At 36.0% G+C, this 121,896-nt stretch overlaps 7 protein-coding genes and 3 long non-coding RNA genes across 32 annotated transcripts in view; 3 read left to right on the top strand and 7 right to left on the bottom strand.

Moving 5' to 3' along the window:
* Window positions 1–277: 277 nt before the first annotated feature.
* Window positions 278–21,809, bottom strand: LOC127067509 (uncharacterized). The gene is made up of 7 exons (XR_007782641.1): window positions 21,457–21,809; window positions 14,087–14,196; window positions 11,665–12,766; window positions 6,387–7,924; window positions 3,747–3,856; window positions 1,656–2,976; window positions 278–1,545 (listed from the first exon to the last, which is right to left on the bottom strand). It is a non-coding gene; the product is annotated as an uncharacterized LOC127067509 (long non-coding RNA).
* Window positions 21,810–22,006: 197 nt separating this feature from the next.
* Window positions 22,007–56,956, bottom strand: LOC127067523 (uncharacterized). Of its 5 annotated transcripts, XR_007782648.1 has the most exons (7): window positions 56,109–56,956; window positions 49,729–49,838; window positions 43,239–43,348; window positions 34,107–34,216; window positions 26,407–26,516; window positions 26,187–26,296; window positions 22,007–23,436 (listed from the first exon to the last, which is right to left on the bottom strand). It is a non-coding gene; the product is annotated as an uncharacterized LOC127067523 (long non-coding RNA). The 5 variants fall into 5 exon arrangements; XR_007782650.1 differs by lacking the exon at window positions 26,407–26,516; XR_007782644.1 differs by lacking the exons at window positions 22,007–23,436; window positions 26,187–26,296; window positions 26,407–26,516; window positions 34,107–34,216 and adding an exon at window positions 37,191–39,498.
* A 3,392-nt stretch (window positions 56,957–60,348) lies between these two features.
* On the bottom strand, window positions 60,349–65,302 carry LOC127067520 (uncharacterized). Its single transcript, XR_007782643.1, has 3 exons — window positions 64,358–65,302; window positions 61,829–62,817; window positions 60,349–61,058 (listed from the first exon to the last, which is right to left on the bottom strand). It is a non-coding gene; the product is annotated as an uncharacterized LOC127067520 (long non-coding RNA).
* A 23,902-nt stretch (window positions 65,303–89,204) lies between these two features.
* LOC127067475 (ATP-binding cassette sub-family B member 6) lies at window positions 89,205–93,667 on the top strand. Of its 2 annotated transcripts, XM_051002453.1 has the most exons (13): window positions 89,205–89,515; window positions 89,867–90,013; window positions 90,091–90,258; window positions 90,358–90,557; window positions 90,662–90,821; window positions 90,957–91,168; window positions 91,246–91,392; window positions 91,468–91,691; window positions 91,786–92,066; window positions 92,178–92,278; window positions 92,359–92,702; window positions 92,777–92,934; window positions 93,021–93,667. In XM_051002453.1, the coding sequence occupies exons 2-13, from the start codon at window positions 89,981–89,983 to the stop codon at window positions 93,411–93,413; spliced, it is 2,421 nt and encodes an 806-aa protein (XP_050858410.1). In that variant the 5' UTR covers window positions 89,205–89,515; window positions 89,867–89,980; the 3' UTR covers window positions 93,414–93,667. The 2 variants fall into 2 exon arrangements, with proteins under 2 accessions (XP_050858410.1, XP_050858401.1); XM_051002444.1 differs by having other exon boundaries at window positions 89,867–90,258.
* Window positions 93,668–94,566: 899 nt separating this feature from the next.
* Window positions 94,567–98,909, bottom strand: LOC127067486 (protein rogdi). Of its 6 annotated transcripts, none has more exons than XM_051002465.1 (6): window positions 98,124–98,909; window positions 97,786–97,857; window positions 97,516–97,650; window positions 97,130–97,408; window positions 96,833–97,042; window positions 94,567–94,899 (listed from the first exon to the last, which is right to left on the bottom strand). In XM_051002465.1, the coding sequence occupies exons 1-6, from the start codon at window positions 98,157–98,159 to the stop codon at window positions 94,693–94,695; spliced, it is 939 nt and encodes a 312-aa protein (XP_050858422.1). In that variant the 5' UTR covers window positions 98,160–98,909; the 3' UTR covers window positions 94,567–94,692. The 6 variants fall into 6 exon arrangements, with proteins under 6 accessions (XP_050858422.1, XP_050858442.1, XP_050858451.1 ...); XM_051002485.1 differs by having other exon boundaries at window positions 97,942–98,907; XM_051002494.1 differs by having other exon boundaries at window positions 97,988–98,907.
* A 1,501-nt stretch (window positions 98,910–100,410) lies between these two features.
* LOC127067465 (uncharacterized) lies at window positions 100,411–109,727 on the bottom strand. 3 transcript variants are annotated; one of them, XM_051002412.1, is made up of 8 exons: window positions 109,323–109,727; window positions 105,824–106,123; window positions 104,859–105,542; window positions 104,099–104,772; window positions 103,380–104,027; window positions 103,061–103,318; window positions 102,720–102,980; window positions 100,411–102,648 (listed from the first exon to the last, which is right to left on the bottom strand). In XM_051002412.1, the coding sequence occupies exons 2-8, from the start codon at window positions 106,062–106,064 to the stop codon at window positions 101,572–101,574; spliced, it is 3,843 nt and encodes a 1,280-aa protein (XP_050858369.1). In that variant the 5' UTR covers window positions 106,065–106,123; window positions 109,323–109,727; the 3' UTR covers window positions 100,411–101,571. The 3 variants fall into 3 exon arrangements, with proteins under 3 accessions (XP_050858369.1, XP_050858378.1, XP_050858387.1); XM_051002421.1 differs by having other exon boundaries at window positions 105,824–106,103; XM_051002430.1 differs by lacking the exon at window positions 105,824–106,123 and having other exon boundaries at window positions 109,323–109,725.
* Window positions 109,728–110,099: 372 nt separating this feature from the next.
* LOC127067818 (cilia- and flagella-associated protein 45-like) lies at window positions 110,100–112,754 on the top strand. Its single transcript, XM_051003182.1, has 7 exons — window positions 110,100–110,284; window positions 110,820–110,941; window positions 111,043–111,444; window positions 111,515–111,900; window positions 111,963–112,095; window positions 112,166–112,459; window positions 112,557–112,754. Exons 1-7 carry the CDS (start codon window positions 110,221–110,223, stop codon window positions 112,752–112,754), a joined length of 1,599 nt encoding a protein of 532 aa, XP_050859139.1. The 5' UTR covers window positions 110,100–110,220.
* An 8-nt stretch (window positions 112,755–112,762) lies between these two features.
* Window positions 112,763–114,927, bottom strand: LOC127067826 (GATOR complex protein NPRL2). 7 transcript variants are annotated; one of them, XM_051003234.1, is made up of 9 exons: window positions 114,822–114,927; window positions 114,557–114,671; window positions 114,387–114,478; window positions 114,159–114,315; window positions 113,938–114,055; window positions 113,633–113,867; window positions 113,423–113,553; window positions 113,179–113,348; window positions 112,763–113,097 (listed from the first exon to the last, which is right to left on the bottom strand). In XM_051003234.1, exons 2-9 carry the CDS (start codon window positions 114,662–114,664, stop codon window positions 112,921–112,923), a joined length of 1,188 nt encoding a protein of 395 aa, XP_050859191.1. In that variant the 5' UTR covers window positions 114,665–114,671; window positions 114,822–114,927; the 3' UTR covers window positions 112,763–112,920. The 7 variants fall into 7 exon arrangements, with proteins under 7 accessions (XP_050859191.1, XP_050859185.1, XP_050859159.1 ...); XM_051003228.1 differs by having other exon boundaries at window positions 114,765–114,912; XM_051003202.1 differs by having other exon boundaries at window positions 114,387–114,671.
* A 19-nt stretch (window positions 114,928–114,946) lies between these two features.
* LOC127067808 (ATP-dependent RNA helicase Ddx1) lies at window positions 114,947–118,488 on the top strand. 2 transcript variants are annotated; one of them, XM_051003167.1, is made up of 12 exons: window positions 114,947–115,106; window positions 115,290–115,341; window positions 115,471–115,658; window positions 115,772–115,971; window positions 116,061–116,531; window positions 116,609–116,778; window positions 116,858–117,020; window positions 117,108–117,294; window positions 117,371–117,664; window positions 117,725–117,942; window positions 118,072–118,192; window positions 118,255–118,488. In XM_051003167.1, the coding sequence occupies exons 1-12, from the start codon at window positions 115,091–115,093 to the stop codon at window positions 118,365–118,367; spliced, it is 2,193 nt and encodes a 730-aa protein (XP_050859124.1). In that variant the 5' UTR covers window positions 114,947–115,090; the 3' UTR covers window positions 118,368–118,488. The 2 variants fall into 2 exon arrangements, 1 of the variants encoding a protein (XP_050859124.1); XR_007782757.1 differs by lacking the exon at window positions 118,255–118,488 and having other exon boundaries at window positions 117,771–117,942.
* The window catches only part of LOC127067866 (guanine nucleotide-binding protein G(s) subunit alpha), a 27,802-nt gene continuing 23,931 nt past the window's right edge, over window positions 118,026–121,896 (bottom strand). For 3 of the 4 annotated variants that reach the window (XR_007782774.1, XR_007782777.1, XM_051003247.1), the window contains one exon: window positions 118,026–121,896. This exon is cut by the window's right edge. The gene's annotated coding sequence lies outside the window, so the exon portion shown is untranslated. The other variant, XR_007782773.1, reaches the window with a different exon arrangement.

The following is a 121,896-nucleotide window of genomic DNA, read 5'->3' as shown; positions in this document are numbered from 1 at the left end:
TGGACCTTATCGTACTCCTCCCCGCCATCTGGAGTTCGATATATCTCGAACAGATGGCAGGACACTCTTCTAATTGCTTGTTTCTTAATGTACATTCAATTCTATTAACGTGGACCTTATCGTATTCCTTACCGCCTTCAGGAGTTCGATATATCTCGAACGGAACGCAAGACACTCTTCCAATTGTTTGTTTCTTAATGTACATTTAATTTTATTAACGTGGACCTTATCGTATTCCTTTCCGCCTTCTGGAGTTCGATAGATCTCGAACGGGAGGCAGGACACTCTTCTAATTGCTTGTTTCTTAATGTACATTCAATTCTATTAACGTGGACCTTATCGTATTCCTTACCGCCTTCTGGAGTTCGATATATCTCGAACGGAAGGCAAGACACTCTTCTAATTGCTTGTTTCTTAATGTACATTCAATTCTATTAACGTGGACCTTATCGTACTCCTTCCCGCCTTCTGGAGTTCGATATATCTCGAACGGAAGGCAAGACACTCTTCCAATTGCTTGTTTCTTAATGTACATGTAATTTTATTAACGTGGACCTTATCGTACTCCTTCCCGCCTTCTGGAGTTCGATATATCTCGAACGGATGGCAGGACACTCTTCTAATTGCTTGTTTCTTAATGTACATTCAATTCTATTAACGTGGACCTTCTCGTATTCCTTACCCCCTTCTGGAGTTCGATATATCTCGAACGGAACGCAAGACACTCTTCCAATTGTTTGTTTCTTAATGGACATTTATTTCTATTAATGAGATCCTTATCGTATTCCTTTCCGCCTTCTGGAGTTCGATATATCTCGAACGGGAGGCAGGACACTCTTCTAATTGCTTGTTTCTTAATGTACATTCAATTCTATTAACGTGGACCTTATCGTACTCCTTCCCGCCTTCTGGAGTTCGATATATCTCGAAGGGAAGGCAAGACACTCTTCCAATTGTTTGTTTCTTAATGTACATTTAATTTTATTAACGTCGACCTTATCGTATTCCTTTCCGCCTTCTGGAGTTCGATATATCTCGAACGGGAGGCAGGACACTCTTCTAATTGCTTGTTTCTTAATGTACATTCAATTCTATTAACGTGGACCTTATCGTACTCCTTCCCGCCTTCTTGAGTTCGATATATCTCGAACGGAAGGCAAGACACTCTTCCAATTGTTTGTTTCTTAATGTACGTTTATTTCTATTTACGTGGACCTTATCGTATTCCTTACCGCCTTCTGGAGTTCGATATATCTCGAACGGAACGCAAGACACTCTTCCAATTGTTTGTTTCTTAATGTACGTTTATTTCTATTAACGTCGACCTTATCGTATTCCTTTCCGCCTTCTGGAGTTCGATATATCTCGAACGGGAGGCAGGACACTCTTCTAATTGCTTGTTTCTTAATGTACATTCAATTCTATTAACGTGGACCTTATCGTACTCCTTCCCGCCTTCTGGAGTTCGATATATCTCGAAGGGAAGGCAAGACACTCTTCCAATTGTTTGTTTCTTAATGTACATTTAATTTTATTAACGTCGACCTTATCGTATTCCTTACCGCCTTCTGGAGTTCGATATATCTCGAACGGAACGCAAGACACTCTTCCAATTGTTTGTTTCTTAATGTACGTTTATTTCTATTAACGTCGACCTTATCGTATTCCTTTCCGCCTTCTGGAGTTCGATATATCTCGAACGGGAGGCAGGACACTCTTCTAATTGCTTGTTTCTTAATGTACATTCAATTCTATTAACGTGGACCTTATCGTACTCCTTCCCGCCTTCTGGAGTTCGATATATCTCGAAGGGAGGGCAGTACAATCTTCTAATTGCTTGTTTCTTAATGGACATTTATTTCTATTAATGAGATCCTTATCGTATTCCTTTCCGCCTTCTGGAGTTCGATATATCTCGAAGGGAAGGCAGGACACTCTTCTAATTGCTTGTTTCTTAATATACATTTAATTCCATTAACGTAGACCTTATAGTATTCCTTTCCGTGTTCTGGAGTTCGATATATCTCGAACGGGAGGCAGGACACTCTTCTAATTGCTAGTTTCTTAATGTACATTTAATTCTATTAACGTGGACCTTATCGTATTCCTTTGCCCGGTCTAGAGTTCGATATATCTCGAACGGGAGGCAGGACACTCTTCTAATTGCACGTTTCTTAATGTACATTTAATTCTATTAACGTGGACCTTATTGTATTCCTTTCCGCCTTCCGGAGTTCGATATATCTCGAACGGGAGGCAGGACACTCTTCTAATTGCTTGTTTCTTAATGTACATTTAATTCTATTAACGTGGACCTTATAGTATTCCTTTCCGTGTTCTGGAGTTCGATATATCTCGAACGGGAGGCAGGACACTCTTCTAATTGCTTGTTTCTTAATGTACATTTAATTCTATTAACGTGGACCTTATCGTATTCCTTTCCGCCTTCTGGAGTTCGGATATATCTCGAACGGGAGGCAGGACACTCTTCTAATTGCTAGTTTCTCAATGTACATTTAATTCTATTAACGTGGACCTTCTCGTATTCCTTTCCGCCTTCTGGAGTTCGATATATCTCGAACGGGAGGCAGGACACTCTTCTAATTGCTAGTTTCTCAATGTACATTTAATTCTATTAACGTGGACCTTATCGTATTCCTTTCCGCCTTCTGGAGTTCGATATATCTCGAACGGGAGGCAGGATACTCTTCTAATTGCTTGTTTCTTAATGTACATTTAATTCCATTAACGTGGACCTTATTGTATTCCTTTCCGCCTTCTGGAGTTCGATATATCTCGAACGGACGGCAGGATACTCTTCTAATTGCTTGTTTCTTAATGTACATTTAATTCTATTAATGTGGACCTTGTTGTATTCCTTTCCGCCTTCTGGAGTTCGATATATCTCGAACGGGAGGCAGGACACTCTTCCAATTGTTTGTTTCTTAATGTACATTTAATTCAATTAACGTGGACCTTATCGTATTCCTTTCCGCCTTCTGGAGTTCGATATATCTCGAACGGGAGGCAGGATACTCTTCTAATTGCTTGTTTCTTAATGTACATTTAATTCCATTAACGTGGACCTTATTGTATTCCTTTCCGCCTCCTGGAGTTCGATATATCTCGAACGGGAGGCAGGACACTCTTCCAATTGTTTGTTTCTTAATGTACATTTAATTCAATTAACGTGGACCTTATCGTATTCCTTTCCGCCTTCTAGAGTTCGATATATCTCGAACAGATGACAGGACACTCTTCTAATTGCTTGTTTCTTAATGTACGTTTAATTCTATTAACGTGGACCTTACAGAATTTCTTTCCGCCTTCTGGAGTTCGATATATCTCGAACGGGAGGCAGGACACTCTTCCAATTGTTTGTTTCTTAATGTACATTTAATTCTATTAACGTGGACCTTATCGTATTCCTTTCCGCCTTCTAGAGTTCGATATATCTCGAACGGGAGGCAGGACACTCTTCCAATTGTTTGTTTCTTAATGTACATTTAATTCTATTAACGTGGACCTTATAGTATTCCTTTCCGCCTCCTGGAGTTCGATATATCATGAACGGGAGGCAGGACACTCTTCTAATTGATTGTTTCTTAATGTACATTTAATTCTATTAACGTGGACCTTATCGTATTCCTTTCCGCCTCCTGGAGTTCGATATATCATGAACGGGAGGCAGGACACTCTTCTAATTGATTGTTTCTTAATGTACATTTAATTCAATTAACGTGGACCTTATCGTATTCCTTTCCGCCTTCTAGAGTTCGATATATCTCGAACGGGAGGCAGGACACTCTTCTAATTGCTTGTTTCTTAATGTACATTTAATTCTATTAACGTGGACCTTATCGTATTCCTTTCCGCCTTCTAGAGTTCGATATATCTCGAACAGATGGCAGGACACTCTTCTAATTGCTTGTTTCTTAATGTACATGTAATTTTATTAACGTGGACCTTATCGTACTCCTCCCCGCCTTCTGGAGTTCGATATATCTCGAACAGATGGCAGGACACTCTTCTAATTGCTTGTTTCTTAATGTACATTCAATTCTATTAACGTGGACCTTATCGTATTCCTTACCGCCTTCTGGAGTTCGATATATCTCGAACGGAAGGCAAGACACTCTTCCAAATGTTTGTTCCTTAATGTACATTTAATTCTATTAATGAGGACCTTATCGTATTCCTTTCCGCCTTCTGGAGTTCGATATATCTCGAAGGGAAGGCAAGACACTCTTCCAATTGTTTGTTTCTTAATGTACATTTAATTTTATTAACGTGGACCTTATCGTATTCCTTTCCGCCTTCTGGAGTTCGATAAATCTCGAACGGGAGGCAGGACACTCTTCTAATTGCTTGTTTCTTAATGTACATTCAATTCTATTAACGTGGACCTTCTCGTATTCCTTACCCCCTTCTGGAGTTCGATATATCTCGAACGGAACGCAAGACACTCTTCCAATTGTTTGTTTCTTAATGGACATTTATTTCTATTAATGAGATCCTTATCGTATTCCTTTCCGCCTTCTGGAGTTCGATATATCTCGAACGGAAGGCAGGACACTCTTCTAATTGCTTGTTCTTAATGTACATTCAATTCTATTAACGTGGACCTTCTCGTATTCCTTACCCCCTTCTGGAGTTCGATATATCTCGAACGGAACGCAAGACACTCTTCCAATTGTTTGTTTCTTAATGGACATTTATTTCTATTAATGAGATCCTTATCGTATTCCTTTCCGCCTTCTGGAGTTCGATATATCTCGAAGGGAAGGCAGGACACTCTTCTAATTGCTTGTTTCTTAATATACATTTAATTCCATTAACGTAGACCTTATAGTATTCCTTTCCGTGTTCTGGAGTTCGATATATCTCGAACGGGAGGCAGGACACTCTTCTAATTGCTAGTTTCTTAATGTACATTTAATTCTATTAACGTGGACCTTATCGTATTCCTTTGCCCGGTCTAGAGTTCGATATATCTCGAACGGGAGGCAGGACACTCTTCTAATTGCACGTTTCTTAATGTACATTTAATTCTATTAACGTGGACCTTATTGTATTCCTTTCCGCCTTCCGGAGTTCGATATATCTCGAACGGGAGGCAGGACACTCTTCTAATTGCTTGTTTCTTAATGTACATTTAATTCTATTAACGTGGACCTTATAGTATTCCTTTCCGTGTTCTGGAGTTCGATATATCTCGAACGGGAGGCAGGACACTCTTCTAATTGCTTGTTTCTTAATGTACATTTAATTCTATTAACGTGGACCTTATCGTATTCCTTTCCGCCTTCTGGAGTTCGGATATATCTCGAACGGGAGGCAGGACACTCTTCTAATTGCTAGTTTCTCAATGTACATTTAATTCTATTAACGTGGACCTTATCGTATTCCTTTCCGCCTTCTGGAGTTGGATATATCTCGAACGGGAGGCAGGACACTCTTCTAATTGCTAGTTTCTCAATGTACATTTAATTCTATTAACGTGGACCTTATCGTATTCCTTTCCGCCTTCTGGAGTTCGATATATCTCGAACGGGAGGCAGGACACTCTTCCAATTGTTTGTTTCTTAATGTACATTTAATTCTATTAACGTGGACCTTATAGTATTCCTTTCCGCCTCCTGGAGTTCGATATATCTCGAACGGGAGGCAGGACACTCTTCCAATTGTTTGTTTCTTAATGTACATTTAATTCTATTAACGTGGACCTTATAGTATTCCTTTCCGCCTCCTGGAGTTCGATATATCATGAACGGGAGGCAGGACACTCTTCTAATTGATTGTTTCTTAATGTACATTTAATTCAATTAACGTGGACCTTATCGTATTCCTTTCCGCCTTCTAGAGTTCGATATATCTCGAACAGATGACAGGACACTCTTCTAATTGCTTGTTTCTTAATGTACGTTTAATTCTATTAACGTGGACCTTACAGAATTTCTTTCCGCCTTCTGGAGTTCGATATATCTCGAACGGGAGGCAGGACACTCTTCCAATTGTTTGTTTCTTAATGTACATTTAATTCTATTAACGTGGACCTTATCGTATTCCTTTCCGCCTTCTAGAGTTCGATATATCTCGAACGGGAGGCAGGACACTCTTCCAATTGTTTGTTTCTTAATGTACATTTAATTCTATTAACGTGGACCTTATAGTATTCCTTTCCGCCTCCTGGAGTTCGATATATCATGAACGGGAGGCAGGACACTCTTCTAATTGATTGTTTCTTAATGTACATTTAATTCTATTAACGTGGACCTTATCGTATTCCTTTCCGCCTCCTGGAGTTCGATATATCATGAACGGGAGGCAGGACACTCTTCTAATTGATTGTTTCTTAATGTACATTTAATTCAATTAACGTGGACCTTATCGTATTCCTTTCCGCCTTCTAGAGTTCGATATATCTCGAACGGGAGGCAGGACACTCTTCTAATTGCTTGTTTCTTAATGTACATTTAATTCTATTAACGTGGACCTTATCGTATTCCTTTCCGCCTTCTAGAGTTCGATATATCTCGAACAGATGGCAGGACACTCTTCTAATTGCTTGTTTCTTAATGTACATGTAATTTTATTAACGTGGACCTTATCGTACTCCTCCCCGCCTTCTGGAGTTCGATATATCTCGAACAGATGGCAGGACACTCTTCTAATTGCTTGTTTCTTAATGTACATTCAATTCTATTAACGTGGACCTTATCGTATTCCTTACCGCCTTCTGGAGTTCGATATATCTCGAACGGAAGGCAAGACACTCTTCCAAATGTTTGTTTCTTAATGTACATTTAATTCTATTAATGAGGACCTTATCGTATTCCTTTCCGCCTTCTGGAGTTCGATATATCTCGAAGGGAAGGCAAGACACTCTTCCAATTGTTTGTTTCTTAATGTACATTTAATTTTATTAACGTGGACCTTATCGTATTCCTTTCCGCCTTCTGGAGTTCGATAAATCTCGAACGGGAGGCAGGACACTCTTCTAATTGCTTGTTTCTTAATGTACATTCAATTCTATTAACGTGGACCTTCTCGTATTCCTTACCCCCTTCTGGAGTTCGATATATCTCGAACGGAACGCAAGACACTCTTCCAATTGTTTGTTTCTTAATGGACATTTATTTCTATTAATGAGATCCTTATCGTATTCCTTTCCGCCTTCTGGAGTTCGATATATCTCGAACGGAAGGCAGGACACTCTTCTAATTGCTTGTTCTTAATGTACATTCAATTCTATTAACGTGGACCTTCTCGTATTCCTTACCCCCTTCTGGAGTTCGATATATCTCGAACGGAACGCAAGACACTCTTCCAATTGTTTGTTTCTTAATGGACATTTATTTCTATTAATGAGATCCTTATCGTATTCCTTTCCGCCTTCTGGAGTTCGATATATCTCGAACGGAAGGCAAGACACTCTTCCAATTGTTTGTTTCTTAATGTACGTTTATTTCTATTTACGTGGACCTTATCGTATTCCTTACCGCCTTCTGGAGTTCGATATATCTCGAACGGAACGCAAGACACTCTTCCAATTGTTTGTTTCTTAATGGACATTTATTTCTATTAATGAGATCCTTATCGTATTCCTTTCCGCCTTCTGGAGTTCGATATATCTCGAACGGAAGGCAGGACACTCTTCTAATTGCTTGTTCTTAATGTACATTCAATTCTATTAACGTGGACCTTCTCGTATTCCTTACCCCCTTCTGGAGTTCGATATATCTCGAACGGAACGCAAGACACTCTTCCAATTGTTTGTTTCTTAATGGACATTTATTTCTATTAATGAGATCCTTATCGTATTCCTTTCCGCCTTCTGGAGTTCGATATATCTCGAACGGAAGGCAAGACACTCTTCCAATTGTTTGTTTCTTAATGTACGTTTATTTCTATTTACGTGGACCTTATCGTACTCCTTCCCGCCTTCTGGAGTTCGATATATCTCGAACGGAAGGCAAGACACTCTTCTAATTGCTTGTTTCTTAATGTACAATTAATTCTATTAACGTGGACTTTATCGTATTCCTTTCAGCCTTCTGGAGTTCGATATATCTCGAACGGAACGCAAGACACTCTTCCAATTGTTTGTTTCTTAATGTACGTTTATTTCTATTAACGTCGACCTTATCGTATTCCTTTCCGCCTTCTGGAGTTCGATATATCTCGAACGGGAGGCAGGACACTCTTCTAATTGCTTGTTTCTTAATGTACATTCAATTCTATTAACGTGGACCTTATCGTACTCCTTCCCGCCTTCTTGAGTTCGATATATCTCGAACGGAAGGCAAGACACTCTTCCAATTGCTTGTTTCTTAATGTACATGTAATTTTATTAACGTGGACCTTATCGTACTCCTTCCCGCCTTCTGGAGTTCGATATATCTCGAACGGATGGCAGGACACTCTTCTAATTGCTTGTTTCTTAATGTACATTCAATTCTATTAACGTGGACCTTCTCGTATTCCTTACCCCCTTCTGGAGTTCGATATATCTCGAACGGAACGCAAGACACTCTTCCAATTGTTTGTTTCTTAATGGACATTTATTTCTATTAATGAGATCCTTATCGTATTCCTTTCCGCCTTCTGGAGTTCGATATATCTCGAACGGAAGGCAAGACACTCTTCCAATTGTTTGTTTCTTAATGTACGTTTATTTCTATTTACGTGGACCTTATCGTATTCCTTACCGCCTTCTGGAGTTCGATATATCTCGAACGGAACGCAAGACACTCTTCCAATTGTTTGTTTCTTAATGTACGTTTATTTCTATTAACGTCGACCTTATCGTATTCCTTTCCGCCTTCTGGAGTTCGATATATCTCGAACGGGAGGCAGGACACTCTTCTAATTGCTTGTTTCTTAATGTACATTCAATTCTATTAACGTGGACCTTATCGTACTCCTTCCCGCCTTCTGGAGTTCGATATATCTCGAAGGGAGGGCAGTACAATCTTCTAATTGCTTGTTTCTTAATGGACATTTATTTCTATTAATGAGATCCTTATCGTATTCCTTTCCGCCTTCTGGAGTTCGATATATCTCGAAGGGAAGGCAGGACACTCTTCTAATTGCTAGTTTCTTAATGTACATTTAATTCTATTAACGTGGACCTTATCGTATTCCTTTCCGTGTTCTGGAGTTCGATATATCTCGAACGGGAGGCAGGACACTCTTCTAATTGCTTGTTTCTTAATGTACATTTAATTCTATTAACGTGGACCTTATCGTATTCCTTTCCGCCTTCTGGAGTTCGGATATATCTCGAACGGGAGGCAGGACACTCTTCTAATTGCTAGTTTCTCAATGTACATTTAATTCTATTAACGTGGACCTTATCGTATTCCTTTCCGCCTTCTGGAGTTCGATATATCTCGAACGGGAGGCAGGACACTCTTCTAATTGCTAGTTTCTCAATGTACATTTAATTCTATTAACGTGGACCTTATCGTATTCCTTTCCGCCTTCTGGAGTTCGATATATCTCGAAGGGAAGGCAGGACACTCTTCTAATTGCTTGTTTCTTAATATACATTTAATTCCATTAACGTAGACCTTATAGTATTCCTTTCCGTGTTCTGGAGTTCGATATATCTCGAACGGGAGGCAGGACACTCTTCTAATTGCACGTTTCTTAATGTACATTTAATTCTATTAACGTGGACCTTCTTGTATTCCTTTCCGCCTTCCGGAGTTCGATATATCTCGAACGGGAGGCAGGACACTCTTCTAATTGCTTGTTTCTTAATGTACATTTAATTCTATTAACGTGGACCTTATAGTATTCCTTTCCGTGTTCTGGAGTTCGATATATCTCGAACGGGAGGCAGGACACTCTTCTAATTGCTTGTTTCTTAATGTACATTTAATTCTATTAACGTGGACCTTATCGTATTCCTTTCCGCCTTCTGGAGTTCGGATATATCTCGAACGGGAGGCAGGACACTCTTCTAATTGCTAGTTTCTCAATGTACATTTAATTCTATTAACGTGGACCTTATCGTATTCCTTTCCGCCTTCTGGAGTTCGATATATCTCGAACGGGAGGCAGGACACTCTTCTAATTGCTAGTTTCTCAATGTACATTTAATTCTATTAACGTGGACCTTATCGTATTCCTTTCCGCCTTCTGGAGTTCGATATATCTCGAACGGGAGGCAGGATACTCTTCTAATTGCTTGTTTCTTAATGTACATTTAATTCCATTAACGTGGACCTTATTGTATTCCTTTCCGCCTTCTGGAGTTCGATATATCTCGAACGGACGGCAGGATACTCTTCTAATTGCTTGTTTCTTAATGTACATTTAATTCTATTAATGTGGACCTTGTTGTATTCCTTTCCGCCTTCTGGAGTTCGATATATCTCGAACGGGAGGCAGGACACTCTTCTAATTGCTTGTTTCTTAATGTACATTTAATTCTATTAACGTGGACCTTATAGTATTCCTTTCCGTGTTCTGGAGTTCGATATATCTCGAACGGGAGGCAGGACACTCTTCCAATTGTTTGTTTCTTAATGGACATTTATTTCTATTAATGAGATCCTTATCGTATTCCTTTGCGCCTTCTGGAGTTCGATATATCTCGAAGGGAAGGCAAGACACTCTTCCAATTGTTTGTTTCTTAATGAACATTTAATTCTATTAACGTGGACCTTATCGTACTCCTTCCCGCCTTCTGGAGTTCGATATATCTCAAACGGAAGGCAGGACACTCTTCTAATTGTTTGTTTCTTAATGATCATTTAATTCTATTAACGTGGACTTTATCGTATTCCTTTCCGCCTTTTGGAGTTCGATATATCTCGAACGGAAGGCAAGACACTCTTCCAATTGCTTGTTTCTTAATGTACATGTAATTTTATTAACGTGGACCTTATCGTACTTCTTCCCGCCTTCTGGAGTTCGATATATCTCGAACGGATGGCAGGACACTCTTCTAATTGTTTGTTTCTTAATGGAAATTTTTATATTAATGAGATCCTTATCGTATTCCTTTGCGCCTTCTGGAGTTCGATATATCTCGAAGGGAAGGCAAGACACTCTTCCAATTGTTTGTTTCTTAATGAACATTTAATTCTATTAACGTGGACCTTATCGTACTCCTTCCCGCCTTCTGGAGTTCGATATATCTCAAACGGAAGGCAGGACACTCTTCTAATTGTTTGTTTCTTAATGATCATTTAATTCTATTAACGTGGACTTTATCGTATTCCTTACCGCCTTCTGGAGTTCGATATATCTCGAACGGAACGCAAGACACTCTTCCAATTGTTTGTTTCTTAATGTACATTTAAATCTATTAACGTGGACCTTATGGTATTCCTTCCCGCCTTCTGGAGTTCGATATATCTCGAACGGAACGCAAGACACTCTTCCAATTGTTTGTTTCTTAATGGAAATTTATTTCTATTAATGAGATCCTTATCGTCTTCCTTTCCGCCTTCTGGAGTTCGATATATCTCGAAGGGAAGGCAGGACACTCTTCTAATTGCTTGTTTCTTAATGTACAATTAATTCTATTAACGTGGACTTTATCGTATTCCTTTCCGCCTTCTGGAGTTCGATATATCTCGAAGGGGAGGCAGGACACTCTTCTAATTGCTTGTTTCTTAATGTACATTCAATTCTATTAACGTGGACCTTATCGTATTCCTTACCGCCTTCTGGAGTTCGATATATCTCGAACGGAACGCAAGACACTCTTCCAATTGTTTGTTTCTTAATGGACATTTATTTCTATTAATGAGATCCTTATCGTATTCCTTTCCGCCTTCTGGAGTTCGATATATCTCGAAGGGAAGGCAGGACACTCTTCTAATTGCTTGTTTCTTAATGTACATTCAATTCTATTAACGTGGACCTTATCGTATTCCTTACCGCCTTCTGGAGTTCGATATATCTCGAACGGAACGCAAGACACTCTTCCAATTGTTTGTTTCTTAATGGACATTTATTTCTATAAAATGAGATCCTTATCGTATTCCTTTCCGCCTTCTGGAGTTCGATATATCTCGAAGGGAAGGCAGGACACTCTTCTAATTGCTTGTTTCTTAATGTACAATTAATTCTATTAACGTGGACTTTATCGTATTCCTTTCCGCCTTCTGGAGTTCGATATATCTCGAAGGGAAGGCAGGACACTCTTCTAATTGCTTGTTTCTTAATGTACATTCAATTCTATTAACGTGGACCTTATCGTATTCCTTACCGCCTTCTGGAGTTCGATATATCTCGAACGGAACGCAAGACACTCTTCCAATTGTTTGTTTCTTAATGGACATTTATTTCTATAAAATGAGATCCTTATCGTATTCCTTTCCGCCTTCTGGAGTTCGATATATCTCGAAGGGAAGGCAGGACACTCTTCTAATTGCTTGTTTCTTAATGTACAATTAATTCTATTAACGTGGACTTTATCGTATTCCTTTCCGCCTTCTGGAGTTCGATATATCTCGAAGGGAGGGCAGGACACTCTTCTAATTGCTTGTTTCTTAATGTACATTTAATTCTATTAACGTGGACCTTATTGTATTCCTTTCCGCCTTCCGGAGTTCGATATATCTCGAACGGGAGGCAGGACACTCTTCTAATTGCTTGTTTCTTAATGTACGTTTAATTCTATTAACGTGGACCTTACAGAATTTCTTTCCGCCTTCTGGAGTTCGATATATCTCGAACGGACGGCAGGATACTCTTCTAATTGCTTGTTTCTTAATGTACATTTAATTCTATTAACGTGGACCTTATCGTATTCCTTTCCGCCTTCTAGAGTTCGATATATCTCGAACGGGAGGCAGGACACTCTTCTAATTTCTTGTTTCTTAATGTACATTTAATTTTATTAACGTGGACCTTATAGTATTCCTTTCCGTCTTCTGGAGTTCGATATATCTCGAACGGGAGGCAGGACACTCTTCTAATTGCACGTTTCTTAATGTACATTTAATTCTATTAACGTGGACCTTATTGTATTCCTTTCCGCCTTCCGGAGTTCGATATATCTCGAACGGGAGGCAGGACACTATTCTAATTGCTTGTTTCTTAATGTACCTTTAATTCTATTAACGTGGACCTTACAGAATTTCTTTCCGCCTTCTGGAGTTCGATATATCTCGAACGGACGGCAGGATACTCTTCTAATTGCTAGTTTCTCAATGTACATTTAATTCTATTAACGTGGACCTTATCGTATTCCATTCCGTCTTCTAGAGTTCGATATATCTCGAACGGGAGGCAGGACACTCTTCTAATTGCTTGTTTCTTACTGTACATTTAATTCTATTAACTAGGACCTTACAGTATTCCTTTCCGTCTTCTGGAGTTCGATATATCTCGAACGGGAGGCAGGACACTCTTCTAATTGCTTGTTTCTTAATGTACATTTAATTCTATTAACGTGGACCTTATTGTATTCCTCTCCGCCTTCTATAGTTCGATATATCTCGAACGGGAGGCAGGACACTCTTCTAATTGCTTGTTTCTTACTGTACATTTAATTCTATTAACTAGGACCTTACAGTACTCCTTTCCGTCTTCTGGAGTTCGATATATCTCGAACGGGAGGCAGGACACTCTTCTAATTGCTTGTTTCTTAATGTACATTTAATTCTATGAACGTGGACCTTATCGTATTCCTTTCCGCCTTCCGGAGTTCGATATATCTCGAACGGGAGGCAGGACACTCTTCCAATTGTTTGTTTCTTAATGTACATTTAATTCTATTAACGTGGACCTTATAGTATTCCTTTCCGCCTCCTGGAGTTCGATATATCTCGAACGGGAGGCAGGACACTCTTCCAATTGTTTGTTTCTTAATGTACATTTAATTCTATTAACGTGGACCTTATAGTATTCCTTTCCGCCTCCTGGAGTTCGATATATCATGAACGGGAGGCAGGACACTCTTCTAATTGATTGTTTCTTAATGTACATTTAATTCAATTAACGTGGACCTTATCGTATTCCTTTCCGCCTCCTGGAGTTCGATATATCATGAACGGGAGGCAGGACACTCTTCTAATTGATTGTTTCTTAATGTACATTTAATTCAATTAACGTGGACCTTATCGTATTCCTTTCCGCCTTCTAGAGTTCGATATATCTCGAACGGGAGGCAGGACACTCTTCTAATTGCTTGTTTCTTAATGTACATTTAATTCTATTAACGTGGACCTTATCGTATTCCTTTCCGCCTTCTAGAGTTCGATATATCTCGAACAGATGGCAGGACACTCTTCTAATTGCTTGTTTCTTAATGTACATGTAATTTTATTAACGTGGACCTTATCGTACTCCTCCCCGCCATCTGGAGTTCGATATATCTCGAACGGGAGGCAGGACACTCTTCTAATTGCTTGTTTCTTAATGTACATTTAATTCTATTAACGTGGACCTTATCGTATTCCTTTCCGCCTTCTGGAGTTCGATAAATCTCGAACGGGAGGCAGGACACTCTTCTAATTGCTTGTTTCTTAATGTACATTTAATTCTATTAACGTGGACCTTATAGTATTCCTTTCCGTCTTCTGGAGTTCGATATATCTCGAACGGAGGGCAGGAGACTCTTCTAATTGCTTGTTTCCTAATGTACATTTAATTCTATTAACGTGGACCTTATTGTATTCCTTTCCGCCTTCTGGAGTTCGATATATCTCGAACGGGAGGCAGGACACTCTTCTAATTGCTTGTTTCTTAATGTACATTTAATTCTATTAACGTGGACCTTATTGTATTCCTTTCCGCCTTCTGCAGTTCGATATCTCTCGAACGGGAGGCAGGACACTCTTCTAATTGCTTGTTTCTTAATGTACATTTAATTCTATTAACGTGGACCTTATAGTATTCCTTCCCGCCTTCTAGAGTTCGATATATCTCGAACGGGAGGCAGGACACTCTTCTAATTGCTTGTTTCTTAATGTACATTTAATTCTATTAACGTGGACCTTATAGTATTCCTTTCCGTCTTCTGGAGTTCGATATATCTCGAACGGAGGGCAGGAGACTCTTCTAATTGCTTGTTTCCTAATGTACATTTAATTCTATTAACGTGGACCTTATCGTATTCCTTTCCGCCTTCTGGAGTTCGATATATCTCGAACGGAAGGCAGGACACTCTTCTAATTGCATGTTTCTTAATGTACATTTAATTCTATTAACGTGGACCTTATCGTATTCCTTCCCGCCTTCTAGAGTTCGATATATCTCGAACGGGAGGCAGGACACTCTTCTAATTGCTTGTTTCTTAATGTACATTTAATTCTATTAACGTGGACCTTATAGTATTCCTTTCCGTCTTCTGGAGTTCGATATATCTCGAACGGAGGGCAGGAGACTCTTCTAATTGCTTGTTTCCTAATGTACATTTAATTCTATTAACGTGGACCTTATTGTATTCCTTTCCGCCTTCTGGAGTTCGATATATCTCGAACGGGAGGCAGGACACTCTTCTAATTGCTTGTTTCTTAATGTACATTTAATTCTATTAACGTGGACCTTATTGTATTCCTTTCCGCCTTCTGCAGTTCGATATCTCTCGAACGGGAGGCAGGACACTCTTCTAATTGCTTGTTTCTTAATGTACATTTAATTCTATTAACGAGGACTTTATCGTATTCCTTTCCGCCTTCTGGAGTTCGATATATCTCGAACGGGAGGCAGGACACTCTTCTAATTGTTTGTTTCTTAATGTACATTTAATTCTATTAACGTGGACCTTATTTTATTCCTTTCCGCCTTCTGGAGTTCGATATATCTCGAACGGGAGGCAGGACACTCTTCTAATTGCTTGTTTCTTAATGTACATTTAATTCTATTAACGTGGACCTTATAGTATTCCTTTCCGTCTTCTGGAGTTCGATATATCTCGAACGGAGGGCAGGAGACTCTTCTAATTGCTTGTTTCTTAATGTACATTTAATTCTATTAACGTGGACCTTATAGTATTCCTTTCCGTCTTCTGGAGTTCGATATATCTCGAACGGAGGGCAGGAGACTCTTCTAATTGCTTGTTTCTTAATGTACATTTAATTCTATTAACGTGGACCTTATTGTATTCCTTTCCGCCTTCTGGAGTTCGATATATCTCGAACGGGAGGCAGGACACTCTTCTAATTGCTTGTTTCTTAATGTACATTTAATTCTATTAACGAGGACTTTATCGTATTCCTTTCCGCCTTCTGGAGTTCGATATATCTCGAACGGGAGGCAGGACACTCTTCTAATTGCTTGTTTCTTAATGTACATTTAATTCTATTAACGTGGACCTTATTTTATTCCTTTCCGCCTTCTGGAGTTCGATATATCTCGAACGGGAGGCAGGACACTCTTCTAATTGCTTGTTTCTTAATGTACATTTAATTCTATTAACGTGGACCTTATCGTATTCCTTTGCGCCTTCTGGAGTTCGATATATCTCGAAAGGGAGGCAGGACACTCTTCTAATTGCTTGTTTCTTAATGTACATTTAATTCTATTAACGTGGACCTTATCGTATTCCTTTCCGCCTTCTGGAGTTCGATATATCTCGAACGGGAGGCAGGACACTCTTCTAATTGCTTGTTTCTTAATGTACATTTAATTCTATTAACGTGGACCTTATCGTATTCCTTTCCGCCTTCTGGAGTTCGATATATCTCGAACGGGAGGCAGGACACTCTTCTAATTGCTTGTTTCTTAATGTACATTTAGTTCTATTAACGTGGACCTTATAGTATTCCTTTCCGTCTTCTGGAGTTCGATATATCTCGAACGGAGGGCAGGAGACTCTTCTAATTGCTTGTTTCTTAATGTACATTTAATTCTATTAACGTGGACCTTATCGTATTCCTTTGCGCCTTCTGGAGTTCGATATATCTCGAAAGGGAGGCAGGACACTCTTCTAAATGCTTGTTTCTTAATGTACATTTAATTCTATTAACGTGGACCTTATCGTATTCCTTTCCGCCTTCTGGAGTTCGATATATCTCGAACGGGAGGCAGGACACTCTTCTAATTGCTTGTTTCTTAATGTACATTTAGTTCTATTAACGTGGACCTTATCGTATTCCTTTGCGCCTTCTGGAGTTCGATATATCTCGAACGGGAGGCAGGACACTCTTCTAATTGCTTGTTTCTTAATGTACATTTAATTCTATTAACGTGGACCTTATTGTATTCCTTTCCGCCTTCTGGAGTTCGATATATCTCGAACGGAAGGCAGGACACTCTTCTAATTGCATGTTTCTTAATGTACATTTAATTCTATTAACGTGGACCTTATCGTATTCCTTCCCGCCTTCTAGAGTTCGATATATCTCGAACGGGAGGCAGGACACTCTTCTAATTGCTTGTTTCTTAATGTACATTTAATTCTATTAACGTGGACCTTATAGTATTCCTTTCCGTCTTCTGGAGTTCGATATATCTCGAACGGAGGGCAGGAGACTCTTCTAATTGCTTGTTTCTTAATGTACATTTAATTCTATTAACGTGGACCTTATTGTATTCCTTTCCGCCTTCTGGAGTTCGATATATCTCGAACGGGAGGCAGGACACTCTTCTAATTGCTTGTTTCTTAATGTACATTTAATTCTATTAACGTGGACCTTATTGTATTCCTTTCCGCCTTCTGCAGTTCGATATCTCTCGAACGGGAGGCAGGACACTCTTCTAATTGCTTGTTTCTTAATGTACATTTAATTCTATTAACGAGGACTTTATCGTATTCCTTTCCGCCTTCTGGAGTTCGATATATCTCGAACGGGAGGCAGGACACTCTTCTAATTGCTTGTTTCTTAATGTACATTTAATTCTATTAACGTGGACCTTATTTTATTCCTTTCCGCCTTCTGGAGTTCGATATATCTCGAACGGGAGGCAGGACACTCTTCTAATTGCTTGTTTCTTAATGTACATTTAATTCTATTAACGTGGACCTTATAGTATTCCTTTCCGTCTTCTGGAGTTCGATATATCTCGAACGGAGGGCAGGAGACTCTTCTAATTGCTTGTTTCTTAATGTACATTTAATTCTATTAACGTGGACCTTATTGTATTCCTTTCCGCCTTCTGGAGTTCGATATATCTCGAACGGGAGGCAGGACACTCTTCTAATTGCTTGTTTCTTAATGTACATTTAATTCTATTAACGTGGACCTTATCGTATTCCTTTCCGCCTTCTAGAGTTCGATATATCTCGAACGGGAGGCAGGACACTCTTCTAATTGCTTGTTTCTTAATGTACATTTAATTCTATTAACGAGGACTTTATCGTATTCCTTTCCGCCTTCTGGAGTTCGATATATCTCGAACGGGAGGCAGGACACTCTTCTAATTGCTTGTTTCTTAATGTACATTTAATTCTATTAACGTGGACCTTATTTTATTCCTTTCCGCCTTCTGGAGTTCGATATATCTCGAACGGGAGGCAGGACACTCTTCTAATTGCTTGTTTCTTAATGTACATTTAATTCTATTAACGTGGACCTTATCGTATTCCTTTGCGCCTTCTGGAGTTCGATATATCTCGAAAGGGAGGCAGGACACTCTTCTAATTGCTTGTTTCTTAATGTACATTTAATTCTATTAACGTGGACCTTATCGTATTCCTTTCCGCCTTCTGGAGTTCGATATATCTCGAACGGGAGGCAGGACACTCTTCTAATTGCTTGTTTCTTAATGTACATTTAATTCTATTAACGTGGACCTTATCGTATTCCTTTCCGCCTTCTGGAGTTCGATATATCTCGAACGGGAGGCAGGACACTCTTCTAATTGCTTGTTTCTTAATGTACATTTAGTTCTATTAACGTGGACCTTATAGTATTCCTTTCCGTCTTCTGGAGTTCGATATATCTCGAACGGAGGGCAGGAGACTCTTCTAATTGCTTGTTTCTTAATGTACATTTAATTCTATTAACGTGGACCTTATCGTATTCCTTTGCGCCTTCTGGAGTTCGATATATCTCGAAAGGGAGGCAGGACACTCTTCTAATTGCTTGTTTCTTAATGTACATTTAATTCTATTAACGTGGACCTTATCGTATTCCTTTCCGCCTTCTGGAGTTCGATATATCTCGAACGGGAGGCAGGACACTCTTCTAATTGCTTGTTTCTTAATGTACATTTAGTTCTATTAACGTGGACCTTATCGTATTCCTTTGCGCCTTCTGGAGTTCGATATATCTCGAACGGGAGGCAGGACACTCTTCTAATTGCTTGTTTCTTAATGTACATTTAATTCTATTAACGTGGACCTTATTGTATTCCTTTCCGCCTTCTGGAGTTCGATATATCTCGAACGGGAGGCAGGACACTCTTCTAATTGCTTGTTTCTTAATGTACATTTAGTTCTATTAACGTGGACCTTATAGTATTCCTTTCCGTCTTCTGGAGTTCGATATATCTCGAACGGAGGGCAGGGGACTCTTCTAATTGCTTGTTTCTTAATGTACATTTAATTCTATTAACGTGGACCTTATTGTATTCCTTTCCGCCTTCTGGAGTTCGATATATCTCGAACGGGAGGCAGGACACTCTTCTAATTGCTTGTTTCTTAATGTACATTTAATTCTATTAACGTGGACCTTATTGTATTCCTTTCCGCCTTCTGGAGTTCGATATATCTCGAACGGGAGGCAGGACACTCTTCTAATTGCTTGTTTCTTAATGTACATTTAATTCTATTAACGTGGACCTTATTGTATTCCTTTCCGCCTTCTGGAGTTCGATATATCTCGAACGGAAGGCAGGACACTCTTCTAATTGCATGTTTCTTAATGTACATTTAATTCTATTAACGTGGACCTTATCGTATTCCTTTCCGCCTTCTAGAGTTCGATATATCTCGAACGGAAGGCAGGAGACTCTTCTAATTGCTTGTTTCTTAATGTACATTTAATTCTATTAACGTGGACCTTATAGTATTCATTTCCGTCTTCTGGAGTTCGATATATCTCGAACGGAAGGCAGGACACTCTTCTAATTGCATGTTTCTTAATGTACATTTAATTCTATTAACGTGGACCTTATCGTATTCCTTTCCGCCTTCTAGAGATCGATATATCTCGAACGGAAGGCAGGAGACTCTTCTAATTGCTTGTTTCTTAATGTACATTTAATTCTATTAACGTGGACCTTATAGTATTCATTTCCGTCTTCTGGAGTTCGATATATCTCGAACGGAGGGCAGGAGACTCTTCTAATTGCTTGTTTCTTAATGTACATTTAATTCTATTAACGTGGACCTTATCGTATTCCTTTCCGCCTTCTGGAGTTCGATATATCTCGAACGGGAGGCAGGACACTCTTCTAATTGCTTGTTTCCTACTGTACATTTAATTCTATTAACTAGGACCTTATAGTATTCCTTTCCGTCTTCTGGAGTTCGATATATCTCGAAAGGGAGGCAGGACACTCTTCTAATTGCTTGTTTCTTAACGTACATTTAATTCTATTAACGTGGACCTTATCGTATTCCATTCCGCCTTCTAGAGTTCGATATATCTCGAACGGAAGGCAGGACACTCTTCTAATTGCATGTTTCTTAATGTACATTTAAATCTATTAACGTGGACCTTATCGTATTCCTTTCCGCCTTCTAGAGTTCGATATATCTCGAACGGAAGGCAGGAGACTCTTCTAATTGCTTGTTTCTTAATGTACATTTAATTCTATTAACGTGGACCTTATAGTATTCATTTCCGTCTTCTGGAGTTCGATATATCTCGAACGGAGGGCAGGAGACTCTTCTAATTGCTTGTTTCTTAATGTACATTTAATTCTATTAACGTGGACCTTATTGTATTCCTTTCCGCCTTCTGGAGTTCGATATATCTCGAACGGGAGGCAGGACACTCTTCTAATTGCTTGTTTCTTAATGTACATTTAATTCTATTAACGTGGACCTTATTGTATTCCTTTCCGCCTTCTGGAGTTCGATATATCTCGAACGGGAGGCAGGACACTCTTCTAATTGCTAGTTTCTTAATGTACATTTAATTCTATTAACGTGGACCTTATCGTATTCCTCTCCGCCTTCTAGAGTTCGATATATCTCGAACGGAAGGCAGGACACTCTTCTAATTGCACGTTTCTTAATGTACATTTAATTCTATTAACGTGGACCTTATCGTATTCCTTTCCGCCTTCTAGAGTTCGATATATCTCGAACGGAAGGCAGGACACTCTTCTAATTGCTTGTTTCTTAATGTACATTTAATTCTATTAACGTGGACCTTATTGTATTCCTTTCCGCCTTCTGGAGTTCGATATATCTCGAACGGGAGGCAGGACACTCTTCTAATTGCATGTTTCTTAATGTACATTTAATTCTATTAACGTGGACCTTATCGTATTCCTCTCCGCCTTCTAGAGTTTGATATATCTCGAACGGAAGGCAGGACACTCTTCTAATTGCATGTTTCTTAATGTACATTTAATTCTATTAACGTGGACCTTATCGTATTCCTTTCCGCCTTCTAGAGTTCGATATATCTCGAACGGGAGGCAGGACACTCTTCTAATTGCTTGTTTCTTAATGTACATTTAATTCTATTAACGTGGACCTTATCGTATTCCTTTCCGCCTTCTAGAGTTCGATATATCTCGAACGGAAGGCAGGACACTCTTCTAATTGCACGTTTCTTAATGTACATTTAATTCTATTAACGTGGACCTTATTGTATTCCTTTCCGCCTTCTGGAGTTCGATATATCTCGAACGGGAGGCAGGACACTCTTCTAATTGCTTGTTTCTTAATGTACGTTTAATTCTATTAACGTGGACCTTATCGTATTCCATTCCGCCTTCTAGAGTTCGATATATCTCGAACGGTAGGCAGGACACTCTTCTAATTGCACGTTTCTTAATGTACATTTAATCCTATTAACGTGGACCTTATCGTATTCCATTCCGCCTTCTAGAGTTCGATATATCTCGAACGGAAGGCAGGACACTCTTCTAATTGCACGTTTCTTAATGTACATTTAATTCTATTAACGTGGACCTTATTGTATTCCTTTCCGCCTTCTGGAGTTCGATATATCTCGAACGGGAGGCAGGACACTCTTCTAATTGCTTGTTTCTTAATGTACATTTAATTCTATTAACGTGGACCTTATTGTATTCCTTTCCGCCTTCTGGAGTTCGATATATCTCGAACGGGAGGAAGGACACTCTTTTAATTGCTTGTTTCTTAATGTACATTTAATTCTATTAACGTGGACCTTATCGTATTCCTTTCCGCCTTCTGGAGTTCGATATATCTCGAACGGAAGGCAGGACACTCTTCTAATTGCTTGTTTCTTAATGTACATTTAATTCTATTAACGTGGACCTTATCGTATTCCTTTCCGCCTTCTGGAGTTCGATATATCTCGAACGGAAGGCAGGACACTCTTCTAATTGCTTGTTTCTTAATGTACATTTAATTCTATTAACGTGGACCTTATAGTATTCCTTTCCCTCTTCTGGAGTTCGATATATCTCGAACGGAAGACAGGAGACTCTTCTAATTGCTTGTTTCTTAATGTACATTTAATTCTATTAACGTGGACCTTATTGTATTCCTTTCCGCCTTCTGGAGTTCGATATATCTCGAACGGAAGGCAGGACACTCTTCTAATTGCATGTTTCTTAATGTACATTTAATTCTATTAACGTGGACCTTATCGTATTCCTTTCCACCTTCTAGAGTTCGATATATCTCGAACGGAAGGCAGGACACTCTTCTAATTGCATGTTTCTTAATGTACACTTAATTCTATTAACGTGGACCTTATCGTATTCCATTCCGCCTTCTGGAGTTCGATATATCCCGAACGGGAGGAAGGACACTCTTCCAATTGTTTGTTTCTTAATGTACATTTAATTCTATTAACGTGGACCTTATCGTATTCCTCTCCGCCTTCTAGAGTTCGATATATCTCGAACGGGAGGCAGGACACTCTTCTAATTGCTTGTTTCTTAATGTACATTTAATTCTATTAACGTGGACCTTATCGTATTCCTTTCCGCCTTCTGGAGTTCGATATATCTCGAACGGAAGGCAGGACACTCTTCTAATTGCTTGTTTCTTAATGTACATTTAATTCTATTAACGTGGACCTTCTCGTATTCCTTACCCCCTTCTGGAGTTCGATATATCTCGAACGGAACGCAAGACACTCTTCCAATTGTTTGTTTCTTAATGGACATTTATTTCTATTAATGAGATCCTTATCGTATTCCTTTCCGCCTTCTGGAGTTCGATATATCTTGAAGGGAATGCAGGACACTCTTCTAATTGCTTGTTTCTTAATGGACATTTATTTCTATTAATGAGATCCTTATCGTATTCCTTTCCGCCTTCTGGAGTTCGATATATCTCGAAGGGAATGCAGGACACTCTTCTAATTGCTTGTTTCTTAATGTACATTCAATTCTATTAACGTGGACCTTATCGTATTCCTTTCCGCCTTCTGGAGTTCGATATATCTCGAACGGAAGCCAAGACACTCTTCCAATTGTTTGTTTCTTAATGTACATTTAATTCTATTAATGAGGACCTTATCGTATTCCTTTCCGCCTTCTGGAGTTCGATATATCTCGAACGGTAGGCAAGACACTCTTCTAATTGCTTGTTTCTTAATGTACATTCAATTCTATTAACGTGGTCCTTATCGTATTCCTTTCCGCCTTCTGGAGTTCGATATATCTCGAAGGGAAGGCAAGACACTCTTCCAATTGTTTGTTTCTTAATGTACATTTAATTCTATTAATGAGGACCTTATCGTATTCCTTTCCGCCTTCTGGAGTTCGATATATCTCGAACGGTAGGCAAGACACTCTTCTAATTGCTTGTTTCTTAATGGACATTTATTTCTATTAATGAGATCCTTATCGTATTCCTTTCCGCCTTCTGGAGTTCGATATATCTCGAAGGGAATGCAGGACACTCTTCCAATTGTTTGTTTCTTAATGGACATTTATTTCTATTAACGTGGACATTATCGTACTCCTTCCCGCCTTCTGGAGTTCGATATATCTCAAACGGAAGGCAGGACACTCTTCTAATTGTTTGTTTCTTAATGAACATTTAATTCTATTAACGTCGACTTTATCGTATTCCTTTCCGCCTTTTGGAGTTCGATATATCTCGAACGGTAGGCAAGACACTCTTCTAATTGCTTGTTTCTTAATGTACATTCAATTCTATTAACGTGGTCCTTATCGTATTCCTTTCCGCCTTCTGGAGTTCGATATATCTCGAAGGGAAGGCAAGACACTCTTCCAATTGTTTGTTTCTTAATGTACATTTAATTCTATTAATGAGGACCTTATCGTATTCCTTACCCCCTTCTGGAGTTCGATATATCTCGAACGGAACGCAAGACACTCTTCCAATTGTTTGTTTCTTAATGGACATTTATTTCTATTAATGAGATCCTTATCGTATTCCTTTCCGCCTTCTGGAGTTCGATATATCTTGAAGGGAATGCAGGACACTCTTCTAATTGCTTGTTTCTTAATGGACATTTATTTCTATTAATGAGATCCTTATCGTATTCCTTTCCGCCTTCTGGAGTTCGATATATCTCGAAGGGAATGCAGGACACTCTTCTAATTGCTTGTTTCTTAATGTACATTCAATTCTATTAACGTGGACCTTATCGTATTCCTTTCCGCCTTCTGGAGTTCGATATATCTCGAACGGAAGCCAAGACACTCTTCCAATTGTTTGTTTCTTAATGTACATTTAATTCTATTAATGAGGACCTTATCGTATTCCTTTCCGCCTTCTGGAGTTCGATATATCTCGAACGGTAGGCAAGACACTCTTCTAATTGCTTGTTTCTTAATGTACATTCAATTCTATTAACGTGGTCCTTATCGTATTCCTTTCCGCCTTCTGGAGTTCGATATATCTCGAAGGGAAGGCAAGACACTCTTCCAATTGTTTGTTTCTTAATGTACATTTAATTCTATTAATGAGGACCTTATCGTATTCCTTTCCGCCTTCTGGAGTTCGATATATCTCGAACGGTAGGCAAGACACTCTTCTAATTGCTTGTTTCTTAATGTACATTCAATTCTATTAACGTGGACCTTATCGTATTCCTTTCCGCCTTCTGGAGTTCGATATATCTCGAAGGGAAGGCAAGACACTCTTCCAATTGTTTGTTTCTTAATGAACATTTAATTCTATTAACGTGGACATTATCGTACTCCTTCCCGCCTTTTGGAGTTCGATATATCTCGAACGGAAGGCAAGACACTCTTCCAATTGTTTGTTTCTTAATGGACATTTATTTCTATTAATGAGATCCTTATCCTATTCCTTTCCGCCTTCTGGAGTTCGATATATCTCGAAGGGAATGCAGGACACTCTTCCAATTGTTTGTTTCTTAATGGACATTTATTTCTATTAATGAGATCCTTATCGTATTCCTTTCCGCCTTCTGGAGTTCGATATATCTCGAAGGGAATGCAGGACACTCTTCTAATTGCTTGTTTCTTAATGTACATTCAATTCTATTAACGTGGACCTTATCGTATTCCTTTCCGCCTTCTGGAGTTCGATATATCTCGAACGGAAGGCAAGACACTCTTCCAATTGTTTGTTTCTTAATGGACATTTATTTCTATTAATGAGATCCTTATCGTATTCCTTTCCGCCTTCTGGAGTTCGATATATCTCGAAGGGAATGCAGGACACTCTTCTAATTGCTTGTTTCTTAATGGACATTTATTCCTATTAATGAGATCCTTATCGTATTCCTTTCCGCCTTCTGGAGTTCGATATATCTCGAAGGGAATGCAGGACACTCTTCTAATTGCTTGTTTCTTAACGTACATTCAATTCTATTAACGTGGACTTTATCGTATTCCTTTCCGCCTTTTGGAGTTCGATATATCTCGAAGGGAAGGCAAGACACTCTTCCAATTGTTTGTTTCTTAATGTGCATTCAATTCTATTAACGTGGACCTTATCGTACTCCTTCCCGCCTTCTGGAGTTCGATATATCTCGAACGGAAGGCAAGACACTCTTCCAATTGTTTGTTTCTTAATGTGCATTCAATTCTATTAACGTGGACCTTATCGTATTCCTTACCGCCTTCTGGAGTTCGATATATCTCGAACGGAACGCAAGACACTCTTCCAATTGTTTGTTTCTTAATGTACATTTAAATCTATTAACGTGGACCTTATCGTATTCCTTTCCGCCTTCTGGAGTTCGATATATCTCGAACGGAACGCAAGACACTCTTCCAATTGTTTGTTTCTTAATGTACGTTTATTTCTATTTACGTGGACCTCATCGTATTCCTTACCGCCTTCTGGAGTTCGATATATCTCGAACGGATGGCAGGACACTCTTCTAATTGCTTGTTTCTTAATGTGCATTCAATTCTATTAACGTGGACCTTATCGTATTCCTTACCGCCTTCTGGAGTTCGATATATCTCGAACGGAACGCAAGACACTCTTCCAATTGTTTGTTTCTTAATGTACGTTTATTTCTATTTACGTGGACCTCATCGTATTCCTTACCGCCTTCTGGAGTTCGATATATCTCGAACGGGAGGCAGGACACTCTTCTAATTGCTTGTTTCTTAATGTACATTCAATTCTATTAACGTGGACCTTCTCGTATTCCTTACCCCCTTCTGGAGTTCGATATATCTCGAACGGAACGCAAGACACTCTTCCAATTGTTTGTTTCTTAATGTACGTTTATTTCTATTAACGTCGACCTTATCGTATTCCTTTCCGCCTTCTGGAGTTCGACATATCTCGAACGGGAGGCAGGACACTCTTCTAATTGCTTGTTTCTTAATGTACATTCAATTCTATTAACGTGGACCTTATCGTACTACTTCCCGCCTTCTGGAGTTCGATATATCTCGAACGGAAGGCAAGACACTCTTCCAATTGCTTGTTTCTTAATGTACATGTAATTTTATTAAAGTGGACCTTATCGTACTCCTTCCCGCCTTCTGGAGTTCGATATATCTCGAACGGATGGCAGGACACTCTTCTAATTGCTTGTTTCTTAATGTACATTCAATTCTATTAACGTGGACTTTATCGTATTCCTTTCCGCCATCTGGAGTTCGATATATCTCGAACGGAAGGCAGGACACTCTTCTAATTGCTTGTTTCTTAATGTACATTCAATTCTATTAACGTGGACTTTATCGTATTTCTTACCCCCTTCTGGAGTTCGATATATCTCGAAGGGACGGCAGGACAATCTTCTAATTGCTTGTTTCTTAATGGACATTTCTTTCTATTAATGAGATCCTTATCGTATTCCTTTCCGCCTTCAGGAGTTCGATATATCTCGAACGGAACGCAAGACACTCTTCCAATTGTTTGTTTCTTAATGGACATTTATTTCTATTAATGAGATCCTTATCGTATTCCTTTCCGCCTTCTGGAGGTCGATATATCTCGAAGGGAGGGCAGGACAATCTTCTAATTGCTTGTTTCTTAATGGACATTTATTTCTAATAATGATATCCTTATCGTATTCCTTTCCGCCATCTGGAGTTCGATATATCTCGAACGGAAGGCAGGACACTCTTCTAATTGCTTGTTTCTTAATGTACATTCAATTCTATTAACGTGGACTTTATCGTATTTCTTACCCCCTTCTGGAGTTCGATATATCTCGAAGGGACGGCAGGACAATCTTCTAATTGCTTGTTTCTTAATGGACATTTCTTTCTATTAATGAGATCCTTATCGTATTCTTTTCCGCCTTCTGGAGTTCGATATATCTCGAACGGAAAGCAAGACACTCTTCCAATTGTATGTTTCTTAATGTACGTTTATTTCTATTTACGTGGACCTTATCGTATTCCTTTCCGCCTTCTGGAGTTCGATATATCTCGAAGGGAAGGCAGGACACTCTTCTAATTGCTTGTTTCTTAATGGACATTTATTTCTATTAATGAGATCCTTATCGTATTCCTTTCCGCCTTCTGGAGTTCGACATATCTCGAACGGGAGGCAGGACACTCTTCTAATTGCTTGTTTCTTAATGTACATTCAATTCTATTAACGTGGACTTTATCGTATTTCTTACCCCCTTCTGGAGTTCGATATATCTCGAAGGGACGGCAGGACAATCTTCTAATTGCTTGTTTCTTAATGGACATTTATTTCTATTAATGAGATCTTTATCGTATTCCTTTCCGCCTTCTGGAGTTCGATATATCTCGAAGGGAGGGCAGGACACTCTTCTAATTGCTTGTTTCTTAATGTACATTTAATTCTATTAACGTGGACCTTATCGTATTCCTTTCCGCCTTCTGCAGTTCGATATATCTCGAACGGTAGGCAAGACACTCTTCTAATTGCTTGTTTCTTAATGGACATTTATTTCTATTAATGAGATCCTTATCGTATTCCTTTCCGCCTTCTGGAGTTCGATATATCTCGTAGGGAAGGCAGGACACTCTTCTAATTGCTTGTTTCTGAATGTACATTCAATTCTATTAACGTGGACCTTATCGTATTCCTTTCCGCCTTCTGGAGTTCGATATATCTCGAACGGAAGGCAGGACACTCTTCCAATTGTTTGTTTCTTAATGTACATTTAATTCTATTAATGAGGACCTTATCGTATTCCTTTCCGCCTTCTGGAGTTCGATATATCTCGAACGGAAGGCAAGACACTCTTCCAATTGTTTGTTTCTTAATGTACATTTAATTCTATTAATGAGGACCTTATCGTATTCCTTTCCGCCTTCTGGAGTTCGATATATCTCGAACGGAAGGCAAGACACTCTTCCAATTGTTTGTTTCTTAATGGACATTTATTTCTATTAATGAGATCTTTATCGTATTCCTTTCCGCCTTCTGGAGTTCGATATATCTCGAAGGGAATGTAGGACACTCTTCTAATTGCTTGTTTCTTAATGTACATTCAATTCTATTAACGTGGACCTTATCGTATTCCTTACCGCCTTCTGGAGTTCGATATATCTCGAACGGAACGCAACACACTCTTCCAATTGTATGTTTCTTAAAGTACGTTTATTTCTATTTACGTGGACCTTATCGTATTCCTTTCCGCCTTCTGGAGTTCGATATATCTCGAAGGGAATGCAGGACACTCTTCTAATTGCTTGTTTCTTAATGTACATTTAATTCTATTAACGTGGACCTTATCGTATTCCTTTCCGCCTTCTGGAGTTCGATATATCTCGAACGGTAGGCAAGACACTCTTCTAATTGCTTGTTTCTTAATGGACATTTATTTCTATTAATGAGATCCTTATCGTATTCCTTTCCGCCTTCTGGAGTTCGATATATCTCGAAGGGAAGGCAGGACACTCTTCTAATTGCTTGTTTCTTAACGTACACTCAATTCTATTAACGTGGACCTTATCGTATTCCTTTCCGCCTTCTGGAGTTCGATATATCTCGAACGGAAGGCACGACACTCTTCCAATTGTTTGTTTCTTAATGTACAATTAATTCTATTAATGAGGACCTTATCGTATTCCTTTCCGCCTTCTGGAGTTCGATATATCTCGAACGGAAGGCAAGACACTCTTCCAATTGTTTGTTTCTTAATGTACATTTAATTCTATTAATGAGGACCTTATCGTATTCCTTTCCGCCTTCTGGAGTTCGATATATCTCGAACGGAAGGCAAGACACTCTTCCAATTGTTTGTTTCTTAATGGACATTTATTTCTATTAATGAGATCTTTATCGTATTCCTTTCCGCCTTCTGGAGTTCGATATATCTCGAAGGGAATGCAGGACACTCTTCTAATTGCTTGTTTCTTAATGTACATTTAATTCTATTAACGTGGACCTTATCGTACTCCTTCCCGCCTTCTGGAGTTCGATATATCTCGAAGGGAATGCAGGACACTCTTCTAATTGCTTGTTTCTTAATGTACATTTAATTCTATTAACGTGGACCTTATAGTATTCCTTTCCGCCTTCCGGAGTTCGATATATCTCGAACGGGAGGCAGGACACTCTTCTAATTGCTTGTTTCTTAATGTACTTGCAATTCTATGAACGTGGACCTTATCGTATTCCTTTCCGCCTTCTAGAGTTCGATATATCTCGAACGGGAGGCAGGACACTCTTCTAATTGCTTGTTTCTTAATGTACATTTAATTCTATTAACTAGGACCTTATAGTATTCCTTTCCGTCTTCTGGAGTTCGATATATCTCGAACGGGAGGCAGGACACTCTTCTAATTGCTTGTTTCTTAATGTACATTTAATTCTATTAACGTGGACCTTATTGTATTCCTTTCCGTCTTCTGGAGTTCGATATATCTCGAACGGAAAGCAGGAGACTCTTCTAATTGCTTGTTTCTTAATGTACATTTAATTCTATTAACGTGGACCTTATTGTATTCCTTTCCGCCTTCTAGAGTTCGATATATCTCGAACGGGAGGCAGGACACTCTTCTAATTGCTTGTTTCTTAATGTACATTTAATTCTATTAACGTGGACCTTATCGTATTCCTTTCCGCCTTTTGGAGTTCGATATATCTCGAACGGAAGGCAGGACACTCTTCTAATTGCTTGTTTCTTAATGTTCATTTAATTCTATTAACGTCGACATTATAGTATTCCTTTCCGTCTTCTGGAGTTCGATATATCTCGAACGGAAAGCAGGAGACTCTTCTAATTGCTTGTTTCTTAATGTACATTTAATTCTATTAACGTGGACCTTATTGTATTCCTTTCCGCCTTCTAGAGTTCGATATATCTCGAACGGGAGGCAGGACACTCTTCTAATTGCTTGTTTCTTAATGGACATTTATTTCTATTAATGAGATCCTTATCGTATTCCTTTCCGCCTTCTGGAGTTCGATATATCTCGAAGGGTAGGCAGGACACTCTTCTAATTGCTTGTTTCTTAATGAACATTTAATTCTATTAACGTCGACTTTATCGTATTCCTTTCCGCCTTTTGGAGTTCGATATATCTCGAACGGAAGGCAAGACACTCTTCCAATTGTTTGTTTCTTAATGGACATTTATTTCTATTAATGAGATCCTTATCCTATTCCTTTCCGCCTTCTGGAGTTCGATATATCTCGAAGGGAATGCAGGACACTCTTCTAATTGCTTGTTTCTTAATGGACATTTATTTCTATTAATGAGATCCTTATCGTATTCCTTTCCGCCTTTTGGAGTTCGATATATCTCGAAGGGAAGGCAAGACACTCTTCCAATTGTTTGTTTCTTAATGTGCATTCAATTCTATTAACGTGGACCTTATCGTATTCCTTACCGCCTTCTGGAGTTCGATATATCTCGAAGGGAAGGCAAGACACTCTTCCAATTGTTTGTTTCTTAATGTGCATTCAATTCTATTAACGTGGACCTTATCGTACTCCTTCCCGCCTTCTGGAGTTCGATATATCTCGAACGGAAGGCAAGACACTCTTCCAATTGTTTGTTTCTTAATGTGCATTCAATTCTATTAACGTGGACCTTATCGTATTCCTTACCGCCTTCTGGAGTTCGATATATCTCGAACGGAACGCGAGACACTCTTCCAATTGTTTGTTTCTTAATGTACATTTAAATCTATTAACGTGGACCTTATCGTATTCCTTTCCGCCTTCTGGAGTTCGATATATCTCGAACGGAACGCAAGACACTCTTCCAATTCTTTGTTTCTTAATGTACGTTTATTTCTATTTACGTGGACCTTATCGTATTCCTTTCCGCCTTCTGGAGTTCGATATATCTCGAAGGGAATGTAGGACACTCTTCTAATTGCTTGTTTCTTAATGTACATTCAATTCTATTAACGTGGACCTTATCGTATTCCTTACCGCCTTCTGGAGTTCGATATATCTCGAACGGAACGCAACACACTCTTCCAATTGTATGTTTCTTAAAGTACGTTTATTTCTATTTACGTGGACCTTATCGTATTCCTTTCCGCCTTCTGGAGTTCGATATATCTCGAAGGGAATGCAGGACACTCTTCTAATTGCTTGTTTCTTAATGTACATTTAATTCTATTAACGTGGACCTTATCGTATTCCTTTCCGCCTTCTGGAGTTCGATATATCTCGAACGGTAGGCAAGACACTCTTCTAATTGCTTGTTTCTTAATGGACATTTATTTCTATTAATGAGATCCTTATCGTATTCCTTTCCGCCTTCTGGAGTTCGATATATCTCGAAGGGAAGGCAGGACACTCTTCTAATTGCTTGTTTCTTAACGTACACTCAATTCTATTAACGTGGACCTTATCGTATTCCTTTCCGCCTTCTGGAGTTCGATATATCTCGAACGGAAGGCACGACACTCTTCCAATTGTTTGTTTCTTAATGTACAATTAATTCTATTAATGAGGACCTTATCGTATTCCTTTCCGCCTTCTGGAGTTCGATATATCTCGAACGGAAGGCAAGACACTCTTCCAATTGTTTGTTTCTTAATGTACATTTAATTCTATTAATGAGGACCTTATCGTATTCCTTTCCGCCTTCTGGAGTTCGATATATCTCGAACGGAAGGCAAGACACTCTTCCAATTGTTTGTTTCTTAATGGACATTTATTTCTATTAATGAGATCTTTATCGTATTCCTTTCCGCCTTCTGGAGTTCGATATATCTCGAAGGGAATGCAGGACACTCTTCTAATTGCTTGTTTCTTAATGTACATTTAATTCTATTAACGTGGACCTTATCGTACTCCTTCCCGCCTTCTGGAGTTCGATATATCTCGAAGGGAATGCAGGACACTCTTCTAATTGCTTGTTTCTTAATGTACATTTAATTCTATTAACGTGGACCTTATAGTATTCCTTTCCGCCTTCCGGAGTTCGATATATCTCGAACGGGAGGCAGGACACTCTTCTAATTGCTTGTTTCTTAATGTACTTGCAATTCTATGAACGTGGACCTTATCGTATTCCTTTCCGCCTTCTAGAGTTCGATATATCTCGAACGGGAGGCAGGACACTCTTCTAATTGCTTGTTTCTTAATGTACATTTAATTCTATTAACTAGGACCTTATAGTATTCCTTTCCGTCTTCTGGAGTTCGATATATCTCGAACGGGAGGCAGGACACTCTTCTAATTGCTTGTTTCTTAATGTACATTTAATTCTATTAACGTGGACCTTATTGTATTCCTTTCCGTCTTCTGGAGTTCGATATATCTCGAACGGAAAGCAGGAGACTCTTCTAATTGCTTGTTTCTTAATGTACATTTAATTCTATTAACGTGGACCTTATTGTATTCCTTTCCGCCTTCTAGAGTTCGATATATCTCGAACGGGAGGCAGGACACTCTTCTAATTGCTTGTTTCTTAATGTACATTTAATTCTATTAACGTGGACCTTATCGTATTCCTTTCCGCCTTTTGGAGTTCGATATATCTCGAACGGAAGGCAGGACACTCTTCTAATTGCTTGTTTCTTAATGTTCATTTAATTCTATTAACGTCGACATTATAGTATTCCTTTCCGTCTTCTGGAGTTCGATATATCTCGAACGGAAAGCAGGAGACTCTTCTAATTGCTTGTTTCTTAATGTACATTTAATTCTATTAACGTGGACCTTATTGTATTCCTTTCCGCCTTCTAGAGTTCGATATATCTCGAACGGGAGGCAGGACACTCTTCTAATTGCTTGTTTCTTAATGGACATTTATTTCTATTAATGAGATCCTTATCGTATTCCTTTCCGCCTTCTGGAGTTCGATATATCTCGAAGGGAAGGCAGGACACTCTTCTAATTGCTTGTTTCTTAATGAACATTTAATTCTATTAACGTCGACTTTATCGTATTCCTTTCCGCCTTTTGGAGTTCGATATATCTCGAACGGAAGGCAAGACACTCTTCCAATTGTTTGTTTCTTAATGGACATTTATTTCTATTAATGAGATCCTTATCCTATTCCTTTCCGCCTTCTGGAGTTCGATATATCTCGAAGGGAATGCAGGACACTCTTCTAATTGCTTGTTTCTTAATGGACATTTATTTCTATTAATGAGATCCTTATCGTATTCCTTTCCGCCTTTTGGAGTTCGATATATCTCGAAGGGAAGGCAAGACACTCTTCCAATTGTTTGTTTCTTAATGTGCATTCAATTCTATTAACGTGGACCTTATCGTATTCCTTACCGCCTTCTGGAGTTCGATATATCTCGAACGGAACGCAAGACACTCTTCCAATTGTTTGTTTCTTAATGTACGTTTATTTCTATTTACGTGGACCTCATCGTATTCCTTACCGCCTTCTGGAGTTCGATATATCTCGAACGGGAGGCAGGACACTCTTCTAATTGCTTGTTTCTTAATGTACATTCAATTCTATTAACGTGGACCTTCTCGTATTCCTTACCCCCTTCTGGAGTTCGATATATCTCGAACGGAACGCAAGACACTCTTCCAATTGTTTGTTTCTTAATGTACGTTTATTTCTATTAACGTCGACCTTATCGTATTCCTTTCCGCCTTCTGGAGTTCGACATATCTCGAACGGGAGGCAGGACACTCTTCTAATTGCTTGTTTCTTAATGTACATTCAATTCTATTAACGTGGACCTTATCGTACTACTTCCCGCCTTCTGGAGTTCGATATATCTCGAACGGAAGGCAAGACACTCTTCCAATTGCTTGTTTCTTAATGTACATGTAATTTTATTAAAGTGGACCTTATCGTACTCCTTCCCGCCTTCTGGAGTTCGATATATCTCGAACGGATGGCAGGACACTCTTCTAATTACTTGTTTCTTAATGTACATTCAATTCTATTAACGTGGACTTTATCGTATTTCTTACCCCCTTCTGGAGTTCGATATATCTCGAACGGAAGGCAGGACACTCTTCTAATTGCTTGTTTCTTAATGGACATTTCTTTCTATTAATGAGATCCTTATCGTATTCCTTTCCGCCTTCAGGAGTTCGATATATCTCGAACGGAACGCAAGACACTCTTCCAATTGTTTGTTTCTTAATGGACATTTATTTCTATTAATGAGATCCTTATCGTATTCCTTTCCGCCTTCTGGAGGTCGATATATCTCGAAGGGAGGGCAGGACAATCTTCTAATTGCTTGTTTCTTAATGGACATTTATTTCTAATAATGATATCCTTATCGTATTCCTTTCCGCCTTCTGGAGTTCGATATATCTCGAACGGACGGCAAGACACTCTTCCAATTGTTTGTTTCTTAATGTACATTTAATTCTATTAACGTGGACCATATCGTATTCTTTTCCGCCTTCTGGAGTTCGATATATCTCGAACGGAAAGCAAGACACTCTTCCAATTGTATGTTTCTTAATGTACGTTTATTTCTATTTACGTGGACCTTATCGTATTCCTTTCCGCCTTCTGGAGTTCGATATATCTCGAAGGGAAGGCAGGACACTCTTCTAATTGCTTGTTTCTTAATGGACATTTATTTCTATTAATGAGATCCTTATCGTATTCCTTTCCGCCTTCTGGAGTTCGACATATCTCGAACGGGAGGCAGGACACTCTTCTAATTGCTTGTTTCTTAATGTACATTCAATTCTATTAACGTGGACCTTATCGTACTCCTTCCCGCCTTCTGGAGTTCGATATATCTCGAACGGAAGGCAAGACACTCTTCCAATTGCTTGTTTCTTAATGTACATGTAATTTTATTAAAGTGGACCTTATCGTACTCCTTCCCGCCTTCTGGAGTTCGATATATCTCGAACGGATGGCAGGACACTCTTCTAATTGCTTGTTTCTTAATGTACATTCAATTCTATTAACGTGGACTTTATCGTATTTCTTACCCCCTTCTGGAGTTCGATATATCTCGAAGGGACGGCAGGACAATCTTCTAATTGCTTGTTTCTTAATGGACATTTCTTTCTATTAATGAGATCCTTATCGTATTCCTTTCCGCCTTCAGGAGTTCGATATATCTCGTACGGAAGGCAAGACACTCTTCCAATTGTTTGTTTCTTAATGTACATTTAATTCTATTAACGTGGACCATATCGTATTCTTTTCCGCCTTCTGGAGTTCGATATATCTCGAACGGAACGCAAGACACTCTTCCAATTGTTTGTTTCTTAACGGACATTTATTTCTATTAATGAGATCCTTATCGTATTCCTTTCCGCCTTCTGGAGTTCGATATATCTCGAAGGGAGGGCAGGACAATCTTCTAATTGCTTGTTTCTTAATGGACATTTATTTCTAATAATGATATCCTTATCGTATTCCTTTCCGCCTTCTGGAGTTCGATATATCTCGAACGGACGGCAAGACACTCTTCCAATTGTTTGTTTCTTAATCTACATTTAATTCTATTAACGTGGACCATATCGTATTCTTTTCCGCCTTCTGGAGTTCGATATATCTCGAACGGAAAGCAAGACACTCTTCCAATTGTATGTTTCTTAATGTACATTCAATTCTATTAACGTGGACCTTATCGTACTCCTTCCCGCCTTCTGGAGTTCGATATATCTCGAACGGAAGGCAAGACACTCTTCCAATTGCTTGTTTCTTAATGTACATGTAATTTTATTAAAGTGGACCTTATCGTACTCCTTCCCGCCTTCTGGAGTTCGATATATCTCGAAGGGAAGGCAGGACAATCTTCTAATTGCTTGTTTCTTAATGGACATTTATTTCTATTAATGAGATCCTTATCGTATTCCTTTCCGCCTTCTGGAGTTCGATATATCTCGAAGGGAAGGCAGGACAATCTTCTAATTGCTTGTTTCTTAATGGACATTTATTTCTATTAATGAGATCCTTATCGTATTCCTTTCCGCCTTCTGGAGTTCGATATATCTCGAAGGGAAGGCAGGACACTCTTCTAATTGCTTGCTTCTTAATGTACAATTAATTCTATTAACGTGGACTTTATCGTATTCCTTTCCGCCTTCTGGAGTTCGATATATCTCGAAGGGAGGGCAGGACAATCTTCTAATTGCTTGTTTCTTAATGGACATTTATTTCTATTAATGAGATCCTTATCGTATTCCTTTCCGCCTTCTGGAGTTCGATATATCTCGAAGGGAAGGCAGGACAATCTTCTAATTGCTTGTTTCTTAATGGACATTTATTTCTATTAATGAGATCCTTATCGTATTCCTTTCCGCCTTCTGGAGTTCGATATATCTCGAAGGGAAGGCAGGACACTCTTCTAATTGCTTGTTTCTTAATGTTCATTCAATTCTATTAACGTGGACCTTATCGTATTCCTTTCCGCCTTCTGGAGTTCGATATATCTCGAACGGAAGGCAGGACACTCTTCCAATTGTTTGTTTCTTAATGTACATTTAATTCTATTAATGAGGACCTTATCGTATTCCTTTCCGCCTTCTGGAGTTCGATATATCTCGAACGGAACGCAAGACACTCTTCCAATTGTATGTTTCTTAATGTACGTTTATTTCTATTAACGTGGACCTTATCGTATTCCTTTCCGCCTTCTGGAGTTCGATATATCTCGAACGGAAGGCAAGACACTCTTCCAATTGTTTGTTTCTTAATGGACATTTATTTCTATAAAATAAGATCCTTATCGTATTCCTTTCCGCCTTCTGGAGTTCGATATATCTCGAAGGGAAGGCAGGACAATCTTCTAATTGCTTGTTTCTTAATGGACATTTATTTCTATTAATGAGATCCTTATCGTATTCCTTTCCGCCTTCTGGAGTTCGATATATCTCGAAGGGAAGGCAGGACACTCTTCCAATTGTTTGTTTCTTAATGGACATTTATTTCTATTAATGAGATCCTTATCGTATTCCTTTCCGCCTTCTGGAGTTCGATATATCTCGAAGGGAAGGCAGGACACTCTTCTAATTGCTTGTTTCTTAATGTACATTCAATTCTATTAACGTGGACCTTATCGTATTCCTTACCGCCTTCTGGAGTTCGATATATCTCGAACGGAACGCAAGACACTCTTCCAATTGTTTGTTTCTTAATGGACATTTATTTCTATTAATGAGATCCTTATCGTATTCCTTTCCGCCTTCTGGAGTTCGATATATCTCGAAGGGAAGGCAGAACACTCTTCTAATTGCTTGTTTCTTAATGTACATTCAATTCTATTAACGTGGACCTTATCGTATTCCTTACCGCCTTCTGGTGTTCGATATATCTCGAACGGAACGCAAGACACTCTTCCAATTGTTTGTTTCTTAATGGACATTTATTTCTATAAAATGAGATCCTTATCGTATTCCTTTCCGCCTTCTGGAGTTCGATATATATCGAACGGAAGGCAAGACACTCTTCCAATTGTTTGTTTCTTAATGTACATTTAATTCTATTAATGAGGACCTTATCGTATTCCTTTCCGCCTTCTGGAGTTCGATATATCTCGAACGGAAGGCAAGACACTCTTCCAATTGTTTGTTTCTTAATGGACATTTATTTCTATTAATGAGATCTTTATCGTATTCCTTTCCGCCTTCTGGAGTTCGATATATCTCGAAGGGAGGGCAGGACACTCTTCTAATTGCTTGTTTCTTAATGTACATTTAATTCTATTAACGTGGACCTTATCGTATTCCTTTCCGCCTTCTGGAGTTCGATATATCTCGAACGGTAGGCAAGACACTCTTCTAATTGCTTGTTTCTTAATGGACATTTATTTCTATTAATGAGATCCTTATCGTATTCCTTTCCGCCTTCTGGAGTTCGATATATCTCGTAGGGAAGGCAGGACACTCTTCTAATTGCTTGTTTCTGAATGTACATTCAATTCTATTAACGTGGACCTTATCGTATTCCTTTCCGCCTTCTGGAGTTCGATATATCTCGAACGGAAGGCAGGACACTCTTCCAATTGTTTGTTTCTTAATGTACATTTAATTCTATTAATGAGGACCTTATCGTATTCCTTTCCGCCTTCTGGAGTTCGATATATCTCGAACGGAAGGCAAGACACTCTTCCAATTGTTTGTTTCTTAATGTACATTTAATTCTATTAATGAGGACCTTATCGTATTCCTTTCCGCCTTCTGGAGTTCGATATATCTCGAACGGAAGGCAAGACACTCTTCCAATTGTTTGTTTCTTAATGGACATTTATTTCTATTAATGAGATCTTTATCGTATTCCTTTCCGCCTTCTGGAGTTCGATATATCTCGAAGGGAGGGCAGGACACTCTTCTAATTGCTTGTTTCTTAATGTACATTTAATTCTATTAACGTGGACCTTATCGTATTCCTTTCCGCCTTCTGGAGTTCGATATATCTCGAACGGTAGGCAGGACACTCTTCCAATTGTTTGTTTCTTAATGTACATTTAATTCTATTAATGAGGACCTTATCGTATTCCTTTCCGCCTTCTGGAGTTCGATATATCTCGAACGGAAGGCAGGACACTCTTCCAATTGTTTGTTTCTTAATGTACATTTAATTCTATTAATGAGGACCTTATCGTATTCCTTTCCGCCTTCTGGAGTTCGATATATCTCGAACGGAACGCAAGACACTCTTCCAATTCTTTGTTTCTTAATGTACGTTTATTTCTATTTACGTGGACCTTATCGTATTCCTTTCCGCCTTCTGGAGTTCGATATATCTCGAAGGGAATGCAGGACACTCTTCTAATTGCTTGTTTCTTAATGTACATTCAATTCTATTAACGTGGACCTTATCGTATTCCTTACCGCCTTCTGGAGTTCGATATATCTCGAACGGAACGCAAGACACTCTTCCAATTGTATGTTTCTTAAAGTACGTTTATTTCTATTTACGTGGACCTTATCGTATTCCTTTCCGCCTTCTGGAGTTCGATATATCTCGAAGGGAATGCAGGACACTCTTCTAATTGCTTGTTTCTTAATGTACATTTAATTCTATTAACGTGGACCTTATCGTATTCCTTTCCGCCTTCTGGAGTTCGATATATCTCGAACGGTAGGCAAGAAACTCTTCTAATTGCTTGTTTCTTAATGGACATTTATTTCTATTAATGAGATCCTTATCGTATTCCTTTCCGCCTTCTGGAGTTCGATATATCTCGAAGGGAAGGCAGGACACTCTTGTAATTGCTTGTTTCTTAACGTACACTCAATTCTATTAACGTGGACCTTATCGTATTCCTTTCCGCCTTCTGGAGTTCGATATATCTCGAACGGAAGGCACGACACTCTTCCAATTGTTTGTTTCTTAATGTACATTTAATTCTATTAATGAGGACCTTATCGTATTCCTTTCCGCCTTCTGGAGTTCGATATATCTCGAACGGAAGGCAAGACACTCTTCCAATTGTTTGTTTCTTAATGTACATTTAATTCTATTAATGAGGACCTTATCGTATTCCTTTCCGCCTTCTGGAGTTCGATATATCTCGAACGGAAGGCAAGACACTCTTCCAATTGTTTGTTTCTTAATGGACATTTATTTCTATTAATGAGATCTTTATCGTATTCCTTTCCGCCTTCTGGAGTTCGATATATCTCGAACGGAAGGCACGACACTCTTCCAATTGTTTGTTTCTTAATGTACATTTAATTCTATTAATGAGGACCTTATCGTATTCCTTTCCGCCTTCTGGAGTTCGATATATCTCGAACGGGAGGCAGGACACTCTTCTAATTGCTTGTTTCTTAATGTACTTGTAATTCTATGAACGTGGACCTTATCGTATTCCTTTCCGCCTTCTAGAGTTCGATATATCTCGAACGGGAGGCAGGACACTCTTCTAATTGCTTGTTTCTTAATGTACATTTAATTCTATTAACTAGGACCTTATAGTATTCCTTTCCGTCTTCTGGAGTTCGATATATCTCGAACGGGAGGCAGGACACTCTTCTAATTGCTTGTTTCTTAATGTACATTTAATTCTATTAACGTGGACCTTATTGTATTCCTTTCCGTCTTCTGGAGTTCGATATATCTCGAACGGAAAGCAGGAGACTCTTCTAATTGCTTGTTTCTTAATGTACATTTAATTCTATTAACGTGGACCTTATTGTATTCCTTTCCGCCTTCTAGAGTTCGATATATCTCGAACGGGAGGCAGGACACTCTTCTAATTGCTTGTTTCTTAATGTACATTTAATTCTATTAACGTGGACCTTATCGTATTCCTTTCCGCCTTCTGGAGTTCGATATATCTCGAACGGAAGGCAGGACACTCTTCTAATTGCTTGTTTCTTAATGTTCATTTAATTCTATTAACGTCGACATTATAGTATTCCTTTCCGTCTTCTGGAGTTCGATATATCTCGAACGGAAAGCAGGAGACTCTTCTAATTGCTTGTTTCTTAATGTACATTTAATTCTATTAACGTGGACCTTATTGTATTCCTTTCCGCCTTCTAGAGTTCGATATATCTCGAACGGGAGGCAGGACACTCTTCTAATTGCTTGTTTCTTAATGTTCATTTAATTCTATTAACGTCGACATTATAGTATTCCTTTCCGTCTTCTGGAGTTCGGTATATCTCGAACGGAAAGCAGGAGACTCTTCTAATGGCTTGTTTCTTAATGTACATTTAATTCTATTAACGTGGACCTTATCGTATTCCTTTCCGCCTTCTGGAGTTCGATATATCTCGAACGGGAGGCAGGACACTCTTCTAATTGCTTGTTTCTTAATGTACATTTAATTCTATTAACGTGGACCTTATTGTATTCCTTTCCGCCTTCCGGAGTTCGATATATCTCGAACGGGAGGCAGGAGACTCTTCTAATTGCTTGTTTCTTAATGTACATTTAATTCTATTAACTAGGACCTTATAGTATTCCTTTCCGTCTTCTGGAGTTCGATATATCTCGAACGGAAAGCAGGAGACTCTTCTAATTGCTTGTTTCTTAAGGTACATTTAATTCTATTAACGTGGACCTTATCGTATTCCTTTCCGCCTTCTGGAGTTCGATATATCTCGAACGGGAGGCAGGACACTCTTCTAATTGCTTGTTTCTTAATGTACATTTAATTCTATTAACGTGGACCTTATCGTATTCCTTTGCCCCTTCTAGAGTTCGATATATCTCGAACGGGAGGCAGGACACTCTTCTAATTGCTTGTTTCTTAATGTACATTTAATTCTATTAACGTGGACCTTATTGTATTCCTTTCCGCCTTCTGGAGTTCGATATATCTCGAACGGGAGGCAGGAGACTCTTCTAATTGCTTGTTTCTTAATGTACATTTAATTCTATTAACTAGGACCTTATAGTATTCCTTTCCGTCTTCTGGAGTTCGATATATCTCGAAGGGAATGCAGGACACTCTTCCAATTGTTTGTTTCTTAATGGACATTTATTTCTATTAATGAGATCCTTATCGTATTCCTTTCCGCCTTCTGGAGTTCGATATATCTCGAAGGGAATGCAGGACACTCTTCTAATTGCTTGTTTCTTAATGGACATTTATTTCTATTAATGAGATCCTTATCGTATTCCTTTCCGCCTTCTGGAGTTCGATATATCTCGAAGGGAATGCAGGACACTCTTCTAATTGCTTGTTTCTTAACGTACATTCAATTCTATTAACGTGGACTTTATCGTATTCCTTTCCGCCTTTTGGAGTTCGATATATCTCGAAGGGAAGGCAAGACACTCTTCCAATTGTTTGTTTCTTAATGTGCATTCAATTCTATTAACGTGGACCTTATCGTATTCCTTACCGCCTTCTGGAGTTCGATATATCTCGAACGGAACGCAAGACACTCTTCTAATTGCTTGTTTCTTAATGGACATTTATTCCTATTAATGAGATCCTTATCGAATTCCTTTCCGCCTTCTGGAGTTCGATATATCTCGAAGGGAATGCAGGACACTCTTCTAATTGCTTGTTTCTTAACGTACATTCAATTCTATTAACGTGGACTTTATCGTATTCCTTTCCGCCTTTTGGAGTTCGATATATCTCGAAGGGAATGCAGGACACTCTTCTAATTGCTTGTTTCTTAACGTACATTCAATTCTATTAACGTGGACTTTATCGTATTCCTTTCCGCCTTTTGGAGTTCGATATATCTCGAAGGGAAGGCAAGACACTCTTCCAATTGTTTGTTTCTTAATGTGCATTCAATTCTATTAACGTGGACCTTATCGTATTCCTTACCGCCTTCTGGAGTTCGATATATCTCGAACGGAACGCAAGACACTCTTCCAATTGTTTGTTTCTTAATGTACATTTAAATCTATTAACGTGGACCTTATCGTATTCCTTTCCGCCTTCTGGAGTTCGATATATCTCGAACGGATGGCAGGACACTCTTCTAATTGCTTGTTTCTTAATGTGCATTCAATTCTATTAACGTGGACCTTATCGTATTCCTTACCGCCTTCTGGAGTTCGATATATCTCGAACGGAACGCAAGACACTCTTCCAATTGTTTGTTTCTTAATGTACGTTTATTTCTATTTACGTGGACCTTATCGTATTCCTTTCCGCCTTCTGGAGTTCGATATATCTCGAAGGGAAGGCAGGACACTCTTCTAATTGCTTGTTTCTTAATGGACATTTATTTCTATTAATGAGATCCTTATCGTATTCCTTTCCGCCTTCTGGAGTTCGACATATCTCGAACGAGAGGCAGGACACTCTTCTAATTGCTTGTTTCTTAATGTACATTCAATTCTATTAACGTGGACCTTATCGTACTCCTTCCCGCCTTCTGGAGTTCGATATATCTCGAACGGAAGGCAAGACACTCTTCCAATTGCTTGTTTCTTAATGTACATGTAATTTTATTAAAGTGGACCTTATCGTACTCCTTCCCGCCTTCTGGAGTTCGATATATCTCGAACGGATGGCAGGACACTCTTCTAATTGCTTGTTTCTTAATGTACATTCAATTCTATTAACGTGGACTTTATCGTATTTCTTACCCCCTTCTGGAGTTCGATATATATCGAAGGGACGGCAGGACAATCTTCTAATTGCTTGTTTCTTAATGGACATTTCTTTCTATTAATGAGATCCTTATCGTATTCCTTTCCGCCTTCAGGAGTTCGATATATCTCGTACGGAAGGCAAGACACTCTTCCAATTGTTTGTTTCTTAATGTACATTTAATTCTATTAACGTGGACCATATCGTATTCTTTTCCGCCTTCTGGAGTTCGATATATCTCGAACGGAACGCAAGACACTCTTCCAATTGTTTGTTTCTTAAGGGACATTTATTTCTATTAATGAGATCCTTATCGTATTCCTTTCCGCCTTCTGGAGTTCGATATATCTCGAAGGGAGGGCAGGACAATCTTCTAATTGCTTGTTTCTTAATGGACATTTATTTCTAATAATGATACCCTTATCGTATTCCTTTCCGCCTTCTGGAGTTCGATATATCTCGAACGGACGGCAAGACACTCTTCCAATTGTTTGTTTCTTAATCTACATTTAATTCTATTAACGTGGACCATATCGTATTCTTTTCCGCCTTCTGGAGTTCGATATATCTCGAACGGAAAACAAGACACTCTTCCAATTGTATGTTTCTTAATGTACATTCAATTCTATTAACGTGGACCTTATCGTACTCCTTCCCGCCTTCTGGAGTTCGATATATCTCGAACGGAAGGCAAGACACTCTTCCAATTGCTTGTTTCTTAATGTACATGTAATTTTATTAAAGTGGACCTTATCGTACTCCTTCCCGCCTTCTGGAGTTCGATATATCTCGAACGGATGGCAGGACACTCTTCTAATTGCTTGTTTCTTAATGGACATTTATTTCTATTAATGAGATCCTTATCGTATTCCTTTCCGCCTTCTGGAGTTCGATATATCTCGAAGGGAAGGCAGGACACTCTTCCAATTGTTTGTTTCTTAATGGACATTTATTTCTATTAACGTGGACCATATCGTATTCTTTTCCGCCTTCTGGAGTTCGATATATCTCGAACGGACGGCAAGACACTCTTCCAATTGTATGTTTCTTAATGTACATTCAATTCTATTAACGTGGACCTTATCGTACTCCTTCCCGCCTTCTGGAGTTCGATATATCTCGAACGGAAGGCAGGACACTCTTCTAATTGCTTGTTTCTTAATGGACATTTATTTCTATTAATGAGATCCTTATCGTATTCCTTTCCGCCTTCTGGAGTTCGATATATCTCGAAGGGAGGGCAGGACAATCTTCTAATTGCTTGTTTCTTAATGGACATTTATTTCTATTAATGAGATCCTTATCGTATTCCTTTCCGCCTTCTGGAGTTCGATATATCTCGAAGGGAAGGCAGGACACTCTTCCAATTGTTTGTTTCTTAATGGACATTTATTTCTATTAATGAGATCCTTATCGTATTCCTTTCCGCCTTCTGGAGTTCGATATATCTCGAAGGGAAGGCAGGACACTCTTCTAATTGCTTGTTTCTTAATGTACATTCAATTCTATTAACGTGGACCTTATCGTATTCCTTTCCGCTTTCTAGAGTTCGATATATCTCGAACGGGAGGCAGGACACTCTTCTAATTGCTTGTTTCTTAATGTACATTTAATTCTATTAACGTGGACCTTATCGTATTCCTTTCCGCCTTCTGGAGTTCGATATATCTCGAACGGTAGGCAGGACACTCTTCCAATTGTTTGTTTCTTTATGTACATTTAATTCTATTAATGAGGACCTTATCGTATTCCTTTCCGCCTTCTGGAGTTCGATATATCTCGAACGGAAGGCAGGACACTCTTCCAATTGTTTGTTTCTTAATGTACATTTAATTCTATTAATGAGGACCTTATCGTATTCCTTTCCGCCTTCTGGAGTTCGATATATCTCGAACGGAACGCAAGACACTCTTCCAATTCTTTGTTTCTTAATGTACGTTTATTTCTATTTACGTGGACCTTATCGTATTCCTTTCCGCCTTCTGGAGTTCGATATATCTCGAAGGGAATGCAGGACACTCTTCTAATTGCTTGTTTCTTAATGTACATTCAATTCTATTAACGTGGACCTTATCGTATTCCTTACCGCCTTCTGGAGTTCGATATATCTCGAACGGAACGCAAGACACTCTTCCAATTGTATGTTTCTTAAAGTACGTTTATTTCTATTTACGTGGACCTTATCGTATTCCTTTCCGCCTTCTGGAGTTCGATATATCTCGAAGGGAATGCAGGACACTCTTCTAATTGCTTGTTTCTTAATGTACATTTAATTCTATTAACGTGGACCTTATCGTATTCCTTTCCGCCTTCTGGAGTTCGATATATCTCGAACGGTAGGCAAGAAACTCTTCTAATTGCTTGTTTCTTAATGGACATTTATTTCTATTAATGAGATCCTTATCGTATTCCTTTCCGCCTTCTGGAGTTCGATATATCTCGAAGGGAAGGCAGGACACTCTTGTAATTGCTTGTTTCTTAACGTACACTCAATTCTATTAACGTGGACCTTATCGTATTCCTTTCCGCCTTCTGGAGTTCGATATATCTCGAACGGAAGGCACGACACTCTTCCAATTGTTTGTTTCTTAATGTACATTTAATTCTATTAATGAGGACCTTATCGTATTCCTTTCCGCCTTCTGGAGTTCGATATATCTCGAACGGAAGGCAAGACACTCTTCCAATTGTTTGTTTCTTAATGTACATTTAATTCTATTAATGAGGACCTTATCGTATTCCTTTCCGCCTTCTGGAGTTCGATATATCTCGAACGGAAGGCAAGACACTCTTCCAATTGTTTGTTTCTTAATGGACATTTATTTCTATTAATGAGATCTTTATCGTATTCCTTTCCGCCTTCTGGAGTTCGATATATCTCGAAGGGAATGCAGGACACTCTTCTAATTGCTTGTTTCTTAATGTACATTTAATTCTATTAACGTGGACCTTATCGTACTCCTTCCCGCCTTCTGGAGTTCGATATATCTCGAAGGGAATGCAGGACACTCTTCTAATTGCTTGTTTCTTAATGTACATTTAATTCTATTAACGTGGACCTTACAGTATTCCTTTCCGCCTTCCGGAGTTCGATATATCTCGAACGGGAGGCAGGACACTCTTCTAATTGCTTGTTTCTTAATGTACTTGTAATTCTATGAACGTGGACCTTATCGTATTCCTTTCCGCCTTCTAGAGTTCGATATATCTCGAACGGGAGGCAGGACACTCTTCTAATTGCTTGTTTCTTAATGTACATTTAATTCTATTAACTAGGACCTTATAGTATTCCTTTCCGTCTTCTGGAGTTCGATATATCTCGAACGGGAGGCAGGACACTCTTCTAATTGCTTGTTTCTTAATGTACATTTAATTCTATTAACGTGGACCTTATTGTATTCCTTTCCGTCTTCTGGAGTTCGATATATCTCGAACGGAAAGCAGGAGACTCTTCTAATTGCTTGTTTCTTAATGTACATTTAATTCTATTAACGTGGACCTTATTGTATTCCTTTCCGCCTTCTAGAGTTCGATATATCTCGAACGGGAGGCAGGACACTCTTCTAATTGCTTGTTTCTTAATGTACATTTAATTCTATTAACGTGGACCTTATCGTATTCCTTTCCGCCTTTTGGAGTTCGATATATCTCGAACGGAAGGCAGGACACTCTTCTAATTGCTTGTTTCTTAATGTTCATTTAATTCTATTAACGTCGACATTATAGTATTCCTTTCCGTCTTCTGGAGTTCGATATATCTCGAACGGAAAGCAGGAGACTCTTCTAATTGCTTGTTTCTTAATGTACATTTAATTCTATTAACGTGGACCTTATTGTATTCCTTTCCGCCTTCTAGAGTTCGATATATCTCGAACGGGAGGCAGGACACTCTTCTAATTGCTTGTTTCTTAATGTTCATTTAATTCTATTAACGTCGACATTATAGTATTCCTTTCCGTCTTCTGGAGTTCGGTATATCTCGAACGGAAAGCAGGAGACTCTTCTAATGGCTTGTTTCTTAATGTACATTTAATTCTATTAACGTGGACCTTATCGTATTCCTTTCCGCCTTCTGGAGTTCGATATATCTCGAACGGGAGGCAGGACACTCTTCTAATTGCTTGTTTCTTAATGTACATTTAATTCTATTAACGTGGACCTTATTGTATTCCTTTCCGCCTTCCGGAGTTCGATATATCTCGAACGGGAGGCAGGAGACTCTTCTAATTGCTTGTTTCTTAATGTACATTTAATTCTATTAACTAGGACCTTATAGTATTCCTTTCCGTCTTCTGGAGTTCGATATATCTCGAACGGAAAGCAGGAGACTCTTCTAATTGCTTGTTTCTTAAGGTACATTTAATTCTATTAACGTGGACCTTATCGTATTCCTTTCCGCCTTCTGGAGTTCGATATATCTCGAACGGGAGGCAGGACACTCTTCTAATTGCTTGTTTCTTAATGTACATTTAATTCTATTAACGTGGACCTTATCGTATTCCTTTGCCCCTTCTAGAGTTCGATATATCTCGAACGGGAGGCAGGACACTCTTCTAATTGCTTGTTTCTTAATGTACATTTAATTCTATTAACGTGGACCTTATTGTATTCCTTTCCGCCTTCTGGAGTTCGATATATCTCGAACGGGAGGCAGGAGACTCTTCTAATTGCTTGTTTCTTAATGTACATTTAATTCTATTAACTAGGACCTTATAGTATTCCTTTCCGTCTTCTGGAGTTCGATATATCTCGAAGGGAATGCAGGACACTCTTCCAATTGTTTGTTTCTTAATGGACATTTATTTCTATTAATGAGATCCTTATCGTATTCCTTTCCGCCTTCTGGAGTTCGATATATCTCGAAGGGAATGCAGGACACTCTTCTAATTGCTTGTTTCTTAATGGACATTTATTTCTATTAATGAGATCCTTATCGTATTCCTTTCCGCCTTCTGGAGTTCGATATATCTCGAAGGGAATGCAGGACACTCTTCTAATTGCTTGTTTCTTAACGTACATTCAATTCTATTAACGTGGACTTTATCGTATTCCTTTCCGCCTTTTGGAGTTCGATATATCTCGAAGGGAAGGCAAGACACTCTTCCAATTGTTTGTTTCTTAATGTGCATTCAATTCTATTAACGTGGACCTTATCGTATTCCTTACCGCCTTCTGGAGTTCGATATATCTCGAACGGAACGCAAGACACTCTTCTAATTGCTTGTTTCTTAATGTACATTCAATTCTATTAACGTGGACCTTATCGTATTCCTTTCCGCCTTCTGGAGTTCGATATATCTCGAACGGAAGGCAAGACACTCTTCCAATTGTTTGTTTCTTAATGGACATTTATTTCTATTAATGAGATCCTTATCGTATTCCTTTCCGCCTTCTGGAGTTCGATATATCTCGAAGGGAATGCAGGACACTCTTCTAATTGCTTGTTTCTTAATGGACATTTATTCCTATTAATGAGATCCTTATCGAATTCCTTTCCGCCTTCTGGAGTTCGATATATCTCGAAGGGAATGCAGGACACTCTTCTAATTGCTTGTTTCTTAACGTACATTCAATTCTATTAACGTGGACTTTATCGTATTCCTTTCCGCCTTTTGGAGTTCGATATATCTCGAAGGGAAGGCAAGACACTCTTCCAATTGTTTGTTTCTTAATGTGCATTCAATTCTATTAACGTGGACCTTATCGTATTCCTTACCGCCTTCTGGAGTTCGATATATCTCGAACGGAACGCAAGACACTCTTCCAATTGTTTGTTTCTTAATGTACATTTAAATCTATTAACGTGGACCTTATCGTATTCCTTTCCGCCTTCTGGAGTTCGATATATCTCGAACGGATGGCAGGACACTCTTCTAATTGCTTGTTTCTTAATGTGCATTCAATTCTATTAACGTGGACCTTATCGTATTCCTTACCGCCTTCTGGAGTTCGATATATCTCGAACGGAACGCAAGACACTCTTCCAATTGTTTGTTTCTTAATGTACGTTTATTTCTATTTACGTGGACCTTATCGTATTCCTTTCCGCCTTCTGGAGTTCGATATATCTCGAAGGGAAGGCAGGACACTCTTCTAATTGCTTGTTTCTTAATGGACATTTATTTCTATTAATGAGATCCTTATCGTATTCCTTTCCGCCTTCTGGAGTTCGACATATCTCGAACGAGAGGCAGGACACTCTTCTAATTGCTTGTTTCTTAATGTACATTCAATTCTATTAACGTGGACCTTATCGTACTCCTTCCCGCCTTCTGGAGTTCGATATATCTCGAACGGAAGGCAAGACACTCTTCCAATTGCTTGTTTCTTAATGTACATGTAATTTTATTAAAGTGGACCTTATCGTACTCCTTCCCGCCTTCTGGAGTTCGATATATCTCGAACGGATGGCAGGACACTCTTCTAATTGCTTGTTTCTTAATGTACATTCAATTCTATTAACGTGGACTTTATCGTATTTCTTACCCCCTTCTGGAGTTCGATATATATCGAAGGGACGGCAGGACAATCTTCTAATTGCTTGTTTCTTAATGGACATTTCTTTCTATTAATGAGATCCTTATCGTATTCCTTTCCGCCTTCAGGAGTTCGATATATCTCGTACGGAAGGCAAGACACTCTTCCAATTGTTTGTTTCTTAATGTACATTTAATTCTATTAACGTGGACCATATCGTATTCTTTTCCGCCTTCTGGAGTTCGATATATCTCGAACGGAACGCAAGACACTCTTCCAATTGTTTGTTTCTTAAGGGACATTTATTTCTATTAATGAGATCCTTATCGTATTCCTTTCCGCCTTCTGGAGTTCGATATATCTCGAAGGGAGGGCAGGACAATCTTCTAATTGCTTGTTTCTTAATGGACATTTATTTCTAATAATGATACCCTTATCGTATTCCTTTCCGCCTTCTGGAGTTCGATATATCTCGAACGGACGGCAAGACACTCTTCCAATTGTTTGTTTCTTAATCTACATTTAATTCTATTAACGTGGACCATATCGTATTCTTTTCCGCCTTCTGGAGTTCGATATATCTCGAACGGAAAACAAGACACTCTTCCAATTGTATGTTTCTTAATGTACATTCAATTCTATTAACGTGGACCTTATCGTACTCCTTCCCGCCTTCTGGAGTTCGATATATCTCGAACGGAAGGCAAGACACTCTTCCAATTGCTTGTTTCTTAATGTACATGTAATTTTATTAAAGTGGACCTTATCGTACTCCTTCCCGCCTTCTGGAGTTCGATATATCTCGAACGGATGGCAGGACACTCTTCTAATTGCTTGTTTCTTAATGTACATTTAATTCTATTAACGTAGACCTTATAGTATTCCTTTCCGCTTTCTAGAGTTCGATATATCTCGAACGGGAGGCAGGACACTCTTCTAATTGCTTGTTTCTGAATGTACATTTAATTCTATTAACGTGGACCTTATCGTATTCCTTTCCGCCTTCTGGAGTTCGATATATCTCGAACGGGAGGCAGGAAACTCTTCTAATTGCTTGTTTCTTACTGTACATTTAATTCTTTTAACTAGGACCTTATAGTATTACTTTCCGTCTTCTGGAGTTCGATATATCTCGAACGGAGGGCAGGAGACTCTTCTAATTGCTTGTTTCTTAATGTACATTTAATTCTATTAACGTGGACCTTATTGTATTCCTTTCCGCCTTCTGGAGTTCGATATATCTCGAACGGGAGGCAGGACACTCTTCTAATTGCTTGTTTCTTAATGTACATTTAATTCTATTAACGTGGACCTTATCGTATTCCTTTCCGCCTTCTGGAGTTCCATATATCTCGAACGGGAGGCAGGACACTCTTCTAATTGCTTGTTTCTTAATGTGCATTTAATTCTATTAACGTGGACCTTATCGTATTCCTTTCCGTCTTCTGGAGTTCGATATATCTCGAACGGAGGGCAGGACACTCTTCTAATTGCTTGTTTCTTAATATTCATTTAATTCTATTAACGTGGACCTTATCGTATTCCTTTCCGCTTTCTAGAGTTCGATATATCTCGAACGGGAGGCAGGACACTCTTCTAATTGCTTGTTTCTTAATGTACATTTAATTCTATTAATGTGGACCTTATCGTATTCCTTTCCGCCTTCTGGAGTTCGATATATCTCGAACGGGAGGCAGGACACTCTTGTAATTGCATGTTTCCTAATGTACATTTAATTCTATTAACGTGGACCTTATAGTATTCCTTTCCGCCTTCTGGAGTCCGATATATCTCGAACGGGAGGCAGGACAATCTTCTAATTGCTTGTTTCTTAATGTACATTTAATTCTATTAACGTGGACCTTATAGTATTCCTTTCCGCTTTCTAGAGTTCGATATATCTCGAACGGGAGGCAGGACACTCTTCCAATTGCTTGTTTCTTAATGTACATTTAATTCTATTAACGTGGACCTTATTGTATTCCTTTCCGCCTTCTGGAGTTCGATATATCTCGAACGGAAGGCAGGACACTCTTCTAATTGCTTGTTTCTTAATGTACATTTAATTCTATTAACGTGGACCTTATAGTATTCCTTTCCGTCTTCTGGAGTTCGATATATCTCGAACGGAGGGCAGGAGACTCTTCTAATTGCTTGTTTCTTAATGTACATTTAATTCTATTAACTAGGACCTTATAGTATTCCTTTCCGTCTTCTGGTGTTCGATATATCTCGAACGGGAGGCAGGACACTCTTCTAATTGCTTGTTTCTTAATGGACATTTATTTCTATTAATGAGATCCTTATCGTATTCCTTTCCGCCTTCTGGAGTTCGATATATCTCGAAGGGAAGGCAGGACACTCTTGTAATTGCTTGTTTCTTAACGTACACTCAATTCTATTAACGTGGACCTTATCGTATTCCTTTCCGCCTTCTGGAGTTCGATATATCTCGAACGGAAGGCACGACACTCTTCCAATTGTTTGTTTCTTAATGTACATTTAATTCTATTAATGAGGACCTTATCGTATTCCTTTCCGCCTTCTGGAGTTCGATATATCTCGAACGGAAGGCAAGACACTCTTCCAATTGTTTGTTTCTTAATGTACATTTAATTCTATTAATGAGGACCTTATCGTATTCCTTTCCGCCTTCTGGAGTTCGATATATCTCGAACGGAAGGCAAGACACTCTTCCAATTGTTTGTTTCTTAATGGACATTTATTTCTATTAATGAGATCTTTATCGTATTCCTTTCCGCCTTCTGGAGTTCGATATATCTCGAAGGGAATGCAGGACACTCTTCTAATTGCTTGTTTCTTAATGTACATTTAATTCTATTAACGTGGACCTTATCGTACTCCTTCCCGCCTTCTGGAGTTCGATATATCTCGAAGGGAATGCAGGACACTCTTCTAATTGCTTGTTTCTTAATGTACATTTAATTCTATTAACGTGGACCTTACAGTATTCCTTTCCGCCTTCCGGAGTTCGATATATCTCGAACGGGAGGCAGGACACTCTTCTAATTGCTTGTTTCTTAATGTACTTGTAATTCTATGAACGTGGACCTTATCGTATTCCTTTCCGCCTTCTAGAGTTCGATATATCTCGAACGGGAGGCAGGACACTCTTCTAATTGCTTGTTTCTTAATGTACATTTAATTCTATTAACTAGGACCTTATAGTATTCCTTTCCGTCTTCTGGAGTTCGATATATCTCGAACGGGAGGCAGGACACTCTTCTAATTGCTTGTTTCTTAATGTACATTTAATTCTATTAACGTGGACCTTATCGTATTCCTTTCCGTCTTCTGGAGTTCGATATATCTCGAACGGAAAGCAGGAGACTCTTCTAATTGCTTGTTTCTTAATGTACATTTAATTCTATTAACGTGGACCTTATTGTATTCCTTTCCGCCTTCTAGAGTTCGATATATCTCGAACGGGAGGCAGGACACTCTTCTAATTGCTTGTTTCTTAATGTACATTTAATTCTATTAACGTGGACCTTATCGTATTCCTTTCCGCCTTTTGGAGTTCGATATATCTCGAACGGAAGGCAGGACACTCTTCTAATTGCTTGTTTCTTAATGTTCATTTAATTCTATTAACGTCGACATTATAGTATTCCTTTCCGTCTTCTGGAGTTCGATATATCTCGAACGGAAAGCAGGAGACTCTTCTAATTGCTTGTTTCTTAATGTACATTTAATTCTATTAACGTGGACCTTATTGTATTCCTTTCCGCCTTCTAGAGTTCGATATATCTCGAACGGGAGGCAGGACACTCTTCTAATTGCTTGTTTCTTAATGTTCATTTAATTCTATTAACGTCGACATTATAGTATTCCTTTCCGTCTTCTGGAGTTCGATATATCTCGAACGGAAAGCAGGAGACTCTTCTAATGGCTTGTTTCTTAATGTACATTTAATTCTATTAACGTGGACCTTATCGTATTCCTTTCCGCCTTCTGGAGTTCGATATATCTCGAACGGGAGGCAGGACACTCTTCTAATTGCTTGTTTCTTAATGTACATTTAATTCTATTAACGTGGACCTTATTGTATTCCTTTCCGCCTTCCGGAGTTCGATATATCTCGAACGGGAGGCAGGAGACTCTTCTAATTGCTTGTTTCTTAATGTACATTTAATTCTATTAACTAGGACCTTATAGTATTCCTTTCCGTCTTCTGGAGTTCGATATATCTCGAACGGAAAGCAGGAGACTCTTCTAATTGCTTGTTTCTTAAGGTACATTTAATTCTATTAACGTGGACCTTATCGTATTCCTTTCCGCCTTCTGGAGTTCGATATATCTCGAACGGGAGGCAGGACACTCTTCTAATTGCTTGTTTCTTAATGTACATTTAATTCTATTAACGTGGACCTTATCGTATTCCTTTGCCCCTTCTAGAGTTCGATATATCTCGAACGGGAGGCAGGACACTCTTCTAATTGCTTGTTTCTTAATGTACATTTAATTCTATTAACGTGGACCTTATTGTATTCCTTTCCGCCTTCTGGAGTTCGATATATCTCGAACGGGAGGCAGGAGACTCTTCTAATTGCTTGTTTCTTAATGTACATTTAATTCTATTAACTAGGACCTTATAGTATTCCTTTCCGTCTTCTGGAGTTCGATATATCTCGAAGGGAATGCAGGACACTCTTCCAATTGTTTGTTTCTTAATGGACATTTATTTCTATTAATGAGATCCTTATCGTATTCCTTTCCGCCTTCTGGAGTTCGATATATCTCGAAGGGAATGCAGGACACTCTTCTAATTGCTTGTTTCTTAATGGACATTTATTCCTATTAATGAGATCCTTATCGAATTCCTTTCCGCCTTCTGGAGTTCGATATATCTCGAAGGGAATGCAGGACACTCTTCTAATTGCTTGTTTCTTAACGTACATTCAATTCTATTAACGTGGACTTTATCGTATTCCTTTCCGCCTTTTGGAGTTCGATATATCTCGAAGGGAAGGCAAGACACTCTTCCAATTGTTTGTTTCTTAATGTGCATTCAATTCTATTAACGTGGACCTTATCGTATTCCTTACGGCCTTCTGGAGTTCGATATATCTCGAACGGAACGCAAGACACTCTTCTAATTGCTTGTTTCTTAATGTACATTCAATTCTATTAACGTGGACCTTATCGTATTCCTTTCCGCCTTCTGGAGTTCGATATATCTCGAACGGAAGGCAAGACACTCTTCCAATTGTTTGTTTCTTAATGGACATTTATTTCTATTAATGAGATCCTTATCGTATTCCTTTCCGCCTTCTGGAGTTCGATATATCTCGAAGGGAATGCAGGACACTCTTCTAATTGCTTGTTTCTTAATGGACATTTATTCCTATTAATGAGATCCTTATCGAATTCCTTTCCGCCTTCTGGAGTTCGATATATCTCGAAGGGAATGCAGGACACTCTTCTAATTGCTTGTTTCTTAACGTACATTCAATTCTATTAACGTGGACTTTATCGTATTCCTTTCCGCCTTTTGGAGTTCGATATATCTCGAAGGGAAGGCAAGACACTCTTCCAATTGTTTGTTTCTTAATGTGCATTCAATTCTATTAACGTGGACCTTATCGTATTCCTTACCGCCTTCTGGAGTTCGATATATCTCGAACGGAACGCAAGACACTCTTCCAATTGTTTGTTTCTTAATGTACATTTAAATCTATTAACGTGGACCTTATCGTATTCCTTTCCGCCTTCTGGAGTTCGATATATCTCGAACGGATGGCAGGACACTCTTCTAATTGCTTGTTTCTTAATGTGCATTCAATTCTATTAACGTGGACCTTATCGTATTCCTTACCGCCTTCTGGAGTTCGATATATCTCGAACGGAACGCAAGACACTCTTCCAATTGTTTGTTTCTTAATGTACGTTTATTTCTATTTACGTGGACCTTATCGTATTCCTTTCCGCCTTCTGGAGTTCGATATATCTCGAAGGGAAGGCAGGACACTCTTCTAATTGCTTGTTTCTTAATGGACATTTATTTCTATTAATGAGATCCTTATCGTATTCCTTTCCGCCTTCTGGAGTTCGACATATCTCGAACGGGAGGCAGGACACTCTTCTAATTGCTTGTTTCTTAATGTACATTCAATTCTATTAACGTGGACCTTATCGTACTCCTTCCCGCCTTCTGGAGTTCGATATATCTCGAACGGAAGGCAAGACACTCTTCCAATTGCTTGTTTCTTAATGTACATGTAATTTTATTAAAGTGGACCTTATCGTACTCCTTCCCGCCTTCTGGAGTTCGATATATCTCGAACGGATGGCAGGACACTCTTCTAATTGCTTGTTTCTTAATGTACATTCAATTCTATTAACGTGGACTTTATCGTATTTCTTACCCCCTTCTGGAGTTCGATATATATCGAAGGGACGGCAGGACAATCTTCTAATTGCTTGTTTCTTAATGGACATTTCTTTCTATTAATGAGATCCTTATCGTATTCCTTTCCGCCTTCAGGAGTTCGATATATCTCGTACGGAAGGCAAGACACTCTTCCAATTGTTTGTTTCTTAATGTACATTTAATTCTATTAACGTGGACCATATCGTATTCTTTTCCGCCTTCTGGAGTTCGATATATCTCGAACGGAACGCAAGACACTCTTCCAATTGTTTGTTTCTTAAGGGACATTTATTTCTATTAATGAGATCCTTATCGTATTCCTTTCCGCCTTCTGGAGTTCGATATATCTCGAAGGGAGGGCAGGACAATCTTCTAATTGCTTGTTTCTTAATGGACATTTATTTCTAATAATGATATCCTTATCGTATTCCTTTCCGCCTTCTGGAGTTCGATATATCTCGAACGGACGGCAAGACACTCTTCCAATTGTTTGTTTCTTAATCTACATTTAATTCTATTAACGTGGACCATATCGTATTCTTTTCCGCCTTCTGGAGTTCGATATATCTCGAACGGAAAACAAGACACTCTTCCAATTGTATGTTTCTTAATGTACATTCAATTCTATTAACGTGGACCTTATCGTACTCCTTCCCGCCTTCTGGAGTTCGATATATCTCGAACGGAAGGCAAGACACTCTTCCAATTGCTTGTTTCTTAATGTACATGTAATTTTATTAAAGTGGACCTTATCGTACTCCTTCCCGCCTTCTGGAGTTCGATATATCTCGAACGGATGGCAGGACACTCTTCTAATTGCTTGTTTCTTAATGGACATTTATTTCTATTAATGAGATCCTTATCGTATTCCTTTCCGCCTTCTGGAGTTCGATATATCTCGAAGGGAAGGCAGGACACTCTTCCAATTGTTTGTTTCTTAATGGACATTTATTTCTATTAACGTGGACCATATCGTATTCTTTTCCGCCTTCTGGAGTTCGATATATCTCGAACGGACGGCAAGACACTCTTCCAATTGTTTGTTTCTTAATCTACATTTAATTCTATTAACGTGGACCATATCGTATTCTTTTCCGCCTTCTGGAGTTCGATATATCTCGAACGGATGGCAGGACACTCTTCTAATTGCTTGTTTCTTAATGGACATTTATTTCTATTAATGAGATCCTTATCGTATTCCTTTCCGCCTTCTGGAGTTCGATATATCTCGAAGGGAGGGCAGGACAATCTTCTAATTGCTTGTTTCTTAATGGACATTTATTTCTATTAATGAGATCCTTATCGTATTCCTTTCCGCCTTCTGGAGTTCGATATATCTCGAAGGGAAGGCAGGACACTCTTCCAATTGTTTGTTTCTTAATGGACATTTATTTCTATTAATGAGATCCTTATCGTATTCCTTTCCGCCTTCTGGAGTTCGATATATCTCGAAGGGAAGGCAGGACACTCTTCTAATTGCTTGTTTCTTAATGTACATTCAATTCTATTAACGTGGACCTTATCGTATTCCTTTCCGCTTTCTAGAGTTCGATATATCTCGAACGGGAGGCAGGACACTCTTCTAATTGCTTGTTTCTTAATGTACATTTAATTCTATTAACGTGGACCTTATCGTATTCCTTTCCGCCTTCTGGAGTTCGATATATCTCGAACGGGAGGCAGGACAATCTTCTCATTGCTTATTTCTTAATGTACATTTAATTCTATTAAGATGGACCTTATCGTATTCCTTTCCGCCTTCTGGAGTTCGATATATCTCGAACGGGAGGCAGGACACTCTTCTAATTGCTTGTTTCTTAATGTACATTTAATTCTATTAACGTGGACCTTATCGTGTTCTTTTCCGCCTTCTAGAGTTCGATATATCTCGAACGGAAGGCAGGACACTCTTCTAATTGCTTGTTTCTTAATGTACATTTAATTCTATTAACGTGGACCTTATCGTATTCCTTTCCGCTTACTAGTGTTCGATATATCTCGAACGGGAGGCAGGACACTCTTCTAATTGCTTGTTTCTTAATGTACATTTAATTCTATTAACGTGGACCTTATCGTATTCCTTTCCGCCATCTGGAGTTCGATATATCTCGAACGGGAGGCAGGACACTCTTCTAATTGCTTGTTTCTTAATGTACATTTAATTCTATTAACGTGGACCTTATAGTATTCCTTTCCGCTTTCTAGAGTTCGATATATCTCGAACGGGAGGCAGGACACTCTTCTAATTGTTTGTTTCTTAATGTACATTTAATTCTATTAACGTGGACCTTATCGTATTCCTTTCCGCCTTCTGGAGTTCGATATATCTCGAACGGGAGGCAGGACAATCTTCTAATTGCTTGTTTCTTAATGTACATTTAATTCTATTAACGTGGACCTTATAGTATTCCTTTCCGCTTTCTAGAGTTCGATATATCTCGAACGGGAGGCAGGACACTCTTCTAATTGCTTGTTTCTTAATGTACATTTAATTCTATTAACGTGGACCTTATCGTATTCCTTTCCGCTTACTAGAGTTCGATATATCTCGAACGGGAGGCAGGACACTCTTCTAATTGCTTGTTTCTTAATGTACATTTAATTCTATTAACGTGGACCTTATCGTATTCCTTTCCGCCTTCTGGAGTTCGATATATCTCGAACGGGAGGCAGGACACTCTTCTAATTGCTCGTTTCTTAATGTACATTTAATTCTATTAATGTGGACCTTATCGTATTCCTTTCCGCTTTCTAGAGTTCGATATATCTCGAACGGGAGGCAGGAAACTCTTCTAATTGCTTGTTTCTTAATGTACATTTAATTCTATTAACGTGGACCTTATCGTATTCCTTTCCGCCTTCTGGAGTTCGATATATCTCGAACGGGAGGCAGGACACTCTTCTAATTGCTTGTTTCTTAATGTACATTTAATTCTATTAACGTGGACCTTATCGTATTCCTTTCCGCCTTCTGGAGTTCGATATATCTCGAACGGGAGACAGGACACTCTTCTAATTGCTTGTTTCTTAATGTACATTTAATTCTATTAACGTAGACCTTATAGTATTCCTTTCCGCTTTCTAGAGTTCGATATATCTCGAACGGGAGGCAGGACACTCTTCTAATTGCTTGTTTCTGAATGTACATTTAATTCTATTAACGTGGACCTTATCGTATTCCTTTCCGCCTTCTGGAGTTCGATATATCTCGAACGGGAGGCAGGAAACTCTTCTAATTGCTTGTTTCTTACTGTACATTTAATTCTTTTAACTAGGACCTTATAGTATTACTTTCCGTCTTCTGGAGTTCGATATATCTCGAACGGAGGGCAGGAGACTCTTCTAATTGCTTGTTTCTTAATGTACATTTAATTCTATTAACGTGGACCTTATTGTATTCCTTTCCGCCTTCTGGAGTTCGATATATCTCGAACGGGAGGCAGGACACTCTTCTAATTGCTTGTTTCTTAATGTACATTTAATTCTATTAACGTGGACCTTATCGTATTCCTTTCCGCCTTCTGGAGTTCCATATATCTCGAACGGGAGGCAGGACACTCTTCTAATTGCTTGTTTCTTAATGTGCATTTAATTCTATTAACGTGGACCTTATCGTATTCCTTTCCGTCTTCTGGAGTTCGATATATCTCGAACGGAAGGCAGGACACTCTTCTAATTGCTTGTTTCTTAATGTACATTTAATTCTAATAACGTGGACTTTATCGTATTCCTGTCCGCCTTCTGGAGTTCGATATATCTCGAACGGGAGGCAGGACACTCTTCTAATTGCTTGTTTCTTAATGTACGTTTAATTCTATTAACGTGGACCTTATTGTATTCCTTTCCGCCATCTGGAGTTCGATATATCTCGAACGGAAGGCAGGACACTCTTCTAATTGCATGTTTCTTAATGTACATTTAATTCTATTATCGTGGACCTTATCGTATCCCTTTCCGCCTTCTAGAGTTCGATATATCTCGAACGGAAGGCAGGAGACTCTTCTAATTGCTTGTTTCTTAATGTACGTTTAATTCTATTAACGTGGACCTTATTTTATTCCTTTCCGCCTTCTGGAGTTCGATATATCTCGAACGGGAGGCAGGACACTCTTCTAATTGCTTGTTTCTTAATATACATTTAATTCTATTAACGTGGACCTTATCGTATTCCTTCCCGCCTTCTGGAGTTCGATATATCTCGAACGGGAGGCAGGACACTCTTCTAATTGCTTGTTTCTTACTGTACATTTAATTCTATTAACTAGGACCTTATAGTATTCCTTTCCGTCTTCTGGAGTACGATATATCTCGAACGGAAGGCAGGACACTCTTCTAATTGCATGTTTCTTAATGTACATTTAATTCTATTAACGTGGACCTTATCGTATTCCTTTCCGCCTTCTAGAGTTCGATATATCTCGAACGGAAGGCAGGACACTCTTCTAATTGCTTGTTTCTTAATGTACATTTAATTCTATTAACGTGGACTTTATCGTATTCCTTTCCGCCTTCTGGAGTTCGATATATCTCGAACGGAAGGCAGGACACTCTTCTAATTGCTTGTTTCTTAATGTACATTTAATTCTATTAACGTGGACTTTATCGTATTCCTTTCCGCCTTCTGGAGTTCGATATATCTCGAACGGGAGACAGGACACTCTTCTAATTGCTTGTTTCTTAATGTACGTTTAATTCTATTAACGTGGACCTTATCGTATTCCTTTCCGTATTCTGGAGTTCGATATATCTCGAACGGAAGGCAGGACACTCTTCTAATTGCATGTTTCTTAATGTACATTTAATTCTATTAACGTGGACCTTATCGTATTCCTTTCCGCCTTCTAGAGTTCGATATATCTCGAACGGAAGGCAGGACACTCTTCTAATTGCTTGTTTCTTAATGTACATTTAATTCTATTAACGTGGACTTTATCGTATTCCTTTCCGCCTTCTGGAGTTCGATATATCTCGAACGGGAGACAGGACACTCTTCTAATTGCTTGTTTCTTAATGTACGTTTAATTCTATTAACGTGGACCTTATTGTATTCCTTTCCGCCTTCTGGAGTTCGATATATCTCGAACGGAAGGCAGGACACTCTTCTAATTGCATGTTTCTTAATGTACATTTAATTCTATTAACGTGGACCTTATCGTATTCCTTTCCGCCTTCTAGAGTTCGATATATCTCGAACGGGAGGCAGGACACTCTTCTAATTGCTTGTTTCTTAATGTACATTTAATTCTATTAACGTGGACCTTATCGTATTCCTTTCCCCTTCTGGAGTTCGATATATCTCGAACGGGAGGCAGGACACTCTTCTAATTGCTTGTTTCTTACTGTACATTTAATTCTATTAACTAGGACCTCATAGTATTCCTTTCCGTCTTCTGGAGTTCGATATATCTCGAACGGAAGGCAGGACACTCTTCTAATTGCATGTTTCTTAATGTACATTTAATTCTATTAACGTGGACCTTATCGTATTCCTTTCCGCCTTCTAGAGTTCGATATATCTCGAACGGAAGGCAGGACACTCTTCTAATTGCTTGTTTCTTAATGTACGTTTAATTCTATTAACTAGGACCTTATAGTATTCCTTTCCGTCTTCTGGTGTTCGATATATCTCGAACGGTAGGCAGGACACTCTTCTAATTGCTTGTTTCTTAATGTACGTTTAATTCTATTAACGTGGACCTTATTGTATTCCTTTCCGCCTTCTGGAGTTCGATATATCTCGAACGGAAGGCAGGACACTCTTCTAATTGCATGTTTCTTAATGTACATTTAATTCTATTAACGTGGACCTTATCGTATTCCTTTCCGCCTTCTGGAGTTCGATATATCTCGAACGGGAGGCAGGACACTCTTCTAATTGCTTGTTTCTTAATGTACATTTAATTCTATTAACGTGGACCTTATCGTATTCCTTCCCGCCTTCTGGAGTTCGATATATCTCGAACGGGAGGCAGGACACTCTTCTAATTGCTTGTTTCTTACTGTACATTTAATTCTATTAACTAGGACCTTATAGTATTCCTTTCCGTCTTCTGGAGTACGATATATCTCGAACGGAAGGCAGGACACTCTTCTAATTGCATGTTTCTTAATGTACATTTAATTCTATTAACGTGGACCTTATCGTATTCCTTTCCGCCTTCTAGAGTTCGATATATCTCGAACGGAAGACAGGACACTCTTCTAATTGCATGTTTCTTAATGTACATTTAATTCTATTAACGTGGACCTTATCGTATTCCTTTCCGCCTTCTAGAGTTCGATATATCTCGAACGGAAGACAGGACACTCTTCTAATTGCACGTTTCTTAATATACATTTAATTCTATTATCGTGGACCTTATTGTATTCATTTCCGCCTTCTGGAGTTCGATATATCTCGAACGGGAGGCAGGACACTCTTCTAATTGCTTGTTTCTTAATGTACATTTAATTCTATTAACGTGGACCTTATTTTATTCCTTTCCGCCTTCTGGAGTTCGATATATCTCGAACGGGAGGCAGGACACTCTTCTAATTGCTTGTTTCTTAATATACATTTAATTCTATTAACGTGGACCTTATCGTATTCCTTCCCGCCTTCTGGAGTTCGATATATCTCGAACGGGAGGCAGGACACTCTTCTAATTGCTTGTTTCTTACTGTACATTTAATTCTATTAACTAGGACCTTATAGTATTCCTTTCCGTCTTCTGGAGTACGATATATCTCGAACGGAAGGCAGGACACTCTTCTAATTGCATGTTTCTTAATGTACATTTAATTCTATTAACTAGGACCTCATAGTATTCCTTTCCGTCTTCTGGAGTTCGATATATCTCGAACGGAAGGCAGGACACTCTTCTAATTGCATGTTTCTTAATGTACATTTAATTCTATTAACGTGGACCTTATCGTATTCCTTTCCGCCTTCTAGAGTTCGATATATCTCGAACGGGAGGCAGGACACTCTTCTAATTGCTTGTTTCTTACTGTACATTTAATTCTATTAACTAGGACCTCATAGTATTCCATTCCGCCTTCTAGAGTTCGATATATCTCGAACGGAAGGCAGGACACTCTTCTAATTGCATGTTTCTTAATGTACATTTAATTCTATTAACGTGGACCATATCGTATTCTTTTCCGCCTTCTGGAGTTCGATATATCTCGAACGGGAGGCAGGACACTCTTCTAATTGCTTGTTTCTTACTGTACATTTAATTCTATTAACTAGGACCTTATAGTATTCCTTTCCGTATTCTGGAGTTCGATATATCTCGAACGGAAGGCAGGACACTCTTCTAATTGCATGTTTCTTAATGTACATTTAATTCTATTAACGTGGACCTTATCGTATTCCTTTCCGCCTTCTAGAGTTCGATATATCTCGAACGGAAGGCAGGACACTCTTCTAATTGCTTGTTTCTTAATGTACATTTAATTCTATTAACGTGGACTTTATCGTATTCCTTTCCGCCTTCTGGAGTTCGATATATCTCGAACGGGAGACAGGACACTCTTCTAATTGCTTGTTTCTTAATGTACGTTTAATTCTATTAACGTGGACCTTATTGTATTCCTTTCCGCCTTCTGGAGTTCGATATATCTCGAACGGAAGGCAGGACACTCTTCTAATTGCATGTTTCTTAATGTACATTTAATTCTATTAACGTGGACCTTATCGTATTCCTTTCCGCCTTCTAGAGTTCGATATATCTCGAACGGGAGGCAGGACACTCTTCTAATTGCTTGTTTCTTAATGTACATTTAATTCTATTAACGTGGACCTTATCGTATTCCTTTCCCCTTCTGGAGTTCGATATATCTCGAACGGGAGGCAGGACACTCTTCTAATTGCTTGTTTCTTACTGTACATTTAATTCTATTAACTAGGACCTCATAGTATTCCTTTCCGTCTTCTGGAGTTCGATATATCTCGAACGGAAGGCAGGACACTCTTCTAATTGCATGTTTCTTAATGTACATTTAATTCTATTAACGTGGACCTTATAGTATTCATTTCCGTCTTCTGGAGTTCGATATATCTCGAACGGAGGGCAGGAGACTCTTCTAATTGCTTGTTTCTTAATGTACATTTAATTCTATTAACGTGGACCTTATCGTATTCCTTTCCGCCTTCTAGAGTTCGATATATCTCGAACGGGAGGCAGGACACTCTTCTAATTGCTTGTTTCTTAATGTACATTTAATTCTATTAACGTGGACCTTATCGTATTCCTTTCCCCTTCTGGAGTTCGATATATCTCGAACGGGAGGCAGGACACTCTTCTAATTGCTTGTTTCTTACTGTACATTTAATTCTATTAACTAGGACCTCATAGTATTCCTTTCCGTCTTCTGGAGTTCGATATATCTCGAACGGAAGGCAGGACACTCTTCTAATTGCTTGTTTCTTAATGTACATTTAATTCTATTAACGTGGACATTATAGTATTCCTTTCCGTCTTCTGGAGTTCGATATATCTCGAACGGAGGGCAGGAGACTCTTCTAATTGCTTGTTTCTTAATGTACATTTAATTCTATTAACGTGGACCTTATTGTATTCCTTTCCGCCTTCTGGAGTTCGATATATCTCGAACGGGAGGCAGGACACTCTTCTAATTGCATGTTTCTTAATGTACATTTAATTCTATTAACGTGGACCTTATCGTATTCCTTTCCGCCTTCTAGAGTTCGATATATCTCGAACGGAAGGCAGGAGACTCTTCTAATTGCTTGTTTCTTAATGTACATTTAATTCTATTAACGTGGACCTTATCGTATTCCATTCCGCCTTCTAGAGTTCGATATATCTCGAACGGAAGGCAGGACACTCTTCTAATTGCATGTTTCTTAATGTACATTTAATTCTATTAACGTGGACCTTATTGTATTCCTTTCCGCCTTCTGGAGTTCGATATATCTCGAACGGGAGGCAGGACACTCTTCTAATTGCATGTTTCTTAATGTACATTTAATTCTATTAACGTGGACCTTATCGTATTCCTTTCCGCCTTCTGGAGTTCGATATATCTCGAACGGGAGGCAGGACACTCTTCTAATTGCTTGTTTCTTAATGTACATTTAATTCTATTAACGTGGACCTTATTGTATTCCTTTCCGCCTTCTGGAGTTCGATATATCTCGAATGGGAGGCAGGACAATCTTCTAATTGCTTGTTTCTTAATGTACATTTAATTCTATTAACGTGGACCTTATCGTATTCCATTCCGCCTTCTAGAGTTCGATATATCTCGAACGGAAGGCAGGACACTCTTCTAATTGCATGTTTCTTAATGTACATTTAATTCTATTAACGTGGACCTTATCGTATTCCTTTCCGCCTTCTAGAGTTCGATATATCTCGAACGGAAGGCAGGAGACTCTTCTAATTGCTTGTTTCTTAATGTACATTTAATTCTATTAACGTGGACCTTATAGTATTCATTTCCGTCTTCTGGAGTTCGATATATCTCGAACGGAGGGCAGGAGACTCTTCTAATTGCTTGTTTCTTAATGTACATTTAATTCTATTAACGTGGACCTTATTGTATTCCTTTCCGCCTTCTGGAGTTCGATATATCTCGAACGGGAGGCAGGACACTCTTCTAATTGCTTGTTTCTTAATGTACATTTAATTCTATTAACGTGGACCTTATAGTATTCATTTCCGTCTTCTGGAGTTCGATATATCTCGAACGGAGGGCAGGAGACTCTTCTAATTGCTTGTTTCTTAATGTACATTTAATTCTATTAACGTGGACCTTATTGTATTCCTTTCCGCCTTCTGGAGTTCGATATATCTCGAACGGGAGGCAGGACAATCTTCTAATTGCTTGTTTCTTAATGTACATTTAATTCTATTAACGTGGACCTTATCGTATTCCCTTCCGCCTTCTAGAGTTCGATATATCTCGAACGGAAGGCAGGAGACTCTTCTAATTGCTTGTTTCTTAATGTACATTTAATTCTATTAACGTGGACCTTATAGTATTCATTTCCGTCTTCTGGAGTTCGATATATCTCGAACGGAGGGCAGGAGACTCTTCTAATTGCTTGTTTCTTAATGTACATTTAATTCTATTAACGTGGACCTCACTGTATACCTCTCCGCCTTCTGGAGTTCGATATATCTCGAACGGGAGGCAGGACACTCTTCTAATTGCATGTTTCTTAATGTAGATTTAATTCTATTAATGTGGACCTTATCGTATTCCTTTCCGCCTTCTAGAGTTCCATATATCTCGAACGGGAGGCAGGACACCCTTCTAATTGCATGTTTCTTAATGTACATTTAATTCTATTAACGTGGACCTTACTGTATACCTCTCCGCCTTCTGGAGTTCGATATATCTCGAACGGGAGGCAGGACACTCTTCTAATTGCTTGTTTCTTAATGTACGTTTAATTCTATTAACGTGGACCTTATCGTATTCCTTTCCGCCTTCTGGAGTTCGATATATCTCGAACGGGAGGCAGGACACTCTTCTAATTGCTTGTTTCTTAATGTACGTTTAATTCTATTAACGTGGACCTTATCGTATTCCTTTCCGCCTTCTAGAGTTCCATATATCTCGAACGGGAGGCAGGACACTCTTCTAATTGCTTGTTTCTTACTATACATTTAATTCTATTAACGTGGACCTTATCGTATTCCTTTCCGCCTTCTAGAGTTCGATATATCTCGAACGGAAGGCAGGACACTCTTCTAATTGCATGTTTCTTAATGTACATTTAATTCTATTAACGTGGACCTTATCGTATTCCTTTCCGCCTTCTGGAGTTCGATATATCTCGAACGGAAGGCAGGACACTCTTCCAATTGTTTGTTTCTTAATGTACATTTAATTCTATTAACGTGGACCTTCTCGTATTCCTTACCCCCTTCTGGAGTTCGATATATCTCGAACGGAACGCAAGACACTCTTCCAATTGTTTGTTTCTTAATGGACATTTATTTCTATTAATGAGATCCTTATCGTATTCCTTTCCGCCTTCTGGAGTTCGATATATCTCAAACAGAAGGGAGGACACTCTTCTAATTGCATGTTTCTTAATGTACATTTAATTCTATTAACGTGGACCTTATCGTATTCCTTTCCACCTTCTAGAGTTCGATATATCTCGAACGGAAGGCAGGACACTCTTCTAATTGCATGTTTCTTAATGTACACTTAATTCTATTAACGTGGACCTTCTCGTATTCCTTACCCCCTTCTGGAGTTCGATATATCTCGAACGGAACGCAAGACACTCTTCCAATTGTTTGTTTCTTAATGGACATTTATTTCTATTAATGAGATCCTTATCGTATTCCTTTCCGCCTTCTGGAGTTCGATATATCTCAAACAGAAGGGAGGACACTCTTCTAATTGCATGTTTCTTAATGTACATTTAATTCTATTAACGTGGATCTTATTGTATTCCTTTCCGCCTTCTGGAGTTCGATATATCTCGAAGGGAATGCAGGAAACTCTTCTAATTGCTTGTATCTTAATGTACATTCAATTCTATTAACGTGGACCTTATCGTATTCCTTACCGCCTTCTGGAGTTCGATATATCTCGAAGGGAAGGCAAGACAGTCTTCCAATTGTTTGTTTCTTAATGAACATTTAATTCTATTAACGTGGACCTTATCGTACTCCTTCCCGCCTTCTGGAGTTCGATATATCTCAAACGGAAGGCAGGACACTCTTCTAATTGTTTGTTTCTTAATGAACATTTAATTCTATTAACGTGGACTTTATCGTATTCCCTTCCGCCTTTTGGAGTTCGATATATCTCGAACGGAAGGCAAGACACTCTTCCAATTGCTTGTTTCTTAATGTACATTCAATTCTATTAACGTGGACTTTATCGTATTCCTTTCCGCCTTCTGGAGTTCGATATATCTCGAACGGAAGGCAGGACACTCTTCCAATTGCTTGTTTCTTAATGTACATGTAATTTTATTAACGTGGACCTTATCGTACTCCTTCCCGCCTTCTGGAGTTCGATATATCTCGAACGGATGGCAGGACACTCTTCTAATTGCTTGTTTCTTAATGTACATTCAATTCTATTAACGTGGACTTTATCGTATTCCTATCCCCATTCTGGAGTTCGATATATCTCGAAGGGAAGGCAGGACACTCTTCTAATTGCTTGTTTCTTAATGTACATTCAATTCTATTAACGTGGACTTTATCGTATTTCTTACCCCCTTCTGGAATTCGATATATCTCGAAGGGACGGCAGGACAATCTTCTAATTGCTTGTTTCTTAATGTACATTCAATTCTATTAACGTGGACCTTCTCGTATTCCTTACCCCCTTCTGGAGTTCGATATATCTCGAACGGAACGCAAGACACTCTTCCAATTGTTTGTTTCTTAATGGACATTTATTTCTATTAATGAGATCCTTATCGTATTCCTTTCCGCCTTCTGGAGTTCGATATATCTCGTAGGGAAGGCAGGACACTCTTCTAATTGCTTGTTTCTTAATGTACATTCAATTCTATTAACGTGGACCTTATCGTACTCCTTCCCGCCTTCTGGAGTTCGATATATCTCGAACGGAAGGCAAGACACTCTTCCAATTGTTTGTTTCTTAATGGACATTTATTTCTATTAATGAGATCCTTATCGTATTCCTTTCCGCCTTCTGGAGTTCGATATATCTCGAAGGGAATGCAGGACACTCTTCCAATTGTTTGTTTCTTAATGGACATTTATTTCTATTAATGAGATCCTTATCGTATTCCTTTCCGCCATCTGGAGTTCGATATATCTCGAAGGGAATGCAGGACACTCTTCTAATTGCTTGATTCTTAATGTACATTCAATTCTATTAACGTGGACCTTATCGTATTCCTTACCGCCTTCTGGAGTTCGATATATCTCGAAGGGAATGCAGGACACTCTTCTAATTGCTTGTTTCTTAATGGACATTTATTTCTATTAATGAGATCCTTATCGTATTCCTTTCCGCCTTCTGGAGTTCGATATATCTCGAAGGGAATGCAGGACACTCTTCTAATTGCTTGTTTCTTAATGTACATTCAATTCTATTAACGTGGACCTTATCGTATTCCTTACCGCCTTCTGGAGTTCGATATATCTCGAAGGGAATGCAGGACACTCTTCTAATTGCTTGTTTCTTAATGGACATTTATTTCTATTAATGAGATCCTTATCGTATTCCTTTCCGCCTTTTGGAGTTCGATATATCTCGAAGAGAAGGCAAGACACTCTTCCAATTGTTTGTTTCTTAATGATCATTTAATTCTATTAACGTGGACTTTATCGTATTCCTTTCCGCCTTTTGGAGTTCGATATATCTCGAAGGGAAGGCAAGACACTCTTCCAATTATTTGTTTCTTAATGAACATTTAAATCTATTAACGTGGACCTTATCGTACTCCTTCCCGCCTTCTGGAGTTCGATATATCTCGAACGGAAGGCAAGACACTCTTCCAATTGTTTGTTTCTTAATGTGCATTCAATTCTATTAACGTGGCCCTTATCGTATTCCTTACCGCCTTCTGGAGTTCGATATATCTCGAACGGAACGCAAGACACTCTTCCAATTGTTTGTTTCTTAATGTACATTTAAATCTATTAACGCGGACCTTATCGTATTCCTTTCCGCCTTCTGGAGTTCGATATATCTCGAACGGATGGCAGGACACTCTTCTAATTGCTTGTTTCTTAATGTGCATTCAATTCTATTAACGTGGACCTTATCGTATTCCTTACCGCCTTCTGGAGTTCGATATATCTCGAACGGAACGCAAGACACTCTTCCAATTGTTTGTTTCTTAATGTACATTTAAATCTATTAACGTGGACCTTATGGTATTCCTTCCCGCCTTCTGGAGTTCGATATATCTCGAACGGATGGCAGGACACTCTTCTAATTGCTTGTTTCTTAATGTACATTCAATTCTATTAACGTGGACCTTATCGTATCCCTTAACCCCTTCTGGAGTTCGATATATCTCGAACGGAACGCAAGACACTCTTCCAATTGTTTGTTTCTTAATGGACATTTATTTCTATTAATGAGATCCTTATCGTATTCCTTTCCGAATTCTGGAGTTCGATATATCTCGAACGGACGGCAAGACACTCTTCCAATTGTATGTTTCTTAATGTACGTTTATTTCTATTTACGTGGACCTTATCGTATTCCTTTCCGCCTTCTGGAGTTCGATATATCTCGAAGGGAAGGCAGGACACTCTTCTAATTGCTTGTTTCTTAATGGACATTTATTTCTATTAATGAGATCCTTATCGTATTCCTTTCCGCCTTCTGGAGTTCGATATATCTCGAAGGGAAGGCAGGACACTCTTCTAATTGCTTGTTTCTTAATGGACATTTATTTCTAATAATGATATCCTTATCGTATTCCTTTCCGAATTCTGGAGTTCGATATATCTCGAACGGACGGCAAGACACTCTTCCAATTGTTTGTTTCTTAATGTACATTTAATTCTATTAACGTGGACCATATCGTATTCTTTTCCGCCTTCTGGAGTTCGATATATCTCGAACGGAAAGCAAGACACTCTTCCAATTGTTTGTTTCTTAATGTACATTTAATTCTATTAACGTGGACCATATCGTATTCTTTTCCGCCTTCTGGAGTTCGATATATCTCGAACGGAAAGCAAGACACTCTTCCAATTGTATGTTTCTTAATGTACGTTTATTTCTATTTACGTGGACCTTATCGTATTCCTTTCCGCCTTCTGGAGTTCGATATATCTCGAAGGGAAGGCAGGACACTCTTCTAATTGCTTGTTTCTTAATGGACATTTATTTCTATTAATGAGATCCTTATCGTATTCCTTTCCGCCTTCTGGAGTTCGATATATCTCGAAGGGAAGGCAGGACACTCTTCTAATTGCTTGTTTCTTAATGTACAATTAATTCTATTAATGTGGACTTTATCGTATTCCTTTCCGCCTTCTGGAGTTCGATATATCTCGAAGGGAGGGCAGGACAATCTCCTAATTGCTTGTTTCTTAATGGACATTTATTTCTATTAATGAGATCCTTATCGTATTCCTTTCCGCCTTCTGGAGTTCGATATATCTCGAAGGGAAGGCAGGACACTCTTCTAATTGCTTGTTTCTTAATGTACATTCAATTCTATTAACGTGGACCTTATCGTATTCCTTACCGCCTTCTGGAGTTCGATATATCTCGAACGGAAGGCAAGACACTCTTCCAATTGTTTGTTTCTTAATGGACATTTATTTCTATTAATGAGATCCTTATCGTATTCCTTTCCGCCTTCTGGAGTTCGATATATCTCGAACGGTAGGCAAGACACTCTTCTAATTGCTTGTTTCTTAATGTACATTCAATTCTATTAACGTGGACCTTATCGTATTCCTTTCCGCCTTCTGGAGTTCGATATATCTCGAACGGAAGGCAAGACACTCTTCCAATTGTTTGTTTCTTAATGATCATTTATTTCTATTAATGAGATCCTTATCGTATTCCTTTCCGCCTTCTGGAGTTCGATATATCTCGAAGGGAATGCAGGGCACTCTTCTAATTGCTTGTTTCTTAATGGACATTTATTTCTATTAATGAGATCCTTATCGTATTCCTTTCCGCCTTCTGGAGTTCGATATATCTCGAACGGAAGGCAAGACACTCTTCCAATTGCTTGTTTCTTAATGTACATGTAATTTTATTAACGTGGACCTTATCGTATTCCTTACCGCCTTCTGGAGTTCGATATATCTCGAAGGGAATGCAGGACACTCTTCTAATTGCTTGTTTCTTAATGGACATTTATTTCTATTAATGAGATCCTTATCGTATTCCTTTCCGCCTTCTGGAGTTCGATATATCTCGAAGGGAATGCAGGGCACGCTTCTAATTGCTTGTTTCTTAATGGACATTTATTTCTATTAATGAGATCCTTATCGTATTCCTTTCCGCCTTCTGGAGTTCGATATATCTCGAAGGGAAGGCAAGACACTCTTCCAATTGTTTGTTTCTTAATGAACATTTAATTCTATTAACGTGGACCTTATCGTACTCCTTCCCGCCTTCTGGAGTTCGATATATCTCGAACGGAAGGCAAGACACTCTTCCAATTGTTTGTTTCTTAATGTACATTTAAATCTATTAACGTGGACCTTATCGTATTCCTTTCCGCCTTCTGGAGTTCGATATATCTCGAACGGAAGGCAAGACACTCTTCCAATTGCTTGTTTCTTAATGTACATGTAATTTTATTAACGTGGACCTTATCGTACTTCTTCCCGCCTTCTGGAGTTCGATATATCTCGAACGGATGGCAGGACACTCTTCTAATTGCTTGTTTCTTAATGTGCATTCAATTCTATTAACGTGGACCTTATCGTATTCCTTTCCGCCTTCTGGAGTTCGATATATCTCGAACGGAAGGCAAGACACTCTTCCAATTGCTTGTTTCTTAATGTATATGTAATTTTATTAACGTGGACCTTATCGTACTTCTTCCCGCCTTCTGGAGTTCGATATATCTCGAACGGATGGCAGGACACTCTTCTAATTGCTTGTTTCTTAATGTGCATTCAATTCTATTAACGTGGACCTTATCGTATTCCTTACCGCCTTCTGGAGTTCGATATATCTCGAACGGAAGGCAAGACACTCTTCCAATTGCTTGTTTCTTAATGTACATTTAATTTTATTAACGTGGACCTTATCGTACTTCTTCCCGCCTTCTGGAGTTCGATATATCTCGAACGGATGGCAGGACACTCTTCTAATTGCTTGTTTCTTAATGTGCATTCAATTCTATTAACGTCGACCTTATCGTATTCCTTTCCGCCTTCTGGAGTTCGATATATCTCGAACGGAAGGCAAGACACTCTTCCAATTGCTTGTTTCTTAATGTACATGTAATTTTATTAACGTGGACCTTATCGTACTTCTTCCCGCCTTCTGGAGTTCGATATATCTCGAACGGATGGCAGGACACTCTTCTAATTGCTTGTTTCTTAATGTGCATTCAATTCTATTAACGTGGACTTTATCGTATTTCTTACCCCCTTCTGGAGTTCGATATATCTCGAAGGGACGGCAGGACAATCTTCTAATTGCTTGTTTCTTAATGGACATTTATTTCTATTAATGAGATCCTTATCGTATTCCTTTCCGCCTTCAGGAGTTCGATATATCTCGAACGGAAGGCAAGACACTCTTCCAATTGCTTGTTTCTTAATGTACATGTAATTTTATTAACGTGGACCTTATCGTATTCCTTACCACCTTCTGGAGTTCGATATATCTCGAACGGAACGCAAGACACTCTTCCAATTGTTTGTTTCTTAATGTACATTTAAATCTATTAACGTGGACCTTATCGTATTCCTTTCCGCCTTCTGGAGTTAGATATATCTCGAACGGAAGGCAAGACACTCTTCCAATTGCTTGTTTCTTAATATACATTCAATTCTATTAACGTGGACTTTATCGTATTTCTTACCCCCTTCTGGAGTTCGATATATCTCGAACGGAACGCAAGACACTCTTCCAATTGTTTGTTTCTTAATGAACATTTAAATCTATTAACGTGGACCTTATCGTACTCCTTCCCGCCTTCTGGAGTTCGATATATCTCGAACGGAAGGCAAGACACTCTTCCAATTGCTTGTTTCTTAATGTGCATTCAATTCTATTAACGTGGACCTTATCGTATTCCTTTCCGCCTTCTGGAGTTCGATATATCTCGAACGGAAGGCAGGACACTCTTCTAATTGCTTGTTTCTTAATGTACATTCAATTCTATTAACGTGGACTTTATCGTATTTCTTACCCCCTTCTGGAGTTCGATATATCTCGAAGGGACGGCAGGACAATCTTCTAATTGCTTGTTTCTTAATGGACATTTATTTCTATTAATGAGATCCTTATCGTATTCCTTTCCGCTTTCTGGAGTTCGATATATCTCGAACGGAAAGCAAGACACTCTTCCAATTGTATGTTTCTTAATGTACGTTTATTTCTATTTACGTGGACCTTATCGTATTCCTTTCCGCCTTCTGGAGTTCGATATATCTCGAACGGAACGCAAGACACTCTTCCAATTGTTTGTTTCTTAATGGAAATTTATTTCTATTAATGAGATCCTTATCGTATTCCTTTCCGCTTTCTGGAGTTCGATATATCTCGAAGGGAAGGCAGGACACTCTTCTAATTGCTTGTTTCTTAATGTACAATTAATTCTATTAATGTGGACTTTATCGTATTCCTTTCCGCCTTCTGGAGTTCGATATATCTCGAACGGAAGGCAAGACACTCTTCCAATTGTTTGTTTCTTAATGGACATTTATTTCTATTAATGAGATCCTTATCGTATTCCTTTCCGCCTTCTGGAGTTCGATATATCTCGATCGGAAAGCAAGACACTCTTCCAATTGTATGTTTCTTAATGTACGTTTATTTCTATTTACGTGGACCTTATCGTATTCCTTTCCGCCTTCTGGAGTTCGATATATCTCGAAGGGAAGGCAGGACACTCTTCTAATTGCTTGTTTCTTAATGTACATTCAATTCTATTAACGTGGACCTTATCGTATTCCTTACCGCCTTCTGGAGTTCGATATATCTCGAACGGAACGCAAGACACTCTTCCAATTGTTTGTTTCTTAATGGACATTTATTTCTATAAAATGAGATCCTTATCGTATTCCTTTCCGCCTTCTGGAGTTCGATATATCTCGAAGGGAGGGCAGGACACTCTTCCAATTGTTTGTTTCTTAATGTACATTTAATTCTATTAACGTGGACCTTATCGTATCCCTTTCCGACTTCTGGAGTTCGATATATCTCGAACGGAAGGCAAGACACACTTCCAATTGTTTGTTTCTTAATGTACATTTAATTCTATTAACGTGGACCTTATCGTATTCCTTTCCGCCTTCTGGAATTCGATATATCTCGAACGGAAGGCAAAACACTCTTCCAATTGTTTGTTTCTTAATGGACATTTATTTCTATTAATGAGATCCTTATCGTATTCCTTTCCGCCTTCTGGAGTTCGATATATCTCGAAGGGAATGCAGGACACTCTTCTAATTGCTTGTTTCTTAATGGACATTTATTTCTATTAATGAGATCCTTATCGTATTCCTTTCCGCCTTCTGGAGTTCGATATATCTCGAAGGGAATGCAGGACACTCTTCTAATTGCTTGTTTCTTAACGTACATTCAATTCTATTAACGTGGACCTTATCGTATTCCTTACCGCCTTCTGGAGTTCGATAAATCTCGAAGGGAAGGCAAGACACTCTTCCAATTGTTTGTTTCTTAATGAACATTTAATTCTATTAACGTGGACCTTATCGTACTCCTTCCCGCCTTCTGGAGTTCGATATATCTCAAATGGAAGGCAGGACACTCTTCTAATTGTTTGTTTCTTAATGATCATTTAATTCTATTAACGTGGACTTTATCGTATTCCTTTCCGCCTTTTGGAGTTCGATATATCTCGAAGGGAAGGCAAGACACTCTTCCAATTATTTGTTTCTTAATGAACATTTAAATCTATTAACGTGGACCTTATCGTACTCCTTCCCGCCTTCTGGAGTTCGATATATCTCGAACGGAAGGCAAGACACTCTTCCAATTGTTTGTTTCTTAATGTGCATTCAATTCTATTAACGTGGACCTTATCGTATTCCTTACCGCCTTCTGGAGTTCGATATATCTCGAACGGAACGCAAGACACTCTTCCAATTGTTTGTTTCTTAATGTACATTTAAATCTATTAACGTGGACCTTATCGTATTCCTTTCCGCCTTCTGGAGTTCGATATATCTCGAACGGATGGCAGGACACTCTTCTAATTGCTTGTTTCTTAATGTGCATTCAATTCTATTAACGTGGACCTTATCGTATTCCTTACCGCCTTCTGGAGTTCGATATATCTCGAACGGAACGCAAGACACTCTTCCAATTGTTTGTTTCTTAATGTACATTTAAATCTATTAACGTGGACCTTATGGTATTCCTTCCCGCCTTCTGGAGTTCGATATATCTCGAACGGATGGCAGGACACTCTTCTAATTGCTTGTTTCTTAATGTACATTCAATTCTATTAACGTGGACCTTATCGTATCCCTTACCCCCTTCTGGAGTTCGATATATCTCGAACGGAACGCAAGACACTCTTCCAATTGTTTGTTTCTTAGTGGACATTTATTTCTATTAATGAGATCCTTATCGTATTCCTTTCCGCCTTCTGGAGTTCGATATATCTCGAACGGAAGGCAAGACACTCTTCCAATTGTTTGTTTCTTAATGTACGTTTATTTCTATTTACGTGGACCTCATCGTATTCCTTACCGCCTTCTGGAGTTCGATATATCTCGAACGGGAGGCAGGACACTCTTCTAATTGCTTGTTTCTTAATGTACATTCAATTCTATTAACGTGGACCTTCTCGTATTCCTTACCCCCTTCTGGAGTTCGATATATCTCGAACGGAATGCAAGACACTCTTCCAATTGTTTGTTTCTTAATGTACGTTTATTTCTATTAACGTCGACCTTATCGTATTCCTTTCCGCCTTCTGGAGTTCGACATATCTCGAACGGGAGGCAGGACACTCTTCTAATTGCTTGTTTCTTAATGTACATTCAATTCTATTAACGTGGACTTTATCGTATTCCTTTCCGCCTTCTGGAGTTCGATATATCTCGAACGGAAGGCAGGACACTCTTCTAATTGCTTGTTTCTTAATGTACATTCAATTCTATTAACGTGGACTTTATCGTATTTCTTACCCCCTTCTGGAGTTCGATATATCTCGAAGGGACGGCAGGACAATCTTCTAATTGCTTGTTTCTTAATGGACATTTCTTTCTATTAATGAGATCCTTATCGTATTCCTTTCCGCCTTCAGGAGTTCGATATATCTCGAACGGAAGGCAAGACACTCTTCCAATTGTTTGTTTCTTAATGTACATTTAATTCTATTAACGTGGACCTTCTCGTATTCCTTACCCCCTTCTGGAGTTCGATATATCTCGAACGGAACGCAAGACACTCTTCTAATTGCTTGTTTCTTAATGGACATTTATTTCTATTAATGAGATCCTTATCGTATTCCTTTCCGCCTTCTGGAGTTCGATATATCTCGAAGGGAATGCAGGACACTCTTCTAATTGCTTGTTTCTTAATGGACATTTATTTCTATTAATGAGATCCTTATCGTATTCCTTTCCGCCTTCTGGAGTTCGATATATCTCGAAGGGAATGCAGGGCACTCTTCTAATTGCTTGTTTCTTAATGGACATTTATTTCTATTAATGAGATCCTTATCGTATTCCTTTCCGCCTTCTGGAGTTCGATATATCTCGAACGGAAGGCAGGACACTCTTCTAATTGTTTGTTTCTTAATGATCATTTAATTCTATTAACGTGGACTTTATCGTATTCCTTTCCGCCTTTTGGAGTTCGATATATCTCGAAGGGACGGCAGGACAATCTTCTAATTGCTTGTTTCTTAATGGACATTTCTTTCTATTAATGAGATCCTTATCGTATTCCTTTCCGCCTTCAGGAGTTCGATATATCTCGAACGGAAGGCAAGACACTCTTCCAATTGTTTGTTTCTTAATGTACATTTAATTCTATTAACGTGGACCATATCGTATTCTTTTCCGCCTTCTGGAGTTCGATATATCTCGAACGGAACGCAAGACACTCTTCTAATTGCTTGTTTCTTAATGTACATTCAATTCTATTAACGTGGACCTTATCGTATTCCTTACCGCCTTCTGGAGTTCGATATATCTCGAAGGGACGGCAGGACAATCTTCTAATTGCTTGTTTCTTAATGGACATTTCTTTCTATTAATGAGATCCTTATCGTATTCCTTTCCGCCTTCAGGAGTTCGATATATCTCGAACGGAAGGCAAGACACTCTTCCAATTGTTTGTTTCTTAATGTACATTTAATTCTATTAACGTGGACCATATCGTATTCTTTTCCGCCTTCTGGAGTTCGATATATCTCGAACGGAAGGCAGGACACTCTTCTAATTGTTTGTTTCTTAATGATCATTTAATTCTATTAACGTGGACTTTATCGTATTCCTTTCCGCCTTTTGGAGTTCGATATATCTCGAAGGGACGGCAGGACAATCTTCTAATTGCTTGTTTCTTAATGGACATTTCTTTCTATTAATGAGATCCTTATCGTATTCCTTTCCGCCTTCAGGAGTTCGATATATCTCGAACGGAACGCAAGACACTCTTCCAATTGTTTGTTTCTTAATGTACGTTTATTTCTATTAACGTCGACCTTATCGTATTCCTTTCCGCCTTCTGGAGTTCGATATATCTCGAACGGGAGGCAGGACACTCTTCTAATTGCTTGTTTCTTAATGTACATTCAATTCTATTAACGTGGACCTTATCGTACTCCTTCCCGCCTTCTGGAGTTCGATATATCTCGAAGGGAGGGCAGTACAATCTTCTAATTGCTTGTTTCTTAATGGACATTTATTTCTATTAATGAGATCCTTATCGTATTCCTTTCCGCCTTCTGGAGTTCGATATATCTCGAAGGGAAGGCAGGACACTCTTCTAATTGCTTGTTTCTTAATATACATTTAATTCCATTAACGTAGACCTTATAGTATTCCTTTCCGTGTTCTGGAGTTCGATATATCTCGAACGGGAGGCAGGACACTCTTCTAATTGCTAGTTTCTTAATGTACATTTAATTCTATTAACGTGGACCTTATCGTATTCCTTTGCCCGGTCTAGAGTTCGATATATCTCGAACGGGAGGCAGGACACTCTTCTAATTGCACGTTTCTTAATGTACATTTAATTCTATTAACGTGGACCTTATTGTATTCCTTTCCGCCTTCCGGAGTTCGATATATCTCGAACGGGAGGCAGGACACTCTTCTAATTGCTTGTTTCTTAATGTACATTTAATTCTATTAACGTGGACCTTATAGTATTCCTTTCCGTGTTCTGGAGTTCGATATATCTCGAACGGGAGGCAGGACACTCTTCTAATTGCTTGTTTCTTAATGTACATTTAATTCTATTAACGTGGACCTTATCGTATTCCTTTCCGCCTTCTGGAGTTCGGATATATCTCGAACGGGAGGCAGGACACTCTTCTAATTGCTAGTTTCTCAATGTACATTTAATTCTATTAACGTGGACCTTATCGTATTCCTTTCCGCCTTCTGGAGTTCGATATATCTCGAACGGGAGGCAGGACACTCTTCTAATTGCTAGTTTCTCAATGTACATTTAATTCTATTAACGTGGACCTTATCGTATTCCTTTCCGCCTTCTGGAGTTCGATATATCTCGAACGGGAGGCAGGATACTCTTCTAATTGCTTGTTTCTTAATGTACATTTAATTCCATTAACGTGGACCTTATTGTATTCCTTTCCGCCTTCTGGAGTTCGATATATCTCGAACGGACGGCAGGATACTCTTCTAATTGCTTGTTTCTTAATGTACATTTAATTCTATTAATGTGGACCTTGTTGTATTCCTTTCCGCCTTCTGGAGTTCGATATATCTCGAACGGGAGGCAGGACACTCTTCCAATTGTTTGTTTCTTAATGTACATTTAATTCTATTAACGTGGACCTTATAGTATTCCTTTCCGCCTCCTGGAGTTCGATATATCTCGAACGGGAGGCAGGACACTCTTCCAATTGTTTGTTTCTTAATGTACATTTAATTCTATTAACGTGGACCTTATAGTATTCCTTTCCGCCTCCTGGAGTTCGATATATCATGAACGGGAGGCAGGACACTCTTCTAATTGATTGTTTCTTAATGTACATTTAATTCAATTAACGTGGACCTTATCGTATTCCTTTCCGCCTTCTAGAGTTCGATATATCTCGAACAGATGACAGGACACTCTTCTAATTGCTTGTTTCTTAATGTACGTTTAATTCTATTAACGTGGACCTTACAGAATTTCTTTCCGCCTTCTGGAGTTCGATATATCTCGAACGGGAGGCAGGACACTCTTCTAATTGATTGTTTCTTAATGTACATTTAATTCTATTAACGTGGACCTTATCGTATTCCTTTCCGCCTTCTAGAGTTCGATATATCTCGAACGGGAGGCAGGACACTCTTCCAATTGTTTGTTTCTTAATGTACATTTAATTCTATTAACGTGGACCTTATCGTATTCCTTTCCGCCTTCTAGAGTTCGATATATCTCGAACGGGAGGCAGGACACTCTTCTAATTGCTTGTTTCTTAATGTACATTCAATTCTATTAACGTGGACCTTATCGTACTCCTTCCCGCCTTCTTGAGTTCGATATATCTCGAAGGGAAGGCAAGACACTCTTCCAATTGTTTGTTTCTTAATGTACATTTAATTTTATTAACGTCGACCTTATCGTATTCCTTTCCGCCTTCTGGAGTTCGATATATCTCGAACGGGAGGCAGGACACTCTTCTAATTGCTTGTTTCTTAATGTACATTCAATTCTATTAACGTGGACCTTATCGTACTCCTTCCCGCCTTCTTGAGTTCGATATATCTCGAACGGAAGGCAAGACACTCTTCCAATTGCTTGTTTCTTAATGTACATGTAATTTTATTAACGTGGACCTTATCGTACTCCTTCCCGCCTTCTGGAGTTCGATATATCTCGAACGGATGGCAGGACACTCTTCTAATTGCTTGTTTCTTAATGTACATTCAATTCTATTAACGTGGACCTTCTCGTATTCCTTACCCCCTTCTGGAGTTCGATATATCTCGAACGGAACGCAAGACACTCTTCCAATTGTTTGTTTCTTAATGGACATTTATTTCTATTAATGAGATCCTTATCGTATTCCTTTCCGCCTTCTGGAGTTCGATATATCTCGAACGGAAGGCAGGACACTCTTCTAATTGCTTGTTCTTAATGTACATTCAATTCTATTAACGTGGACCTTCTCGTATTCCTTACCCCCTTCTGGAGTTCGATATATCTCGAACGGAACGCAAGACACTCTTCCAATTGTTTGTTTCTTAATGGACATTTATTTCTATTAATGAGATCCTTATCGTATTCCTTTCCGCCTTCTGGAGTTCGATATATCTCGAACGGAAGGCAAGACACTCTTCCAATTGTTTGTTTCTTAATGTACGTTTATTTCTATTTACGTGGACCTTATCGTATTCCTTACCGCCTTCTGGAGTTCGATATATCTCGAACGGAACGCAAGACACTCTTCCAATTGTTTGTTTCTTAATGTACGTTTATTTCTATTAACGTCGACCTTATCGTATTCCTTTCCGCCTTCTGGAGTTCGATATATCTCGAACGGGAGGCAGGACACTCTTCTAATTGCTTGTTTCTTAATGTACATTCAATTCTATTAACGTGGACCTTATCGTACTCCTTCCCGCCTTCTGGAGTTCGATATATCTCGAACGGAAGGCAAGACACTCTTCTAATTGCTTGTTTCTTAATGTACAATTAATTCTATTAACGTGGACTTTATCGTATTCCTTTCAGCCTTCTGGAGTTCGATATATCTCGAAGGGAGGGCAGTACAATCTTCTAATTGCTTGTTTCTTAATGGACATTTATTTCTATTAATGAGATCCTTATCGTATTCCTTTCCGCCTTCTGGAGTTCGATATATCTCGAAGGGAAGGCAAGACACTCTTCCAATTGCTTGTTTCTTAATGTACATGTAATTTTATTAACGTGGACCTTATCGTACTCCTTCCCGCCTTCTGGAGTTCGATATATCTCGAACGGATGGCAGGACACTCTTCTAATTGCTTGTTTCTTAATGTACATTCAATTCTATTAACGTGGACCTTCTCGTATTCCTTACCCCCTTCTGGAGTTCGATATATCTCGAACGGAACGCAAGACACTCTTCCAATTGTTTGTTTCTTAATGGACATTTATTTCTATTAATGAGATCCTTATCGTATTCCTTTCCGCCTTCTGGAGTTCGATATATCTCGAACGGAAGGCAGGACACTCTTCCAATTGTTTGTTTCTTAATGTACATTTAATTCTATTAACGTGGACCTTATCGTATTCCTTTCCGCCTTCTGGAGTTCGATATATCTCGAACGGAAGGCAAGACACTCTTCCAATTGTTTGTTTCTTAATGGACATTTATTTCTATTAATGAGATCTTTATCGTATTCCTTTCCGCCTTCTGGAGTTCGATATATCTCGAAGGGAATGCAGGACACTCTTCTAATTGCTTGTTTCTTAATGTACATTTAATTCTATTAACGTGGACCTTATCGTACTCCTTCCCGCCTTCTGGAGTTCGATATATCTCGAACGGATGGCAGGACACTCTTCTAATTGCTTGTTTCTTAATGTACATTCAATTCTATTAACGTGGACCTTATCGTATTCCTTTCCGCCTTCTGGAGTTCGATATATCTCGAACGGAACGCAAGACACTCTTCCAATTGTTTGTTTCTTAATGTACGTTTATTTCTATTTACGTGGACCTTATCGTATCCCTTTCCGCCTTCTGGAGTTCGATATATCTCGAACGGGAGGCAGAACACTCTTCTAATTGCTTATTTCTTAATGTACATTTAATTCTATTAACGTGGACTTTATCGTATTCCTTTCCGCCTTCTGGAGTTCGATATATCTCGAAGGGAAGGCAAGACACTCTTCCAATTGTTTGTTTCTTAATGTACATTTAATGCTATTGATGAGGACCTTATCGTATTCCTTTCCGCTTTCTGGAGTTCGATATATCTCGAAGAGAAGGCAAGACACTCTTCCAATTGTTTGTTTCTTAATGTACGTTTATTTCTACTAATGAGGACCATATCGTTTTCCTTTTTGCTTTATTATTCCCTACATTATTTCTTTCCGTGTTACGAAGTTCAGCGGAGCACTAAGAGGTGGCGTTCGACTACAGCGTGTTTCGCAATGTGTTTCGTAATTCAATTATATGTAAGGTTGTTTATTCTTTTCTATATTATTCTTATCATCTACCGAAGTGCGAAGGAACATTAACGGATGCTGCTAGATATACATTATTAGGTGTATGGTAAAGTACTTTTAAATATATTAAGGCATACCTGTATTGTTCTCTAAATTATTTTGTTGTGTACTTAAAAGTGCTACTAAATTATTCCTTATGCTCCTAAAATGTGAATAAAAATATTTACAAATGACAGAAGATGTGCATTACTGTGTGTATTTAAAATTTCCATTAAATATTTGAATACGTATGTGGAAATGCTTTAAAATATTACTGGTTAGAATTAAAAGTTGAGCAAAATAATTCCTGCGGTCATAAATTATATGTCAATCTTACAGGATTATTATATTACATTTTACATGAAAGCCTACTAAAGTAGTGATAGTTTTTCGTTATTGTAAACATAACAATAATTAATTTGAATGTATTGATGTACTGTACAATCCAGTTATGTGTCATCTATTATTCTTCATAAGAAATAAGAACTAGAATATAACTTATATGTTACATTCCTAATAAGATAATAAATATTATTAAAATTATTACTTTATCAGTTATAATTTAGTAGTGTTCTAACAATAATCATATAACCACCACTTTTATATAAGAACATAATATATGGTATACAAAGTTTCTGACATGCAAGATATACAAAGTAAGTCATAATATATCATGTTCCTACACTACATCACTATAATAAAAATTAGAAACATAACTTCTCAAGTTCTAATTAACCTAATCGGATAAGTCCTGTTGCATTTCTAAACTTATCTATGTACCATGCTATTCGCAGATTGAGAGGTCAAATTCAATTGGTCATGTTTGCTTCGATAAGTCAGTAATTAATGATTTTAGGCACAGGCCCAATAGAGCCACCAAGACCTTCTGATAAGGACGTTTAATATCATAAGCTTGACAATGGTACAGCATCCTCGTCAAGACATCAAAATGCAACTGATTCTCTTTAACACTAATATGATATGCAAAGGAAGGAAGAGATATGATTTATATAATTCAAATAGCTATTACTTAATGGGGATTAGAAATAGATATTTAGACGATCTAATCAAGTTAAGCCATTGAACTTATAGATAAGACGCTATCGATAATAATTGCCTATTCACATTGAGCGAGTTCTTTTCAAAAATGCAGAAAGGCGCATGTATTAGCATGTTATGATGTCTTGACAATGGTCTTGCTCTTCTCCAACTTTGGACAACGGCACTGGTTGATCCTACTGTATGTGTTAATAATGAAAAACTTGAACGGAGTTTTCAGCTGAATCTGTAACTATAGCAATATAATAACTTATTACGATCTTATTATTAGCGAGCGCGAGGTTGCTTTTGTGTGTGTGTGTGTGTGCTTCTCCCAATTCCGAATCTGTAGAAACTACGGATCTAGTATGAACAAAAATATTGAAAGCCACTAAACCTAGAAATGCATTTCTAATAAGCATGTTGCGGTAAGAACAAATGCAGAGGATCTGAACAGTTATTTAGGTTGAACGGAACAAACTTGACAGGTTTCCTATTGACAAAGTAAAACATAAAATCGTCTACGCAAAAGTAGCTATCGCAGGATTTGATGTATTATGGATGGTTGTAACAATGAAAGAGCACAAGTATTTAACCGATCACTTGTTACCTCACCATCTACAATCTTAAATCTTGGATAATGGCGTAAGTGATGAATTGGGACCGCATAGTCACAAACTTCCTCCGACAATACGTGAAAGGAGTTAAACTTATGGAACCGAACTTGGGCGTATACGCAAACAGGAGTTGTCTCAACATCGAAGATTGGAATAGATAATAAACTACGGAAAATACCGAATCAGATTAGGGAGAGCAACGCGGAATGAACAAGGATTATTTAAATAACCTAATAATAGATCTTGTTCAGTTTTATACAAGTTATATCACCTTTGTGAATATCAAATGTAAGAAAAGTTTAGCGCCTATAATGAAATAGATGAACAAAAGCACAGCAATAATCAATTCGCGATTCGAGGCAATAGGGAGGCACTAAGTCGGTCTTTTTCGATCTCTCTCTCACACACAAAAACACGCGCGCGCGCGCAAGCACATACACGTAAAATAATAAGAGAAGAAGAGTAACCGAATTGAACCTAAATCTTAACGGAATAAATATCACAATTTAATCTCAACACCATCAATTCTATTTGAAGAGTTTGAAACTGTTTCAGGTCGATACGAGACGACCGTCGATAACCTTTCATTGCCAAGGGCAGTAATGCCGTTTGCGCGCCCTCTGGCGTCACTTATTCACCACCGATAACTAACATATCGATATTACCTTATCGATACAACGTCGTCAAGGACAGATTGTTTCTCCATGCTTGGAGGATTAGTAGGATGAAAATTTTTTTTAATTTTTTTTTTCATTACCTGTGGTTTCATCACTCAATGCTCGGAGAATAATTCTCCAAACAGCCATTTTGTATGACAAGAAAATTTATGGACACATGCTCACATACTTGCACCCTATCTCTATGATAGAAATTAGATATATGTATGTCTAGAATATCATCACGTTAAACCATTGAATTTGTAGATACAGGAGTATTGTCAGTAACCATTCATCCATATTCTGCTCATTTTCTATTTGAGAAAGACACAAATCATTCCCCAGTGCATAAATTCCTAACCACAGTCTTGTCTTACTGCTTTTTTGGCGATTGGCACTTGTCGCTGAAAATCTTCTTGCTTCTGATATCGGAGAGCTTGAATTGCGGTTTCCCCTAAATTCGTAACTATAGCGATAAGAGGAAAAATATTCAACTTCTAATTAACCTAATCGGATAAGTCCTGTTGCATTTCTAAACTTATCTATGTACCATGCTATTCGCAGATTGAGAGGTCAAATTCAATTGGTCATGTTTGCTTCGATAAGTCAGTAATTAATGATTTTCGGCACAGGCCCAATAGAGCCACCAAGACCTTCTGATAAGGACGTTTAATATCATAAGCTTGACAATGGTACAGCATCCTCGTCAAGACATCAAAATGCAACTGATTCTCTTTAACACTAATATGATATGCAAAGGAAGGAAGAGATATGATTTATATAATTCACATAGCTATTACTTAATGGGGATTAGAAATAGATATTTAGACGATCTAATCAAGTTAAGCCATTGAACTTATAGATAAGACGCTATCGACAATAATTGCCTATTCACATTGAGCGAGTTCTTTTCAAAAATGCAGAAAGGCGCATGTATTAGCATGTTATGATGTCTTGACAATGGTCTTGCTCTTCTCCAACTTTGGACAACGGCACTGGTTGATCCTACTGTATGTGTTAATAATGAAAAACTTGAACGGAGTTTTCAGCTGAATCTGTAACTATAGCAATATAATAACTTATTACGATCTTATTATTAGCGAGCGCGAGGTTGCTTTTGTGTGTGTGTGTGTGTGCTTCTCCCAATTCCGAATCTGTAGAAACTACGGATCTAGTATGAACAAAAATATTGAAAGCCACTAAACCTAGAAATGCATTTCTAATAAGCATGTTGCGGTAAGAACAAATGCAGAGGATCTGAACAGTTATTTAGGTTGAACGGAACAAACTTGACAGGTTTCCTATTGACAAAGTAAAACATAAAATCGTCTACGCAAAAGTAGCTATCGCAGGATTTGATGTATTATGGATGGTTGTAACAATGAAAGAGCATAAGTATTTAACCGATCACTTGTTACCTCACCATCTACAATCTTAAATCTTGGATAATGGCGTAAGTGATGAATTGGGACCGCATAGTCACAAACTTCCTCCGACAATACGTGAAAGGAGTTAAACTTATGGAACCGAACTTGGGCGTATACGCAAACAGGAGTTGTCTCAACATCGAAGATTGGAATAGATAATAAACTACGGAAAATACCGAATCAGATTAGGGAGAGCAACGCGGAATGAACAAGGAGTATTTAACATTATTATTATATACAAAGCAGGGAAGAGTTTCTTTATTATTATATAAAGAAATGTTTAAGTGGAGATAAATATGCTTCATTCTTCATTTTAACTATTAAATTTTTGTAGATATATACTTAGATAGAACTGAGGATAATTATTCAGCATAGATAATAAATTAATATTTTAGGTCAGTCCTTATAGTCAGAAACATATATTTCACTTCAGTGGAAAGTTATATTTTGCTTGGGACGTTTAATAATCTAATATGTACCTATTTATTATAGAAAAATTATGGATAAAAGAAGGATCGCGATTATAAAATTGATTAATTAACGTATATATATATGGATTAAATATTCTTGTTATTGTATAAGCAAAGTATAAGCAAAAATAAGATAATTTCAATATTTATGTAATAACAAAATTCAAGAAACCTAGATTATCTACTTTGTTCCAAGAAAAAATAAAATATTATATATAGCCATGAAGATTAATATTACTATACCAAGCAAAGAAATAATTTTAGAAATCATTAAAGAAAACCAATATCTATATTTATGGAAGATAAATCTTGATTTGTAGAATACTTGCGAGAAAAATATTTCTTTAATATTTATAAGATATAAACAGATGAATTTTAATTCTTAGAAAGTAATTTTGTAATTGGAATATATTGATATAGAATTCATAATAAGTGACCAGATAAAAGAAGTGATTGACAGAAGAATTTATAAAACTTTCATTACATCTTTGAAGTTGAATTTTACTGTATATTATTTATAATTAATTTCTCTTTGAAGATATGCAATTAGTTTTAGGGCTTGTATAAAGGCGTGTTCAAAAATTTTTCTTAATTTTTCAGCAATGAAAAGAGGTAGTACAGGTGAATCCTATATTGAAAGCTTTTGTTAATTTTTGGTTGTAAATTCAAGTGTAAATGTCAAAGTCAAGTTCCAAAAGTTGGTATAAAACTGATTCAAAAACTCTTGACTGTTTTTGATAATGAACATTATATTATGAATAGCATACCCTGACATATACTATTCAAGCCAAAATTCGTTTTACAGGTTTTAAATTTTACTTAACGGAATTCGTCAGTAAACAGATTATGATCTATTGAGATTTTTTGAAATGAAAATTATTGTTTTAGGCGTTGCCGTATTATACTGGAAGTTCTTTTCTTACGCGTCGAAGAAGTAATTTTAACCTTTATAATGAATTTATAATCTAAATACTTTATATATTAAAAATTCTGATACAAAGTTTGATATTGTGACGTCTTAAAATTTATTCAGTTTTAAGAGTAGTATTAACTTTATTAGAAAAATTGACCCCTTATACCGTAGTCACTATAATTTCGTTTATAATGATGAATTAGTCTTTCCGTTATAGTAATACTGTGCATTAATTTAGTATATGTAGTGAATTAAAATTTTATTGAAATAATATTTTTTCATTGTAAATCTTAATATAAAATTAAAATAATTTTGTATACTTACAAAAAACTGTGAACTCTCTTCTAAAGAAATGGACCAATCTCAGATCAGAAGCAATGACCAATCATAAACAAACTTCTAGCACTGGTATTTTGACATGTATTTTACCATTTTGTGACGTCATACATGGTGACTGTCGATCACGCTTGGTGATTTTATGTACTCTAATATATATTACTTTAATGAAAATATTAGAAGAAAAAACAAAATCAATCGAAACGAATCACAAAATTTTTTCCAACCATTTAAAGATGCATAACGAACCATCTGATATTGGCTTATTTATCTTATTAAACGCAGAGAAGAGGACCCTTTAATCATCTTTTTGGTACTCTATTGCAAAGTTATTGCAAAAATATTTCGGTAATCTTTACGTTGTGATTTGAAACAGCATGTATTAATGATTGTTATTCAAAGGTAAAGACTATAGATTTTATTATTAAATATTGTATGATAATGTTTTATAGCTCTTATACGTGATTTTATTTAAAAAAATTTTATCGTTTTTTTATCCAAAAACATCTTTGATCTTTAGATCAACTGTATAAATTGTAATATAACATAATGTTTGGTTTAACTCTTAAATTGTGCATGACCAACGCTGAGAGAATTATTAAGATTTTATATATTACATAAGCCATTAGATTAGTAATGTTGTTTACTATTGTTGATTAATTTATAAAAGATAAATGTATGTTATAACAATTTACAATTTATGTCAGTTATTTTAATTTTTTAAGAATTTAATCTAGTTTTTATATTTTTTAGATAGTATACATTTATATAAATGAGAAAAAGTAAGAAAATAATATTTTGAGTAATTGTGTTATTGAGAACTGAAGGAGGATATAATGGCTATTGCAATAACATATTGTCCTCCAAATGTCAGTTTTACTGAAATTTGGATTAACCATGGTATGTCAAAATGTTTTATGGATACAATAAGCATAACTATAATTTCTATGTATTTAATGATATTTGGGACAATCCAGTTATGGATGTATCACAAATACGGAACAGAAATAAATACAAATATATTACCTAGAAGTAGGCTATACAATTTCCAAAAATTTTTTCTTTATTTGGTTCCATTACTTAGTGCATTAAGAATAATTTTACAAGCAGTTGTTTTGGATGATAAAAAAATTTATGGATACATGGTAAGTTATAATCTGTCATATTTCTACTAAATGTATATATGATAGGAATTAGAAATATATATATGTATAATATATTATTATTTTAAATTGAATTTACAGATACTTACAACAGTATTGACATTGATTATTTATCCATATTCTGTTCATATATTAAGTGTAGAAAGACACAAATTATTACCAAGTGTACCACCTCGTGGTCATGGCCTTGTTTTACTGGGATTTTGGACACTGGCACTTGTTGCTGAAAATCTTGTTTTTATTAATATTGGAAAACTTGAATGGTGGTTTCACTTAAATTCGTAAGTATAATAATAAAAGAAAAAGTTTTCAAGTTTCCTGACTAACCTAATTGGATACATTATATTAGATTTTTAAATTTATTTATATACCATGTTATTTCCAGACTGACAGATCAAATTGAAATGGCCTTATTTATTTTACGCTATGTTAGTAATTTAATGATCTTTGCAATAGGCCTAAGAGCACCAGGAATATCTTCTAATACAGATCCTGAATATCATACGCTTGACAATGGTGCAGCTCCATGGTCAAGATATCACAATGTAATTCTCTTTTACATTAATATTATATAGAAAGAAAGGAAATTACTTTTTTATTAAATGATTGAATGTATAAATAGATATGAATGTTTTCTTCTTTATTTTAATAATTGGATTTTTTTACATATACATTTATAGAGAATTGAGAATAATTCTTCAGCATGGAAAAATGCATGGTATAAAATTAAAACTTTAACTCCATTTTTGTGGCCAAAAACAGATATTTTACTTCAGTTGAGAGTTATATTTTGCTTTGGACTACTTATATTAGGGCGTTTAATAAATTTATATGTACCTATTTATAATGGGAAAATTGTGGATAGCATACGGGTTGCACCTACAGAGTTTCGGTATGAAATATAATTATTTTAATATACATAATGTAATATCTCCTTATAATCTAATATATTCGTATCTTTTATAATAGATGGGATCTGATCTTAATATACGTTGCATTTAAATTTTTACAAGGTGGTGGAACTGGTGGAATGGGATTATTAAATAATTTAAGATCATTTTTATGGATTCGTATTCAACAGTTTACTACTCAAGAAGTAGAGGTTGAATTGTTTAAGTATATATCTCTTTTTTATATTACTTAAAAACATAAATAAAACAAGCGATCTTTAATATAACTTATTTCTTTTAGACATTTACATGGATTAAGCTTACGCTGGCATTTTGGGAGAAAAACTGGAGAAGTATTAAGAGTTATGGATCGTGGTACTGATTCTATAAATAATCTTTTAAATTATATTTTATTTTCAATTATACCAACGATCGTTGATATTATTGTGGCTATTGTTTTTTTCATAAGTACTTTTAATAAGTGGTTTGGCCTAATCGTGTTTATAACAATGAGTCTCTACATAAGTAAGATTTTACAAATGTTTTGTAATATTTTTATTTTAAATATTATTTCATAATGGTACAAAAAATATTTTATTACCCATTTTAATGTAATTAGCTGCTACCATAATGGTCACTGAATGGCGTGTTAAATTTCAAAGAAGAATGAATTTAGCAGATAACGTACAAAAAGCACGCAGTGTGGACAGTTTATTAAATTTTGAAACAGTTAAATATTATAATGCAGAATCTTATGAAGTAGATTGTTATAAGAGAGCTATTTTAGATTTCCAAATCGAAGAATGGAAGTCTATGGTCACATTAAATATCTTAAATATTTTACAAAATGTAATTGTTTGTTGTGGTTTATTAACTGGTTCTTTACTTTGTCTTCACATGGTTAGTATGGTACTATTCATGCAATAGATTTATAGTGTAACTGACTTCCGTGTAGAGATTAATTTATTAATCAGAATTAAAAAAATATTTTTGAATTTACTTTCCTTATAGGTTGTGACTGGTACAGGATTAACAATAGGTGATTATATTTTGTTTGCAAGTTACATAATACAACTTTATGTCCCACTTAATTGGTTCGGTACTTACTACAGGTAAATTATTTTTATCCATTTTTCTCATTACGAACTGAATTATTTATTATAATATTATAGATTTTCTTTTATATGAACAGAGCTATTCAAAAAAATTTTGTTGATATGGAAAATATGTTTGATCTTCTTAAAGAAGAACAAGAAATAATAGATGCTCCTGGTGCTGGAAAATTAGAAGTTAAACAGGGACAAGTAGAATTTTCGAATGTTTCTTTCAGCTATACTCCAGATAGAATGGTATTACGAAATATTAGTTTCATTGCACCTGCAGGAAAAACAATTGCTTTTGTTGGTCCCTCTGGTGCTGGAAAATCAACTATATTGCGATTACTTTTCCGTTTTTATGATATAGAAGAAGGCTCTATATTAATAGATGGTCAAAATGTAAAAACTGTTAAACAAAGCTCATTGAGAAGTGCTATAGGTAATATTAGATTACTATATAAATGTTAATTTAGATATCTTTATAAGGGATTACTAAGATTTTCCATAATATAGGTGTTGTACCTCAAGATACTGTTCTTTTTAACAATACAATTAAATATAATATTCAGTATGGTCGCATAGATGCTCCAGAGGCAGATGTAATAGAAGCAGCAAAGAATGCAGATATTCATGATAGAATTTTAACATTTCCAAATGGCTATGAAACACAGGTATCATATAATCTTTAATTATTATAAAAAAGAAATTATACTATTTTACAAATTACTAATATTAACCATGCATTGAATTTGTTTAGGTTGGTGAACGCGGTCTTCGTCTAAGCGGAGGAGAAAAGCAACGAGTTGCCATAGCACGAACAATATTAAAAGCGCCTAAAATAATTCTTCTAGATGAAGCAACAAGCTCATTAGATACTCATACCGAGCGTAATATTCAACTAGCATTATATAGAGTTTGTACAAATCGTACTACCATCATCATAGCACATAGATTATCTACTGTAATACATGCGGATGAAATTTTAGTTTTAAGAAATGGTGAAATAGTTGAAAGAGGTAGACATGAAGAATTAATATCATATGATGGAGTTTATCATGCAATGTGGCAAGAACAATTACAAAATGACACAGAGGTGAACCAAGGTGAGACTGTACCTGCTTCATCTGAAACAAAACTGGAAGTTTCTTAACAAATATAAAAAGAATTTGTTATTCTGTGTATAAACTTTTGTTAATTATTTATAACAGAGAATTCTTATCTTAAAAGTAAATATATTATATTACATGAAAAATGAAAGATGAAAATATAAACAGAAAATAGATGATTAAATAGTATATAAATTTACAACTTTTTATTTGTTCACTATTTGTCTAATATATAATCCTGAATTTCTAAGATACTATTCCGATAATGTAACTATATAATGTAACTATTACAAATGTGTTTATTATCTCATTAAACTGATCATTCTAGTTGCACATGTTTCAAAGATATTAATATATATTTTAAAAATGAATAATTCGATCTATTTTATTCTTCGGCTGACGGAGATTCTTCTGTCTGTATAATTTGAGTATAAGCTCCATCTGGAACCCAACCAGATTCATCTATATAACTTGGTTCAGCTATTTCATCTCCTCTCCATACAAAATAATAACTGGCAATAAAAGCCCATGCCAATATATATCCTATCTATTAATAAGAAATATAATAGAAAAACAATTATAAATAATATCTAATTGCTTACTATTAATATGAGATTAGTATATTCATCCTATAAGAAAATGTTATTACCTTAATGGCTACTGTTGTATCTTCAATAACCATTTTGAAAAATGCATCCAAATATAAATTATTTAGTATAGTTTATATCTACAAAAAATAATTTTTCTTGATTAAGTTAATTTTATTTTATTTTCTAATCATTTTCTCTTTCTTCAATTTTGACAAATTATTTTAAACGTCATTATTCGTTTGTTACAATAAGTTCAAAGCTATATTCAATAGGTTAAATAGAATAACAAATGGTATACAATAATATTATCAGCTTTACTCTGTAAGAACATTGATTTAATAAGTACTTTTAAAATTAAAATCTTCAAGTATTTTCACACAATATAAAGTATTATATAGATAGATATATAAATAGATAGATAGTATATGTGTATGTGTGTGCTCCATATACGTACATACTATCTTAATTATATACACACATACTACATATATATATATTTTATATATAATTGCATATATTGGATATATATGTGTGTATGTGTATAATTAAATTCAATATATATAATTTTTGTACAAAACTAAATTATAAAAGGAATAGAAAACAAGCATTTCAGTAAATGTCAATTAACATTTTACTTATAATTTATATATAAACGAAAATTTATAATCTGTATGATATATGTTTTAAATCTAACTCAAATAATCTTAGTAATTAGATCGTAATATCACAGTTGTTACTTCTGCCCAGACATTCTAATATTGTTTGAAATATTTCTATATTTATCACATCTATTCCAATGTTCAGTTTGTTTTACTTTGTTAAGAATAAATTGCGACCATCCATTTTCATTAACTGTATCCTCTGGATTTTCAGGTGGTGGAATGATATCTCTGCAAACGGCGTAAACTGCAGCAAAGACCCAGATACCAGTAAGAAATAACTATTAAAAAAGATAATAAAATAGTTATGTCTTAACCAAAATGATACATCAATAAAAATTATAAACTTACATTTACAAATAAATCGGTAGTCATGTATATAACATGTTACAATACAAACAAAATTTTAATTTAGTTTTGTAAATTGATAGAAGAAATGATAGCATTTGGCATATTATTATTTTATTTGATGATATTTAAATTTAGAAGTATTGATATAATAGTTACGTCACTTTTTTATTTAATACCTACATCACGTCTTAATCAACTCGACATTTTATAAATTTGTTTTTCTTTTTTCTTTTTTTTCATTGCCAATTCGTTTACTCTTGTCTATATTAGATATGATGGAAAATATCAACAGCCTACTCGATTATTTACATTTTATGCAATAGTATCAATAATTTTATAATGTATCAATAAATAATTACAGATCATATATATACGTGTATCTATATATGCATAAGTATAAATAAAAATTTATTAGAATGGTTCCAAAAATCATGAAACTACCATGGCGACACCAAACGATAGTCGTTAAAAGTTTAAGGCGAGGGTTCCTATTTGTGAAATAGATATTTTTTCTTGACAAAGCACTTCAAATCGATGGAATGCGGTAATATTTTGATCGTATTTTTTACTATTCAAGTAGAAAAAAGTAAAAAGAATATTATCATAATTTTCTCTGTACGATAAAAATAATTGAAGGAAAAACCAAGTATGAACGAATAAAAGAATAGTTTATAAAGATTGTGAACGAACATTCATTTGTTTTCGAAAATTGTCCAATGTAATCAGAAGATATCAGAAGACAGTATTTCCTTTAAAGTTGGTCGTATTAAATGTTCATACATGACAGTTACTTTGTGTATACATACATTGTTTTAAGAGAAGTCTTTTAAAGATCTTATCTTTCTAATAATAAAATACATACAAATGAAGATTTTACTATATATAAAGAAACGAAAAATCAATAGTATATCTTATATGCACATAAAGTATATAATAATTGATTTTTTTGTTTAGAACAGTATTATTGATATTTGTAATATTTTCTCCAGAAAATTGATATTTCATGCAATATTTCTACTTATATAAAAATTTCACAATTTTAAAATTCAAAATTCAAATTTTTAAATTGAAAATTTCAAAATTCACATTTGACAAAATTTCTATTTTTGTCAAAATGAATTTAAATAAAAGATTCCCTTTTCTCTTTTTTTTTTTCAAAATCATTTTTACATGGACCAGTCTTACAAGACAATCCTGACAGAAAAAATTCCTTAAAATAACATTAAAAGGCGTTTCAATCAACTCAAATTTGTTGTGTAGAAGATGCAACCTTTACATAAAAAATTTGTTAAACTTGCACATATGTAAAATACATGAGGAAAAGAAGTATTTTAATACAAAGTAACTCTCTGCACATACATAATTGGCAAAATACATTAGTTTCCTTTTTCTGTTGTATCTAGTTAATTTTTATGTAGTGTGCAAAATAGCATGAGAATACCATTTTTAATTTTTGCACCTCCAACCTTTAGTGTTTCATAGTGAAATATTAAATTTCTATAATACTATTCTAGGCACGCACTATAAATAATTACTTCTAAATTTTGTAAAAACAAATTCCGTGTACAATAATTGTTAAAATAATAAAAGGGGATGCTATCCTCTATCTGACTTTAATAAGCATTATTGGCTTATTGAACTAGCATCTAACTAGAACCAATAATCCTTATATAGCACCATTTTTATAATACAGTATTTTGAAGGTGAAATTATATTTAAGGTTACCAACTGGTAGTTGAAGGAACATGTGTGCTCACAGTAAAATCTTTATATAGAGAAAAAACACAAATCTGAAAAATAAAAAAATACGAAAACTATGAAAATTCCTTATACAATGAATGAAATAACTTTGTACAATCAAACCTTATCTTTCAAACGTTGACAAAGTTGCAATGCTATGGTTAGAAGTACCAATGCATCATTTAACCATGGTACACTACATTCTGCTTGTTGAGTTTCATGTTTAACGCTACCATGTGCATTTTCTAATTGATAGACTGCTAAAACCAGTTTATAGCTTTGAATGTAAAAGCTAATAGCTAAATTCTCTGGAAGATTAGGACTTAAAGATTTCTAAAAATGAAATGAATCATAATTTAGATCATATTTACTAAGCATATGAATAAACAAATATAAAGATTTGTCTAAATTTTTATTTACCATATTACGACTTTTGATGAGGTCATCGATAGTTTTCTTTCTGGGAACAATTAAACTAGTTCTGCTCCGTTGAAGACTACCCAATATATTACCTAGTACATGCATAACTTCATCTGATGTTTTGAAAAGATAATGCCGATCAACATTATCAATATGTGCAATAGCTTGTTGTAAATGATTAGCAGCATCTTGTATTTGTTGTAATTTCCAAGGATGTTCATTTACTATACTTGTTCTCATGTTAACATTTGGTTGACGTTGTACTTTGAAATTAACTTCCTAAAAAGAAATATATAATTAATAATACATTTTGGAAATTTAATTATTAACCCTTAATTTAAACTTAACAATATAAAAATGAATACAACTACTAAAATATTGCTTACTGCATTTGTGATACTATCACCGGTAAGTACTGCTACACATTTTACTTGATCATGCGGAGCTGCAAATACAAATCTGTCTGTCTTATTAAGTTGATCATTACCAAAAACAGCCAATGGAAATCGTTGTGCGCATTCCTATTAAATTATATATGACATATTGTATATTTTCTAACTTTTTGAAACTTTTCTTATATATGCCACTACATCCATAATCTTTTATACAAACTTATAATAATAAACTGTAATAACAACCTATTGTAATACACAAACCATTAGGATATTGCGAAGTTGGGATAATGAAGAGTGAACTTCTTCGTGTAGGAGCCATTCAAACTCCATTTGCTAAAATGAAAATGGATTATCTATTATTATAATGGAATGAGGTATAAAAACAAAAAGAAAGAAAAAGATAAAAGAAGCAAAAACCCCAAAAATGACAGTGCATCAAATTGTACAGTACATACGGTATAACCTTAGAACCGTCATTTATCGATTAGGTGAAGTAGGTGCAATCAGTAAACGATAGATAAGGTTCATTATCGTGGAAATGAGAGACAGCGAAGTAGCTTAAGTGATTAGATAAACGTTAGCCAGGGCGAATCGCTTACGAGATTATGAGCCTCCTCTTTCTCACAGTCCGCCATCTTTTCACTGTTATATAATATGATAGTGTCTCCCTCAATCTTCAATTTTTCTCGTCTTCCTCTTCAATCTTCCTCTAAATTATTTCTGCGTCATACGAATCTTTGACGAACTTAATCTTTTTATGCGTTTTTATAACGGAGCATAGTGATCTATGATTATCGACCTTTTGCAATTCGATGTACTACCGAAATAAAGTTAAGCGAGATATGGTAGTAAACTTTTAATTTATTCTACAGATCTTTTTATAGTTACAAAAAAATATTACATCGGATTGCACTTATTCTGCTTTATATCCATTTGGAAAGTACTTCAGAATTTCTCGCTCTCTCTTTCTCTCTCCGTTTGTCTATCTATTAAACAGGATGTTGCCACAAAATGCAAGTTGATCTATAATACGGAACTCGATTTATTTGATAACAATATTTTTTAAATAAACATCTTCATGAAGCTAGTTTTTTTCTCGAAAGAATTAATTTCTTTAATTTGTTTAATTTTAATAGATGTTTAGTGCAATTAAAAGTTCTTGCAATGAGTTTCAAATTTTTGGGAAATAGTAATTTTTCCTGTTTTTGTTTTAAGTAAAATAATTTCGTAAATATTATCGTAAACAACAATCAGTGGTCTTATATTGTATCATGATATATTTTCACAATTATCAAGGGCACTGTATATTTTTCTAAAAGTCACTAGTATATCCTTTGAGGCAAAACCAATAAAGATAATTAAGCTTGAATATATTATTCTCGAATTTAAGACCTTTAACACTAGAACTATGAATCGAGTCAAAATGACTGGTTTTACTTTATTTTAAAATTCTTACTTCATGTTTTTCCACAATAATGTAATAACTTTTGCAACGATAATTAAAGAAATAATATAATTTTTTATTTATTCAAAATCAAAATAATTTTGTATCATGGCTATTTATATCAATATCAGTCAAAATGATTTTTCAAGTATAAAAGGTACTTTTCAAAGTGTAAAATGATCCTACAATCTGTTTACCGTACCTGAATTAATCAGTTTCTTCGATTTGTACAATTTCTCATATGTTTTTAAAATTTTACTATATAACAGTGGAATGCTCTGATATCGAAGATGATGAATTAACGTGAAAGTGAATCAGAAAAAATGAAATTGAATTTTTTGATAATGAGAATAGTGATAATTAGATTATAGATGAAGAAAATGTTCAGAAAATGAATTTGAAAATATTTTGAATTTACGTAAAGGAAAACGTACTTGAGTACTTTCAAGTTCTGATGAAAATGAAAATATTCTACGAGATCATCAAACTGAAATTGGTACAGATGTAACCAGTTGGGAACAAAATATAAGAAAGATCTACTGTTGAAAGATTACCACTTCATAATATTTTCAAAGATATATTCGATCCCACAGGATATGCCAACAAAATTACTGTGATTTCATCATAATTTTATTGATCAAATGAGACTATTCTTACAATTTAGGAAAGTATGTCAAAGAAGTAAGTTTTTATATTAACTTCAAAACAAGTCTATCAAAATTGAAAAAAATAACAAGTGCTTACCTGAAACAGTGGAATTTTATAATAAGAATAAATTTGGCAGATCAAATGGCAAAGAATTATAACGTCAAATCAAGAAGATGGTCATTTCCAGTATTTTGCAATATTTTAGATTTAGCTAGCATAAATGCCTGGATGTTATGTAAGAAAACAACAGCTGGAAAGATATCTAAAAAAGTTCACGTTTCAACTAACTGATGAATTTGCCATTGAAAATGCCATTGAAAATGTAAAATTAGGGATGGAACCATGAAAAGCTAATATCCAAACAACTTCAAAAAATTTACTTTGTTATTTTGACTGGTTTTGATAGAAATAGCCTTGTCTTAACTGATGATAGTTTTAGTGTAACTCCATTTAAAAAAGTTCCATTTATAGAATGTAATGATTTTAAGTTGACAGAAAGGTACGTTTGATCGGACAATTTATTTTGTGAGATATATATTGACGAATGTATTTTATATAATATTGCAATTGTGATATATTTTTATATAGAATATAAAATACCTTACATTGATATTCTTCTTCAATGAGAAAGCATATTGAAATTGATGATTAGTTAGAATGGCAACTAGTATAAATACTAGAATAAATCTAAATACTAGAATAAATTGTTCATTATACTTTGAAGTAATGGTAATAATATCAATAAATTAAAATTTGAATTCTTGAGAAATTTCAAATAACATCATAATATAATATAACGAACATTTTTGTAATTTTATTCTTTACTTTTTCTTATTGTATTTTAATTTTTTACAAGAAAGTTACATAAATTTAAACAAATAGAAAAGTATAAAGCACAAATGCTGAATTATTTGGATTTAATAGAAAATATCTGGTTAAAAGATAAATTCTTTCTTATAAGCAATAAAACTAGTGTAAGTGACGTATTTGGAGCCTGTCAATTGAAGCAACTGCGTGAGTTTATAAGTAATCCATATTTTTACGTTTCTCATTACGTAATATTTTTACATTTGTATTATTATAATTCTGTTATATAAAATAGATATATATTATAACAGATATTATATATTAAACTGTAGATGTAGCTGAATATGATCCACATGCAGAATAGCCTTATATTAATGCTTGGTTGGAAAGAGTATAATAGGAAACTAAACTTTATTTTGACAAAGGTTACAAACTATTGAAAAACATTATAAAGCATCAGAACCAGACAATCATTAAGTTATAATTAGTATATTAATTAAAATGTAAATGTTTTTGTAACTTTATATTTTCTATAATCATGATTATTGTTATTATTGTTATTATATTAATAATGAATACTAAATAGATTATTAATTGTAAGTAAAGTAAGAAAATTGATATATAAGGATCAAGTAAAACATATATGCACACATACACACACACATATTATATATTTAAAATAAGATTTGATAAGTAAAATATAAACACTTTTGGTGTTATTAGTAATTGACTAGAGCATATTGATATTCAAGTATTATTAAGCGCATTGTTTTCTTATTTTGTACTTTCAAAAAGGAATTATTTTCTTTCATATACTGTTTTTAGTTTTACAATACGTATAAATGTGTATGGCGTGTATGTGTACTTGTGTATATGCATATATATAATATATGCAAGAATGACATGCAAAAATATTTGAATTTATAGTTTCAAGCGTAATTTGAGAAACTTAGAAAATCCTATTTTAGAAAAATGATATCTACATAGTAATATTTTTTGTATGTCGCGTCAAGGATTAAAATAGGATTAATTTAAACACGTAAGGACAATCAGTATAACGTTATGCACGTCTGTTTGTAAATTAACAAACATAATGACTAGAAATCACGGCACTTGTGATTTACGGAAAAATATATTTAATATGCAATTTATGCTACTTTTTTCAGTTTTGGCATTTTTTTTGGACATTTTTCAACATGAATATTCCAATGTCGAGCTTGGCATCTTTCATTACAGTAAAAAGCTACCTCACATCCAAGACATTTGAACATTGATCCAGCTATACCACAATTGGAACATTTAATATTACTCAATGTATCAGGGCTTCTGTTTACTTTACCAAGATGTGGCGTTTCACAGTCTCTTTCGATGCTTCTAGAAACTTTTTTCGACATTTGTGGAAGAGAAACTGTCGATATAGATGGTGAATTTTGAATATTATTAGAAAGTGTAGAAGTTGCAGGGAAATTGTGTTCTGTTCTAACAAAAGGTAATCTTTCTAAAAGTAAATTTGGTATAGAATGATATCCAGCACTGTTCCATTGTGATTCTTTCGTTCCAACATCAATGGATTGTCCTTGATTAGATAAAAGATGTTCTCGAGTACGATTATTGGAGATGTTTGAAGTTAGCCGAGTAGGATCCACTTCCATGACGGCATTAATGGCTGTGCTTGCAGATTTGCTGTAAGAAGGTAAAGAGGCACGTTGTCTTCCAATAGAAGCTGCTGCAACTACTGCAGCAGCTGCAGCTGCAGCTACAACATCTGGTATTATTCTGTTACGTCCATATTGATTATTGCTAGCTGGATATCCGCTAAGAGGTGTACGTGGTAAAGTTTGTTGTGTCCCTGGTGATAGAGATGAAGATGCCAGCAATAGTGATGAAAGACAGTTTGCTTCGCCATTATGATTGTTGGTAGATGTTGTTCTGAGTCGATCAAAACTAAAGTCATTTGGTGGCTGGGATCTAGCAGCGGGAAGTGATCCAGAGTATTTTAAAATATCAGAAGTAAAATTTCGATTTGAATTCTGCAAAGAAGAATTCTGTATGTGCTTATCAACACGTGACAATGGACGTAAAGGTGAATTAAGAGGATCTTGCATAGGTATATGGTAACTTGTCAAAGGTGTTCCTGGATGTAAACGGGAATGATATGTGTAACCATTGTAAACAGGATACAGTGTGGAATGATAACCAAACGTTGCTCCATTATATGGATTAATCTGTAAAGGAGGATCCAATGAATTCAATTACTATTCTTTACCATTCTTTTTTGTTATTTATCATCACTTACGTTATAGTTATTTGGATAAAATTGAGTTGTCGAAAGTGGCGTGCAAATTCCTGTATTCAGAGTTGTAGTAGATGGAAAGGATAGAGGAGTTGCACTAGCAGACACGTGTTGAAATAATTGCTGTTGCTGACGTTGTTGATGATGTTGTTGACGATGCCATCTTTCCGTATTCCATTGTGGAGTAATATTTACTGTCACGTTGTTACCATGGGCAGTATTCGTTTCATTCAGTGATACTTTGTGCGTATCGAACTTTGCAGTCTGATGAAATAAAATACAAATAAAAGAGGATCCTTTTATTTGATAAAAATTGAATATTCTATCAACATTCTTCAACTTACACGCATTGGTTCTTCCATTGGAATAGTACTAATGGAATTTCCCATAGTTTGTAATTTAGATTTTTGTTTAGAAACTTGCTTCTTCGACATTTTGGCCACCCAATTACCAAGCGTAGGAAATTGTTCAGTTATGATACGATTATCATTACTACTTTGAACAGGAAAATGTTGATCCGTAAAAGGATATTCCACTTGGTTGAAAGTCGAAGCTATCGAGTCATAGTTGGTCTTCCTTGATGATATCGTACCCGATGGTACCTAAGATTTTGAATAATTAGAATAGTTGATCGCGATCGAAATTATTATCTACAGTGTGTACCTTTTGGATTGTTTTAGAATCTTCCATTTTATTAGTTTCTAAATCATTTTTTTTCAAAAGCGTAGAGTCATAATAATTCGATCCTAATTGCAAGATGTTCATCATATCGATCGAAGATGATATTTGCGTTTTCGTTATCGGTGGTGTTGGCAAAGTTGCGTCTACTTGATCGCATCTCATGTTACATGGTAACTCGGAGGCTCCAGTGACGGAACTTATTATAGGACTTTTGATATGGTTAATTTGAATTGCTTTATTGGCATCTTGTACCTCATGTTTCCTTATTTCTGTCGTTTCTTTGATAATTGAGTGATTCGTTGATACAACTTCTATCGTCTTAGAGAGTTCTTTCATCATCTCCTTTTTTCCATGCATCATTTTAATTTTATCTTTTTCTACAACTTCTCCAATATTATTGAAAAATACTTCCCTATTTTCAATATTTTCAATATTTTCTGAGGAACACGGATCGAGAGAAGTTGACGAAAGAATTGGAGGTGTTGTCAATTGATGTTCTCTATCGGTATTATTAGTAGACTCCCATTCTTGATTTGTCGTGTCTTCACAAAAGGTATCTGCCATCGACGAAATTTCTACCGTATTATTCTCGCACGTGATCCAGGAGGATTCGTTTGGCAACTGTACAGTCTGCAATATAGAGAACCTCTTATCTTCTAAGTATTTTAACAATGTTCAAAGTTATAAGATTCACGACTAACCTCTGCATCGTGCTCGTCCAGAATATCCAGGTTCGATGAAATATTTAAAGAAACTTTAGGCAATACAGGTGGACTATTTCTAACGCTATTCGGTGACTTATTTTGATTTATTGGGGAACGTGGTGACAGTTTCGGTGGTTCTGGTGACGAAATTGGAGAAAAATTTTGAACGAATTCGTCATCCCATTGATGTTCTCTCTTATTTTCATCAATGTCGACAAACTTGTTCGCTACAGGATTCTCGTTATATAATTTATTAAGTAACTTTGAAACATTTTCTATTTGCTTCTCATAGCAGTTCATCATTTGTCTGAGTCTTGTGTTTCGTTGCGTACTAGAATTCATAATATTAGGCGCATTTGCTATTTCCTGAGATAGATCTAAGGCCTTGTCTTGTAATTCTTTGAGCTTTTGTTTTAATCTATTACGTCTATATTTCAATTTGTAATCGTCGCTTTTGACAGGAGATCGACGAACGACGTCGTGAGTGGTCGAACTTGTCAACGCAACGTCGAAGTTATCATCATTATCGAAATTTTCTCTGGTCCAATATTCGCAAATTGTCGGAATAGACTGCGCTTCTGGACGAGGCGTAGCACCCGTGACTATTCTATAATTGGCCTCTTTTTCTCCGTTCGAGGGTAGTTCCGCGTTACCACGATCGCCATCTTTTCCTATAGACAATAACACTAATGAAACGTGATGGAATAATGGTGATTTTTAATGATTAAATAATTAGTTTTTATCCTTTTTTAATTACCTTCCTGAATGACTTTCTTCAATCTTAGCGGTGGTACGATCTTCTCCTTTCCAAAATTAATCTCTGTTGTTGATCCCACGATCGACATTGCATACTTTTTATCATTACAAAGCTCTGTCTTTCCTTCTTTGTCGATGTTAGCTATAGAATTTGTAAACAATTCATTGAATCCACCGTCTGAATTAACGTCAGAAGATTTTCTTCTTTTCTTCGAATCCTTCGTAGCATCTTTTCCACGTTCCTTAGACTTTTCATCGGTGATCTTCCGTTTAAGGCGATCTACGATTTTGATGGAACAAGAGTTTTGATTCGTTTGCAGCACCGAGTTTGTTTCCTCTAAGGAAGTTTTCTGTTCCCGACTTCGTTCAGGGAAAAAAGTAGCGCTATTCTCTTCCTCCTGATCGCCGTTAGTTTCCAAAGTCGTTGATTTGACTGGTTCCACGTTGACTGCGTCTAAAATCGAAGCTCTCACGAGTTTCAATATTGGAGAACGAGATTTTCGAGACTTTGGTATAGGTAGAGCTCGAGTTGGAACCGGTGGTGCTGGATGTATAGGAAGGCAATGATTCGGTTGAATCGGGATCACGCATGATCCGCGATCGCGTAATGCCGTAGCTATACCATTGTTGCTATTATTATCGCGATGAAATCTGTTCGAACTGTCAGCTATCATAGCGTAATCTTCTGCAACACATCAATTAATGTTCCATTCATTTTTTAGCTACGTAAGCAGCAAGAATTCTCTTATGCTATATGAAATATATATAAAAATCAAATTACACGTTACAAAGAAGATCAACGAGTAACTTTGGTTCAACTTTTCTCTCATTTCGAAAATAGCATTAAATTAAAATAAAAATTTAAAAATCCTGCATAAACATTTTGCAGAATATTATATTATAGTATTATTAGTATTTAATATCTTACAGAGAAATACTGTTTCTTGTATTACAGCCATTTCATACCTGAACTACTTGTACTTGTTTCTCTTTCTTTCCGCGTTAGTTTAGCGTCATCGTTAGTTAAATCCACGACGATCGGTTCCTCGTGTACGATCTCTTCTCCCGGGCCTAATCCAGTCGAATAAACAGACGTTTTCGAGAATTCACAAGAATCACGAGGAATTTTGGAAAGACAAAGTCGTTTTTTTGAAATTTTCCTCCTGTATCTCCTCTCCGCGCCAGGCACTCCAAAAAACCCGCGCATTTAGGCTCACCAAGTTTTGATCGAAGAACGCCGCTCGAGCTCGGTAAAAAGGATAGAAACTAAATTTCGATAGGAACTTTTCTAATCGTTAATATTAAAGGGCGAGGAACGATAACGAACGCGTCTATCCTCGCGTATTTTGTCGATAGCCTGACAATAAATGCACCAATTCGGTCGGAAGTAGTAATCGAATAACGTGTCACATGCAAGCCCTTTTAATCGAATCACAGGCAATTTTGAAGAATTTCGAAAAAAAGAAAAGGGAAAAGAGAAGGAAATAATTCAAAGAACCGATTTCTCGCTCTTCGTCACGTGTCGTATCCCCGTGTTTTTTTATATCCTATATTTTCACTATAAACTGCATTAATTTTTATTATATTACGACTACAATAGATCACATTCATATGGTAAGAACAAGAAAAAAAAGAAAATTCTTTTGCCTTGCTTGACAATGAGAAGCAAATATTGGTTACAAAATCCTGATGCGTATCCGATAACAAAGTGAAGAATCTACTAAGACTTTTTTAACCCCCACTTTTTAACACCCCATAATGCCGACCTTATGGAACCCTTTCATACGCAACAGGCGATTTTAATTGGCCAACAGCAAACGCTCTATCGTTGGCGCAGGTGGGAATGGTGTCAACTGGAAGGGCAATGCGTGTTGGAAGGGTTATAACTTCCCTCTTCTTCATCGAATAATCGAATAATCGAATAATCGAATAATAATTGATAAATGTTCGATAAATATTTAATCTTTTTCTATTTGACTAATACATCGAATAAGGATTACATTGCATCTGGCAACTAGACTCATTTGTAGTAAGAAGTAAATTGTAAAGGATAAAGGAAAAAATAATTTGCGTTCGTTTCCAGTTTAAAACCGTTGCTCGGTTAGCGGACGAAAAGCAAAATGATGATCGTTTGAAAGTTTCTTAAAGTCCTCTATCCTTATCGAGAGCGATCGGTAAGGAGTTGTAGGTGACCTACGCAAAGGGGGAAATTGTCTTGTGAGGGACACTCCGCTCTTGACTTATTCATTCGCACGAAACAACACGAGCAATCCGGAGAATAGACTCGGATGCAAAACGACACATAGTGCGATCGTATGCATGTAAATGTACACACTTCGATGTTGTCCAAGTAGAAAGTGGGAAACTGACAAGTGGTATGATAAATAATAAAGGAGGACTATCCTCTCTTTCGAAGGGCTCGCATCTGATTAGATCACTTGCCGATATTATTCGAAGGATACACGAGGGATATTACACGGTGAATGATATACCTACATCGATTCGAGAATAGGTATTGAGTTTTTTTCTTTTCGATGATCCTAAAAATAGACGACGTTCTACATACATATGAGTGCAACACGAACGGCGAATAAGCCTTGCTATTTCTCATTATATTCTATCACGTTTAATTCCCATCGCGATTCCTTTTCTGCCTCTCCTCTTTTTCGCATATTTATATAAGTGTATGCGTCTATAGCGAATACCAGTTTTCTAATATTCAAGTTCTTTGTTCCTTAGGTATTAAATTATGCATTGGTTTACCGACTAATCGTACCTCTGCACTAACTTTTCACTGTTCGTAAAAGTTTTCAAAATGCATGAAAAATTTCGGTTTTGAAAGAGAAACCGAATACATCATTAACAGAATAGAGCAAGTAATACACTTCATAAAATAAGCTGCATATTTCGATAACTAAAATAACAAAAAGTTATAGGAGCAAAGTGAAAGTCAATGAATTTGTAACAATGACAGTCATTTCTACATTTCTTCATTTTTAAAAAACACATTTTTCTTATTTTTTCCGTACTCTCGATAGATCGATCATCTGAAGTAATTTTAGATTTTACACTTAGGATGTAATAATAAAACGTGCATTCTTACCACGTCACTTTCACTATACTGTGTAAGATGCATTTTAAATAATAGCTGGACGCTTATCGATTGCCTTCCCATCGAGTTCGCACTGTCATTAATAAATACCGAGCTAAGAGACGACAAACTGCTTGTTTATCCTTTCATAGTCAATAGAACATAATGGAAAAAACAGTTCCTACTGTTAATTTTACAAATATATTGTCGGTATAATAAGAACGTGTAATTATCATACGTTTTATGTTTTATCCACTTGAAAGTTTGAAAAAAATCGGAAAAATGAGATAACGTTACATATCCTTTTTAATAATATTTATATATACGTTTCTCGAGTGAAAATATAAACTAATAGAAATTTATCAAATCGTACATCAAGTATAACGGACGAGAGTTTTGTTGGACAAATGTACAACGATGTTTGAAAATACTTCCAACTGGATAGATGGATGCGTTCGGTCTATTCATGCATAGCATAGACTTTAGTAATAGCGCTTTACTACTCGCTGTGTAAGGATCACCGAATTCGTTCGATCAGACGTCGAACATAAAGCGTGAAACTCACTATCCTATTCGTCGTTAATGTGCGATTTATTTTAATATATTCGACAATATACGATCAACTGCTACTTGATTTTTAATCTTATGTAATGGAAAGAATGAGAAAGAGGGGGGGGGGGGGGGAGAGAAAAATTCAATTATAAGATAAATTTTGTTCTTTTTCTATTTACTCTTACCAATATATAATTTGTTTCCTTTAGAAAATAATTCCTAAGAAACAATGAGAATAATAAAAGGAAATTTTGAAGGAATACGTATTCTGATAGTCTTCATCTTTACGAAAGAATATAAAAACATGCTTTACAGTACGATAAAAAATTTGCACGCGATTTCGAACGACGTTAATATCTACCGATACAAGGAATACAATGTTATCGTATTAAATATGCAATCGAGCGTTGTTTTGAAAAGTTTCATTGTACCAACTTTCAGATCCGCCCACAGACTGCTATTAATTTTTTATCGAATACGGTGCCGTCACGCCATCACGTATTAGCCAGTCTTACTCATCGCTGGTCTAGAAGAAACGTTCCTTGCAACTCTTTCATGTTACTTTCCATTGATCTTCGATCTGTCTAAAATTCAACTCTGTTATCCGTGTAGAGGATTGTATAATCCAATATTTTCTTTTCTCTATGATAAAGGACCTCGCTAAAAGATGTATAAATAGATCGACAATTATCGTCTTTTAAATTTGTCCTGCCAAAACAATTGCTACCTTATCGATCAGGTGCGAATCATATTACGAAATGCTTAATAAATTCTGTCATCGTAATCTTCAAAAGATAGTTATGAAGTATTTAAATTACTCACAATGATAACGATTCAAGTAGGTTCCTTGTTGGGGGACAATAACCACAAATATAGTTCCTCCATGGATAATTATTAAATAAATCCTTTCACGTTGCATAGAGCACGCGGTTTATGCGATAGGTACACGTGTTTCGTCTACCACACCAAAAGGACACAATTTCTATGTCTCTACAAATCCACTCGATTGTTGACGCTTATCTTGCTCTCTCTCTCTCTCTCTCTCTCTCTCTCTTTCTCTCTTTCTCATTTTTTCATATAAAAACAAATAGAAAAGCGAACGCAAATCCAAAGAAAAAAGAAATCAACGTATTATTTAGAAATATTAAAACAGTTGGACTTGGCGGTAATACTTGGCAAACAATGCGATAGAAACGGCGCGCGAAGAATGAATGTGACAACTACGATCAACAGCGCCGCGTAATGACGTCATGTAGTAGCGCCACCAGTAGTCGTTATCGATTAAGCTCATTGGTCGAAGAACTTACACTTTTAATCTAAATTTTCTTTTTTCGATCAACTCAAAGATGTATTTTTCTTATGAAACAATAATGTTTTTTATTTTTAACAGCTTTATTTTAAAAACAAATATTTTATTTTCTAATACTAATGATTCTTGAATATACTAAAGTACACAAATAGATTACTTATCTTTTTAAAAATATACACGTTATTTCAATGATATGGCAAAATATAATTTTTATATCTGTTAAGTACATATTTAATGAATAGATGAGTGTTCGATCGATTGCTTTGCATTCATAAAATATAATATATTACTTTTTTTCTTCTAATTATCTTTCAAGTCTTTCTCATTCTTCTATTTCCTATCTATACATATTCGACATTACAATTTTTATATTTTTTTTGTCCTCTTAATATAGAAAGAGAATACGCTATAATGTACTACAAATGTATAATGTTCACCTGTATTGACGTGTACTTTTCTACGCTTGTAACAAACGGTCTGTCTATACATCTAGAATCGAAGTTAATATATTGATACTATAATTCGAAATTAAAGCATTACATATTTATGATAATAAATATTATCTGCGTCCGTGTACCGATAATCAGTTTTATAATAAAAATGTTAAATTTATACATTAGATTAGGATTTACAATATCCACGTAATAATTAGTTTTTTTATTTCATATTTAAATATTAAATCGATTTCACAAAAATTGATTAATCTTCAGGTAGCACCATGTATTTACATGTAACTATCGAACAAACGAACGTGACATCCTATGGTGTAATTATTTTTCAATAGTATTCCATTTTGGATAACAGCAGCAATTTGTGTCGAGTTCACATATGAATTTGGAATCTAGTTGAAGCATTATACTAATTAAAAATTGTGATGAATTTCGTTGACATTAAACAAATTGAATGAAAATACATGTTTAATCCGGAAGTGAACTGTTTTTCAAATGGCTAATGCATAGCGCGGTAATTCAAAATCATGTCAAAAACTTTGAACATTTCAAATACTATAGATATTCCTTTACGAAGACAAGTGTCCTTCTGCGGTAAATCAAAATATCGTGACAACGAAAAATATACATCGAATATAATCTCAGCAAACTTAAGAAGATCTATTGTATTTGGAGAATGGAAGGTAAAAAACGTTAAATATTTATCATTATAAATATACCTTTTTTTTTCTAAATAATCGGTTTTCCATAAAATACAGACTCCTAAATTCTTTACGAATTTCAGACAGAGAAGACTCGAACTGAAAATGGAAAGCCGAAGCATCTTACTGCTTCTATTGGATCAAGGAAACCAATTGTTATTACAAAAAAAAAGTATAAGGAGTTTAAAAAGCATGGTCACTATGTCACCAAAGAAGAGAAACAAGCAACTATTGCACTAGCAGAAGAGGAAAGATATAGACTTACCAAGGATAGCATGATGCGCAAAGAAGCTATTCGTAGGATGGACTTAACAAAGACACGTGAAAAAGACAAAATATTAAATGAAGTCGAGGAAGAAGCTAGAAAAAGGACAATGCATTTACTTGAAAGAGCTTACAATTTAAAGCTCGAGCAAGAAGAGGAAATTCAAAAGTATAATCGGCTTATCTTAGAAACTAAATGTAGAGCCATAAGAGATATGCAGGTATATTGCATTAAGGAATTAGATTTCACTTTAATATACAACAAATTATGAAAAAGTTGGTCTTTTGTAGATAGCTGAAAAGAAATTAATCAAACAAGAATTAGCAGAAGAAGAAAAACGTTTAAATGACATGATGGAAAACGAAAGAAGATGGGCGATTGAGGAAGATTTAAAAAAGGAAGAAGAAGAAATTTCTAGGAAACAAATATTTGCAAAGGTTTTAAAGGATCAAATTACAGAGAATGAAGAGCAACGAATACTTGAATTTGAAAGAAAGCAAGAGGAGAGTCAGCTAATTAATATGAATAATATAACTTGGCAATTAGTAGAAATAGAAAAATTACGTCATAAGGAAGCTGAAAGTGCTAAAATCCGTCAAGATCTAGCAGAAGTGAATGAACAATTGAAGCATTTTAAAGTTATGGAACAAGAGGAAAATAGAATAATAGATTTAAGGTAACATCTACAATTTTTTGTATTAAATAAATAAGCCAATTAAATTCACGTAACTTTTTTAGGATAAAACAATATAAAAAATATAAAGAAGAAAGAGAAACTCAATTAGATGAAAAGCAAAGATCGGAAAATTTATATAAAGAGCAGGAAAAAGAAAGATTGGCTGTACAGGCAAAGCACGCACAAGATCTTCAAGTAAACATTCATCTACTATAACAATGAAATCAAATGGTATAGAAATATTATATAAATAATGAAATTCTAGGCACAAATTGATGCAATAAATGCAGACCGTATACAAGAAGAAGTAGAGAGGGAATGGAGACGGAAAGAAAAAGAAGAAGCTATGAAAAAAATTGAAACTATACAGGATCTTCGGAAAGGGAGAGAAGAACAAATAAAGAATAAGAAATTAATACAAGCAATTGAAATTGACAGAGAAAAATGTGAATTTGAAAGAATTCTACGTGTACAAAAGGAAGCATTTTGCCATGATAAGAAAAACCGTGAAAAGAAACAACAAGAAGCTCTTGTCCATCGTAGTGAAATATTAAAACAGGTTCATCTACATGATCGTTAAAAATATTTTGAATGTTTATACGATTTTTATACTTATATTATAAATTCATCTAAATTTTCCTTTTTTTTTTCATTAGGTGAATGAAAAGGAAAGAGAACGTATTCAAGCAAGACAGAAGATGTTTGAAGAAGGATTGGCAATTCGTACACAAGTTGCTATGCGCAAGAAAAAGTTACAGGAGGCTATGAATAAAAAATGTGAAGAAATGAGAGAGAGCAAGGTACCTGAAATATATATTAATGAAGTTAAACGCATGATTGAAAATATTAAATGATACATATATACATCTTGTGAGAATTCTTATTTGATAATAAATACTATGCTTATGTATATTTAACATTTTATATCCATTATAATAAAAAGATTTCTTGTTTCATTATCTATAATATACAAAATCTTAATGTATATAAGCATATATATATATAATTTGTATAACTGAGTTACTTCCATAACATAACAATATTTGGATCACGTTCAACGATTTCTTCTATTTGTGCCACGCTCTGACCTGTACTACAACAAATTTCATCCAAATTATATGTTCCCGTAAAATACTTATAAACAGGATTATTTCGTGTTTCTTCATTATATGGTATTCCTGGTAGAAGTATGGGATACTGAAATATATATATATAAGTGTGTATATATACTGTTGAATAATATCTATATATGAACATTTCTCAAATGCAAGAACAGACCTTATAAACCCTTCGAATAAGACCTTCAATCAGACCAAATTGAACCAATCTTCTTTCATTAATTCTTAAATTTTGTGGATTTAAACGTTGACACAAGTCCCTCATACTGCAGCTATGAGTCATGCTTGCATACATACGATATATATCCCTGAGATATGCTGGTTGTCTTGCTACAAAAAATAATAATGATCTCTTTTTAAAAACTATGTTGTAACATACTAATGTATTAGATGCTAGTGCTTACGAGATTTAGACGAATATGAAATACATCTTTCTTGTAATTTGATATCCTCTGCTAATTGTTTTAGTTTTGGCGTTGCTGCATAGACATTACTATATTGAAATATTGGAATTAAAGTTATAATGCTATAATATCTAGAAAATAATAAAATATACTCTATAATATTTATTAATTAAACTGAAAATGTATGTAGTTTCCTTAATATAAACTTACGCCAAATTTTGTACACAGCTTTTAACTAAATTATTTTCAACGTCTGCTTCTGCTGCTATCCGAGCAACATGGTTAAAGCCATCTATATATGGTAATACTTGCTGAGTTGTTAAATCCCATTGATCACTCTGAAATGCTTCCCTACCTTCTAAGAATATTGGTACTTGATGATCAAGGACTGGCTTAGGTTCTGGTGCTAGCTTTACTACTTTCAAATGTGATGTCATTGTTCCCTCTTAAAAATAAATTTATTAATAGAGAAGTATGTTTATTATAATAAAATATTAAATATATACAAGTTTTACCCGTTAATGTACACATTTTATGCAAATTTAATTCCTGCATAACATGTCCCAGCATTTCTGCCAATCTAGTTTTATCATCGGAAGCAGATAAGAAACAGTTCTCAATTTCTAAAGCCATCTAATATATACAAAATTTAGAAGTCTATTTAAGTATATTGTATTGTCAAATGTGCTATTTTATATTATTATAAATATAAAAATTTATTAAGGTAAATAAGTACCAAAAAATCAGACATCTTCTTAACTACTGGTTCATAATGAACTGTACGAGCTTCTGAATCACACACAAAACATAAATTAAAATAAAAAGCATTTCTTGCATATTTTTTATCATCTATTTTCACTGGAAATCCTAAGATTTTATAATCTTTCAATGTCCTAAAATAATTAGCATATTTGTTTATTTATTCATACTGAACAATGAATGTTAATAAACATTTTTAACTTACACAGTAATTGTACTTCTTTGTAATTGTGCCTTTGGTATAATATAAACACTGACATTATCAAATATATCTTTCGATACAAAATTATCAGGTACCTGTGAAAAATGAAAGATAAAACGAACTAAATGTTCTGGACTTAATAAGAAATTTTTATTATAATCTTTCAACTTAACCTGACAAGTAATTTTTGGGCCAGCTATATGATGAAATTCGGAAAAGAATATACATCGTATTGGTCCTTCCTGAATTTTATCCTCCACAATTTCCAAAGTTGATATCATTTTTTTTCTTTATTAAAAAATAAATGGTAGATTACATTGATTTAATGTTTAAGTGAGAACTTGCATTCCTTATATTCATAAGTACAGTTTATGTATTTACAAAAGAATGATATAGTTGAATGTCAAAATGTTGAAATGTTTTCTACTTCTTATTTACCTACAATTACACGAAATCTGTTCAATTTATAAAAAAAAAAATAATAATAACGAATTTAAATCTAACAAAAAACGTTATCGCCAGAGAGCGCATACATACGATGGCGACAATAGCGACAATACAGATATTGCGACTTGCGAATTATCGGAGGCCATTATCCAATAACAATTGACTGAGCTGCATGAGTTGAATGAAATAATTGCCGGTGTATCAAGTTTTATAATTTATAATTTATATTTAGAAAGATATTTAATTAATAAATAAATAGTATGGCAGCATTTGAAGGTATAATAAAATATTTTTTCTTTAAATAAAACTAAATTACGTACAGTTGTCAAATGGGCTACTTATATATAATTTATTACGTTACATTATCATACTTCAACGTTAATTAACATTGATACTTATAAAATAAGAACTAGTTGATTTTCACATTACACTTTAACTTAATTTTTTTTTCTTTCTCAGAAATGGGTGTACTATCGGAAATAGCACAAGCTATTGAAGAAATAGATTGGATGTGAGTTATATTGTTAACATTTTTTTCGAATGTGCAGTCATATTATAGAGTATATTTTCAAACGATAATCTAGTTAAATTTGCTATAATAATTTCATCTACAATATTTTGAAATTTTGATATATTATAGGCTTCCAACGGATGTGCAGGCAGAGGCTATTCCTTTAATTTTGGGTGGAGGTGATATATTAATGGCTGCAGAAACTGGAAGTGGAAAAACTGGAGCATTTTGTTTACCAATTTTGCAAATTGTATGGGAAACATTAAAAGATATGGAATCTGGAAAAACTAGCAACTTTACAAAAGAACTGTCACATTGTACTTATGTTTATTTTTATTATTTATGAAACGGAATATAACACATACATACAATTTCTTTTTTCCTTTTGGATTTTTTAATGCTGTAACAATAGATATGTAATTATTTTTAGCTACACATTGGGGATTGAGTCTATTTGACAGAGGTCATGCTTTAGCTGTGACACCAGATGGTTTAAGATGTCAGAGTCGTGAGCCAAAAGAATGGCATGGATGCCGTGCCAATAAAGGAGTACAGGGAGATGGGAAATTTTTTTTTGAATGCATACCTACAGATGAGGGTTTATGTCGTGTGGGGTGGTCTACTTCTCAGGTAAGTAATTATATTCTATGAACAATGGACAGGGAAGTTAATGTTTTGATATTTAGAATAATTTTAACAAATCATTATAATTTAAACAGGCTTCTTTAGATTTAGGAACAGATAGATTTGGTTATGGCTTTGGAGGTACTGGTAAAAAGTCCAATGCAAAGCAATTCGATAATTATGGTGAACCTTTTGGAATGCATTGTGTAATTGGGTGTTTACTTGATTTATCAAATGGCATAATAAGATTCATGAAAAATGGTGTAGATCTGGGTGTAGCTTTTACATTGAATTCTCAACAGAAATCACAAATTTTTTTCCCAGCTGTTGTACTGAAAAATGCAGAAATGTCATTTAATTTTGGTGCTCAACCATTTAAGTATTCTCCACCAAATGGGTATATTGCTATATCTTCAGCTCCAAAAGAATATCTGAAACTTAATCCTATTAACAGTAATCACAGTCAAAGCGTAGGAAGTAATAAACGTATAAACAATGCACCACAAGCTATAATCATTGAACCTTCTCGGGAATTAGCTGAACAAACCTATAATCAGATACAAAAAGTAAGTTTGTATCTCTGATTTGACTCTTCTAATTTCTAAAGAAATATATGGTTATATTTTTATTTATTAATTTTTAGTTTAAAACACATTTAAACAATCCTACAGTTCGAGAATTATTAGTTATTGGAGGAGTAAGCGTAAAGGAACAAATTTCAATGTTAAATTCAGGTGTTGATATAGTAGTTGGCACACCTGGTCGTTTGGAAGATCTAATACAAGGAGGATACATGTCATTGACACATTGCAGGTAATTTTATTTAAAGCTGAAAAAATAATTTCAAAAAAATTGGTTATTATAATGTTATTATATATATACACACATACAGATTTTTTGTATTGGACGAAGCTGATGGATTATTAAAACAGGGATATACAGAACTTGTTGATCGTTTGCATAGACAAATTCCTAAGATTACATCAGATGGAAAAAGATTGCAGATGATTGTATGTTCAGCAACTTTACATTCATTTGAAGTAAAAAAGATGGCTGTAAGTTTTGAATACATTATAATATTATTTAACATTGCTTTATGTAATCTAATAATAGTATATTGTAACTTTTTTCGGTGCGTTTAGGAACGTTTAATGCATTTTCCGACGTGGGTTGATTTAAAAGGAGAAGATGTAGTTCCTGAAACTGTTCATCATGTCGTAGTAATAGTAGATCCTCAGAAAGACAAATTATGGCAAGACTTAAGAAGAAATATTGAAACAGATGGAGTGCATAGTAGGGATAATATAAAACCTGGAAATAACACAGCTGGTTGTTACAACATTTAGCTTTGTTCTCTCAATGATTTTATCATATCAGTTATTTGATTGTTGAAATTTGTTTACAGAAGTATTGTCAGAGGCCGTTAAAATATTGAAAGGAGAATACTGTATCCGTGCTATAAGGGAACATAAAATGGATAGAGCATTACTTTTTTGCAGAACAAAACTTGACTGTGATAATTTGGAACGTTATTTGAAGCAAGTAGGAGGAAGTGAATTTTCATGTGTTTGTTTACACGGTGATAGAAAACCGCAAGAGCGTAAAGCAAATTTAGAGAAATTTAAAAAAAGGGAAGTAAAGTTCTTAATTTGTACTGATGTAGCAGCAAGAGGTCTGGATATAACTGGTTTGCCATTCAGTAAGTATTACGTGACAACGAATTATTTAATATGGGAGACTAATTATTTGATTTGTCTAGTGATTAATATTACTTTGCCCGATGAAAAATCAAATTACGTGCACAGAATCGGAAGAGTCGGTAGAGCTGAACGAATGGGTCTGGCTATTTCTTTAGTTAGCAGTGTACCAGAGAAAGTATGGTATCACGGTGAATGGTGTCATTCTCGTGGTAGAAATTGTCATAATACTAATCTCACTGATCAAGGTGGATGTTGTATTTGGTATAATGAACCTAGAGTAAGTTAAAAAACATTTTCTTCATATTTATAACTGTCTGACATAGTTTGGGATCTGATACAAATCAAGGATTACCATAATAATTTATTTAAACTGTAAATAAGTAAAAAGCTTTATTCGTGTTTACAGTATCTGGCAGACATTGAAGATCATTTGAATGTAACAATTGAACAAGTTGGCTCAAATATAAAGGTTCCAATAAATGAATTTGATGGAAAAGTTAGTTATGGAGAAAAAAGAGCAGCTATGGGTGAGTAGTTTTATGTTTTTGAGCATACAGTATTTATATTTATAAAAACATATCGTTCTTAGGAACCAATTATGAGAATCACGTACATCAAATGGCACCCATCGTTGCTGAATTGACTGCACTGGAATCAAAAGCACAACTGATATATCTAAATAGACATCTAATAGTACACTAAATTGAAAATTAAAATATGCTTTGATAGCTTACCTGTGCATCTAAATATTTCATTACATCCTTGAATTTAATATGTGGAAAAGTTGTATTATATAATGAAAAATATAACAACATATAACTCATTTTTGGTGCGTACTGTAAATGCTCTTTCAGTGGCTGTTCGATTATATGATTTGAAAGGATCGGTAAAATGTAAGTAACTATCATCGAAACAGGACCCGAAAGTTGACTAATCGATTGCCACAAAAGCATTTGCAATTTATATAAGACATACGGTAAGTATTTATTATATTGTTACAATTTTCCACAATCGCATCGTTACTATTTCAGTTACACAAATGTATTATACAGTGGCTTTGTAGCAGTTGCTTTTGCATTATATATATATATATATATATATATATATATATATATATATAAAACACACACACCACCCTTAAAACTTACTAAATGATTTTTTTGTTTAATTACACATAATCATTTATACATATAACTTTTATATATTTTCAAAATCAATGGTAAAAGACTAAACTTATACAGTATATAAATCATACTGTGTCCAGACTTAACGTGTATGTGTTCATATCTTTTGTTAGCGCATACGCTAGCAGGTAGCCAACGTGTCCACTTATTTCGTGCATATGCAAAGGAGACACGTGGCCGCTCGTTTAAAAGGTTGCTTACGAAGTTAGTATAACGATTGTTAATTACACCTTTATTAGTTAATTTAATCGATTAATTATTAGTTTATATTTATGTAAAGTTTTCTTATTTTTTTTTCTTCATATTCGGACAGTCATCACAGAATGAGAATGAAATATCTTTTTTTTAATCTACAAACATGATTGCAGTTACATACATGCGTACATACATCTTTTATTTATATTTCACTACTCACATCTCGTACACACTACTCGCACACAAGCGAGCATTCATTCAACGGCAATTGATTTAAAGAATTGTATTTATATATTTATATAATACTTATACCAGATGTACCACTGAATTTTATCATTCAAAATATTTTCATTATTTTCTGTTTTGTGAAAAAAATGCTTAAGATAAAGTTACATTTTTTCAAAAGGCATATTTAATGACGGAAAGAATTCTTTTTCAGTCACTTTTTTGAAATTTTCTTGAATTTGTTTTACTTGAATTGATTCCTCGTGCCATTTTGAATAAAAAAATATTAGAGTATAATGTCAAAAAATGATCAGTTCGCAAAATATTTAAAAAAATGTTTGAAGGTTCATGTAACTGTAATAAGTATTTTTTGTTGATTGAACCTAGAAAGAAATGTTAAAAGAGAAAGATGCATGATTGAAGGTAGACTACATATTCACAATATTTTCTTCGAAAGTACAATAATGTATGTACATATATACTAGCAAATACAACGAATTACATGGTTCTATTTAAAAAAATATCGATGACCTTAAAATTTCGTAAAAAGATAATCTCAAGGAAAAATATTCTTCACCGTCAGATGTGCTCCTTGAAATAGTGTAATTTTGTTTTAGACACTTTTTCCATAAAGTCAAAAATAACAAAAATATTTTAGATAATAAAGTTAGATGATATACTCGGTATATATATAGTGTTTCGTTTAAAATGGCTCACCTAAATATCTCCTTTATCTGTGACAATAGGAAAAATATTTTTTATGTAATTTAAATGATTTTAAAGACAAATCAGACGGAAGAAAATTTTTTGTACAATGTCACTAAAATGATTCTTTCAAGGTCATCGATGTTTTTTTTTATATATATACACACATTTTTCTCTTTTGTATGTATAGCTAATATTACCGTATCATCCATGTATAATAATATAACTTTGAAATGATCGGATTATAAAATTCTAAAATTAGTATGGAACTAACTTTTAGCGAGATACCAGGTTTCAACAATAACAGAAAATCGATCAATTAATTGGAATCGTAAATAAATATATTTATTATCGTTTTGGAGATACTCAAGAATTTGCTCACTGCTAGATCTTTCAGTATGATTAATTTTTCTTTTTGAAAAACATTAAAGGGTAAAGCTTATGAGGAGCAACTTACAATGCCAGAAAATATGAAGGAATAAATTATTCGTGCTTGTTATGATAGTAAACCTGAAATTATCGAAAAGGCTGTGCAATCTGTTCACAGATTGTATCACAGCAGAAGGATATCATATTAAACATTTATTACAATAATAAATATATTTATTTACGATCTTCCGTTGGAACCCGATATGTCGCTGAAAGTAAATTCCATACTAATTTAAATATTTTAGAATTCAAGGTCATACCATTATACATGAATTAATGTAAAGTAATATTAGCTATAATATACAATACAAAAAGATATATATATATAAAGAAAAAAAACAATCTTGAAAAAGTCATTAGAAAATGACGTCTATAGAAAAGATTTTTCATCTGATTCGTGTATTGAAACTGTTTAAATTACGTAAGAAATATTTATTTAAGTATCATTATAAATAGAGAAGATATTTAGATAATCTGTTTCAAGTTAACATCCTGTATATTATGAAGATATATACACACACACACACACACCTTTATTTTTATTTATTTAATATATTTACTATATATCCACCTCACGATTCGTACTAATATGGCACCAAAAGTTTCATTCCTGAATTATTTGCAGAGATGCAATCTTGTTGCTTCGTGTTTAATTTGTATAATAATGTTATGTTTTTATCTTTATCTCTCTCTCTCTCTCTCTCTCTCTCTCTCTCTCTCTTTTTCTTTTTTTTCTATCTCTTTCTCTATGCTTCTATTGAATGGTCATTGTTTGAAATTATTTAATAATCATACGAATTTCTAGAAGCACGTGCCAATGAGTTTCGAGAACATGAGAATCGTAAGATAGACAACATTAATTTGATTCTCTACATAAATTTCACAAATTTAATCATTCATTCAGATCATATCTACGTTTCGTGTGGGATTTGCTTTCTTCCTAAATAACTGCTTTCATTAAAATTACTATTAATGTTTCTTTCTTCACCTTTTTCCTTTCATTTTTTTCTCCTTCTCTTTCTTTATGTAGTGAGAATAATCCATTTTAAGTCTTTAGCTAGACATTTTCTCTAAGAGACACTCAACAACGAATTAATTAAAGGTACAGGAGAAGGAGATGATTTAGGAGATGTAATATTAACGAGCTGGTAACTCCATTTTGGTTTCATTTCTCGCTCACATTTGACACATTGTACACATTTACGTACGAACAATTAAGTGATCGTTCGCCTTTGCGTTATTGCCAGAACGAAAAGTGAATCCTTTTCTTTTTCGGGATGTATTTGTGTAATATGTATATATTTTTTTTTCTTTTTTTACTTTTGGCTCTTTTTTCTTTTTTTTTTTTCTTTACAAGATCTTCCGTCTTTATCTTGGCTGTCTATTCATTAATCGTCAGATAGAATGCGAATTGTACTCTGAATTTTGTAGAGGATTAATTTTTGAAGAAGGATTAATCCTTCTTATTACGTAACGCACAGGTATGTAAATGG

The sequence above is a fragment of the Vespula vulgaris genome, chromosome 1, assembly GCF_905475345.1.
Source record: "Vespula vulgaris chromosome 1, iyVesVulg1.1, whole genome shotgun sequence".
Classification (NCBI taxonomy): Eukaryota; Metazoa; Arthropoda; class Insecta; order Hymenoptera; family Vespidae; genus Vespula; species Vespula vulgaris.
Note: the sequence above shows the minus strand (reverse complement) of the source record. Positions and strands in the feature narration are given on the sequence as shown.

Excerpts from the sequence above, each read along its gene's own strand:
- LOC127067475 (XM_051002444.1), top strand. The coding sequence starts at position 89,950 with ATGGCTATTGCAATAACATATTGTCCTCCAAATGTCAGTTTTACTGAA. Across the intron at positions 90,259-90,357 it reads AAAAAATTTATGGATACATG|ATACTTACAACAGTATTGAC; the intron begins GTAAGTTATAAT and ends TTGAATTTACAG. Across the intron at positions 90,822-90,956 it reads CATGGTCAAGATATCACAAT|AGAATTGAGAATAATTCTTC; the intron begins GTAATTCTCTTT and ends ATACATTTATAG.
- LOC127067486 (XM_051002465.1), bottom strand. The coding sequence starts at position 98,159 with ATGGCGGACTGTGAGAAAGAGGAGGCTCATAATCTC. Across the intron at positions 97,858-98,123 it reads AAGAGGAGGCTCATAATCTC|CAAATGGAGTTTGAATGGCT; the intron begins GTAAGCGATTCG and ends TTTTCATTTTAG. Across the intron at positions 97,043-97,129 it reads TCATCAAAAGTCGTAATATG|AAATCTTTAAGTCCTAATCT; the intron begins GTAAATAAAAAT and ends TTTCATTTTTAG.
- LOC127067465 (XM_051002412.1), bottom strand. The coding sequence starts at position 106,064 with ATGCGCGGGTTTTTTGGAGTGCCTGGCGCGGAGAGGAGATACAGGAGG. Across the intron at positions 105,543-105,823 it reads AACAAGTACAAGTAGTTCAG|AAGATTACGCTATGATAGCT; the intron begins GTATGAAATGGC and ends GATGTGTTGCAG. Across the intron at positions 103,319-103,379 it reads ATTCTAAAACAATCCAAAAG|GTACCATCGGGTACGATATC; the intron begins GTACACACTGTA and ends TCAAAATCTTAG.
- LOC127067818 (XM_051003182.1), top strand. The coding sequence starts at position 110,221 with ATGTACTACAAATGTATAATGTTCACCTGTATTGACGTGTACTTTTCT. Across the intron at positions 111,445-111,514 it reads GAGCCATAAGAGATATGCAG|ATAGCTGAAAAGAAATTAAT; the intron begins GTATATTGCATT and ends GGTCTTTTGTAG. Across the intron at positions 112,096-112,165 it reads AGCACGCACAAGATCTTCAA|GCACAAATTGATGCAATAAA; the intron begins GTAAACATTCAT and ends ATGAAATTCTAG.
- LOC127067826 (XM_051003202.1), bottom strand. The coding sequence starts at position 114,664 with ATGATATCAACTTTGGAAATTGTGGAGGATAAAATTCAGGAAGGACCA. Across the intron at positions 114,316-114,386 it reads CAAAGAAGTACAATTACTGT|GACATTGAAAGATTATAAAA; the intron begins GTAAGTTAAAAA and ends TAATTATTTTAG. Across the intron at positions 113,554-113,632 it reads AGCTGTGTACAAAATTTGGC|ATATTATAGCATTATAACTT; the intron begins GTAAGTTTATAT and ends ATTATTTTCTAG.
- LOC127067808 (XM_051003167.1), top strand. Across the intron at positions 116,532-116,608 it reads CCTATAATCAGATACAAAAA|TTTAAAACACATTTAAACAA; the intron begins GTAAGTTTGTAT and ends ATTAATTTTTAG. Across the intron at positions 116,779-116,857 it reads ATGTCATTGACACATTGCAG|ATTTTTTGTATTGGACGAAG; the intron begins GTAATTTTATTT and ends ACACACATACAG.